The 134,590-nt window shown below is 46.1% G+C and overlaps 2 protein-coding genes and 1 pseudogene across 3 annotated transcripts; 1 reads left to right on the forward strand and 2 right to left on the reverse strand.

Moving 5' to 3' along the window:
• The first annotated feature begins 7,025 nt into the window (after nt 1-7,025).
• On the forward strand, nt 7,026-96,968 carry SETD2 (SET domain containing 2, histone lysine methyltransferase). Its single transcript, XM_066245828.1, has 20 exons — nt 7,026-7,062; nt 8,114-12,474; nt 14,018-14,149; nt 17,970-18,098; nt 25,691-25,814; nt 31,219-31,296; nt 35,971-36,068; nt 37,392-37,518; nt 41,354-41,488; nt 42,345-42,464; nt 44,529-45,191; nt 65,967-66,015; nt 69,435-69,615; nt 73,505-74,177; nt 79,664-79,798; nt 81,999-82,138; nt 86,830-86,941; nt 94,491-94,571; nt 95,686-95,787; nt 96,144-96,968. The coding sequence occupies exons 2-20, from the start codon at nt 8,159-8,161 to the stop codon at nt 96,303-96,305; spliced, it is 7,557 nt and encodes a 2,518-aa protein (XP_066101925.1). The 5' UTR covers nt 7,026-7,062; nt 8,114-8,158; the 3' UTR covers nt 96,306-96,968.
• Nucleotides 96,969-99,644: 2,676 nt separating this feature from the next.
• LOC136313963 (death domain-containing membrane protein NRADD-like) lies at nt 99,645-101,876 on the reverse strand (annotated as a pseudogene).
• Nucleotides 101,877-102,630: 754 nt separating this feature from the next.
• On the reverse strand, nt 102,631-131,755 carry NBEAL2 (neurobeachin like 2). Of its 2 annotated transcripts, XM_066246013.1 has the most exons (54): nt 131,475-131,755; nt 123,787-123,875; nt 123,587-123,715; nt 123,407-123,488; nt 123,186-123,310; nt 122,932-123,014; nt 120,674-120,759; nt 120,296-120,578; nt 120,037-120,143; nt 119,434-119,514; nt 117,923-118,006; nt 117,415-117,513; nt 116,324-116,925; nt 116,108-116,240; nt 115,903-116,022; nt 115,389-115,710; nt 115,134-115,216; nt 114,946-115,038; nt 114,573-114,717; nt 114,320-114,453; nt 113,820-113,979; nt 113,533-113,635; nt 113,212-113,365; nt 112,957-113,115; nt 112,598-112,757; nt 112,341-112,426; nt 111,653-112,165; nt 110,948-111,126; nt 110,694-110,853; nt 110,313-110,450; nt 109,860-110,219; nt 109,619-109,768; nt 109,341-109,498; nt 109,096-109,220; nt 108,875-109,010; nt 108,283-108,443; nt 107,868-108,184; nt 107,663-107,758; nt 107,171-107,295; nt 106,948-107,088; nt 106,670-106,800; nt 106,478-106,587; nt 106,261-106,378; nt 106,062-106,159; nt 105,875-105,991; nt 105,190-105,270; nt 105,007-105,104; nt 104,691-104,863; nt 104,503-104,597; nt 104,137-104,253; nt 103,882-104,040; nt 103,651-103,799; nt 103,192-103,327; nt 102,631-103,109 (listed from the first exon to the last, which is right to left on the reverse strand). In XM_066246013.1, exons 1-54 carry the CDS (start codon nt 131,523-131,525, stop codon nt 103,008-103,010), a joined length of 8,196 nt encoding a protein of 2,731 aa, XP_066102110.1. In that variant the 5' UTR covers nt 131,526-131,755; the 3' UTR covers nt 102,631-103,007. The 2 variants fall into 2 exon arrangements, with proteins under 2 accessions (XP_066102110.1, XP_066102111.1); XM_066246014.1 differs by lacking the exon at nt 119,434-119,514.
• Between the last annotated feature and the right edge of the window lie 2,835 nt (nt 131,756-134,590).

The following is a 134,590-nucleotide window of genomic DNA, read 5'->3' on the forward strand; positions in this document are numbered from 1 at the left end:
ACTCCTATGCTTTGCAAAGTGTTCCCCTTGATATTTTCAATACCCATCTGGAACCTTACAGAGTTATTACAATAGTATTGACTATTCTCTATTTTTTACTTTATATCCCCATAACATTATCTTATTTGAAAAAAATAATAAATTTTTAAATAATTTCAGGCTTACAGAATGTAGAGATTTTCTATATAGCCTTTACTCACATGCCTTGCAAGTGAACATTTTACCATTTATCATTCTCTTTATATATAAAAATATGCATATATAATATATATACACACATGCATACATGTGTGAAACATCTATATATAAATATATACATATTGTTAGTTTTTTCTGAAATGTTTGAAAGTTACCCCATATCCTCCAATGTATATTTCCTATAAACAAGGACATTCTCTATATAACTCTGTACAATTATCAATTTAAAGAAATTAATTTTGATATGTTTTCTAACCCACAGACCTTAAAAATAACTTTCACAGTTTGAAGTTTTAAAATTTGTTTCACTTGAAAACTTACTTTTCAGTGGTATTTCAAGTAAAATAATTTTTTTTTTTTTTTTGGTGACAGAGATAGAAACAGAGAGGGACAGATAGGGACAGATAGACAGGAAGGGAGAGAGATGAAAAGAAAAGCATCAATTCTTCATTGCAGCACCTTAGTTGTTCATTGATTGCTTTCTCATATGTGCCTTGACCGGGGGGCTACAAGCAGAGTGAGTGACCCCTTGCTCAAGCCAGCGATCATGGGATTTCGAACTTGGGTCCTCTGCATCCCAGTTCGATGCCCTATCCACTGCGCCACCACCTGGTCAGGCTCAAGTAAAATAAGTTTTAATAGACTAATTTTAATTTCTTAGGTCACTGTTCTTAAATTGGGATCTATTCTTAGGTGTTTATTTTCTCCCCTTTTAAAGAGGGGGGAGTTTAAGGACATCACTCAAATGTGAGAAACACTGGCTTTAAGTATTTGACTTTTAGTAAGAGATCTTTAAAGATTAGGTAGGGGTGAATCTTTAAAGTCTTTACTTAATAAAATCAAGTTAAAGTAAAATGCTGTTTCTGGTTCAGGAAGTGCAATGAACCGAAGGCCTGGAATGACACCTTCTTGGGTCTTACTTTTAGCTTTATATCTAGGAAAGGAATTCTATCTGATCTGGGGTAAGTTCTTATTCAGATTTTCAAACATTTCTGATGACAAGGAAGCCTAGGTATTAATACCTTCTGCAGTGACACATTCCAGTTGTAGATGCCTCAGTCTTGTTTTTATTAATCAGTACAAAAGACCTACAACTAAATAGATTCATCTGGCAAAGGATCTGAAAAGCACTTCCCAGAAAAAAGAAGATACCAATGACTTATATACATGAAAAGCTTTTATGCTGGTAACTACAGCTGAAGCTACATCTATATATGTTGATATTTAATGATATTCAGGCTTTTTTAAAAGTTAAAAAATTTTTTTTAAGGCGTTAAGTGGAGAAAAAACAAGGTGCAGAAAGATGTTTTCTTTCTTTTCTTTATTTTTTTTATTATTTTTCTTAAGTTCAAAGTGGGGGAGGCAGAGAGACACTGCTGCATGCGCCCAACTGGGATCCACCGGCAAGCCCACTAGGGGGCGATGCCCTGCCCATCTGGGGTGTTGCTCCGTTGCAACTGGAGTCATTTTAGTGCCTGAAGCAAGACCATGGTACCATCCTAAGCGCCTGGGAAGATGTTTCCATTTGTGTGCATGTTTTATCCTTAAAAAGAGATGTATATGCTCATATATGCACACAGTTTTTGAAAGGATGTACAAAGCTTAACAACAGTTGTCACTGGGGTGAGAGATCTAATTTTAGTTGTATGTATATATACATTTATTTGTACTATAAATATTCCCCTGGATGTATATATTTTTCAAATAAATTAATTAAAATATTCTAACTTAAAATGAGCTAAAATCTTTCATTCTGTTCTTCTATTAGTCAGAGGTCTAACTTTTGTAGTTGTACAAAATAAGAATATTTTCTGATATTTTGAATAAATCACTATGCTTCTGTATATAAGTCATCTTTTTTTCCAGAATAACTAAAAATATTTCCATAAAAATCACTCCTTGTGTTTCATGGTGTCCTGAATAGCTTCTCTTACTATCCAACTTGTTTATAACAATTTATGAACAGTCTTCATTTGGTCAACTCTCTCATTATACCAGGCCTTCCTTTGGAATCTTTATTTATTGTGTCCTATCCCAAGAGGCTGGTTGGTTGGTTGCTTGACTTTATTTTTATTTTTATTTTATTTTTGTATTTTTCTGAAGCTGGAAACGGGGAGAGACAGTCAGACAGACTCCCGCATGCGCCCGACCGGGATCCACCTGGCACGCCCACCAGGGGCAACGCTCAGGCCACCAGGGGGTGATGCTCTGCCCCTCCGGGGTGTTGCTCTGTTGCAACCAGAGCCACTCTAGCGCCTGGGGCAGAGGCCAAGGAGCCATCCCCAGTGCCCGGGCCATCTTTGCTCCAACGGAGCCTGGGCTGTGGGAGGGGAAGAGAGAGATAGAGAGGAAGGAGAGGGGGAGGGGTGGAGAAGCAGATGGGCGCTTCTCCTGTGTGCCCTGGCCAGGAATCGAACCCGGGACCTCTGCACGCCAGGCCGACGCTCTACCACTAAGCCAACCGGCCATGGCCGACTTTACTTTATTTTTAAAATAGAGAGAGAGAGAGAGAGAGACCATTAGTATGTTTCTGTATGTGCCCTGACCGGGATCAAACCCACAACATTTGCATATTGGGATGCTGCTCTAACCAACCGAACTGCCTGGCCAGAGCGGTTGGTTGATTTTATTTAACCTTCATGTCCTTCTTTGGTTCTTTCACCTTGCTATGACAAACTCTTAAGTCTTTTTCCACAGGTGCTCTCTGACCTAATAATGATTTCTCTTTGTGTTGACATGGATGAATCAACATTCTTTAACAGTTCTTCAGCAAGCTACAGATCTGCACACTGTATGTACATTTTGACATACAACTTGCTGCAGTATTTCTCTGATTTTTCTTCTGTAGTAACTTTTCAAAAGAAGGAATAAGGCCACTCAAGCGTGATGTTAGGCTAGAGAGTTAAATGCCTGTTTTCACATGCCTCCTTAGTTTTCATGGAGGGGGTACAGGGGGACTCCATACATCTATCTAGCTTTGGCTTCCATACCCTATTCTTTGTTCTTGACATTTTGTTATTTACTAAAGCAGGTCTTTTGTTAAAACACTGTGGCTGATTTTTGGTACTAATTGTGGTCTCATAATTTCATTAATTTCTTCAAAAAGGTCTCATCCTTGCCTGACCAGGTGGTGGCACAGTGGATAGAGCATCAGACTGGGACGCGGAGGACCCAGGTTCAAGACCCCAAGGTCGCCAGCTTGAGCGTGGGCTCATCTGGTTTGAGCAAGGCTCACCAGCTTGAGCCCAAGGTTGCTGGCTTGAGCAAGGGGTTACTCCATCTGCTGTAGCCCCTGGTCAAGGCACATATGAGAAAGCAATCAATGAACAACTAAGGAACCGCAACGAAGAATCGATGTTTCTCATCTCTCTCCCTTCCTGTCTGTCTGTCCCTATCTGTCCCTCTCTCTGCCACCAGAAAAAAAAGGTCTCATCCTCTTACTGCTGTGGCAGTCTACTCCCATGGTCATACCCAGGTATTGTCATGCCCTGGAAGTGTACACCAACTGTAAAATATTACTCTGACCATACTTTCCAATTCTTTCACCTTACTGTTCTACCTCTCTTTTGGTTTCCACCAGATCTACTCTTTGAAGCTGCTGATATCTTGTCCCTACCTGTTCCTACAGTTCATCAGCTTTCTTCAGATTCCACTCCCTTTTTTACTGTCTGTGGATCTTTAGGTCAGTCACTTCAACATTCTTGGGAATGCCCTCAGTTTTCTCAACTCCTTGCTCTCTACCCTTCTTGTTCCACCCGACTTGCTGGAGTAACTCACCATTTGTTTCCTCTAGTTGCTTTTGGACAGCTTAGTGCTGCCAGCAGGAGAATAAGTGTGCTGATGAGCTCTGTTGTAAATTAGTAATGTCCAACTTTGGGCAGCAACACTGAAGATTTATAGTTTGCTTTTATTTCTCTTTTCCACACGTTAATTTTCTTCAAGTCTTTTACTCTTCTCTTCCCCCAATTTTCTGTTAATGTCAGTGAGAAGTAGAGGCCAAAGGGATACAGTTACTTTACTTTGAAAATAAACTATGTCTTCACTCATCTATATCCCTTTCTCTCAAGATCATTCCCTCAGTCTGGTTTTTTTGTTTGTTTTGTTTTGTTTTTTAACTGAGCGGAAAGGAGATAGACAGACTCCTGCATGTGTTCTGACCAGGATCTACCCGGCAACACCTGTCAGGGGTGGCTGCTTGAATCAGCAGAGCTATCTTCAGTGCCTGAGGCCAATGCTTGGACCAACCGAGCTATCCTCAGGCCTGCCCTTCAAACCAGTCGAGCCACTGTCTGTGAGAGAGGAAGAGAGAAGGGAGAGTGGGAGGGAAGAGAACCAGATGGTTGCTTTTCATGTGTGCCTTGACTGGGGATTAAACCCAGGACGTCTGCACACCGGACCGACCCTTTATCCACCGAGACAACCAGCTAGGGCCAACCCCCTCAGTTTGTTGTGATTCAATACTTTTTCTGTTATCTAACCACCTGGCTTGCTTGCTGTCATTATTATACTTAAAAAGAAAAACAAAGATCTGTTTAACTTCTCCTCACACAAGTACACAGAAGTAGTGTTAGAAGGCTTTATAGACTGAGAATTTCAATAGCAGTTGTCCATGGATGGGTTGAATTATAGGCTTTTATTGTATTTTGATTTTTCTGTTAACATGAAATGCTCTAATGACAAAAATTTTGATATTTTCTCCAAATTATGTGCTTATATCATTTATATCATAAACATTTTATTTTATTATCAAGTTATGGGTTATGTCTTGCTGTCTCTGTCTAGCAGTTCTTTGAGTTCTGAAATGGACCTTTATTACCCCCTCACCCGCGCCAGTCGCACGCCTATAATTGTTTCTTCAGCCTTTTGGCCGTGTGATGACTTTCATAGTTTGTTAGGATTTTCTTTTCATTTGCTTGTTTAGAGTAGAATGGCTGAGGCTTGGGAAAGAGTCCGTCACCTCAGTATTTCTAGCACTTCATATGTAGGGACAGCATGGAGATAAGCACGAAAGCTCTGAGTGTCCTCTGAGAGAGGAGTCCAAATACGAATGACACGCCAAGTACTTGGACATCTCCAGGCACCTCTTCTAGAAAAAAAATTTTACATGGTACGAATTTATTTTTATTTTTTTAATTGATATTTTAGAGGGAGAGGAAGGGAGAGAGGCAGAGGTAGAGAGAGAGAAACATTGAATTGTTGGACTTGTTCTGCTTATTCGTGCCATCATTGGTTGTCTCTTGTGTGCCTTGACTGGGAATCTAACCTGCAGTCAGGATTCCGCTCTCACCAAGTGAGCTACCCGGCGAGGGCCGATATGTTACTAGTTTAAATAAAATCTAGTATGCCATATATTGTAAGACACAATTATATTTTTACGAATAACTAAGAAAAAAAAACACTGCCAATTAAACTATGATGTTATTGATAGTGTGATGCATCCTGCAGAGGTGTTGGATATAAGGAAAATGTGTATCACAGAATCGGTGAAATACAGTTGTTTTAAGATCACATCTGTGAAATTTTTAGTGGTTTTAGAGTAGAAAAAGTATTTAGGCTAGGTATTTCTTCAGGTGTTATCCATGTATTGCTAACTGTTTTTCTCCTTTTTTGCTTAGTTTTATATGGCTACCTGGTGAATGAACTGAATTATGGTGGTGTCGGGCCTACATTTGGGGAAAGGGTTTTTGTACCTTTATTGTAAGGGGCATTTAAAACAGATTATGTCCAGTCTTGGCAACATAGCCTACATAGTGACCTGCTTAAACTATAAATCTGGCTGTTACAGCCTAAAGTCCTTTTGTAGCTTCCCTTTCCCCATTGTGCCCTGGTACACTTGTGCACCAAAATTTTGGCTTTGGATTCCTCAGAATCATTGTTTTATCATTGTTTACCTTTGTTAGACCATACCTAGGAGCTCAGAGAGTGGTATGCTCTGATGTGGAGCAGAGTATATATGCCTTGCTATCAGCAAAGAAACTGTTGAATGTATGCCAAAAAAGATTCAGAACCACTAATCTAGGAGATATAATGATTCTCTTCAGGAAAAACCTGGCCTCTAGACCAGGCCACTGGCTCCTGCTTCACCTAACTGTTGGCTTCTTTCTGCATACACTTTACACTTGAGTAATATTGTATTGCTTATAGTCACCTTGCACATATAATTTTATGTTTTAATCTCTGTGCCCTTGCCAGGGTATCCCTACAAATATATTTTTCAAAAACTAATCTTTTAGGAATGATTCTTTGTATTCCTGCCCTTCCATTAAACTTGAGTTACTTACATTTCTATCTTTGTATTTGCTCCATTATGTTGGAGCTACTTAAAAAAAATTTTTTTTTTTAATTTAGTGATTTTTAGAGAGAGAGAAAGGGAGAGAGAGTAACATTGACCTGCTGGTCCACTTATTCATGCCATCATTGGTTGATTCTTGTAGGTTCCCCAACTGGGGTGAATCCGTAACCTTGGCATGTTGGGACAATGTTCCAACCAACTGAGCTACTGGGCCAGGGCTGGAGTTACTTTTGTAATGAAATGATATGTATTTATAAGAATTTTAAGGGCAGGGGATTCAACTTTATTCAACTCCATAGCACCTAGTGTAGTGCATGGCACTACCTTCAATAAATATTTGCCATACTAAAATGTACCTGATGCTTTGAAGGAACGGACAATTCATATAGAATATACCTGTAGGTTGTAGGTATTCTGAGTTTTAATTAAAAAACTTTTATTCAAACTCTTATAAAAATTCTCAAAAACAAAACAAATAACTTTTATTTCAATTGTTTTAAAGTATTTATGATTTCTTCTTATTCTTTTGCATGCTTTCTTGGCTGGATGGCAATAGAGAAGAAGAAAATGAGGTAAGTATAATTTAACTACTTATTTAGTAATTATGGGGTTGAAAACATTTAAAATTTTGCTATTATTTGAAAAGTAAAATGAAGTATTAGTTTTTGTCTAATTTTTGTTTTGGATGTACAGGAACTTATTCCAGGAAGGGGTGTTATTTATACACACCAAAAATATGGTTTTTAAAGTTTGACGCTTCCAGAGCTTAGTTAGGTAAGATAAAGGAAACTGGCAGCTCTGGAGACAGTTTTTTTTTTTTTTTTACCTGTTTTACATAGTGAATGAGCTTCCATGTAAGATTTAATTTGAAAAGTGGGTTCTGTTTCTTGTAAGTAGTTGAATATAACTGCTCTCTGATAATGCATGTGAAGATATTTACTTTCCCACTTGAATGGTTACTGTATAATTTTGAAAATTGATTTTAGATTTTCCATGTTGGGGGAAAAACTATTCTCTTAAAAAACTAGCCAGAGTTAATTAAAGAACATCAATTAAAAGAATGTTGCAGATAGGTAGTGTATCATCCTTAATTTAGGCTTGAGTTGTAGATTTTTTCTGAAGTTCTGGTCTATACCCTAGTTTATGCATTTAACTTCTGAAGCCCTCCATTTCCTGTGTTGGTTTGGCAAGTAATGGAGGGAAAAGTCTTCTTAGGGATTATACTTTGTATTTGTCACTCATACAATACGAGCAGACTAAATCAACATGACCTGCGTATGTGGGGCCTAGGCAGAGACGGTGGTGGTATGCCAGGGTAGAGTGATTTTCCAGAAGGCAGAAAGGTCTCATATGGTTAACCTCATTTGTAAAAGGAGTGAGATGGGGAGGCTAGGGTTGTGGAAACTTCAGGTGGGTACTTAGGGGTTTATTATTCTCCAAATTTTGGAGTATGTTTGAAAATTTTCATAGTAAAGAGTTTTAAAAAATGTTTATGTACTCATTGAAATTTATACTATTTGTTATTAAAAAAACCTTTCATTTTCCTGACATTTTAAACTGTGATGCTAGTCATTTAAAAGTAACTTGATTGTAGTAGTAACTGCTTGTTTCGTTCATTTATAGGCAAAAATTGAAAATGTGCAGAAAACAGGTTTCATCAAAGGACCAATGTTCAAAGGTGTTGCTTCTAGTCGGTTTTTGCCCAAAGGCACCAAGACAAAAGTTAATTTGGAGGAACAAGGACGACAGAAGGTGTCATTCAGCTTCAGCCTTACAAAGAAAACTTTGCCGAACAGGTTTCTGACTGCACTTGGCAATGACAAGCAAAATGATACACCAAATTCCCCAGCTATACCTCCTCAAGTAGACTTGACCCCTAAAGTTAAAATGGACATTGGAGAGACCTTATCTACTGCAGAAGACTCTTCCCCACCAAAATCAAGGGTAGAATTGGGCAAAATTCATTTTAAGAAACATCTGCTTCATGTAACATCCAGGCCACTGCTAGCTACAACCACGGCAGTGACAGTACCTTCCCCCATAGCACCGTTACCAGAAGTCATAGCAGAATCAACAACCATAGACTCGCCACCCACATCTCCACCGCCTCCACCACCTCCCCCTCCCCCTCCCCCTCCCCCAGCCACTACACCCTCTCCACCAGCACCAGTAACAGAGCCAATGGCCTTGCCACACACACCAATAACAGTTCTGATGACAGCACCAGTAGATGTAGCAGTTACAGCCTTGAAGGAACCACCAGTGACAATTGTACCAGAATCTTCAGAAGTGGACACTAAGCAGGACACTGTATCTAATAGTTCAGAAGAACACATAACTCAAAATTTGAAGGAGCAAGCAGATGTTCCCTCACAAAAAGAAGATTCCCATATTGGGAAGGAAGAAGAAATTCCAGATAGTTCTAAGAGTAGTGTGGGCTCTAAAAAACCAGTTTCTAAGAAGAAATCCTCACAATCTGAAGGCACCTTTCTTGGTTCAGAATCTGATGAAGATTCTGTACGGACTTCCTCAAGTCAGAGATCACATGATTTAAAATTTTCAGCAAGCATTGAAAAGGAAAGAGATTCAAAAAAGAGCTCAGCACCTTTAAAGAGTGAGGATTTAGGGAAATCTTCACGATCTAAAATAGAAAGAGATGATAAATATTTTAGCTACTCAAAACTTGAAAGAGATACTCGGTATATATCCTCTCGATGTAGATCAGAGAGAGAGCGAAGGCGAAGTAGATCTCGTTCTAGATCTGACAGAGGCTCTAGAACTAGCTTATCTTATTCTCGCTCAGAACGATCCCATTATTATGACTCTGATCGTCGCTACCATAGGAGTTCCCCTTATCGAGAGAGGGCACGCTATTCTCGGCCATATACAGATAACAGGGCACGAGAAAGTTCTGACTCAGAAGATGAATATAAGAAGACATACTCAAGGCGTACCTCATCTCATTCCTCCTCTTATAGAGACCTAAGGACATCATCATCCTATTCTAAATCTGATCGGGACTGCAAAGCTGAGTCCTCTTACGTAGAGATGGAGAAAAGAGGAAAGTATTCTTCAAAACTAGAAAGAGAATATAAAAGGACTTCCGAAAATGAAACAGTGAAAAGATGTTCTCCCTCTCATGAACTGGGATTCCGACGGGGATCATCATATTCCAAGCATGAAAACAGTGCTTCCCGTTATAAATCTACTTCTTCAAAATCTACACCCAAGTCTGATAAATTTAAAAATTCCTTCTGTTGTGCAGAATTAACTGAGGAAATCAAACAGTCTCATTCTTTTAGTTTACAGACTCCTTGTTCAAAAGGTAGTGAAGTAAGAATGATTAGTAAAATTCCCGAAAGAGAAAAGACCGGGTCTCCATCTCTATCAAATCGATTAAATGATTCACCTACTTCTAAAAAGCTAGAAGAATCACCTATTTTTAAGTCTGAATTTATAGGACATGGTAGCCATGATAGTATTAAGGAATTAGACTCTTTATCTAAAGTGAAGAATGATCAATTAAGAAGTTATTGTCCCCTAGAATTAAATATAAATGGATCTCCTGGTGCAGAATCTGACTTGGTAACATTTTGCACTTCTAAAACGGATACTGTCTTGATGAATTCTGATGATAGTGTGCTTGGCTTGGAGGTATCCCCTTTGGTCAAAGCATGTATGCTTTCATCAAATGGATTTCAGAATATTGACAAATGTAAAGAAAAAGACTTGGATGATACTTGTATTCAATGTAGTAAGTCAGAAAGCCCATTTAGAGAAACAGCACCTCCAATGTCACAACACCAAGATAAACTCATGTCTTTGCCAGTTATGACTATAGACTATTCAAAAACAGTAGCTAAAGAACCAGTTGATAGGAGCATTTCTAGCTGTAAAACCAAAGATTCAGATGGATACTATATGTCAAATGACAGCAACCCTTCTTTGTGTCATTCTGCAGCTGAAGATATTGAGCCTTCAGTTATGAAGATTTCTTCAAATAGCTTTATGAATGTGCATTTGAAGTCAAAATGTGATAATAGAAATCTGACAGATCAACACTCAAAATTTTCATGTGAAGAATATAAGCAGAGTATTGGTAGCACTAGTTCAGCTGCTGTTAATCATTTTGATTTATATCAACCTATAGGGAGTTCAGGCATTGCTTCATCTCTTCAGAGTCTTCCACCAGGAATAAAAGTAGACAATTTGGCTCTCTTGCAATGTGGAGAGAACACATCTCCAGTTTCGGATGCTGTACTGAAGAGTAAAAGCACACAGTTGTTGAAACTTACAGAGGAAGAAATGATAGTAGAAGTAGATAGTGGCCTTTCTGATTCTGGAAGAGGGTTTGCTTCCTGGGAAAACAGGCATAATAATGGGTTATCTGGGAAATACGTGCATGAGGCTCAAGAAGAAGGGAATTCCATATTGCCTGACAAAAGAGGAAGACCAGAAGTCTCTTTAGATGAAGGAGGAGGAAGAGGACATGAACATACTTCTGATGATTCAGAAGTTGTATATTCTTCTTGTGATATGAATTTAACCATCGAAGACAGTGACTGTGTGACATACAGTTTAAAATGTGACAGTAGTGGTCATGCCTCAGAGATTGTGTCTACTGTTCATGAAGAGTATTCTGGTTCCTCGGAAAGTTCAAGTGATGAAAGCGATTCAGAAGAGACAGATTCTGATGATAGCAGTATTCCAAGAAACCGTCTTCAGTCTGTTGTAGTTGTGCCAAAGAATTCTACTTTGCCCATGGAAGAAACAAGTCCATGTTCTTCTCGAAGCAGTCAAAGTTACAGACACTATTCTGACCACTGGGAAGATGAGAGATTGGAGTCAAGGAGACATTCATATGAGGAAAAATTTGAGAGTATATCAAGTAAAGCCTGTCTTCAAACTGAGAAGTTTTTTCTTCATAAAGGAATAGAGAAGAATCCAGAAATTTGTTTTACACAGACTAGCAGAAAACAAATAGATAACCACCTGACTGAAATTCCTCATCCTCAGAGTGATGGGGTTGATAGTACAAGTCATTCTGATATAAAATCTGACCTTCTAGGTCATCCAAATTTTGAGGAAATGGTGAAAGCCAAAATAACTTCTAGGCAAGAAGAGCTGCCAGTTTATTCTTCTGATGATTTTGAAGATATTCCAAATAAGTGCCGGCAACAGACCACTTTTCCTAATAGGCCAGATAGTAGACTGGGAAGAACAGAGTTGAATTTTTCTTCCTCTTGTGAGATCTCCCGAGTGGATGGCTTCCATTCATTGGAAGAAATCAGACACATAGGGTGGGACTTCTCTCAACAAGAAAAGCCTACTACCACATATCAGCAGCCTGATAGCAGCTATGGAGCCTGTGGTGGACACAAGTATCAGCAAAGTGCAGAACAGTATGGTGGAACACGTGGTTACTGGCAAGGCAATGGCTACTGGGATCCAAGATCAGCAGGTAGACCTCCTGGAACTGGAGTTGTGTATGATCGAATTCAAGGTCAGGTGCCAGATTCCTTAACAGATGATCGTGAAGAGGAAGAGAATTGGGATCAACGAGGAGGATCTCAGTTTTCAAGCCAGTCCAGTAAATTTTTTCTATCCCTTCAGAAGGACAAGGGGTCAGTGCAAGCACCTGAAATAAGCAGCAATTCCATTAAGGACTCATTAGCTACAAATGAAAAGAAAGATCTTTCAAAAAATTTAGAAAAAAACGATATGAAAGATAGAGGGCCTCCTAAAAAGAGGAGGCAGGAATTGGAGAGTGATTCTGAAAGTGATGGTGAGCTTCAGGACAGAAAGAAGGTTCGAGTGGAGGTACAGCAGTGTGAGACTGCAGTGCCCCCAGGCTCAGCGCTGGTTGGGCCTTCCTGTGTCATGGAGGATTTCAGGGACCCACAGCGATGGAAGGAGTGTGCCAAACAAGGGAAGATGCCTTGTTACTTTGATCTGATTGAAGAAAATGTTTATTTAACAGAAAGGTAAGGGTAATTAATAATTATCTGACAAATTTTCACTCTTTTTTAAAAAATTAGCTTTTACCCGTTCTGAGTATATGAACTTAATTATATGAAATGTAGTTGCATGATAAAATAGAAATAGAAAAATCTCAAAAGTGCACTTACCTATTTCGGTTTTCACCGCCCCCCCCAAGGGGTATCTAATTTCCTTCCCTTCCTCCCTCCTTTTATCCCTCTCTTCCTCCCTCCCTCCCTCCCTCCCTCCCTCCCTCCCTCCCTTCTTCCCTCCCTCACCCTCTCTCCCTTCCTCTCTCCCTCCCCCTCTCTCTTTTCCTCCCTCCCTCCCTTCCTTCTTTTTCTTTCTTCTTTCCTTTTTGACAGGGTACAAAAGTAGAATTCAACAAAATGGCCAGTAAATAGTCACATTTTCACTTTACTTTGCAAATTCTGGCATTGGTTTTTATGAACCCAGTCAATTCTGAGCAGTTTTCCCTCTCTCTTCAGTACAGTTTGCCTGCATTGAGAAAGTTTTTCTCTGAAGCCTTTCCCTGATTATTTTGTAGTTATACTTCATTATTTTTTTAAATTCGTTTTTTAAAACAGGATTTGCACAAAAGCGATGTTATTGAAAGAGTCTCTGAAAGATTTGATTTAGTTAAATTCTTAATTAAAAACTTTTTTCTTTTTTTTTTACAGAGACAGCGAGAGTCAGAGAGAGGGATAGACAGGGACAGACAGACGGGAATGGAAAGAGATGAGAAGCATCAATTATCAGTTTTTCGTTGAGACACCTTAGTTGTTCATTGATTGCTTTCTCATATGTGCCTTGACTGTGGGCCTTCAGCAGACCAAGTAACCCCTTGTTCAAGCCAGAGACCTTGGGTTCAAGGTGGTGAGCTTTGCTAAAACCAGATGAGCCCGTGCTCAAGTTGACGACCTCGGGGTCTCGAACCTGGGTCCTCTGCATCCCAGTCTGACGCTCTATTCACTGTGCCACTGCCTGGTCAGGCAGGACTGATTTTTGAGCTTAACTTTAATCAGCTATGTCACTGTTTTTTTTTAAATTTATTTTGTTGACATGGTTTCGAGTGTGCACTCAATATAAAACCATCTACACAACACATCATGTCCCCCTGTCCCTTGCAGTCTCTTTCCACCTCCAATTTCCCCCACCCCCAGCTGTGTCACTATTTTATACTCCAGGGTTTTTCTGTTTTTCTCCTGAGCGAAATATGAGTATTAACACTTGGAATTGCTCCAAGTTCCAGGCTTAGCTGACCTGGATTAGGAAATAAGGGTTGAGTACAAAATGATAAACTTGAACTTACCACATTCTCCCATTGGCCAGGGCTGATGTTGCCTCTCTCATCTTTTTTTGCAACACAATTTGTAGTGTTTTCAGTCTCACAAATTCTAATGATTAGGTGTTTTCTTTCTTTTGAATAATTGACTTAACCAGAGTCATTAAATATGAAACTGAGAGTTAGCACATTATTTGGGTGTGTATGTTGTATCATTGCCAAGAGATTTATTTAATCAGTCTTTATAAAATTCTACCCAATAGAAAGAAGAATAAATCTCATCGGGATATTAAGCGAATGCAGTGTGAGTGTGCACCTCTTTCTAAAGATGAGAGAGCCCAAGGTGAAATAGCATGTGGGGAAGATTGTCTTAACCGTCTCCTCATGATTGAATGGTAAGTAAATGAGAATGCTCTGCTTTTGTTCAATCAATAGTAAATGTCTTGAAATATTAAAAAGAATTAGTAGTGAAAAGTAAAATTGAACCTTTTTACTTCTATTTTACAATAGTAAATGCTCTGTAAAGTAGCCCTAAAATACTAACAATGTAATACTAATTTTATCTAGTCTTCTTTTATTTCTTGTAATGTTCATGTCCTGAGTGGTTAGTGTTGGTATTTTTTAACTTTTACTGTGAAATGAGATAAAACCCTAACATTTCAAAAATTCATGAAATGAAATCTCTTTCTCTCCCAAACTTCACTCTGTCCATTTGTAGTCTTCCCAGATAATTTTTATGCCTATACCAACATAGGTAAATATTTACTCTTTTATGTATAGAAATGAAATCTTACAAGATGTACTGGTTTGTTTGTTTTTTTCCAGGGACAGAGAGAGTCAGAGAGAGGGACAGATAGGGACAGACAGACAGAAACGGAGAGAGATGAGAAGCATCAATCATTAGTTTCTCGTTGCGACACCTTAGTTGTTCATTGATTGCTTTCTCATATGTGCCTTGACCGCAGGCCTTCAGCAGACCGAGTAACCCCTTGCTCGAGCCAATGACCTTGGGTCCAAGCTGGTGAACTTTTTGCTCAAACCAGATGAGCCCGCGCTCAAGCTGGCGACCTTGGGTCTTGAACCTGGGTCCTTCCACATCCCAGTCTGATGCTCTATCCACTGCGCCACCACCTGGTCAGGCCTTACAAGATGTACTTTAAAAATTATTTTCTCCCTTACCCCTCTTACCCCACACTTAATAAGTTTTTTATTGTTTATTTTTAAATTTTTTAGTGTGTGCGCTAGAGAGAGGCACACAGGGAGAGATGAGAAGCATCAACCATAGTTGTGGCACTTTTTAGTTGTTCATTGATTGTTTCTTATACGTGCCTTGACGGGCAGGAGGGTGGAGAACTCAGGCTCCAGCTGAGCCAGTGACCCCTTGCTCAAGCCAGTGACTATGGGATCATGTTGATGATCCCACACTCAAGCCAGTGATCCCATGTGCAAACTGGTGAGCCTGCATTTAAGCCAGTGACTTCAGAGTTTTGAACCTGGGTCCTCAGCATCCCAGGTTGACGCTCTATCCACTGTGCCACCATTAGTCAGGCAATACATGTTTTTAAGACCTATTCAGAACTACACATACAGACCTATTTAAATCTTTCCTTTAGCTGCATTATGTATTTTATTCATAGTTAACCTCTACGTATTAATCTCCTATTGATAGACATTTGCTTCTATATTTTTCTATGAACCATAAACATCTTTACATTAAAAAATATGTGGTCTTTGTTGGGTAGTTCAGTTGGTTGGAACATTTCTCAGTACCACCAGGGTTGTGGTTTCAATCCCTAGTCAGAGCACATGCAGGAGTCAACCAATGAATGCATAAATAGATGGAACAACAAATCGATGTTTCTCCCTTTCTCTCAAATCAATCAATAATTGTTTTTGTTTTTTGTTTTGTTTTGTTTTTTACAGAGACAGAGGGACAGATAGGGACAGACAGACAGGAACGGAGAGAGATGAGAAGCATCAATTATCAGTTTTTCGTTGAGACACCTTAGTTGTTCATTGATTGCTTTCTCATATGTGCCTTGACTGGGGGCCTTCAGCAGACCGATTGACTCCTTGCTTAAACCAGCGACCTTGGGTCAAGCTGGTGAGCTTTGCTCAAACCAGATGAGCCCGTGCTCAAGCTGGCAACCTTGGGGTCTTGAACCTGGGTCCTCCTCATCCCAGTCCGACACTCTATTCATTGTGCCACCGTCTGGTCAGGCAATAATTGTTTTAATGTAATAAATTTTTTTAATGTCAAGAGAACATTAAGTTGATTCATAGTGTAGGTACCTTTTAGTGTAAATGAAGTATTTTCTTTCAAAGTCCAGTTTTGGTTTTGCTCATGTTATAGTGTTATAAAAACAAAACATATCTCAAAAAAAGAAAAAGTATTTTTAGTATTCCTTTACCTAAACTAAAAGTAGAGATGGCAGTATACATGTAAGAGGAGGAGACATAAGAGTTAGCACTGTTCTTCTGATTTGACATGATTGCCCTAGTCTCTGCAGTCTTGCTTTTCTTGACAACTTGCTAAACAGATAATGAAGTACAGAATTTCCTTTGTTTTATACTCAAACTTTTGTAGTTCTCAGGATTAGGCTCAAATTGAGCCTGGTATTCAGAGCCCTTCATAGTAAAGCAACAACCAGCCTTTCCATCTTCTAGCAACCCACCTTTTTTTGTCAATTATCCTTAGGAGTTTTGGTTTTCTTCTCTCAAATAGGCCGTGTTTCCAATTTTTGCACATAGCCAGGCACTGCTGTTACATTTCTTGTTTTCCTTGCTATCCATATCCTACGTGTCATTAGAGAGTCTGCTTTAGTTCTACTCCCTCCTGAAAGCTTTCCTTTGCTACTTCACTCTAAAGTAGATCTTCCATCTTCTGAGCATATATAAAAGTGTTATTTATTACTAGTTTGGCAATAAATAATAATGTATTGGGAATGATTGGTAATTTCTATTTTAGCCCTACTCAGCATTTAAAACCTTCATTTCTGCCAGTTTGGGAATATTGAGATTTTAGTGAATGTTTGATTGTATTGTTTTTTTCTAGTATACATGGGGGAGGAGACTTATCACTTTACATAGTGTTTTCTCTGAACAAGGATATATTTAATGGTGACTTTGGTTTCTACTAAATGTATGACAATTAGCTGCATTCAGAAGATCAAATAAATGATGATTGGTGTGGAATAGAAGGGAAAGTGCGCTGGAGAAAATACGTTAGCCCTGCAGAGTTGTCACAAGTATTGCAAGCCCCCTCCGTGCAGCCTGGAAGTGTATCTTAGACACCCAGGGGGTGGGTGATGACTAGGTGACAAGACTGTATTGTGGGCATCCTCTGATTACTGTATTTCTCTGTATAAGACACTCACTCCCATGTATAAGATGCTCCTTAATTTTGGGACCTGAAATTAAAAAAAAAAAGTATTACATAAAGTTATTGAACTCAAGTTTTATCATAAAATTCATACAACTCCTCATCACCGTCAAAACTCCCATCCATTAGCTTGTTCTCATCTGTGTCTGATGACGAATCACTGTCTTCATATATTGCCTCGTCCTCAGTTCCATCTATAGCAGGAGTCCCCAAACTACGGCCTGTGGGCCGCATGTGGCCCCCTGAGGCCATTTATCCGGCCCCCTGCTGCACTTCCGGAAGGGGCACCTCTTTCATTGGTGGTCAGTGAGAGGAGCATAGTTCCCATTGAAATACTGGTCAGTTTGTTGATTTAAATTTACTTGTTCTTTATTTTAAATATTGTATTTGTTCCCGTTTTGTTTTTTTACTTTAAAATAAGATATGTGCAGTGTGCATAGGGATTTGTTCATAGTTTTTTTTTTATAGTCCGGCCCTCCAACGGTCTGAGGGACAGTGAGCTGGCCCCCTATGTAAAAACTTTGGGGACCCCTGATCTATGACATTTGAAATGCCACAACCACTATATAAGATGCACCCAGTTTTTAGACCCCAAAATTTTCAAAACAGGGTGTGTCTTATACATGGGGAAATACGGTAAGTTACAATATAGATACTCAGTTCCAAGGAATCCCTTCAGGGTGGAAAGATGTATTGAGAAAGGCTCACCTGGAGGTTTACCACACATATGCTGATTTTACCATAAAGCTATGGATATGCTGTGTATTCTAGCAAACATGTTTTTGGTTATTTTGCTGCTTTGAAGAATTAATTTTCTCCGTTTCTAATTTCAGTTCATCTCGGTGCCCAAATGGAGATTATTGTTCCAATAGACGATTTCAGAGAAAACAGCATGCAGATGTGGAAGTTATACTCACAGAAAAGAAAGGCTGGGGCTTGAGAGCTGCCAAAGACCTTCCTTCGTAGGTTATGTTTTAATCACCTTTTACTTCATTTTTTGTGTTGTTGAAGTTGATTAGATACTTTGTAGGAAAATAATTTGTCTCATTAAACTCTGAAGTTTAATGATTTTTGTACAGAAGACCACTTGGTAGCTGGTATGTAAAATTAAAAATTCCACTTTTAGGAAATAAAAAAACTTCTTTGTCTCTATGTATTAAAAGAGGAGCATTTTGTCCCTTGTAACATTTGAACGAGGCAGGTTTCTTTTTTGTCTAATAATTATGTTTCTTATAATTCCAAGAAATTACTGAGTGTTTGCTATAGAATCTCTGAAATTTTTCACTAAAAAGGAGTTGGGACAGAATGTATTAGTTTATATAAAGCTGAGTTGGGATCAGAGTAGATGAGAGTATATGAGGATATTGAGGTAGAGAATTAAAGCATACTTGCTAGACACTCAGTAAATATTTGTTGAATGAATAAATGATGTTGCCTTCCACTTAACTCTTAAACTTTTTATATGTAATACAAATAAAAGGGTCACTTTTTCTTAGATAGGAAGGGAGAGATGAGAAGCATCAACTTGTAGTTGCATTACTTTAGTTGTTCATTGATTGCTTTTTTGTATGTGCCTTGATCGGGGGCCTCTAGCTGAGCCATTGACCCCTTGCTCCAGCCAATGACCTTTGGACTCAAGCCTGTGACCCTGAGGGGTCATGTCTGTTATCCCATAGTCAAGCTGATGAGCCCGCGCTCAAACCAGATGAGCCCATGCTCAAGCTGGTGACCTCGGGGTTTCGAATTTGGGTCGATGCTCTATCCACTGCACCACTGCCTGGTCAGGCAAGGTTTACTTGTTTTCTACCATATTCAGTGTTTTCTTTAAACCCAATTTTCTCATATATAACATATTAAAGTATTCTTACGCCTTTTTCTTTTAAAGTTAAATATATATAAGTTACATGTGTTTATGATTTAAAATTTTTTAAGCACATAAAAGGAATAGAGGAAGAAAAAACATTTGCTGAATTCTAGGGAGTCAGGCACAAGTATTCTTTTAGGCATATGGCACACTTAGATGAGAATTGGAGTGGGATGAGGGTTTTTAGTCTGTTTATTGTGGGGGTTCAAAGATATCCTCATAGGTAACAAATACCCTGTAATGACCACTGCCACCACCACTAGGTAATTTAGTTTTCTGACAGGATTTTACATATCTTTTTATTTATTTATTATTTTTGGAGAGAGGAGAGACAGAAGGTGGGGAGTAGCAGGAAGCATCAGAAAGCATCAACTCATAGTACGGTAGTTGCTTCTTGTATGTGCCTTGACTGGGCCAGCTCAGGGTTTCAAACCAGAGACCTCAGCATTCCAGATTGGTGCTTTATCTACTGCGCCACCACCAATCAGGTTAGACTTTTATTATTGAGACCTAAATGTATATGTGATGGACTGCTGCACAAATGCATGTATATCCGTTATAGTCCTGTTTTAGGGGTTTGCTTTTTTACTAATTGCTCTTATTTTTGTTTTTTAAAATTTATTTTGTTTACATAGATTCTAGTATCCCCCCAAATACATCCTCCCCTCCCCCGTGTCCCCCCGTATTTCCCCCCCCATCTCCCTCCCCATAACACCTTCCCCACTTCCCTCCTGGCTTTGCTTTTCTGCTCCCATCCCATCCTATCAGCCTGTCATCCCCTTTCCCTCTGTCCGCTTTCCTTCTGGATCCTTTGATCCCACCTCTGTCTCTATTCCGCTCCTCAGTTCATATTGTTCGTCAGATTCCTCAGATGAGTGAGGTCATATGATACCTTTCTTTCTCTGCCTGGCTTATTTCACTTAACATAATAGTTTCCAGGTCCATCCATGTTGTCACAAAAAAAAAAAAAAAATCCTTTTTCATGGCCCCATAGTATTCTGTTTTGTATATGTACCACAGCTTTTTAATCTACTCGTCCACTGAAGGGTACTTGTGCTGTTTCCAGATCTTGGCTATTGTAAGCAATGCTGCCATAAACATAGAGTGCATTTCTCCTTTTAAAACAGTGCTATGGTGTTCTTGGGATATATTCCCAAAAGTGGGATGGCTGGGTCAAAAGACAGTTTGATTTTTAATTTTTTGAGGAATCCCCATACTGTTTTCCACAGTGGCTGCACCAGTCTGCATTCCCACCAGCAGTGCAGGAGGGTTCCCTTTTCTCCACATCCTTGCCAGCACTTATTCTGTGTTGTTTGTTAATGAGCGCCATTCTGGGCCCTGGCCGGTTGGCTCAGAGGTAGAGCGTTGGCCTGGCGTGCAGGAGTCTCGGGTTCAATTCCCAGCCAGGGCACACAGGAGAAGCACCCATCTGCTTCTTCACCCCTCCCCCTCTCCTTCCTCTCTGTTTCTCTCTTCCCTTCCCACAGCCAAGGCTCCATTGGAGCAAAGTTGGCCCGGGTGCTGAGGATGGCTCTGTGGCCTCTGCCTCAGGCTCTGGAATGGATCTGGTTGCAGCAGAGCAACACCCCAGATGGGCAGAGCATCGCCCCCGGGAGTCTGTCAGACTGCCTCCCCGTTTCCAGCTTCAGAAAAATACAAAAAATTAAAAAAAAAATGAGCGCCATTCTGACTGGTGTGAGGTGATATCTCATTGTGGTTTTAATTTGCATTTCTCTAATGATTAGTGATGTTGAGCATTTTTTCATATGCCTGTTGGCCATCTGTATGTCCTCTGGAGAAGTGTCTATTCATTTCTTTTGCCAATTTTTTTTTCTTTTTTTTTTGTATTTTTCTGAAGCTGGAAATGGGGAGAGACAGTCAGACAGACTCCCGCATGTGCCCGACCGGGATCCACCCGGCACGCCCACCAGGGGGCAACGCTCTGCCCACCAGGGGGCGATGCTCTGCCCCTCCGGGGCATCGCTCTGCCAAGACCAGAGCCACTCTAGCGCCTGGGGCAGAGGCCAAGGAGCCATCCCCAGCGCCCGGGCCATCTTTGCTCCAATGGAGCCCTGGCTGTGGGAGGGGAAGAGAGAGACAGAGAGGAAGGAGGGGGGGGGTGGAGAAGCAAATGGGCGCCTCTCCCATGTGCCCTGGCTGGGAATCCAACCCGGGTCCCCCGCACGGGACCCGCCAGGCCGACGCTCTACCACTGAGCCAACCAGCCAGGGCCTCTTTTGCCCATTTTTTTATTGTACTGTTTATCTTCCTGGTGTTTAGTTTTAACAAGTTCTTTATAAATTTTGGTTATTAACTCCTTACTAGACGTATTGTCAAATATGTTCTATTGTGTGGTTTGCCTTTTTATTTTGCTCATATTGTCTTTAGCTGTGCAAAGCTTTTTAGTTTGATGTAGTCTCATTTGTTTATCCTGTCCTTTGTTTCCCTTGCACATGGAGATACATCAGCAAATATATTGCTGTGAGTGATGTCAGAGAGCTTATTGCCTATGTTTTCCTCTAGGATGCTTGTGGTTCCATGACTTACATTTAAGTTTTTTATCCATTTTGAATTTATTTTTGTGAATGGTGTAAGTTGTTGGTCTAGTTTCATTTTTTTGCATGTAGCTGTCCAATTTTCCCAACACCATTTATTAAAGAGACTGTCTTTACTCCATCGTATGCTGTTACCTCCTTTGTCAAATATCAGTTGTCCATACTGGTGTGGGTTTATTTCTGGGTTCTCTGTTCTGTTCCATTGATCTAAATGCCTGTTCTTATGCCAGTACATTGATCTGTATGCCTGTTCATTTGAGTACAATGGCCTTGTAGTATAACTTGACGTCCGGAAGTGTGATACCACCCACTTTATTCTTCTTTTTCAAGATTGCTGATGCTATTTGTGTTCTTCTTTGGTTCCATATGAATTTTTGGAATATTTGTTCTATATCTTTGAAGTATGCCATTGGTATTTTAATAGGAATTGCATTGAATTTAAAAATTGCTTTGGGTAATATGGACATTTTAATGATGTTTATTCTTCCTGGCCATGAACATGGCGTATGCTTCCACTTGTTTGTATCTTCCTTTATTTCTTTGATCAGTGTTTTATAATTTTCCGAATACAAGTCTTTAACCTCCTTGGTTAAATTTACTCCTAGGTATTTTATTTTTTTTGTTGCAATATTGAAGGGGATTGTTTTCTTAATTTCTCTTTCAGACAGATCACTATTGGTGTATAAAAATGCTTCTGATTTCTGAGTATTAATTTTATATCCTGACACCTTGCTGAATTCCTTTATCAGGTCCAGTAGTTTTTTGACTGCGACTTTAGGGTTTTCTATGTACAGTATCATATCATCAGCAAATAATGATAGTTTTACTTCTTCTTTTCCAATTTGGATGCCTTTTATTTCTTCTTCTTGTCTGATTGTTGTGGTTAGGACTTCTAGGACTATGTTGAATAAGAGTGGTGAAAGGGGGCACCCGTGCCATGTTCCTGATCTTAAGGGGATTGCTTTTAACTTTTGCCCATTGAGTATGATGTTGGCTGTGGGTTTGTCATAGATGGCCTTTATCATGTTGAGGTATGTTCCCTGTATTCCCACTTTCCTGAGAGTTTTGATCTAAAATGGGTGCTGGATTTTATCCAATGCTTCTTCTGCATCTATTGATATTATTATGTGGTTTTTGTTCTTCCTTTTGTTTATGTGATAAATAACATTGATTGATTTGTGAATATTGTATCAGCCTTGCCTCCCCCAAATAAATCCCACTTGATCATGATGTGTGATTTTTTTCATATATTGCTGGATCTGGTTTGCTAATATTTTGTTGAGAATTTTAGCATCTAAATTCATCAGGGATATTGGCCTATAGTTTTCTTTCTTGTGTTGTCTTTGCCTGGCTTTGGAATCAGAATTATGCTCGCCTCATAAAAGGAGTTTGGAAGTTTTCCCTCCTCTTGAATTTTTTGAAATAGTTTGAGAAGTATAGGAGTTAGTTCTTCTTTGAATGTTTGGTAGAATTCGCCTGTGAAGCCATCTGGCCCAGGGCTTTTGTTTGTTGGGAGTTGTTTTTTTTTTTTTTTTTTTCATTTTTCTGAAGCTGGAAACAGGGAGAGACAGTCAGACAGACTCCCGCATGCGCCCGACCGGGATCCACCCAGCACGCCCACCAGGGGCAACGCTCTGCCCACCAGGGGGCGATGCTCTGCCCATCCTGGGCGTCGCCATGTTGCGACCAGAGCCACTCTAGCACCTGAGGCAGAGGCCACAGAGCCATCCCCAGCGCCCGGGCCATCTTTGCTCCAATGGAGCCTCGGCTGCGGGAGGGGAGGAGAGAGACAGAGAGGAAAGCGCGGCGGAGGGGTGGAGAAGCAAATGGGCGCTTCTCCTGTGTGCCCTGGCCGGAATCGAACCCGGGTCCTCCGCACGCTAGGCCGACGCTCTACCGCTGAGCCAACCGGCCAGGGCTGTTGGGAGTTTTTTGATAACTGTTTCAATCTCATTTGTTGTAATTGGTCTATTTAGGTTTTCTGATTCTTCCAGATTGATTTTTGAAAGATTATATTTTTCAAGGAATGTGTCCATTTCACCTAGGTTGTCTAATTTTTTGGCATACAGTTCTTCATAGTATTTTCTTAAAATCCTTTGTATTTGTATTTGTATTTGTATTTCTTTTTTTTTTTTTTTTTTTTGCAGAGACAGGGAGAGTCAGAGAGAGAGAGAGACAGACAGGAAGGGAGAGAGAAGAGAAACATCAATTCTTCGTTGTGGTTCCTTAGTTGTTCATTGATTGCTTTCTCGTATGTGCCTTGACCAGGGGGCTACAGCAGACCAAGTGACCCCTTGCTCGAGCCAGCGACCTTGGGCTCTAGCTGGTGATCCTTGCTCAAACCAGATGAGCCCGCACTCAAGCTGGCAACCTCAGGGTCTCAAACCTGGGTCCTCCACATCCTAGTCCAATGCTCTATCTACTGCGCCACCACCTGGTCAGGCACAATCCTTTGTATTTCTGCCGTATCCCTTATTACTTCACCCTCATTTCTAATTCTATTTATTTGAGTCTTTTCTCTTTTTTTCTTGGTGAGTTCATCGATTTTGTTTACTTTTTCAGAGAACCAGCTCTTGGTTTCATTGATCCTCTGTATTGTTTTTTTAGTCTTGATGTCATTTATTTCTGCTCTGATCTTTATTATTTCTTTCCTTCTACTTCCTCTAGGCTTTACTTGCTGTTCCTTTTCTAGGTCTTTTCGTTGCAGGATTAAGTTGTTTATTTGAGCTTTTTCTAGCTTCTTAAAGTATGCCTGTAATGCTATGAACTTCCCTCTCAGGACTGCTTTTGCTGTGTCCCACAAATTTTGAGTTGTTCTATGCTTATTTTCATTTGTTTCAAGGAAATTTTTTATTTCTTCCTTGATCTCATTGTTGACCCATTCGTTGTTTAATAACATGCTGTTTAGTTTCCAAGTGTTTGAGTGTTTTTCAGTTTTCCTATTGTAGTTGATTTCTAGTTTTTTGTCATTGTGGTTAGGGAAGATACTTGATATGGTTTCAATCTTCTTAAATTTTTTGAGACTCGTTTTATGCCCTAATATGTGGTCTATTCTAGAGAATGTACTATGCACACTTAAGAAGAAAGTATATTCTGCTGTGTCAGGGTGAAAGGTTCTGAAGATATCTATTAAATCCAGTTGATTCTCGTTTGTTTTTAACAGCTTTATTTTCTAAACTAAAAGGGTTTAAAAATTTTCAATTGGCTAATTTCTTCTTTAAGTGCATTGATTATATTAATATGTTGTAAACAAATTTCAACAATCTCTAATTAGAGTTAAGGCATTTTTATTTTGAAGGAATAAGATAAAACTTGAGGGACGTCATTTCAGGGTAGAAGTTGAGACCAAAGCATAGAGAAGCATTTGCCTACATGGAGGTAATAAAACTATACATGAAGTCATTGATGGGAATGATCGTTTATAGAATAAAGGGAAGGGAAAGAGAACTAGAAATTAGAATTAATATCTTCAGTGACAAAATAGGTACATAACCAAGGAAAGAACAATCAAGGCTGGAAAGTAACTTCAGGAAGCCATGGAGAAAGAGACGGACAGAGTCATAATAATTATTGATAAGTGCTAGAAAAAAAACCCAGAGAATGCAAATAAAATTTAAAATAAGAGGGAAAAAAGGAGAAGGCTGCCAGAGAAATGGCATATTTGACCTTTAACATTGTTTGAGACCTTTGAGAGTAAAGGTAGTAGGAGGGCTGTTCTATTTGTTTAAGTTGCCTTCTATTTTCCTAAAACATAAAACCTTTAATTTTTCAGTACCTCCTGATTTCTTTAGAGCTGTTTCTCAGCTATGAGTAACTTTTTTTCATGACAATGTAAACCATACTTGCAAGTTTTTAAAAATATTCAGTTAGAGAAAGATTATGCATCTTGGTACTATGTATAAATTATGAAAGCTTCTTAGAATCAAAATTTTTAAAAGCATTAGGAAGGAGAAAATTAAACTCAGTTAGATGCTAGGTACTTTACATCTATTTTACTTATGTCTTGTGTAACACCAGTTTCATCCACTTTGGAATATTTCTTTAAATTCATTATTTTTGCTTGAACGTATGTGTTTTTCATACAGGAAAGTGCTCCTAGGTGGGAAGTGCTATTATTTTCTTTTTGTTTCACCAGGAACACCTTTGTCCTGGAATATTGTGGAGAGGTACTTGATCATAAAGAGTTTAAAGCCCGGGTGAAGGAGTATGCACGAAACAAAAATATCCACTACTATTTCATGGCCCTGAAGAATGATGAGGTGAGCAGCATGAATATGTTTGTTTTGAAATAGATTTGCAAGTTGCTGAATTTGTAAGGGTCATTGATAGGGACTGATCTCTAGAATAAGTGACAAAAAAGGAGAGAACAGTATACATAGTTTGTGTTTATAAAAAGGATGGGAAAGGGAGGTACTTACGTATAGATATATATATGTATATATAATATGTTGTTTGTTTTTTTAAAAAAAAGACTTTATTCAATTTTCAGAGAGGAGAGAGAGAGAGAAAGAGTGAAAGAGGGGGGTGGGGAGAGAGAGAGAGAGAGAGAGAGAAGGGAGACGAGCAGGAAGCATCAACTCCCATATGTGCCTTGACCAGACAAGCTGCAGGAAGCATCAACTCCCATATGTGCCTTGACCAGACAAGCTCAGGGTTTTGAACCGGCAACCTCAGTGTTCCAGGTTGACACTTTATCCCACTGCATCACCACAGGTGAGGCATAATGTTTTTATTTATATATTTATATAAATATATACATGTAAATTTACATATATAAAAATGTAAGCATACATGCTTCATATTACAACTTTTTTTTAATTCAGTGAGAGGAGGAGAGGCAGAGACAGACTCCTGCATGTACCCTGACCAGGGTCCACCTGGCAAGCCCACTAGGGAGCGGTGCTCTGCCTCTCTGGGAGCATTGCTCTATTGCTCAGCAACCTAGTTCTTCTTAGTGCCTGAGGCAGAGGTCATGGAGCCATCTTTAGCACCCAGGGCCAACTCGTTCCAATCGAGCCATGGCTGCAGGAGGGAAAGAGAGAGAAAGAGAGAGTGAGAGAGAGATAGAGAGAAATAAGAGGGGGAGGGGTGGAGAAGCAGATGGGTGCTTCTCCTGTGTGCCCTGACTAAGAATTGAACCTAGGACATTCACACGCCAGACTGATGCTCTACCACTGAGCCAACTGGCCAGGGCATGTTACAATTCTTAAAAATTATTGATGACCTCCCCCAAAGAACTTTTTTTGTTTGTTTGTTTTTTGTATTTTTCTGAAGTTGGAAACAGAGAGGCAGTCAGACAGACTCCCACATGCGCCCGACCGGGATCCACCCGGCATGCCCACCAGGGGGCGATGCTCTGCCCATCTGGGGCGTCGCTCTGTTGCAACCAGAGCCACTCTAGCGCCTGAGGCAGAGGCTATAAAGCCATCCTCAGCACCTGGGCCAACCTTGCTCCAATGGAGCCTTGGCTGAGGGAGGCGAAGAGAGAGACAGAGAGGAAGGAGAGGGGGAGGGGTGGAGAGGCAGATGGGCGCTTCTCTTGTGTGCCCTGGCCAGGAATCAAACCCGGAACTCCTGCACGCCAGGCCAGCGCTCTACCACTGAGCCAACAGTTGGCCAGGGCCAAGAGCTTTTGTTTGTATAGATTATATTTGTCAATATTTATATTAAAAATTAAAGCTGAGAAATTGAAAAATATATATTAAACTGTTTAAGTAGTAAGCCCATTATATATTGACACAAATAGTTATGAAAATATAAAATTTTTTTTAGTGAGTGCCTTTGTTTCACATTTTTGCAAATCTTTTCAATGTCTGGCTTAATAAAATTTAGTTGGACTCTCATATTTATCTCTACATTTAGTCTGGAAATCCAAACCCTAGGGATAGACTCCAGGACCTGTTGAATCTAACTGTGGAGGTAGGCCTGACAGGAGTTGTAACAAGCAGTCCAGGGAATTCACATGCACAAGTTTGAGAGTTACTGCACTGTGGTATAGCATGCACTTTAAAATGAAGTCATACACACATGAAGTGAGATTGGAATATAGTAGGGTATAAGAAATAGCTAGAACTTCTGGTCAAGATAGCAGCGTAGGTGAAAGTGGTACTTGTCTTCTCTCACAACCACATCAAAATCACAACTAAACTACAGAACAACCATCATTCAGAACTGCCTGAAATCTGGCTGAATGGAAATCCTGCAACTAGAGAATTGAAGGAGAAGCCACCCTGAGACTGGTAGTAGGAGGGACAGAGATGTGAAACTGGTTGCTCCCATACCCACGTGTGGCAGATAAAAATCAGGAGGGATATCTTGGCTGTGAAGCTTCCTGCTGAGGAGAGGGGATAGAAGGGTGTCCTGGGGCTCCAGTGCCAGGAAGAGAAGTCCCCATGACTTCTGGCTGCAAAACCAGTAGAGATTGAGGCTGAGGGACATTGAAGGTCCCAGGCAGTTCCTCTTGAAGAGCCATGCATGGACTTACTTGGATTCACTCCTTCTGAGCTCCAGCACTGGGGCAGCAGCTTGAAAGGCACCAGGACATAGAATTGTCCCACACCAGAGCTAGAGCTGAGGGGGGAGGCAGCTTTCTCCCAGACAGAAGTGCTGGCAGAGGCTATTGTCCCTTTCCCCACAAGGTGCCACATCTTCGATCCAAGTATAACCAGGCCCGACCCTGCTTAGCTTTCGAGATCAGACGAGATCGGGCGCGTTCAGGGTGGTATGGCCATAGACACAAGGTGCCACATCTGAGACTCCCACCAACCTGGCTAACACTGTTCATCCTGCCCTGGTGATTCCCTGAGACCTTTCCTTACCCAACTTTTGGGCTCACTCAAGTTCTTTCTAGTGGCTTTTCCATATGAATGGCCTGTCTTGGCTCATGCTTCTAAAATCTCTCAAACAAGCAGCATCCGGCCGCAGTGTGCCCCTTAACTCTTGCTAAGTGGACCCAAGCCCAGCACTAGCAGTAGCCAGTCTTGGTTCACAGCTTGGTCTTGCGTGGGCACCTCTAAACCCAGCACAAGTAGTAGCCATCTGCAGATTGCTTTGTAGTTCATGCTGGGTGGCCCACATGAACACAGACAGTGGCTAACCTGACCTGCACCTCCTGAGAAGCCCCTGAGCCAGTGCACCGAGTAGACAGCTTTAGACTATGCTGAGGCACCACCACCCAACCACCTCTATAAGTGACCCACTCAAGGGTGGACCAAGTGGGCAGCAGAACACTGCTGAAGTGAGTTCTGCTCTGTGGGGTGGACCATAGTGGTTGGAGGTTAGTGTTGCAGCCAGTCCAGCTGAGTGGCTTTTGTGGGGTAATCTCACATTGACAAGACACAATTACAAGAGGAGGGTATACACAGCCTACATGGGGGGGCACACCTGGAGTGCCCAGCTTGGGTGATCAGGGAGGCTGTGCCACTGGACCCTGCAGAATGCCTACTATATTAGGCCACTGTACCAAGCCTGGGAGATGTAGCAGCTCTACTTAATACATAGAAACAAACACATGGAGGCTGCCATAGTGAGGAGACAAAGAAACATGTCCCAGATGAAAGAACAGAAAAAGACTCCAGAGAAAGAACAAAATGGAGACAAGCAATCTAGTAGATGCAGATTTCAAAACACTGGTTATAAGGATGCTCAATGAACGTATTAGTGAGAACTTCAACAGCATAAAAAAGGACATGGAAACCATAAAAAAAATAGCCAGTCAGAATTGAAGGATACACTAACTGAAATGAAGAATAATTTATGGAGAATCAACAGTAGAGTAGATGAAGCCAAGAATCAAGTAGCGATTTGGAATATAAGGAAGCAAAGAACACACAATAAGAACAGCAAAAAGAAAAAAAGGTGCCTAACCAGGTGGTGGCGCAGTGGATAGAGCGTCGGACTGGGATGCAAAGGACCCAGGTTCGAGACCCCGAGGTTGCCAGCTTGAGCGCGGGCTCATCTGGTTTGAACAAAAAAAGCTCACCAGCTTGGACCCGAGGTCGCTGACTCGAGCAAGGGGTTACTCGGTCTGCTGAAGGCCCGTGGTCAAGGCACATATGAGAAAGCAATCAATGAACTAAGGAGTCGCAAGGAAAAACTGATGATTGATGCTTCTCATCTCTCTCCGTTCCTGTCTGTCTGTCCCTATCTATCCCTCTCTCTGACTCTCTCTCTGTCTCTGTAAATAAATAAATAAATATCTTAGAAAAAAAGGAATCCAGAAATATGAGGCTAGTGTAAAGAGCCTCTGGTACAACTTTAAGTGTACCAACATTAGCATCATGAGAGTGCTGGAAGAAAAAGAGAGAGAGCAAGAAATTGAAAACCTATTTGAAAAAATGAATGACAGAAAACTTCTCTAATCTGGTGAAGGAAATAGACATACAAGCCCAGGAAGCAGAGAGAGTCACATAGAAGATGAATGCAAAGAAGCCCACATCAAGAGACATCCTAATTAAGATGCAAAAGGTTAAAAAGTCAAAGAGAGAATCTCAAAAGCAGCAAGATAAAAGCACAGGAGAAAGGAAAAAGCTAAAGGAGTTCAGCACCACCAAACCAGTATAATATGAATGTTAAAGGGTCGTCTTTAAGAAGAAGAAGAAGAAAAAAAGATAAAAAATATGAACAATAAAATGGCAGTAAATACACATCTATCAACAGTTGAATCTAAACAAAATAAATGAACAAGGAGAACAGAAGCTGACTCAGATGCAGAGAATATTTTGATGGTTGCCAAATGGGAGGGGGTTGAGGGATGGGTGAAAAAAGTGAAGGGATTAAGAAGTACAAATTAAATTGGTTATTACAAAATAGTAATGGAGATACCAAGTGCAGCATAGAGTATACACTGTGTAGTCAATTTCCTAATAACTGTATGGTGTCAGATGGGTACAGATCTATTGGGATAATCACTTACTAAGTTATGTATGTAATGTCTAATCATTGGGGTATACACCTGAAATTAATATAATAATGTATGTCAACTGTAAATGAAAAATAAAAGAAGTCATAAATGCTATTTAAAATAAAAAGAACACACACATATCACAGCTGCTACCACCTCCTACATATATTTTAAGAAGATGGTGGATGAGCCACATTCATTTGATATGAAGTTAGGTATTTAGCCCTTATAGTCTGAGAGCTGCAATTTAATAGCTTGATTTCATAGAAAACTATAGAATATAAATATTTTCACAAACTGTTAAAGGTCTTTCACTTAGAATTCATTTTAAAGGTATACTTTAAGGCTGTTCACTTTGATTAATTATACTTATAGATCATATCTCTATTTTCCATTGTGTTTCCAATTTCAAGTTTATACTGTAAAAAAGTTACTGAATGCTAAGTTAAATGTCTCGCTGATGTTTATGCTTTCATAAGGTTTTATGTAAATAAAAAATTTTTAAATAGAAAAAGAATAGCTGAAAGTAAAGAAGAAAATGATAGATAGGGAGATAATTTTGTCTATAGGTAAAATGTTTATAGTTAGCAGATCTTCCAGAGAAAGTGGACATCACTTTGATATGTAAAGTAGTACTCTTGTACTACTTCAGGAAAGGGGTTCTGGGATGGGCTTTTAAATTTGCATAGTGCCTTTTCTTTACAAAATGCAAGTATATTTTAAGGTCTCATTTTTAACTCTTAAATTATCCTTTTCCCTAGATAATAGATGCTACTCAGAAAGGAAATTGTTCTCGTTTCATGAATCACAGCTGTGAACCGAACTGTGAGACTCAAAAAGTAAGTTGAGGTAGATTTAGAGTTTAGGGTATTTGTTTATGATTGCTGTTCTGACCATTTTAGCATCTATGTCAAAGGTAGGTATCTGGTATTTAATTTTTATTATTTTAACTTACTGATTTGAGAGAGAGAGAAACAATTCGTTGTTCTACTTATTTATGCATTTATTGGTTGATTCTTTTATGTGCCCTGACCAGGGATGGCACATGCAAACTTGGTGTATTGGGTTGATGCTCTAGCCATCTGAGCTACCTGGCCCGGGCCTGTGGCTTTATTTTTAAGTCATTTTTTCCTATTCTATGTTGTTAAAATTTTTATTTTGAAATAAGTTTAGGTTATGCAATAATAAATAGTGCCTGAAATAGGCCCTGGCCGGTTGGCTCAGTGGTAGAGCGTCGGCCTGGCGTGCAGAGGTCCCGGGTTCGATTCCCGGCCAGGGCACACAGGAGAGGCGCTCATCTGCCTCTCCACCCCTCCCCCTCTCCTTCCTCTCTGTCTCTCTCTTCCCCTCCTGCAGCCAAGGCTCCATTGGAGCAAAGATGGCCTGGGCGCTGGGGATGGCTCCTTGGCCTCTGCCCCAGGCGCTAGAGTGGCTCTGGTCCCGGCAGAGCGACGCCCCGGAGGGGCAGAGCATCGCCCCTGGTGGGCGTGCCGGGTGGATCCTGGTCGGGCGCATGCAGGAGTCTGTCTGACTGTCTCTCCCTGTTTCCAGCTTCAGAAAAATACAAAAAAAAAAAAATAGTGCCTGAAATAATACAGAGTCCTTATAGTGTCCTTCAGTTAACTCCCCAAATGCACACACCATAGTCAATCCGGGATATACTATTAGCTATTAGCTCATCTAAAGATCTTATTCACATTTTGCCATCTGTCGTTTTTTTGGTCTAGGATCCAGTCCAGAAAACTCCCGTTGCATTTAATTGCCTCCTTTCTTTGCTCATAAATTTTAGATATTATTATTATTATTATTATTATTATTAGAGAGGAGAGAGAAAGGGGCGTTGAGGAGTGGGAAGCATCAACTGGTAGTAGTTGTTTCTTGAATGTGCCTTGACTGGGCAAGCCTGGGGTTTTGAACCGGCGACCTCCGCATTCTAGTCAACGCTTTATCCACTGCACCACCATGGGTCTGGAAGATTTTAAATATTATTTCAAAGGTGCCAAAATACAAAACTAAATTTTGATTTTGATTTTGATGAAGCCCAGTGTATGTGTACTATTCAGGGTTTTATCAGCTCCTATCCAGGTTCCAAATGTGACCATTTTAATAACATGATAAGGTGCCAGATGACCACAGATGAGAGGGATTATATGTGGTATGCATGTGGCTATACTGCCCCGCCTCAAAGAGGCCAGACTTTTGGTCTTGCTTTTCTTGATGTCCTGTGCCTGGCACATAGTTGACACTTAATAGATTCTCTTTTTGAGCCCCTCTCATTTGTATTTTGAGCTTAGATTTTTAAAAAGTCTATACATTAGGCCCTGGCCGGTTGGCTCAGTGGTAGAGCCTCAGCCTGGCATGCGGGGGACCCGGGTTCAATTCCCGGCCAGGGCACATAGGAGAAGCGCCCATTTGCTTCTCCACCCCCCCCTCCTTCCTCTCTGTCTCTCTCTTCCCCTCCTGCAGCCAAGGCTCCATTGGAGCAAAGATGGCCCAGGCGCTGGGGATGGCTCCTTGGCCTCTGCCCCAGGCGCTAGAGTGGCTCTAGTGGCGGCAGAGCGTTGCCCCTGGTGGGCGTGCCGGATGGATCCCGGTCGGGCGCATGCGGGAGTCTGTCTGACTGTCTCTCCCCGGTTTCCAGCTTCAGAAAAATACCAAAAAAAAAAAAAAAAAGTCTATACATTAGAACTTTGGTTCTTTCTTAGGTTAAGAAAACTATGGACCCATTCCCTAGTCTAGGGGTCCCCAAACTTTTTACACAAGGGGCCAGTTCACTGTCCCTCAGACAGTTGGAGGGCTGCCACATACAGTGCTCCTCTCACTGACCACCAATGAAAGAGGTGCCCCTTCTGGAAGTGCGGCGGGGGGCCGGATAAATGGCCTCAGGGGGCCACATGCGGCCCGCAGGCTGTAGTTTGGGGATGCCTGCAGAAAAATGTGTATTAATGATTACCTCTCATATTTAAATATTGCTTTTGAGTCCTGGATGGTTTTTGCCTTTGATCTGTGTTCTAATTGATCTTAGATCTGACTCTTTCTAAGAGCTGAACCATGTAACAAATAGGAGACACCAGTCTGAAAAAAAATTTTTTTAATTAAGTGAGAGCAGGGGAGGGAGAAATATAGACTCCCACATGTGCCATAACTGGGACCCACTGGGCGGGCCCCCTGTGGGATGATGCTCTGCCCATCTGGGGCGTTGCTCCCCTGCTCAGTAACAGCTATTTTTAGTGCCTGCGGTGAAGCCATGGAGCCAGCCTCAGCACCTGGGGCCAACTTGCTCAAATCAATCAAGCCATGGCTGCAGGAGGGGGAGAGAGAGAGAGAGAAAGAGAGAGAGAGAGAGAAGGAGGGCATGGGGGAGGTGTAGAGAAGCAGATGGTCGCTTCTTCTGTGTGCCCTGACCAGGAATCAGACCGGCACATCCACATGCTAGGCAGATGCTCCTACCACTGGGCCAGCCCGCCAGGGCCCAGTCTGAAATTATTTAACCTAAGTTACGGTTCTAGTTTTGCCTGCAGCTGATGATCACATATCTTGCTGTGAGACTCCAACTGTACTATGTTAAGTCTGGGTTTTTTTCATCAGTAACATGTTCAAATGGTCTGATAAGGAACTCAACAGTTGACTTACCTTTCAAGTGTTCTGGAACTAAAAGGTCTAACTCCTGGGTGTTTACCCCCATTTTCATTCTTGAGTTTGATATATCTCTTTTGATGTTTCTCTTCTCTCTTACTACATTCAGCCATATGATCACTGCTTCATGAAATTAAACTTTTGGCATCATTTTCCCCTGCTTCCCTATCACTTATTTTAGAATATATTTACTTTTTTTTTTTTTTTACAGAGACAGAGAGAGAGTCAGAGAGAGGGATAGACAGGAACGGAGAGAGATGAGAAGCATCAATCATCAGTTTTTCGTTGTGACACCTTAGTTGTTCATTGATTGCTTTCTCATATGTGCCTTGACCATGGGCCTTCAGCAGAACGATTAACCCCTTGCTCAAGCCAGCGACCTTGGGTCCAAGCTGGTTTAGCTTTGCTCAAACCAGATGAGCCTGCGCTCAAGCTGGCGATCTCGGGGTCTCAAACCTGGGTCCTCTGCATCCCAGTCCGATGCTCTATCTGCTGTGCCACCACCTGGTCAGGCTACAATGTATTTACTTTTAATGTAATATAAGGTAATATAAATTTGCCTGTGATATTCAGTGACACCAGCCATTCCCCATTTGCCTATTTTTAGTACAACTGAATCTTTACTGTGTGGAAATGTGTGTTAAAATTAGTTAATATAGCAGTTACTTTTTTTTTTTTTTCTGAAGCTGGAAATGGGGAGAGACAGACAGACTCCCGCATGCACCTGACTGGGATCCACCCGGCACGCCCACCAGGGGGCGATGCTCTGCCCCTCCGGGGCGTCGCTCTGTTGCGACCAGAGCCACTCTAGTGCCTGGGGCAGAGGCCAAAGAGCCATCCCCAGTGCCCAGGCCATCTTTGCTCCAATGGAGCCTCACTGCGGGAGGGGAAGAGAGAGACAGAGAGGAAGGAGAGGGGGAGGGGTGGAGAAGCAGATGGGCGCTTCTCCTGTGTGCCCTGGCCGGGAATCGATCCCGGGACTTCTGCACGCCAGGCCGACGCTCTATCACTGAGCCAACCGGCCAGGGCCTATAGCAGTTACTTTTATTAGAGATATTATATATAATCAGTCTGGTAGTTCTGGAAATAAGAGTAACACTTAAATATGTTAGTTTGTTTAAAGAAAAAAATTCCCCATTTACCTACTTGGAAAAACCTTTATTTTCTAAAGAGGCACACGCATAATTAAGGTTGATAATGATGATTTTTTTTTTTTTTTAACGATGATCTTTTTTTTTGTATTTTTCTGAAGCCGGAAACGGGGAGAGACAGTCAGACAGACTCCCACATGCGCCCGACCGGGATCCACCTGGCACGCCCACCAGGGGCAATGCTCTGCCCCTCTGGGGCGTCGCTCTGCCACGACCAGAGCCACTCTAGTGCCTGGGGCAGAGGCCAAGGAGCCATCCCCAGCGCCCGGGCCATCCTTGCTCCAATGGAGCCTTGACTGCGGGAGGGGAAGAGAGAGACAGAGAGGAAGGAGGGGGGGATGGAGAAGCAAATGGGCGCTTCTCCTGTGTGCCCTGGCCGGGAATCGAACCCGGGTTCCCTGCACGCCAGGCCGACGCTCTACCGCTGAGCCAACCGGCCAGGGCCTAACGATGATCTTTTTAAAAAACACATTTATTGCCTGACCTCTGGTGGCGCAGTGGATAAAGCGTCAACCTGGAACGCTGAATTCGCAGGTTCGAAGCCCTGGGCTTGCCTGGTCAAGGCACATATGGGAGTTGATGCTTCCTGCTCCTCCCCGCTTTCTCTGTCTATCTCTATCTCCTCTCTAAAATGAATAAGTAAATAAAAAAATAAAAATAATAAAAAACACATTTATTAATCAGTTACTAATTTCTCTCCCTCTTTTTTTTTAAACAACATCTCAGTGGACTGTGAATGGACAGCTGAGAGTTGGGTTTTTTACCACCAAACTGGTTCCTTCAGGCTCAGAGTTAACATTTGACTATCAGTTCCAAAGATATGGGTGAGTATTGTTTCTATTCTGTTTTGCTGTTTCTGATGGGGAAATAACTGTTCAGATATAAAAATTTGATTTGAATTACTAAGAAGTTATATATATATTACCAGCTCTTATTTATAATGTATTGTTTCAATTTTTTGTGTTTTTTCTACTGTATGACAATTTTGGCCATTAAGGGATATTGTACATAAACTGCATAATTGTCATCTGAACTTCATATGTTGTATTTATATAGTTATGTTTCTAATGTAGTTCAAAAATAGAAATGTCAACTGTAGTTGTAAAGGGAATAGTATAATCTCTGTATTCATCATTAATCTATCAGTTGTCAACTCACAATCTTGTCTCATCTATATCATGTTGTACTCTGAAAAATAATTTATTACCTAGGTTTTTTTGTTATCTGGTTTTGCTTACCAAAATCAAGAACTAATGCAGTAGCAATGAATACCCCTAGCATCTTTTTTGTGGTTTTACAAAAATCTCACTAAAAAATAATAGGATTCCTTGAAGCAATGTCTGATTTCAAGTTTGAGGCAGGAATTGAACAAGGTGATCCTGGATTATCTTGTCATACCAGAAAACCAGTTGTAGGATTAGGAGGGTCATGTCAAAGACTCAGGAGCAAGGTTGAATAGGCTGTTACTTAGCAAAAGTGGGAGAATTCCTATTAACATTTAAGCATCAATAAGGATACTAACTGCAGTGGTTTGAAACACATTATATAAAATCCTTGAGTTTTAATGGTGCTTTAAAGATAAATTGCATTTGTCATGAGTGATGATTCATGATTTTGAAAACTAATTTTAAAAATTAAAAAGGGGAAAAAATCAAGAATTTATCCTGTCTTTTCCAAGTGAATTCTACTATATTATTAGTGTCTCATCCTTATGTGATAACTTTTAATGTGTTCCCTTTTAAGTATCCTGTACTAATAATACATTTTATATCTGCATATTTGTTTGTAATAATACATTTGGTTGTTTAATGTGCCAGTTAACTATTTAAAATATTTATGCAATTTTATTCTTAGTCCAAATATATATATGAGCTTTTATTTTCATATATTAATAAGTACTTTTATAAAATGAAATTACTCCCTAACTTCTCAGCTAGCTTTGTCTAATAAAGGAGGATTGGAAAATGAATGACTATTTTTGAGAGGAATTTTCAGGTATTTGTATTAGATAGTATCAGGTTTTCTGGAATCTCAAAATTGTTTTCATCTTTAGGCTGGATTAACTTCTCTCTTGTAATGTTAAATTGTCAACATTTTTATATGGTTTACTTTCATGTACTGACATCTTTCCTATGCTCGTTGAACAGAAAAGAAGCTCAGAAATGTTTCTGTGGGTCAGCTAATTGCCGGGGTTACCTGGGAGGCGAGAATAGAGTCAGCATCAGAGCAGCAGGAGGGAAAATGAAGAAGGAACGATCTCGTAAGAAGGATTCAGTAAGTGTTCCATCTTCTTTCAGGTTTCACCATATATATTTAAGAAAGGGAGGTAGCTTTTCTTATTGAAGTTTGAAAAGTCAAAACTACAACCAGAGAAATTCAGGTTCAGGCAAGGTAATCATGAAAAAGAAGGATGGATGGTTGCTGTTTCAGGTTCATAGAGATTAGAATTGGGTACGTTTGAGAACTAATGAAGTAATCTTGAAAACACATGGTCTAGTAGTATTTCAAAGCCTGTAAAACTCCTACTAAATGCTAAGGAAAAGTAAAATGTTTATCTGTTAGCTCACTTAAGTCTGATCTGTATTTCTAATCTTTTAATATTGGTCCATCTTTGCCTGACCCGGTGGTGGCGCAGTGGATAGAGCGTCGGTCTGGGATGCCGAGGACCCAGGTTCGAGACTCTGAGGTCACCAGCTTGAGCGCGGGCTCATCTGGATTGAGCAAAAGCTCACCAGCTTGGACCTAAGGTCACTGGCTCGAGCAAGGGGTTACTCTGTCTGCTGAAGGCCCCCGGTCAAGGCACATATGAGAAAGCATCAATGAACAACTAAGGTCTCACAAGGAAAAACTAATGATTGATGCTTCTCATCTCTCCGTTCCTATCTGTCTGTCCCTGTCTATCCCTCTCTCTGACTCTCTCTCTGTCTCTGTTTTAAAAAAAAAAAAAAAAATATCTCTCTCTCTCTCTCTCTCTCTCTCTCTCTCTCCATCTTCTGTTTGGAACTCTAGAGTCTTTAAGTGTTCTTAAAATCTCTGAAAACCATCCTTGGAGTGTAAGTGAGTTTTGAGAGGTAACAGGCAACCCAAGAATGAGAAAGGAATTGTCTTTTAATACATTAAAACAGCAGTTGATAGGCCCTTTCTACCCCAGCTCACCTGGGTTACTACTGTAGGTGGGAGGAGTCTTGTTACAAAAGGGACTCTTAACTAGGACAAGTACTTTGTGAGTTTTTTGTTTGTGTTTTTTTGTCTTGTTGATAAATTCCCCCTCCCTTTTTCTAAGGATTCCTTTTTCAGAGCAATATGTCTTAGCCTCATAACCACCTGGAGGGTCCATAATGAAAATGCACATTTCTGAGCAGTCCCCAGACCAGTGAATCTTGGTGGAAGGCTAGGAGAAGGAGCTAGGGCTAGGGGTTAGGGGTTTTAGTCAGAATATCCTGCTGTGATCTTTTACAGTCAGCTCATTGTTGGGCTTTTTAGTAACCAAAACTGATAAGAGTTGTAAATGACATCAGTCTCACTGCTGAGGTGAAGAGATAGAAGACATCATGAGGGGAGGAGATAAAAGACGATGTATTGCATTGGCTGGGTAGCTTAGTTGGTTAGAGCATAATCCCCATGTCAAGGTTGTAGGTTTGATCTCTGGTCAGGGCCCATACAAGAATCAACCAATAAATGCATAAATAAGTGGAGCAACAACAACAATAAAAGATGTCATTAAGTCCAAATTAATTGGAGAGAATTAGTTATAGAGAAACTGAATTCAGTAAGAATACATAGATAGTAAAAAATATTGAAAAGGGCATGTAAAACATGCAAAAAGGGAGAGTCGAGAGTTAATAACAAATTCCCTGTTTCTACCATCTAGTGTGTAAAAAGCTCTTTAGAGTACTGTGTGTGCTTCAGCTCTCTTCTTGGAGCAATATACAGTTTAGCTATATGCCAAGCTCTCTTCTAAGCATTTGACACATTAAATCATTTAATTCTCAAAATAAGCCCTTACTTAAATAAGGTATAAGGATTTTCCCTTTTTCACAGATGAGAACACAAAGGTTCAAAGAGGGTACAAGGTCATCCAGGAGGTGATGGAAGTGAGGTTGTTGAGTTCTTGTCTTTGTGCTTAACCCCTGTGTTGTACTGCAGTTACACTGTCGAGAGCACTCTCATCCCCTCCTAACTCTGAGACACATGTGGCCATAACAGCCAATTTTTCTGCATTTTAGAATATAATGAGTTGTTTTGTGTAGAGCTTTAGAAATGGTATAATATGTATGTATATATCTCTAATTTTTTTCCTCTTATTTTAAAATTTGATCCATGTTTATATATATATATATCTATATATAAATTTTTAACTTCTGTAAAGGTTTTCACATGATAGTTTACATACATATATTCCTACTAATGGACACTGTGTTTCCAGCTTTTTGGTCTTAATATCAAAAAAGTTACATCTTTTTTTTTTTTTGTATTTTTCTGAAGCTGGAAACGGGGAGAGACAGTCAGACAGACTCCCGCATGCGCCCGACCGGGATCCACCCGGCATGCCCACCAGGGGCAACGCTCTGCCCACCAGGGGGCGATGCTCTGCCCCTCCGGGGCATCGCTCTACCGCGACCAGAGCCACTCTAGCGCCTGGGGCAGAGGCCAAGGAGCCATCCCCAGCACCCGGGCCATCTTCAAAAGTTATATCTTTGCACATGTCTCTTCACATGTTTCTTCGAGGTTCCATGGAAGTGATCAATGGGTCATATAGCCTATTAGCCTTTTTGACTTGACTATTACAGGAAATTATTTTTTAAACTCCATTAAGATTGTATTTTTTTTAACTTTTTTTTTTTTTAATTTTAGAGAGGGTAATAGATTTGTTTCACTTATTTATGCAAACATTGGTTGATTTTTGTATGTTCCCTGACTGGGGATAAACTGGCAAACTCTGTGCTCTGGGATGATGCTCTAACCAACTGAGCTGTTGAGCCAGGGCTAATTTTTTTTGTTCCCTGTTATTGAAATGTAATATTGAAACATCCAAAGAATATATGTAAGTTAGAAATTATAATTATAAAGTAAACCCCTGTGACACTTCTCTGCTTCTTTCTTCTTGCTTAGCCCCTAGAAGATACCACTGTCTTTGAATTTTATGTCTTAACATTCTTGCCTTTTTGAAATAGATTTTTCAGATATGTAGCTATAAAAAAAAATTGGTTTTGAACCTGACCAGGCGGTGGCGCAGTGGATAGAGCATCAGACTGGGATGTGGAGGACCCAGGTTTGAGACCCTGAGTCGCCAGCTTGAGCGCAGGCTCATCTGGTTTGAGCAAAGCTTACCAGCTTGGACCCAAGGTTGCTGGCTCGAGCAAGGGGTTACTCGGTCTGCTGAAGGCCCACAGTCAAGGCACATACAATCAATGAACAACTAAGGTGTCGCAATGAAAAACTGATGATTGATGCTTCTCATCTCTCTCCGTTCCTGTCTGTCTGTCCCTATGTATCCCTCTCTCTGACTCTCGCTCTTTCCCTGTAAAAAAAAAAATTGGTTTTGAGGTACATAAAAACAGATTCATACAGTGTGGAATCTTTTGAAACTTGCTTTTCTCACATAACTGTAAGATTGATGAGCACTGTTGCGTTTGGCTGCTCTTGGTTCCTTTTATGCAGTATAATATCCATCATGTGAGCATGCCACATTATCCAGCCTGGTCACAGACATCTGGATTGTTGGCAGTTTTTTGCTATTATGAATGATTGTTCAGTGAGCATTCTTATGATTCTCTGAATACACATGTGCAGAAGTTTTTCTAGAGCTTATTCTTAGGAGTGCAATCGCTAGGCATTAGGATATAAACATTTTGTTTTTCAAGTTAATGCTTGATTTTTTTTTTTTTTTTGACAAGGGCAGAGTTTTATGGTTTGGTTCATTGCAATGTCTTCCAACACTAGAGTTCTATTTAGCATATAACAGGTGCTTTCTCATTATGGTCTTAATTGCATTTTTCTTATTATTGATGAGGTTGAGCAACTTTCCAGGTTGTCTGATTCTTACTTAGACTAGTGGGGCTCTTTTTATTGTTGTTTTATAACCAGATATTTTTCTTTGCTGTGGTAGGTGGATGGAGAGCTAGAAGCTCTGATGGAGAATGGTGAGGGTCTCTCTGATAAAAATCAGGTGCTCAGCTTATCCCGGCTAATGGTTAGAATTGAAACTTTGGAACAGAAACTTACCTGTCTCAAGCTCATACAGGTGAACACTTTGATATTCATTTATTTTTTATTTCTGAATTTGAGGTGAGACATTTAAACTGCAATTCAGAATAAATGAGTGGTGAAGAAATAATTCTGATGAGAAGAATTACTCTTATTTTTAAAATGGCTATGTGAGTTCTACATGACTTTGAAAGCTTGTACTCTTAAAAATGGCTTACTAGTTCAGCATTATGTCTATTAGTAGATCTTATTTACTGTTTCTCTTTAATTAGAGAATATGGTGGGATATTTTTTTGTGTGTAGCAATTTATGACACTTGATTATTTTTCCCCTTTATTAGCAAAACAAAGCCATTTTTACCACATGCTCTCAAAGCAAGAAATTTTAACAGTAATCTCATTTACTCCAATTTATTAGGTATGCCACAAGAAGTTGAATAATAAAATATGGATGACTTTTAAAAAATTGAATAGCAAAAGGGTCTTTTGAACAAGCCTCTGAAAGGAAGAGAGAAAAGAAAGTTATTTAAAGATGAATTTTTATACTTTTAGCTTTTTTAGTAAAAATGGTGAATTAGTTTTTTCTTAGTTCTTTAGAATTGAATTTCATTGTAAATGACATATTACTGTTTATATAATTTTCTTGCTTTAAAGTCCAGGTTGACTGGATACATTTTAGGTGTCAAAGAAGATTGTAATTTCTTACTTTAAAGCATTTATTAGTTACATATATAGTTCTAATTGAGTTAATCAAAATAGTTTCTAGATTTTTTGGGAATACAAATGAACTCTTTAGTCCTTTCTGTGAGCCTTCTTTAACGCTCTGTCTGGTATTTTTCTCCCCCACCCCCACCCCAAAATACCCTGCATCCTGCTTCCCTTCCACCATGGAAGAATACACACTCACAGTCTTGCCTGAAGTCCTTTCTAGAACGTCATGGGCTGTCTTTGTTGTGGATCTGGATGGCAGAGCTAGGTGAAGGCCGGGAAAGTAACCAGAAGCTTCAGGAAGAGGTCAGTTCACATTCAACTTGCTTGTTTCTTAAAACCATTATACTGATTGCTTAGGTTGGTGGTATGTGATAATATCAGAGCTAATGAATTTAGCATTCTGTTTACCACTTGTGTTAAGTATTTTTATCATCCCAATGTCATTCCAACTATAACCTTTATATACACCTTACTAGTATAGTGAATTTGCCCTGTGATTTTATAATATATTTCTTAAGGTTGGTACTACATAGTTAGGAACTGAGAGTTAAGTGAAAGATCCAGTTTATTGCTAAAACCATCATTCTTAAAAAATAGAAGATTATATAAAACATAAATTCTGGGGTTCTAAAAAATTAGTGAAGAAATGAATTCTGGATGACAAGAGTACAAACATTTTGAGGAGTAAGTAAAGTGCCTTAAGAGATTTAAGTAAATGTTCATTGGCAGCATTGGTAGTAGAGTTGTGATTTATACCGTTCCATGAAATAAACAGTATTTTCTAACTTAGTTTAAATGTGGTTCTTTTTCATTAAAATTTCTAATATCCTGCCCTGGCTGGTTGGCTCAGCGGTAGAGCATCGGCCTGGCTTGCTGGGGGACCCGGGTTCGATTCCCGGCCAGGGCACACAGGAGAAGCGCCCATTTGCTTCTCCACCCCTGCCCCCTCCTTCCTCTCTGTCTTTCTCTTCCCCTCCCGCAGCCAAGGCTCCATTGGAGCAAAGATGGCCCGGGCGCTGGGGATGGCTCCTTGGCCTCTGCCCCAGGCGCTAGAGTGGCTCTGGTCACGGCAGAGCGACGCCCCCTGGTGGGCAGAGCTTCGCCCCTGGTGGACGTGCCGGGTGGATCTCGGTCGGGCTCATGCGGGAGTCTGACTGTCTCTCCCCGTTTCCAGCTTCAGAAAAATACAAAAAAAAAAAAAAAAAGAAAAGAAAAAAAAAATTCTAATATCCCAAAGTAATTTAATGATACTCTTAAAAAAAAACAAGACATGGAAGTGGGCAAATAAATGATTGGTCTTGCCTTCATTCTTCTCCCAGGAGATTTGGCAATAGTAGAAGTTGGGGAACCCTTGGGGTTTCGGTAGAACTACATTGAAGGGTGTACTTTGGAAGAAATTCTTGGATTTCAGGGTGGGAAGGGTGGTTCTGTCTGAATGAAGGGAGAATCTCTGTGCTAGACAGCTATTTATCAAGGGCTAAAAAGTAAGTAGATACCTATAGTTTTATCTGTGCATGTGATGTATGATTTAAACATATGTTGTTTCATAGTTCCCATGACTATATCACAGTCAGTTGGAAAACATTTTAGCAAAAGATACCCAAGGTGATGTCTAGTAGTATATATATATTTTTTTATTTTATTTTTTTATTTTTTATTTTATTTTTTTATTTATTTATTTTTTTTTGTGTGTGTAATTTTTCTGAAGCTGGAAATGGGGATAGACAGCCAGACAGACTCCCGCATGCGCCCGGCATGCCCACCAGGGGCGACACTCTGCCCACCAGGGGGCGATGCTCTGCCGCGACCAGAGCCACTCTAGCATCTGGGGCAGAGGCCAAGGAGCCATCCCCCAGCACCCTGGCCATCTTTGCTCCAATGGAGCTTTTGGCTGCGGGAGGGGAAGAGAGAGACAGAGAGGAAGGAGGGGGCAGGGGTGGAGAAGCAAATGGGCGCTTCTCCTATGTGCCCTGGCTGGGAATCGAACCCGGGTCCCCCGCACACCAGGCCGACGCTCTACCGCTGAGCCAACCGGCCAGGGCAAGTAGTATATATATTTTTTAAAATCTACCCATGTTTGAGAACTACTGGTGAGTAACATTAATATTAATCAGTCCTATTTGATGTTGTAAGCAGTTATCTGCTGTACATTTTATTCTTGCTAGTGAATTCTACTAAAAGTTTTTTTTCCCTTCTGTAGGAAAATAATGCATTTACATTTTTTGTGGTTATAGAGATTTAGGTCTTAATTTAATAAGACAATAAAAATTAACCCCACTGCTCCTGCAGAAATGATCTGACCCCCATCCAGAGGTTTGAAAAATCAACTGTACAAAGTGATATGATTTTTTTATTGTGTTTAATCAGATTATAAAGACCTTGGAACACTTACCTATTCCTACTAAAAATATGTTGGAGGAAAGCAAAGTACTTCCAATTATTCAACGCTGGTCTCAGACCAAGACTGCTGTTCCTCAATTGAGTGAAGGAGATGGGTATTCTAGTGAGAATACGTCACGGGCTCACACACCACTCAACACACCTGATCCTTCCACGAAGCTGAGTACTGAAGCAGACACAGACACCCCCAAGAAGCTCATGTTTCGCAGACTTAAAATTATAAGCGAAAATAGCATGGACAGTGCAATCTCTGATGCTACCAGTGAGCTAGAAGGCAAAGATGGCAAAGAGGACCTTGACCAGTTAGAACACATACCTGTAGAAGAAGAGGAAGAGTTACAGTCACAACAGCTACTCACACAACAGCTGCCTGAATCTAAGGTTGATTGTGAAATGGCTGTGGAGGGCAGTAAGCTACCCACATCTGAACCAGAGGCTGACATTGACATAGAGCCTAAAGAGAGCAATGGCACAAAACTGGAAGAACACATTGCTGAGGAAACGCCGTCCCAAGATGAAGAGGAGGGTGTGTCTGATGTGGAGAGTGAGAGGAGCCAGGAGCAGCTAGACAAAACAGTAGATATAAGTGATTTGGCCACCAAGCTCCTGGACAGTTGGAAAGACTTAAAGGTAAGAAAACATTTTTGTTCATTTTAATCTGAAGTACTCAGGTTTAGAGTTGCACAAACTTTAAGTTGAATTACCTACTTTTCTAGCTATACATGTATTTTTGAAAAATTGAATAATAGCTAATTACAAATGTCTTTTAAACTTGGGCAAAAGATATACCAGCCAAACTAATACATAAATGTTCCCATTTTCTCATTAGAAAAGTTTATCACAACGGGGACTTTAGTCATTCAAGTTCACTTTATAGTGAAAACAAAAGCAAAAAATCCTTTGAGTAACAAATGTATGATTCTTCATTTGAAAATTCTAAGATTCTATTTAAGAAAAAAATGAATTTTAAAACTAAATGGAAATTAGTTTTTGGATTAACTCAAAATTAATTTAGAGTAAAAATATTAATTTGAAAACCAAGGTAATTTAGCAACTTTTCATTAAAAATGACTTAACAAATTTCTATTCTAGTAAAACAATTTTATATAGAGCTAGTTGGTATTCAATTCCAGTACTGTATCTGAAATAGACCTGCCTTTAAATGCCTGTTTCTTTGGATAAAAGATGCTATCTAGAGGAAAAATAGAGAGATGTGGAACCCTTACACCTAACACGTACATAATCTCCTGTTAAAGAATGTAGCAAGATGTGCAGGGTTTACTTTTGCAGAAAATCCAGTTTTGCTCTTGGATAAACACAGAAGTAACAGGATGAATCTAGGAGAAATATGGTACATTTCTATTGTAAGTGGTCTAGATCTGGGATCCAGGTCTTGGGGATCCTGTGAGAACAGGTTAAATTTCTAGCTTCTATTTTTCTGTTCCTCCTTTCTTCTGCCAGAGGTGAAGCAACCAGATAAACCAGCAGTACAGATTTATTTGCAGCAAGATGGATACCTGAATCCTCCCTGTTCCCAATTAAGACTGTGATTTGACCCATATGGAACTGGCCTTACACTGAGCAAAATGAGTAGTTGATTGTGTACTGGACTTATTTTTGGCATTCGCAGTTTGCTTTGTTGAGACCCTTCTTTAAGTACGGTGTGGTTTCAGCTCATTTACCCATTTGAGCTCTTACTCATGCTACTCTTTTATCACGTACAGTTCAGCCAGACTCTGCCTTGCTAAACCTTAGGAAATCTGACGTTTTATAAATCTAAAAGGAAGAATTTGTAGTGAATCTGGTTATGACATAACATGTGAACTACAGGAACTGGAATTGTAATTAATTGAAAGAGATGCTGGAATAGTCACTTGGGTGGACCTTTATTTAAGGTCTACTTTATTCTTCCCTGAAAGAAGTCTCTCTCGGGTTTGGAGACCTGTAGAGCTTGCATTATGGCTGGCTCCTAAGAAAGGTGGAAATGTAGATAAGGACACAGGCATACATAGGAAAGGCCTTATAGACACAGTTTTATAGAGATGGAGGGAGTTCTAGACCTTTGTCTAGTTCACCTTTGTCTGAGAAGTCTTTGGTTGGTATAATTGAAAAAAGAAAAAGACTTAATTGTCATAATTCCTTAAAACCCTGTCTCTTCTTAAAATCTGGAGAAAGTAAATATTTTTGTTTTTCTGTATGGTAGTTTCTTATTGTAATTGTAATGGTATGAACTATTCTCTGGGATTTCCTTAACCCAATTAGATATTACTGGTAATTCAAACTCACGTTCTAGACATACATTTTTGAGTCCTACAAAATTATTTCTTCCCCTGCTTGTTATCTTACCCACTCCTATCTGAAAGATCAAAGCAGTTGTACAGTACTGTGTAGCATGATGGTCCTCTTGATTTAAGGTTTAAAATTTTATCATACTTAAAATACATCCTTCTTACTCTTTATACTTTGGGTTTATCCCGGTTCTTAGCATTAAGGAAACCATTAAAGAAAATCCTCTTTCTTCAAACTTTTAGTTTGCTCTGGAGTCAATACCCATCTAGAATTGCATTACTGAAAAATGTTTTTGCTTGACTAAACTGCGATGTTTTGTTACACATTGGTTCTGGGGTTCTTAATTCATCTATTGTTCTAGTGACATTTACAATGGTTCTAATTTCAAAACTGTGATTATTCTTGTCCTTAAAAACACTTTAGCTAGCATCCAATAAGAACTCTGAAATCAGGAACCCGTAATTTGAACACTTTAGAGAAACACATTGACTTGATGTGATTACTGTACAGTATATTTATGCTTATCCCGGCATTGAAAGAGTTAACTACTTCTGTCTGACTTCCACCTATGTGTTCAAGTAGACACTGGCAGAAAAGAAAATTTCTTATTCAACCAATTTTTATTAAGCAACTGTTGCCAAGTACTGTGTTAGTTGCTGGTGTAATTCCAAGATGTACTAAAAATCATTGATCTAAGAAGTTTCCCTGACCTTCTGGGGCCACTTTTAACATTGCTGGACATGTGTTCCACTTGGCCTTTCTGCACACTGGAGGGAGCAAAGAACTGAAAGAGATTGCTTCAGATTCCTTAATCTTGATTTTGTTGTGAAGGCAGACTATAGGGATCATCAATAAATGAAAGAGGGCGGGAGGGAAGGGAATGAAGATTCATGAATTACTCTTTGTCCTCCCAGATCTGATGATGATCCCTCTTGTAACTTGAACCATTTCCATCTAGCTTCTCAGGGCAGCAAGGAGCTTGTTAACATCACCAGCTGACCATGTGTCTCCTTTTCTCAACTCCATTTTCAACTTCGTGCTGAAGAAAAACAAGAACCTAGAGTGCATTCTGTGAAGAAACAGGAAGATGGTTGGGAAGTTGGATGATGCATGAAAAATAAAATAGGTGAAAAGAGGACAGAGGTGGTTAACTCACTGGCGCCGGCGTTATTTTGGTGCGTCCATTGCCGACAATGGATGTCGTTCCGGGAAAATCCCGACTCCTGGCGAGAAAGGATTAAGTGAGCTACTTTTTCTATCCCTCTATACACAGGATCACTGCCTTGCCTTGGTTCCCCAAGGCTTACATACTTTGATTCTAAAGTAGACTTCAACAAGAAACATCACCTAGCACATTGCTACACATGAACATGTCTTCACTTTCACGAACAAATTTACTGGGGTACATTTTCAGCAGGGACATGTGCATATATTTCCTTTGCAAAAAGAATTGTTGTACATCACTCCTCATGCTGAAAATATACCCTAGACTTCACAGGGCAAGACAGCAGTTTATAAATGTTGCTTAATTATAACCTTGACTGGAAAATCTTCATTCATTTGGATCATGAGATAAAGAGGTAAGGTTCCCATGAATTTGACAGTTTCAGTTGCAATTAAACAACCTAGATGGCTAATGATTCCAGAGCCTGTCTTGTAAACACTTAGGTTACAGGATGTGCATCTTCTTATAATGAATGCTGGGTAGTTACAGTTAGGCCCAAATAGATAAATAGATGATTTAGGAACAACATTCTGTGCATGTGATAAGTTGGACTCTTCTTAATGACCATTCTTATTTTTATCTTTTGTCTTTATTTCCAGACATTATTTTTAATTCAACAAACACATTATTTTTCTAGAAAGTTAAGCATTAAGCTCTCTACAGAAATAAAATAGAGTTATTCAACTGAAATGTTTTGAGTCACTGCTTAAAATTTCTATCTATAACCAGTACTGTATCTGAAATCTGCAATGCAGCATTTCAAAATGAAATTATGTGCCCTGGATTTCTGTAATAAATTTCAAAATCCTTAAGTAGAGATTTTTCTGTATCCATAAAAAGATCAATACTATTTATCCATTTCTTTAAAATTTAGAATTGCTCCCCAGGAACACTATATTAGGTACTGGTACATTGAAATTATTTTTGTCATTGATAAAAGACAAATGTGGCCTTAAACTTATTAGTAGTCTCTTTTTGATTATTGGATAAATACTTTTGTCTAAATCATGGATTGGCCAAATGTGCTCCACTGCCTGTTTTTGTAAATAAACATCTTTTTTTTTTTTTTAACACAGCCAGATTTGTCTATTTACATATTATCTATGGCTGCTTTTATACTGCAGTGGTAGTGTCGAGGAGTTGCTTCAGAGACTGTATGACAAACAAAGCCTAAAATATTTACTGTGTTGTCCTTTACAGAATAAATTTGCCAACACCTGACCTAAACAAGGAATTACAGAATTTGGCTGCTCTAAACATTCGATATTGAATGAAGTCATTTTGACAATTTATTCTTTGGGTGAGGTCATCATTTTATTTCCCTAAAGACATAATGATCATGTTTTTATAGCCCATCAAATAACTTAAAAAAAATGTCTTAACTCTATTTAGGGAAAGTTACTTTATTTGGATATAAGACTATCTGAGAAGTGGGAGAATATATACATTATGGAATTACTGGGCTAGAAGAGACCTTTAAGGAATATTTTTCTCTCCTCAGGACCATGATCAACTTAGTTGGAAATGACAATTTTTGAATATAGATAAATTGGTATAATCTAGTTTTATATGGAACCATAATGAAAAAGATACAAATTTTTCTTCTTAAATGTTTATTCTGATGTAATTTTAGACCTATATCATTAGGAAAGCTGTAAGCATACTATTATGTATTCTGCATGTAATACACATTTTAGTGACAAATGTAGAAAAAGCAGCTTAAAAAAGTTTAAGCCTTTCACTCAGATTGCCCAATTTAATATTTTACCAAATTTGCCATATCATTCTTCTCTTAAAATTTTTTAACTTTTAAAGAGTAAGTTATAAATAAGATGCTTACTGCCCCTAGATATTTCAGTGTGTATTTCATTAAAATGACAGCATTCTTGTACATGACTTCAGGAGACAAATCAAAATCAACAGATTACAGTAAGTACAGTGATATAATACTATTATTTAATCAACAGACCTCATTCAGATTTTGCCAGTTTTGCATATAATCTTTATAGCAAAAAAAAATAAAAATCATTTTTTCTGTTCCAGAATCTAACCTGGTATCAAAACTTACATTGAATTATATTACTTTAATATCTTTTAATCTGGAATAATTCCTCAGTCTTTGTCTTTTATAAACCTCACATTTTTAATACCTTTGAACTTCTTAGAATATTTCTCAATTTTGGCTTGTCAGGTTTTCTTTTGTTTGGGTTCAGGTTATACAGTTTTAGTCCAGATTATTACAGTAGTGTTCTTCATGTGATGTTGATTTGTTCCACTATTGGCATCATCGACATTGATCACTTGGTTATGGTGGTGTCCGCCTGGTTTCTCCAATGTAAAGTTACTGTTTTTCCCTATCTAAGTAAAATGTATCGCGCCTGACCAGGTGGTGGGGCAGTGGATAGAGCGACGGACTGGGATGCGGAAGGACCCAGGTTCGAGACCCCGAGGTCGCCAGCTTGAGCGCGGGCTCATCTGGCTTGAGCAAAGAGCTCACCAGCTTGGACCCAAGGTCGCTGGCTCCAGCAGGGGGTTACTTGGTCTGCTGTAGGCCCACGGTCAAGGCACATGTGAGAAAGCAATCAATGACAACTAAGAAGTCGCAACGCGCAACGAGAAACTGATGATTGATGCTTCTCATCTCTCTCCATTCCTGTCTGTCTGTCCCTGTCTATCTCTGCCTCTGTAAAAAACAAACAAACAAAAAGATTTAAGTAAAATGTATCGCATAGGAGCATGATTGTAAATAAGTAAATACTCTTTTTTAAAAGATCAGATTTGGCCCTGGCCAGTTTGCTCAGCGGTAGAGCATTGACCCGGCATGTGGAAGTCCTGGGTTCGATTCAGGGTCAGGGCACACAGGAAAAGCAACCGTCTGCTTCTCCCCTCCCCTTCTCCATCCCTGTCTCTCTCTCCCCCTCCGACAGCATGGCTCAAATGGTTCAAGCAAAATGTTGGCCTCGGGCGTTGAGGATGGCTCCATAGCCTCAGCCTCAGGTGCTAAAAGAAAATAGCTCAGTTGCTGAGCAATGTAGCTGTGGCCCCAGATGGGCATACCATTGCCAGTAGTGGCGTGCCGGGTGGACCCAGTGGGGGCGCAAGCAGGAGTCTGTCTCTGCCTCCCCGGCTCTCACTTTATATATATATAAAAAGAGAAAAATAATCAGATTTATCCATTAGTTTCAGCATCCAGTGAATTTGCCTAACTGTGTATGGCATAGAATCACATAACTATGTATGATGGTTGCCAGGTGGTGATTTTCTAATCCATCATTCCTTTTACTGCTGTGTTTTTTGGTTGGCATTCTATTATAAGCAAGAGCTTTCCCTGCTCTCTCATTTAGTTCTTTTTTTTTTAAAGTGAAACGAGGGGAGATAGTGAGACAGACTCCTGCATGCGACCTGACCAGGATCCATCCAGCAACCCCGTCTTGGGTCAATCCTCAATTGAACTATTTTTAGCACATGAGGCTGATGCTCTAGGACCAACCGAATTATCCTTGGCACCCAGGGCTGATCCTCTATCCACTGAGCAAACCGGCCAGGTCCCCATTTAGTTCTTTATTCATTAATTTATATCAGTTTAGACTCATAGGTTCTGTTTTTATTCATTGAATTACGATTCATTAGTTTTATTATTTATTCAGTGCTTAAATTGTCCCTTATTTGGGCATTGAGAGATCCTGTAAGATCTCTTCTATGTGATTTTGACATGTCTCTTCTTTTTGTGTGTGTGTGTGTTTTTTTTAACCTAGCATAACATGCTGTTTCAGGCTCATCTTGTATTTTCCCTTACCTAGCCCAGGAATCAGCCAATCTCTAAGAAGCTCTGGTTCCTTGTGATGAGAAATAATGTTAAAAATATCAAGGTAGAGCCTGACCTGTGGTGGTGCAGTGGATAAAGCATCCACCTGGAAATGCTGAGGTTGCCGGTTCGAAACCCTGGGCTTGCCTGGTCAAGGCACATATGGGAGTTGATGCTTCCTGCTCCTCCCCCCTTCTCTCTCTCTGTCTCTCCTCTCTCCCTCTCTCTCTCCTTTCTAAAATGAATAACTAAAAATAAAATAAAAAAAAATTTTAAAAAAATATCAAGGTAGATAATGTCACTGCTACTGGGGCATTACTTGTAGAAGCTATCAGCAAACTGTAAAATATATATATATGTATATTTCTGTATGTGTGTGAATGAATGTGTGTACACATGAAGTACTTAATTTCTGTCATTTCTCTTTTAATTTGAACTATTTGAGTTTTGTATTTTAGGTTTTTTGGGTTTTTTTAAGAGAAAGAGAAGGAGAGAGATGAAAAGCATCAACTCATAGTTGTTTGCTTTAATTGTTCATTGATTGCTTCTCATATGTGCCTTGAAGAAGGGATGATGGGGGGAGTCTCAAGCCAGTGATTTTTGGGCTCAAGCCTACAACCTTGGGATCATGTCGCTAATTCTGTGCTCAAGCCAGCAACCTCACGCTCAAGCTGGCAACCTCAGGGTTTTGAACGAGAGACCTCAGTGTCCCAGGTCGATGCTCTATCCACTGCACCACCACTAGTCAGGCTTGAGTTTCCTTCTATGGCTCTCACTGATTTTTCCTATTCTGCTTAAAAAGTGGTATTTCTTGGGGCACCTAAGATTTCTTTTGTCCTACATGTGAAATAAGTCATATCCTCTCTTTTTGCCATTTTTAATTCAAGCTCTTGCCATTTTTTGCTTAGACTATTTTAACAGCCTCCTAGTTGTACTTCTTGCTCCCACTCTTTCTCCCTTTATAATATCCTCTATTATGCTAGTCATCTTTTTTTTAAGATTTTTTTTTTTAAAAGACATTGATTTTACAGAAGGAGGAGGGTTGGAGAACAAGGAGTAGTTGCTTCACTCTAGCTATTCACTGGTTGCTTGTTGTGTGTGCCTTGACAGGGCAAGCCCAGGGTTTCGAACTGGTGATCTCAGCATTCCAGGTCAGAGCTCTAGTCACTGCACCACCACAGGCTAGTACAGCGTGGTCTGACCAGTGGTGCACAGTGGATAGAGTGTTGACCTGGGATGCTGAGGTCCCCAGTTTGAAACCCCAAGGTCGCCAGCTTGAGTGCAGGATCATCACCATGATTCCAAGGTCACTGGCTTGATAAGGGGTCACAAGGGGTTATATATGTATTTACCTTTCCATTTCCTTTATATGTTTTTCTCTTTGCTTAGAATATCCTTTCTTTTCTTTGTTTATCTTCCTTTATTCAGAGTTACAGTTGCAGTTCATCCTTTGTAGTGCTCTATCCTTTTCTGTATTTTTATACAGTGGTAGTAATCTTACCAGATTACTAAAATTACTTGCTTAGGTTCTTGTTTCTCCTCACTAGACCATGAGCTCTTCAAAGGCAAGGACCATTTCTTAATCTTTGTAATAATAGTTACTTTTATTGTGGTGTCTTCATAGTTATATGGTTATGATAATGTTAACTCTTAATAATAGTGAATGACTGGGTCTCTAACACTCTGCTACATGTAGTAGCCAGAGTGATCTTTTGGAAAATAAAATGTATTCCTGTTGGTGTACTATTTAAAACTTTTAAATGGTTTCTCATTATACTATTAAGGTTAAGTTCATTTTTTATATTTAGAAAATTAAATTTAATGGAGTGACATTGATCAATAAGAGTATATAGGTTTCAGGTAAACATCTCTGTAGCGTTTGAACTGTTGATTGTGTTGCTTGCCCATCACCCAAAGTCAAATCATTTTCCATCACTGTATATTTTTCCCTCTTACTCCCTTCCCATTGGTAACCACTTCACTTTTATCTGTGTCCATGAGTCTCATTTTTAGATCCCGCCTATGTGTGAAATCATACAGTTCTTAGCTTTTTCTGATTTACTTATTTCACTTAGTATAATGTTCTCAAGGTCCATTCATGTTGTTGTAAATGCACTGTCATCATTTCTTATGGTCGAGTAGTATTCCATTATGTATATGTACCATATCTTCTTTAGCTAATCCTCTGTTGAGGGACACTGGTTGTTTTCATGGCTTGGCCACTGTGAATAATGGTATGATGAACATGGGGGTGCATGTATCTTTGAGTACCAATGTTAAGTTTATTTTTCTTAACACGGTTTATGTGTTGTGGTATAGTCTGTTTCTCATGTGTTTCACATAGTCTCACTTCAAGTCGTTCTGGCCCACCAGTGGGCCTGTGCTACTAATGTTCATACACACTTGTAAGCACACGCATTTACTCATTTCTGAAAACACTTTTCTTTTGTTTAGATGGTTTTTCTACTTTCCTACGAAAACCATTCCTATTTACCAACACATAGTATTCTGCCCTTTCTATATGCTCTTATAACATATTTACTAGTCATAGCAGATAATATTTCATAATTGTACATTGTGTGAAGTCAGACATTGCTTCTGTCTTGGTCACTTGAGCACGGTGGTCATGTTTTATCAGCTGTAAATGGAAACAAACATGCTCTGAGTTTGCAACTTAGCTTTTTATGTATGTATGTATGTATTTTAGAGAGGGGGAAGAGAGAGAGAGAAAGAGAAACATCGATTTGTTGTTTCAGTTATGTATGCATTCATTGGTTGATTCTTGTATGTGCCCAACAGGAATTGAACCCACAACCTTGGTGTAGTAGGATGACACTCTAACCAACTGAGTTACCCGGCCAGGGCAAGTCTTGTGACTTAAATCCTATATTCTTTCCAATCCTTTTTCTGATCCAGCAAATAGTGATTCTATATCCTTGCTAGATAATTCATGAAGTTATGGTAAATACTTTTCAGATTTATCTTAATCTGCTTTTGATTTAAAAACTACAATCCAGATTCATTTTGAAATCACAAAACTGTCATTTTAATGTTTTGTTCAAGTACCTCTTTTTCCTTAGTGTGATCCATGATTGAACTTTGGGAGATTTTCAGAATCCCATGAAAGCATGCAAAACTTTTTTGAGACAAGAAGAGGTCCATAAATACGAACAGCTTCTCAAACAGAGATGTGCATAAATATGAGTTGGGAAAGAAATGAACTGTGGCTCAAAAAGATGATTTGGACAGCAAGAGGGCTCCTAATCTTAACTGTGCATGTGCTGTTGGGTTGTCAATGAATATGTGACTTCAGTGAAGTTACTGGGAGGGCTTGGTGATTAAGTTATGATTAGAAAGATTATAGAGGAGGTAGTTAAATTTGAAGTTAAATTCTTAGGTTTGAAATTAGTTTGCCTAGAAAATAAATCTGAAATTGGAGCAACATTTAATCATTGTGACCTTGATGAGATCATGACCTTGATATTCTTCAGTGATTACTTATCAGCATAAAAGCACTTTTATTACTCTGCACACATATTTACTACTGGGCTTGAGAGACCTTGATAGCGGGGATTTGTGTCAGCTGTTCGTTCACCTTGTGCTTCAGTTAGTGTAAGCCTACCACATTTTAGATGTATATTGAATAAAACAGCATTGCTAAGGTAGAGTCTTTGAATTAGAGTCAAGGTGAGTTAAGCCTAGAGAAGGAAGTTGGGGAGGACAAGTTTAAACTGTATGGCACTGAACTAGGAGGACGTTTAAGGTATAACACTTGCTGGAAAAAAAGAAAAGACAACAACAAAAAGATTTAAAAAAGAAAGGTATGATAGTTGCTGAAAAACAGCATTAGAAGTTGCCTTGGGAGTGCCCCAATTCCTTAGGCCTTTGACTGCAACCTCACAGCCTCCAGGGGGTGGTCTTTACCGTGAAATTGGTCACAACGCACAGAAGTCTTTTGATACTGTGTCTAGAGCTTCTTTAGAGGCATGTTTTCTTTTTTCCTTTTTATTTTAATGAGAAAATTGAAAAGGCATACAGTGAAATATTTTGTTTCTACCCCTGCCCCATGTCCTGTTTCCTAGAGCCAGCCAGTATAACCAGTTTCTTGTGTTGGATCATGTCAGTCATTTTTGGAAAAACTACAAAAAACATCAACAGTTGGCTCATCTTTTTGGGGAAGAGTTAATGAAGTTTGTCTCACATATTGATTTTGGGATTGTAAATAAATTTTAGTTGAGTTGGTGAATTTGCTGATATACAATCTGAATAATGAGGATAAATGGAATCATACAATATGTGGCTTTTTGTGTCTGGCTTTATTTTTCTCAGCATAGTGTTTTCAGGGTGTATCCATGTGGTAGCATGTATTAATACTTAATTCCATTCTATAACTACCCAATACTCTGTTGTATGAGTATACCGTTTTGTTATCCACTTATCAGTTGATGGACATTTGTGTTTCTACTTTTTTGGCTTTTAGCAATAATGTTACTATGAATACTCATGTACTAGTTTTGTTTGAAAACCTGTTTTCATTTCTCTTGGCTATAGGTGTGGAATTTTGGGGTCATGGTAATAACTCTGTTTTAACTTTTTGAGGAACTACCAGACTCTTTTCCATGGTAGCTGTACCAGTTTACATTCCCACCACCAATGTTTGAAGTTTCCAGTTTCTCTACCTCCTTACCAACACTTATTATTTATTTATTTTTTTAAATAATAGCCATCCTGGTAAGTGTGAAGGTGGTATCTTCTATCTTGTTTTTGTCTTGCACCTCTTTTTGTTGTGGTAAAATATACATAAGATTTACCATCTTAACCATTTTAAAATATACAGTTCAGTGGTGTTAAACACATTCACTTTGTTGTGTTGTCATTATCCTTATCTACCCCATAACTCTTTTCATCTTTTCCATTTCTGCAAAAATGTCAGAATCTTGATAGAGATTACACTGAATCTGTGGGTCATGTTGGAATAGTATTACTATTCTAACCTTAAGTTTTCCAATCCATAACTGTAAATTTTTGCATTTATTTAAGTCTTCTTCAATTTCTTGCAACCAACATTTTGTAATTTTCATTGTACTAGCCTTGCCCTTCCTTGGTTAAAATGTTTATTCCTGCCTGACCGTTGGTGGCAAAGTAGATAAAGCATCAACCTGTGGAACACTGGATTCGCTTGAACATGGACTCTTCAAGCTTAAGAGCTGGGTCCCTGGTTTGAGCAGGTTATCGTCCACACAATCCCAAAGGTCACCAGCTTGAGTGCAAAGATTGTTGGCTTAAGCAAGGTAACACTGGCTCGACTTGAGGCACATTCAAGAAGCAATCAATGCACAACTAAGTGATGCAACTACGAGTTGATACTTTCATTCTCTCTCCCTTCCCGTCTCTCTCTCGGGAAAAAAAAAAAAATTTATTCCCAAATATTTAATTTTTGATGCTAATGTAATATAATTATTTTCTTGATTTCATTTTTGGCTTGTTCAGTCTGGTTTATAGAAATTATTTTAGTATGTTGATCTTAAATCCTGCAATTTTGGTGAGGTCATTTATTTAATAGGTATTTTTTGTTGGTTCTTTAGGATCTTTTGCACACATGATCATTTCATTAGTGAAGAGAGTTTTACTTTTTCTTTCCAATTTGGATGCCCTTCATATCTCTTTCTTGCCTTATTGCCCTGGCTAGAACTTCCAATACGTGTTGAATAGAGAGAGTGAGAGCAGACAGCTGTCTTGTTCTGAGTCTAGGGAGAAATCTTTCAGTCTTTCATCATTAATTATGTTAATTGTGGGTTTTTCATAGATGCCCTTACTAGGTTGACGAGTGTTTTTATCATTAAGATATGTTGTGTTTTTTCAAATAACTTATGTACCAATTGAAATGATCATTATACAGATCAGTGGTGGGATTCAGCTGCTTTGCACAGGTTCGGCAGAACTGATACCTAATTTTTTGCTGAGTTTGGTGAACCAGTTATTAAAATGGCACTTGTAATCAGGGTTCTAAGGTGGGTGCCCAGGCAGCTGCCCAATGTGGAAATTACAAATTTACATTCCTTACTCATTTTTTTTTTTTTTTAGTGAGAGTAGAGGAGGAAGAGACACAGACTCTCACATGCGCCATCTAGGGCCGTTGCACCCTTGCAGCCAGAGGCATTTTTTAGCACCTGAGGTGGAGACCATGGAGCCATCCTCAGCACCTGAGGCCAACTTATTCTAGCCAATCAAGCCATGGCTGTGGGAGGGGAGGGGAGGGGAAGGGAGGGGAGGGGAGAGAGAGAGAGAGAGAGAGAGAGAGAGAGAGAGAGAGAGAGAGAGAGAGGGAGAAGGAGAAGGGGGAAGGGTAGAGAAGCAGATGGTCGCTTCTCCTGTGTGCCCTGAACAGGAATTGAACCCGGGATATCCACACACTGGGCTGACAATCTACCACTGAGCCAACTGACCAGAGCCTCATTCCTTACTTTTTTTTTTCTTTTTTCTTTTTTTTTTTGTGAGAAGGACAGATAGGAACAGACTGACAGGAAGGGAGAGAGATGAGAAGCATCAGTTCTTCATTGTGGCACCTTAGTTGTTCATTGATTGCTTCTCATATGTGCCTTGACCGCGGGCCCTCAGCAGACCTAGTAACCCCTTGCTCGAGCCAACGACCTTGGGTCCAAGCTGGTGAGCTTTTTGCTCAAACCAGATGAGCTCGTGCTCAAGCTGGCGACCTCAGGGTTTCAAACCTTGGTCCACCGCATCCCAGTCTAATGCTCTATCCACTGCGCCATCATAATATTGTTTTGATTCTGTTTTTACAAACTATTTCCAGCAATTCCTTTGGGACATATTAAAAGCTAGCTGCAATGCTATGCCAACAAACTTCTAATGACTACTCTTTGAGACTGTTGGAAGAGAGCATTCCATTATAGGCCTCCTTAAAGACCTAGAGGTAACTTGTCCAAGTGTTTTCTGTTTTTTAACCAGAGATGGGTATTATAAGAAAACTAATTAAAAGTAAACATTTTTGTTTTCATAGAAGATTCTATTTACTGAGAATCTATTTACTGTAATTTTAAACATAATCTAACTGCTTTAAGGAATGATGATCCATATACAATAAAGAAAAAAACATCCAAATCATAGCTGTATAACATTTCTTGAACTAAAACTTGTTTTTGTTTGTATTAGTATCTACATTTTTTCCTAGCTTTATTTTGATGTAATTGACATATAACATTGCATAAGTTTAAGGTGTTCAGTGTGCTGATTTGATACATTTATATATATTACAAACTGATTTCCACCATATTGTTAACACCTGTGTCATGTCATATAATAACCATTTCTTTTTTGTGGCGAGAACATTTAAGATCTACACTCTTGGCTGCTTTTAATTATATAATACAGTATTGACTGTATTCACTCTACTGTATTAGATTCCAAAAGCTTACTCATCTTATAACTTGAAGTTTGTTTTGTTTTGTTTTTTGCATTTTTGCATTTTTCTGAAGCTGGAAACAGGGAAAGACAGTCAGACAGACTCCCGCATGCGCCCGACTGGGATCCACCCGGCACGCCCACCAGGGGGCGACGCTCTGCCCACCAGGGGGCGATGCTCTGCCCATCCTGGGCGTCGCCATATTGCGACCAGAGCCACTCTAGCGCCTGAGGCAGAGGCCACAGAGCCATCCCCAGCGCCCGGGCCATCTTTGCTCCAATGGAGCCTCGGCTGTGGGAGGGGAAGAGAGAGACAGAGAGGAAGGCGTGGTGGAGGGGTGGAGAAGCAAATGGGCGCTTCTCCTATGTGCCCTGGCCGGGAATCGAACCTGGGTCCTCCGCACGCTAGGCCGACGCTCTACCGCTGAGCCAACCGGCCAGGGCATAACTTGAAGTTTGTATTCTTTGACTATCACCTTGCCTATTACTCTATTTCTGTAAGTTTGGCTTATATAGCTTGCATATAATATGTAGATATCATACAGTATTTGTCTTTGTCTAATTTATTTCACTTAGCATATATTCTCAAGGTTCATCCATGTTGTCAAAAATAGCAAGATGTCCTTTCTTATGATTAAATAATATTTCATTATATATATATATCACATCTTCTTTGTCCATTCATCTATTGATGAACACTTAGGTTGGTCCCATGTGTTGGCTATTGTGAATAAATGTTGGAAAGAAGTTGAGAATACAAGTATCTCTTTGATATCCTGTTTTCATTTCCTTTGGCTATCTTCCCAGAAGTGGGAATGCTGACAAGTGTTTATTAAGAAATAGAAAATAGCCTGACCTGTGGTGGCGCAGTGGATAAAGCGTCGACCTGGAATGCTGAGGTTGCCGGTTCGAAACCCTGGGCTTGCCTGGTCAAGGCACATATGGGAGTTGATGGTTCCAGCCCCTCCCCCCTTCTCTCTCTCTTCTCTCTCTCTCTCTCTCCTTTCTAAAATGAATAAATAAAATAAAATTAAAAAAAAAAGAAAGAAATAGAAAATATACTGTATGAATCAAGTGTAAAGACTTTTCACCTTTTAATTTTTTTTTTCAAATTAGCCTGTTTTTCTCTATGTACTTTCTCTCTTGGTAATCTCCTACAGTACACAATGTAAATTATTGCTTTTAGAGATTTTCCTAATGTGGATCTCTTGTCTTTGCCTGTTTCCTGAATTTTATGTCTATATTTTCAGCTTTCTGTTGTCTCTCTCTTCCACTTGCCCTTCAGAATCAAGCTCATAATCTTTTCTCTTACAGGCTAGTTCTTCATCTTCAGATGCACGTTTCTATTAACAGCTTTATTATTTTTTTCATATTCAGAACATCTGTTCCTTTCCTAATATAAAAAATAATAATTTGCTAATTATAGCTCAAAAATGTTTTTCCAGATAACTAGACTTTTCAGTTAGGGCCAATATTGTTGGAAGACAACTTTTTTCACAATTGTAATAGTTTTGAATGACATCTTAAGATTTTTTTGCAAGTATTACTTTATTATATTTTAATTTTTTAATATTTATTTAATTGATTTTTAATAGATGAAGGGAGACAGCAAGAGAGAGACAGGAACATCAATCTGTTCCTGTATGTTCCCTGACCAGGGATTTAACTGGCAACCTCTGCACTGTGGGATGATGCTCTAACCAACAGAGCTATCTGACCAGAGCTGCAGGTGTTACTTTAAATAACCACTACTTCCTGGTTATTTGCATAAAGGTTAGAGATTCAATACGTTAGCTATGTCACTGTTTTTCAACTGCCAGTCCATGAGAAATTTTCTGATAGTCCATGAAATAGTTAACCACTCTGATGTTGTATGAAGATTATAGACCTATTGATCTTGGTAGAATTCACTTATGCTCAGGGTGATTTCTGTCTTAGCGATCCCCAAAATAATTTTCCTATTTTCACCTGTCTCCAAATGTAAAAAGCTATATTGAATGTGTAGTTGTTGAGTTTATATACCTTTATGTATTAATACATGCTTGCATTTTACTCTAAATGCTGGATAATTTATTTACATTAACTTTCCAAAGCTTTTCCATCACTCTCTCAGGAATTGTAAGGTCTTTTTTAAGTATCTAATATGTTACAATGCACACTGACAATTTATGAGATGTTTGAGACAGAATTTAGAATTTAGAATCTTTGAATCTTAGAACCCCCATAGTATTCTCTTTAGAATTCTCTTCAGCATTCTCTTCTGGTAGATAAAATTACGAGACCTTGTGAATCTGAAAATGTCTTTATTCTATTCCTGCTTGTTTGGATCCTATGATACCATTCGGTAATAAATTTTCTTCTTCTTTTAAAGATTTTATTTACTGATTTTAGGGAAGAGGGGAGCAGGAAGCATCAACTTGTAGTAGTTGCTTCTTGTATGTGCTTTGACAGGGCAAGCCTGGGGTCTCAAACTGACGACCTCAGCATTCTAGGTTGACACTTTTTCCACTTTGCCACCACAGGTCAGGCTAAATTTTCTTTTAAAATGTTCAAGATATCATTTCATAATTATCTAGCTTACAGTATTGCTGTTGAAGTCTGATGCCATTTCAGTTTCTTTATTGTGGTAGGTACTTGAGACCTCTCCATCTGGTGGCTCATGTCTTTCAGTTCTAACAAATGTTCTTGTATTATTTTTTTGACAATTTCACTCTCCTTGCTTTGCATACCTGTCACTACATATATACTTCTAGCACATATTCTCTAATTAATTAATTTATTTATTTATTGTATTTTTCTGAAGCTAAAAACGGGGAGAGACAGTCAGACAGACTCCCGCATGCGCCTGACTGGGATCCACCCAGCATACCCACCAGGGGGCGATGCTCTGCCCATCCGGGGCGTCGCTCTGTCATGATCAGAGCCACTCTAGCGCCTGGGGCAGAGGCCAAGGAGCCATCCCCAGCACCCGGGCCATCTTTTGCTCCAGTGGAGCCTTGGCTGCGGGAGGGGAAGAGAGAGACAGAGAGGAAGGAGAGGGGGAGGGGTGGAGAAGCAGATGGGCACATCTCCTCTGTGCCCTGGCCGGGAATCGAACCCGGGACTTCTGCACGCCAGGCCGATGCTCTACCGCTGAGCCAACCGGCCAGGGCCTAACCCCTTCTTTCTATTATAGTTTTACTTACCAAGAGTTTATTACTATTCTTGATGTCTTTTTTTTTTAAGAGCATCGTATTTCATGGATATATTATTTTTGTGTGAATGCGTGAATCATCAAAAAATAACATGAAAAACAATGAGTGGAATATAATAAAATATTTAAATATGCAACAGATTTTAGTACTGCATAACTAATATGCTTAGAAAGAAAAGTTATTATAGATGAGTTTATACTGTTTTTATTCTCTCACTCTCATTTTTTAGGATTTCAAGTATAGACTTGGAATAAACACGTGTTCAATTTTCCATGTTTGTATTTTCAACCTCTATGTACAACTCTTAGTCATCCTTCAAGACAAGTCAAATGTCTGTTTCCTTCAGGATGCTTTTCCCAGTCCTCTCCCCTAAGACCCAAACCAGTTTTAGTATCCCTCTGTTATATTTCACTTACCATTTCATATATACCTATTATAAGATAGTGTATGTATACTTTCTCTTTTTCCTGAGTGCTTATGAAGTAATAATAGTAATAGTGGTTAAGAGTTTGTGCCTTTGGCCCTGGCCAGTTGGCTTAGTGGTAGAGCATCAGCCCAGCATATGGACGTCCTGGGTTCAATTCCCGGTCAGGGAACACAGGAGAGTGACCATCTCCTTCTCCACCCCTCCCCTTCCCCTTCTCTCTATTCTTTTAATGCAGCCATGGCTCGGTTGGAGCAAGTTAGCCTCAGTTGCTGAGGATAGCTCCATGGCCTCGCCTCAGGTGCTAAAATAGTAGCTTGGTTGCCAAGTAATGGAGCAATGGACCCAAATGGGCAGAGCATCTCCCAGAAGGGGGTTTGCTGGGTGGATCCCAGTTAGGGTGCATGTGGGAGTCTCTCTCTCTGCCTTCCCGCTTCTCACTTTAAAAAAAAAAGATATTGTGCTTTGGACAAATGCAGATCTAGGCTTGGATTCTAGGCCTAATATGTAACTCACTTTATCACTATAACCTTGTGATAGTTAATTTCTCTGAGCCTGTTTTGTATATACTATAGATATAGCAAAAATACCCTCTTAGCGGTAAAGTATATGAGAATGAAGTGAAGGAATATGACACACAATAAGAAGTGTCAGCCATGATTATTATTATAAGGCTCTGGACACTTGACAGGTACTATGCATCTCCAGTGTCCAAAACATAAGAAACCCTTAATATCTGCTGTTACCACATAGTTGTTGCTCAAATAGTTGTTATAAAAATGAGCAAACTGTATTTCCACAAATAGCATTTCCATCTACACTTAAATACTTTTATAAAAGGAATGTTGGGTGCGTTGGTCTCACATGAGCCTATCGATGACTCAGTGTTTCTCAAACCATACCTGAAGACTGATTTTCAAGCTTTTGACTAAAGAGGAGTGATTGGCCAGGAGTAGATTGTACTAAGAATTGAAGAGTTTAAAATGTTAGGCCTGACCTGTGGTGGCGCAGTGGATAAAGCGTTGACCTGGGAATGCTGAGGTTGCTGGTTCAAAACCCTGGGTTTGCCTGGTCGAGGCACATATGGGAGTTGAAGCTTCCTGCTCCTCCCCCCTTCTCTCTCTCTGTCTCTCTCTCTCTCCTCTAAAAAAAATGAATAAATAAATAAAAATAATTTAAAAAAACAGCATAGAAACAAAAAAAAAATTAAAAATGTTGCAGAGGCACACTTATTCATCCAACCCTGGAAATATGTATTGTTTGTGATTATATGTGAGGCCTGTAAATAGTGTTCTTACCAGGGGTGAAAGAGAATGATAGTATAAATTTAGTAATAAAAAGTATGAGATATGTAATAGTTTGAGTTTATTTAGCAAAGTGTGGTTGATTTCTACAAATTAGAAGTAGAATTTCACTTGTTGGTCCATTCAACAAGTACAGAATTGAGCAAGTGTTTTGTGCCCAGCACTGGTCTTGGTGCTATCTAGAGATATAGCAAAGCGTAAGATAATCTTGGCCCCTGAAGAATTATTGCTTGAGTATATATGAGTGTGTTTGTTAGTTGGGAATAGCCCTTAGACATCAAAGAAATAAAATAGGGTAATGTATAAAGAATTTTAATTGGACTGGGGAACCAGATTCTTATAGGCCTGAGGGCGGGGTTAGTCCCAGAACTCAGGTCCCCTGACTCAGTGTTCTCTCATAATATGCCGTCTCTTGAGTAGAATTTTTAACAAATTAAAGTGATTTTACATAAAGGGTTAATGTAAATGAAGCCAACTCAGGTAAATATTTTCTGCAGGGTATTTAGTAGCCTACAGGTATTCCAAACAGACTTCCATATCCTGTAGGCTAACACTGTTGCTACCGGTTCACAAGACAGAATGATCTTAAGAAATATTACAATAATCTTGGCATGACTGCTTCCTTCTTAGTTTTCAGTATGTGGGATTTGGAAAAATTTAGTTGTATTTTTAGGGATTCAAAGTAGATAATCTGATTTTCCAGTTTAAATTTTATATGCAATTTTGACTATATGTAGAGGAGGGTCAAGTTAGTAACACTGTGTTTAGGTGTATATTGATAGAACTTGTTCTTCCTGATGCTAGGTGTTCACTGATAGTCAATTGCTCTTGGCCACTACTCATCCATTTTGTGAATATCAGAATACATTTTCTACTTAGCAGTTGCTCTAGACTTTTGGAATTAAGAATGTATCTTTGGGAAGCATTTTCCCTGGTACTTAATAGCCACCACAGAATGGGACCTAACTTGAGGTCTGTGTAATAAATTACTATAAATGTTTGTAATGAATACTTATAATGCCAAGACCTTATGAAAAAGAAACTAAGTAGTTAGGTTAAAATTGTGTAATTCTTAGTTGACAGAGACATTCCTTGATATGTCTGTTCTAATCACCCTTCATGAATAAACATGTTATCTTTCAGAGTGCCTAGGTTTGCCAGGATACTTATTTTTTTCCTATAGTGTGGGTAGGTGCTGATGAATGGCTGTATTACTTTTCCTTAAGTTTGGGGTCGGGGAGAGGAGCAGGAAGCATCAACTCATTGTAGTAGTTGCTTCTCATACGTGTCTTGACCGAGCAAGCCCGGGGTTTTGAACCGATGACCTCAGCGTTCTAGGTTGACACTTTATCCACTGCATCACTGCAGGTCAGGCAGAACTGGGAAATATTCTTATTTAAAGTCAAATATAGCCTGACCAGGCAGTGGCACAGTGGATAGAGCGTTGGACTGCGATGCAGAGAACCCAGGTTCGAGACCCCGAGCTTGCCAGCTTGAGTGCAGGCTCATCTGGTTTGAGCAAAGCTCACCAGCTTGGACCCAGGTCCCTATCTATCCCTCTCTCTGACTCACTCTCTGTCTCTGTTAAAAAAAAAGCCAAATATAAGTCAAATTTTGGAAAATAAGTAAATATCGACCCGTTCCTTCCCATTTCTTTGTTGCCATGTGAAATCACTCAGCTTCAAAGCAATCACCACTTCCACTCCACACTAATAAGGCTTCTTTTGGTTTATTTTTTGCAGGAGGTGTATCGAATTCCAAAGAAAAGTCAAACTGAAAAGGAGAATACAGGTAGGTATTCAGAGATACTGTGTATGTAGCTTTACAAATATTCTTTTGGAAACATGCAGAGGTAGCTGATAAGACTTGAGCTATCTTCTGTTTGAAACCAGACAATATGTAATTAGGTAAATGAAATATTTGGTGTAAAGGTTTGGAAACTTGTATTTTTATGCTTTTTTAAGGTGAAATTTAGCCAAAGGATATGTCTCTTTATGCTACCCTTGATTTCCTTGAAGTCATGGCCTTTAGTAGCTCTTCTATTCATTTGTTCCTGTAGAGCAGACATTCTTTTTTTTTTTAAAGTTCTCTTTATAGATTCTGGTTGTAGGAACAGGATGCGTGTGGGCCTGCTGGGGCCACCATGCGAACAGAGCTGGGCTCTTCATAGGCCCACTGTGAGGCATGTACTGTGGCTCCTCCTGACCAGTGCTCATCCCAAAGCAGACATTCTTCAACCTGCACTTAGAGATCTGTGTCTTGTCTTGCAGATGTTTCTATACAAAATTCGTTGTGTATATTCATTCTTTATTGGGAAAATTGAGAATTTTTATTAGATTCTCAGTCTGTGACTCCTCAAAAAGTTAAGAATCAGCCTGACTAGTGGGTGGTGCCATGGATAGAGCATTAGATTGGGATGCAGAGGACCCAGGCTTGAGCGCGGGCTCATTTGGCTGGAGTGTGGGCTCAGGTTTTTCAGTTACGGAAGTGCTGCTCTGGCCGGATAGCTCGGTTGATAGAGCATCATCCTGAAGTGCAGAGGTTGCCAGTTCGATCCCTGTTCAGGGCACATACAGGAACAGGTGTTCCTGTCTCTCCTCTGCTCTTTCCCTTTCTCTCTCTAAAAATCAGTTAAAAAAAAAAAAAAAAAGGAAATTCTTATAACCCAAGCCTGGCTTTGTTACCTCTCAATGTCAAGCAGTTAAAAAGCTTTTTAGAACTTTAAAAATTCATAAGAATTGTAATATACTTGGGGAAATATGTAATCTAGCTTTACTCTCATTTTATAATATAAGAAAATCAACTTGAATAAATGGAATGACTTTTCTGACTCACATACTATAAGACACAGTCAGAATATGAACTCTTGGTGTGATTCCTTTTTCATTTAGGAGTGCAGTAAAGAAATAGCTACATTTTAAGGAAATGAACACCAAGCCAAGGATCCTGGGTTCAAAGGTGGGAATACGGTAGTTAGGAATAGATACAGATGAAACTAAATAATAGTACTTCAGAGAAGGGATGTCATGCTGATAGCTGTGAACTGGAACAGTTGTTCTATTTGTACATTTTCTACCAGTATATGATATCGATGAGATCTGTTACCTTTTCACCAAAAAATGCATACACATGGCTGCAGATTAGTAACTGTTTTGCCAATAAGTGGAGTTTCTGGCCAACTAAAAGGAAAACTGCAAGAATGCCATGTGCAAACCTACTGCTAGGGAAAGAACAACTGATAGCACGTTTTTCGGAGGTGAGAAAAAGAACAACCAGTTCTTTTATTGTTTTATTATTTAAGGTTTATTGAGAATCTGCTTTGTACTGTGAGAGAGATTTTATTAGAAATTCTGTCCTGGCCTCACCAGTGGATAGAGAGCATTGGCCTGGGACGTAGAGGACCCAATTTGGAAACCCCAAAGTTACTGGTTTGAGTGCGGGCTCATCTAGCTTGAGCGTGGGGTTGCCAGCTTGAGCATGGGATCATAGACATGACCCCATGGTTGCTGGCTTGAGCCCAAGGGGTCACTGGCTCAGCTGAAACCCCCTAGTCAAGGCACATATGAGAAAGTAATCAACAACTAAGGTGCTGCAACAAAGAAGTGATGCTTCTCATCTCTCTCCCTGTCTGTCCCTCTCTCTCGCAAGCACGCTAAAAAAAGAAAAGAAATTTTGCCTTCAAGAAGAGAGCAGTCTGATTCATTAGTAGTACTAATGAATGTTAGTAGTACTAACATACACAAAGCAACAGCATATAATACCAGTCAGTTTATATTGAAGTGTTCAGTGGTAGGATTTAGACTTCTCAGGGAGATGAGAAATTAGGAGTCATTATCAGTGAACAGTAATACTTAGGGCCTCTTTTGGAAGTAGTGAGAATGGAATTGGTTGAAGAACCATTTAGGTAAAGAGACTGTGTGTGATAGTAACATCTTTCTATAGGAAGCTGACATTCTTGTTTTTTGGGGGTTTTTTTTGTTGTTGTTTTTACAGAGACAGAGAGTCAGAGAGAGGGATACATAGGGACAGACAGACAGGAACAGAGGGAGATGAGAAGCATCAATCATCAGTTTTTCGTTGGGGCACCTTAGTTGTTCATTGATTGCTTTCTCATATGTGCCTTGACCGCGGGCCTTCAGCAGATGGAGTAACCCCTTGCTCGAGCCAGCAACCTTGGGTCCAAGCTGGTGAGCTTTTGCTTAAACCAGATGAGCCCACGCTCAAGCTGGCGACCTCAGGGTCTCGAACCTGGGTCCTTCGCATCCCAGTCTGACGCTCTATCCACTGCACCACCGCCTGGTCAGGCAACATTCTTGTTTTTGAAGATGTAACTCTGGCTTTGATAACTTCCTGAGTTACCACCTATTATCACCTGTGTTTGAAATATTTTCCTTTTGCAGTTATAGTTCATAAAAAGTTGTCTGGCCTGACCAGGTGGTGGTACAGTGGATAGAGCATCAACCTGGAACACTGAGGACCCAGGTTTGAAACTCCGAGGTCTTCAGCTTGATTGAGCACAGGTTTACCAACTTGAGCATGAAATTGCTGGCGTGAGTGTGTGATCATAGACATGACCCCATGGTCACTGGCTTGAGCCCAAGGTCACTGGCTTGAGTAAGGGGTCACTAGCTCGGCTGGGAGACCCCTGGTCAAGGCACATATGAGAAGCAATCAATGATCAACTAAAGTGCCACAACTAAGAGTTGATGTTTCTCATCTGTCTTCCTGTCTGTCTCTCTCTCTCTGTCTTGCTTAAAAAATAAAGTTATCTAATCCTTTTTTTAATTAAAGAGACATTTCCTATTGTGGTTTTTATGCTTAGCATGCCAGGCTTCTCTTCTACAAATTATAAATATGCAGAGTTACAGGACAGTAGAAGCCTTTTACATTTTGAACTGACAAGCAGACTGCCTTGGTAACGGTAATGGGCATATCTTGCATGCTGTGTTCCACAAAACTTATTAAAGATGTTGAAGGCCTTGACTGACACTTTGGTGGGGAAAGGTAGAAAAGGGCATTCACGGAAGAGGCTTTTAAGAAGTAGAGTGCACTCACACAAAAGACCCGTGTCTCATTCAGATTCAGGATTGGGATATGAGGGGAGGAGTCTATAAATACATTTTTTGGATAGACATTTTATTGTAGTTGATGCACTATCATGATGGAGAAAAGTCTACCAAGTAAATTTAAAAGAAAATCCTTTCCTTTAGTAACTGAACGAGGAAGGGATGCTGTTGGCTTCAGAGATCAAACAGCTGCCCCAAAGACTCCTAACAGGTCCAGAGAGAGAGACCCAGACAAGCAAACTCAAAGTAAAGAGAAAAGGAAACGACGGGGATCCCTCTCACCACCTTCTGCATATGAGCGAGGAACAAAAAGGCCAGATGACAGGTAAGTGGCTTGTGTGAATTCTCTTTTCTGAGCAAGTCAGAAGGTACTTGAGTCACACACTTCTGATTTTGGACACCAAGTGCTTTCTCAGTAAGTATATTCTCTTGATGAGTGAGTATAAAATTTGAGCAATAACTCTGGCCTGTTGGCTTGGTGATAGAGTGTCGGCCTGGTGTGGGGAAGTCCTGGGTTCAATATCCAGTCAGGGAACACAAGAGAAGCGACCCTCTGCTTCTCCACCCCTCCCTCCTTTTCTCTCCCTTTCTTTCTCTCTTCCTCTCCTGCAGCTGTGGCTGGTTGGAGCAAATTGGCCCCAGGTGCTGAGGATGGCTCCATGGCCCTGCCTCAGGCACTGAAATAGCTTGGTTGCCAAGCAATGGAGCAGTGGCCCCAGATGGGCAGAGCATCGCCCCTTGGTGGTCATGCTGGGTGTATCCTGGATTGGGTGCATGCAGGAGTCTGTCTCTCAGCCTCCCTGCCTCTCACTTATTAAAAAAGAAAATTTTACCAATAAATATTGAGACAGTCTCTTTTGATATTAGCTGTGAAGACTAATAATAGAGTTTTGGTACTCGAACTTTTAAATGCTATTTGAGGAGCCAAAGATTTGTTCTGTAAAGGGGCATGGGTGGGTGGGAAGGCTGGTGGGAGATCACTTGTCAAAGATAATGGTGATTCTTCCAAAGTCAAAACTTCGTTTTCTAGTGACTACTATGCCATACCAGTCAAAATGTTGATTGATCTCTGTGTCAGAAGCTGTCTTTGTTACACAAGTAGGGGAAGAAACCACATAATCATCCACTAAGAACTAGAAAACATTTATTCCAGAAATGTTCTTTTTAAATGTTAAATTCAGGCCCTGGCTAATTGGTTCAGTGAATAGAGCGTTGGCCTGGTGTGTGGACGTCCCAGGTTCAATCCCTGGTCAGGGCACACATGAGAAGTGACTGTCCACTTTTCTTCCTCTCCCTCTCCTTCTTCCCCCTCTCTTCTCCTCTCGCAGCCAGTGGCTCAGTTAGTTTGAGTGCTGACCCCAGACAGGGGTTGCTGGGTGGATCCCAGTCAGGCTGCATGTGAGAGTCTGTCTCTCTATCTCCCCTCCTCTCCCTTAAAAAATAAAAATTAAATTTACATTTATATATCCGTTGTAGAATTTTAAACTTTGGGCTGTCTGGGTATGTAATAGCAACTAAATGTATTTTTAATTTGCTTTTCCCTAATTACTAAATACTAGATTGAACATCTTGTCATATATTTATTGGCCATTTCTATTTCCTCTTCTGTGAAGTACTTTTATGTGTTGTTCATTTATTAAATTATTTTTCTCTGAGTTTTAGTAGTTTTTAATATACATTCTAAATATGATTATGCTTTGGTGATAATCTTTGCAAATATTTTCCCAATTTATGGCATGTATTTTGAGTCATTTTGTATTTTTTGATAATACAGAATTTGTTATTTATGATTTAATTGAATATATCATGTATTATATAGTTCTGTTATGGTTAGTGCTTACTGTGTTTTAAGTTCTTTCCTACCCTTGAGATAATGATATATTTTTTTTATTCTTTAAGAGATTTGAGTTTTAATTCATTGGGAATTTTTGTATATATTGGAAGGTATGGATCTGGTTTCATATTTTTCCTAAGCAAATACCCAATAGGTTTTTTTTCTAAGCTAGTGAGCCTGCGCTCAAGCTGGAAACCTTGGGGTTTCGAACCTGGGACCTCAGTGTCCCAGGGTTGAAACTGTATTCATTGCACCACCACTGATCAGGCAAAGTATATGTAATTTTTTATGAAGGCCTTGGCCGATTGGCTCAGCGGTAGAGCGTTTATCCTGCGTGCGGCTGGTCCCTTTTCTATTCCCGGTCAGGGCACACAAGGACAAGTGCCTATCTGCTTCATGCCTCCCCCTTTTGTCTCTCTTTCTCTCTCTCTCTCTCTCCCTCCCTCTTTCTTTGTCTCTCTCTCTCTCCCTCTCCCTCTTCCTTTATCTCTCTTCCTCTTCCTCTCCTGCTGCCATGGCTTGATTGGAGTGAGTTGGCCCCAGGCGCTGAGGATGGCTTCATGGTGTCTACTTCAGGAGCTATAAGAGCTCTTTCAGGAGCTAAGAGCTCGGTTGCTGAGCAACAGAGCAACACCCCAGATGGGCAGAGCATTGCCCCCTAGTGACTTGCTGGGTGAATTTCAGTCAAGGCCATGCAGGAGTCTGTCTCTGCCTCCCTTCCTTGCACTGAATTGAAGGGAAAAAAATTAATGAAATTATGATTTTTAGAACTTCATCTGTGGGATTCACTGAGGCCTGGATTTAATGTGCTCTCTTTTATATATAGGCCAGTGGTCGGCAAACTCATTAGTCAACAGAGCCAAATATCAACAGGACAACAATTGAAATTTCTTTTGAGAGCCAAAATTTTTAACTTAAACTATATAGGTAGGTACATTATTATTAAATTAACTAGGGTACTTCTAAGCTGGCCTTTGCTAAAAAATCAAGGGGCCAAAGAGCGCATGTGGCTTGCAAGCTGCGGTTTGCCGACCACTGTTATAGACCGTTTGCATTTGTTTCTGCCAGGCAGTTAAGGATACCACCCCACTAACACTTAAAGGAAATGCTCTGCTTAGAGGTTTTTATATTTTTGTTGTTTGGATAAACATATGCCCTTATCCATGAAGCTCTTATGGATGTTTCTTTGCAACAAAACCTCTTGAAAGAAGTTGATATTGTAAAGATTTTTAAAATTTTATTTATCGAGGAAGGGAGAGAGAGAGAGAAACAATCTATTGTTCCACCTATCTGTGCATTCATTGGTTGACTCTTATGTGTGCCCCTTCTGGGGATTGAACCCACAACCTTGGTGTATCAGGATGATATTTTAAGTAACTGAACTACCCAGCCAGGGCTCACTTTTTAATTTTTATCAGGTGCACTTTCTTAGAAATTTGATTCAGACTACAGAACTTCCTAAAGGAATCTTTTAAGCTGTCAAGTCTCTTCTTGTTATTAGAGCTGATGACTTCTTGTCAAAACTATCACAGGGTATGAGGCTTATCAGTAAGATATTATACTTGGTATTGCACAGAGAAGAGTATATGAATATAACTCTCCATACTTTCATGTGTGCATATCCATCCTTTGTTTATATTTGTTATAACTATGTGTGACCAGATATATGTCAAATTCTGTAGCTTTTATTATTGTATTTTGGTTTGTTTAAATTTTAGAATTTGTTTTTGTTTTTTTTGTTTTTTTCTGAAGCTGGAAATGGGGAGGCAGTCAGACAGACTCCCGCATGCACCCGACCGGGATCCACCTGGCACGCCCACCAGGGGGCGATGCTCTGCCCATCTGGGGCATCGCTCTGTTGCGACCAGAGCCACTCTAGCGCCTGAGGAAGAGGCCGCGGAGCATCCCCAGCGCCCGGGCCATCTTTGCTCCAATGGAGCCTTGGCTGTGGGAGGGGAAGAGAGAGACAGAGAGGAAGGAGAGGGGGAGGGGTGGAGAAGCAGATGGGCGCTTCTCCTGTGTGCCCTGGCCGGGAATCGAACCCGGGACTTCTGCACGCCAGGTCGACGCTCTACCACTATTTGTAGTTATAGATCTGTCCCCAGCTATAAAGAAGAATCTATTTAGTATGCTACATGTATCTTTAATTTGAAATGCTAGAATCTGAGAATAGGTAAAATTATTTTCATTTAGATGTCTGTTTCCTTGGGCTTCTCTCCTATCTGCAAGATTCCTTAAGTAACTTTGAGTATGATTTTTAACCAGTGCCAAATTGAAGTTAATGATTTTGTATTGAGTGACATAACATTTATTTTTGCTTTGATTGTGCCTATAATTTAGGAAACAACTTTTTGTGGTGTTCTTATTGTTTTCTTTCTAGATACGATACACCAACTTCTAAAAAGAAAGTACGAATTAAAGACCGCAATAAACTTTCTACAGAGGAGCGTCGGAAGTTGTTTGAGCAAGAGGTGGCTCAACGGGAGGCTCAGAAACAACAGCAGCAGATGCAGAACCTGGGAATGACATCTCCACTGCCCTATGACTCTCTTGGCTACAATGCCTCTCATCACCCCTTTGCTGGCTACCCACCAGGTTATCCCATGCAGGCCTATGTGGATCCCAGCAACCCTAATGCTGGAAAGGTGCTCCTCCCCACACCCAGCATGGACCCTGTGTGTTCTCCTGCTCCTTATGATCATTCTCAGCCCTTGGTAGGACATTCTACAGAACCCCTTGCTGCCCCTCCACCTGTGCCAGTGGTGCCACATGTGACAGCCCCTGTGGAAGTTTCCAGTTCACAGTATGTGGCCCCAAGTGATGGTGTGGTACATCAAGATTCTAATGTCACGGTCTTGCCAGTGCCAGCCCCAGGCCCAGTCCAGGGACAGAACTATGGTGTTTGGGATTCAAACCAACAGTCTGTCAATGTACAGCAGCAGTACTCTACTCCTGCACAGTCTCAAACAACCATATACTATCAAGGGCAGACTTGTCCGGCTGTCTATGGTGTGACATCACCCTATTCACAGACAACTCCACCAATTGTACAGGTAACTAATTTTGGACCTGTCTTGTGTCTTACAATTTGTTTATTGGGTGTTAAATTTGATGCCTGGGGAAGTCCTGCTATTTATCACTTTTTTTTTTATCACTTTTTTACATTGATCAATACTAGTTGTGTATTATATAACAAATTACTCTAAAACTTAGCACCTTAAGGCAATAAGTATTATTTTATAGTTTCTGTGGGTCAGGGATTTTGAAGCAGCTTGGCTGGGTAGTTCAGGCTCAGAATCTTTAGTGCAGTTATATTAACCAGGGCTGTAGCCATCTCAAGATAGGAGACAGAAGATTCATGTTCAAGCTTACTGGCCTGGATTCTTGCCCATCACATGGGCTTCTCAGTAGGGCTGTTATTGCATGCTAGGTGGCTTCTCCCAAAGCCAGTGAGCAAGAGAGAATGACTTTTGTATTAGTCCTTTCCTGTTTTCATATAGGTAGTGAATTATTTATCATTTATTCTTCTGTATACCTCTGTCATGGTAATTGAGTTAGGCCGTGGTTTGCCCTTTCTTCTTCCAGACCCAGCTTGTGTATTATTTCTTATAACCCTATATTTTTATTATGAGTTTGTCAGAGTGACTCTTGATGTATTGAGCCTAAGGATATTACTATGGTAGGAAATAGTAATGTTAAATTTAAAGCTAAGAATGTACTGATTTTGTATTTCAAAATGTATTTTTATTTTTTATTTTTTTTATTTTTGTATTTTTCTGAAGCTGGAAACGGGGAGAGACAGTCAGACAGACTCCCGCATGCGCCCGACCGGGATCCACCCGGCACGCCCACCAGGGGCGACGCTCTGTCCACCAGGGGGCGATGCTCTGCCCCTCCGGGGCGTTGCTCTGCCACGACCAGAGCCACTCTAGCGCCTGGGGCAGAGGCCAAGGAGCCATCCCCAGCGCCCAGGCCATCTTTGCTCCAATGGAGCCTTGGCTGCGGGAGGGGAAGAGAGAGACAGAGAGGAAGGAGGGGGGGGTGGAGAAGCAAATGGGCGCTTCTCCTATGTGCCCTGGCCGGGAATCGAACCCGGGTCCCCCGCACGCCAGGCCAACGCTCTACCGCTGAGCCAACCGGCCAGGGCCATAATTTTATTTTTTTAATACAATTTCTTTTTTCTATAAAACAAATGATAACATTTTAAGCTTTAAAAAAAAGTGTATAAAGCATCATCCTCACCACATTTCTATGTCTCTCTCACCCATCACTCCTCTTCATCCTTAAAGGTAAAATGGGGATGGCAGAGATTCCCAGGATGTCTCTTGCACACATTACTTAGTATTGATCAGTAATGTTTACTTCTGTTAGAATTTTTGTGCTAGGTTAAAGTTTTGTTCAAAAAGTCATGACAGAGTATCCTGCTTTAATTCCTAAAACCTTAACTATATTAACTACTTTCATTTTTTATGATCTCTTTAACCACAATTATATATTTTATATATTTGTAATCTTAAAGACTTTAAGTTTTTATCCTTTTTCTTTTTATTGATGATTTATTGATTGATTAATTTTTAGGGAGAGAGGAAGGAGAAGGGTTAGGGAGAGAGAGAGAGACATAGAAACAATCAATTTGTTGTTCCACTTATTTATGCATTCATTGGTTGACTCTTGCATGTGCCCTGACCGAGGATCAAATATGCAACTTTGGTGTACCGGGAAAACACTCTAAGCTCTCACCAACCAGGGCTATCCTGTCTTTTTCTACTTAACATGATTCTTAACCATTTTTCCAAATTATTCTATATTTTTGTGTATGTATGCACACATGTACATTTTAATGGCTATGTAATATCCCTTTTGCTTATATGGTCATTTTAATGTTTTTCTGGCGTAGTTATTTAAGTTGAAAGGTCTTTTTCATAATTATAAATAACGTACTGAACATTCTTATACTTAGTTTTGTGTGGGGTTTTTTCCTTCCATTTTTGGCTTAAAATGAATGTTATAGTGCTAAATAAGAGTAGTAAAAAATGTTCATTTTTGTTTATTAGGTATCAATTTTACAGAATGTTTAGGGATGTTAAACAAATTTCTTAGATCCTAACTCCTCCTGCTGTCTTGCCATATTCTTTCTTGGAGCAAGACATTATTTTTGAGTTTTTCCCTGAAAATGTATATCATAGATTTACTTAATGCCCAACCATGTGGTGGCACAGTGAACAGAGCATCAATCTGGGATGCTGAGGACCCAGGTTCAAAACCCCAAGGTCTCCAGCTTGAGTGTGGGTACAGGCTCTTCGGCTTGAGCGTGGGCTCACTGGCTTGAAGTCAGGGTCACTGGCTTGAGTGTGGGATAATAGACATGACCCCATGGTTGCTGATTTGAGCTCAAAGGTTGCTGGCTTGAATAAGAGGTCACTGGCTCAGCTGGAGCCCCCTGGTCAAGGCACATATGAAGAAGCAATCAATGAACAACTACGGCACCACAAGTATGAGTTGATGCTTCTCATTTCTCTCCCTTTCCATCTGTCTGTCTCTCGCTAAAAATAATAATAATAATAATAATAATAATCTAATATCCCATTCCTATTACTGAAGAGTGATCTTAACCTAGGAGTTAGAGCCTAAGCAACAAATGGGAGGTGTCCTTTAGAGCAGTGGTCCCTAACCCCCGGGCCGCGGACTGGTACTGGTCTGTGGGCCATTTGGTACCAGTCCGCAGAGAAAGAATAAATAACTTACATTATTTCTGTTTTATTTATTTATATTTAAGTCTGAACAATGTTTTATTTTTATTTATTGATTGATGTTTTATTTTTAAAAATGACCAGATTTCCTCTGTTACATCCGTCTAAGACTCACTCTTGCCGCTTGTCTTGGTCACGTGATACATTTATCCGTCCCACCCTAAAGCCCGGTCTGTGAAAATATTTTCTGACATTAAACTGGTCATGGTCCAAAAAAGGTTGGGAACCACTGCTTTAGAGACTCCTCAGTAGAGAGCTCACTGGTCATATGATTGTTTTGAAATAGAATGCTTTGCCTGACCTGAGGTGGCACAGTGGGTCAAGTGTCGACCTGGAACGCTGAGGTTGCCTGTTTGAAACCCTGGGCTTCCCTGGTCAAGGCACATGTGGGAGTTAATGCTTTCTGTTCCTCCCCGTCTTCTCTCTCTCCCCGCCCCTCTCTGTCCCCTCTCTCTAAAATGAATAAATAAAATCTAAAATAAATAAGTAAATTAAAATACACACAAGTCTCACTGAAAAAAATATAAAGTAAAATAGAATGCTTTTTTTCATCCAGTGATCAAAAGACTTCTTTAGGGTTTAATCACATGTAGCCTCTTTTTTTATTTTTAAGTGAGAGAGGAGGGGAGATAGACCTCCTGCATGAGTTCTGACCAGGATCTACCCAGCAACCCCCTTTTGTGGCAGATGCTCAAACCATATGAGGACAATGCTTGCAACCAAGCAATTTTTGGTGCCTGAGGCGGAGGCTGTACAAGCTATCCTCAGTCATTTTATTTGTTTTTTATTATTGAATTGTCATTTGATTTTTGAGCCAGTGGCCATTGCACTGAACCAATGGAGCCATGGCTGTGGGAGAGAAAGGGGGGAGGTGGTGGGGGGAGAAGCAGATGGTTGCTCCTCGTGTGCCCATTCCATCCACATGCTGGTTCAACGCTCTACCAATGAGCCATCCAGCCAGGGCCCATATGTAGCCTTAAGACTCAAACATCACAGTTTTACTTATTTCCAGTTTTCCAGTCTTCCTACCAAGAAGTCATTTATTGGCTCCCAACCCACTTTGTATGTGCTAGAGTAATAAATAAATGGACTAGGATGGTTCAGACTATCCTTCCCCAACTATGAAATTAGCTGAGCAGAGATGATGTTGGGCTTTGAATAATGAGAAGCATAGAGCATGTTTTTAGTGTGTTTTGAGTTCTGACCTATTATTTACTGTGTGTCCTGAAGACAGGCACTTAGATTCTTCCATTTTAATTTTCTTATCTATAACATGAGCTGAATGCCTCAGAGTGGTTGAGGTTTACATTAGATAATGGATATTAATAATGATAGATTTAAAGCATCTTTACCTTGAAAGTTTAAAATAATTATTACTCAGTTACCATGGTAACTGAGAAAAGTACTGACATTAGTGAGCTGTGATGCATAGCTAGTAAGCCATCTATCTCTGTCTGGCTTAATGATCTTACCTCCAGGAGGAATCCTTGAGGTCTGTGCCGTTCAAACCTAGTATCAGCCATGATGAGATGGGCTACTTATAGACATGATAACCTTGACAGTGAAGTATTTTATGATATGATATAAATTTGTGTGTGTGTACATATCCAATATCTTTAACATTTGAAGTGGATATGTTATCAGAAGGTGACCATGTCATTTTTTGTCACAATTGCTTATTAAACATAAAAGCACAAATTTTAACTGAGGCCACATGATTTACAGTGGTCTTATGACATTAGTAAATAACAGAGTTATAGTGAATCATATCTTAAAAAATTGAGTACTTAGACTAATTTTTCATGTTATAAAGTCAAGTGACTCAGAGATAAAGTAATGGTGATTTTTTTTCCCCTCTAGAAGTAGGGATGGAAAAATTATGTTTTCCCTTATATAACATACGGACCTTTGTTTTCTCTTGTAATTCCCATTGCAAGTCACATTTTGAAGACATTTCTAGACTGTATTTATGTTTGCAAAGTTAGCTTTTGTGTAATTTCAAGATGCTTGAAAGGGAGAGCCAGCCCTGGCCGGTTGGCTCAGCGGTAGAGCGTTGGCCTGGCATGCGGGGGACCCGGGTTCGATTCCCGGCCAGGGCACATAGGAGAAGCGCCCATTTGCTTCTCCACCCCCCCTCCTTCCTCTCTGTCTCTCTCTTCCCCTCCCACAGCCAAGGCTCCATTGGAGCAAAGATGGCCCGGGCACTGGAGATGGCTCCTTGGCCTCTGCCCCAGGCGCTAGAGTGGCTCTGGTCGTGGCAGAGCGAAGCCCCGGAGGGGCAGAGCATCGCCCCCTGGTGGGCAGAGCGTCGCCCCTGGTGGGCGTGCCGGGTGGATCCCGGTCGGGTGCATGCAGGAGTCTGTCTGACTGTCTCTCCCCGTTTCCAGCTTCAGAAAAATACAAAAAAAAAAAAAAAAAAAGAAGAAGAAGAAAGGGAGAGCCAGTTGCCTATAGATTTCCCCCAGCACATAGAGATTTGACAGGCAGGTGCTATTTGGATCTATCTCACCAGTCTGTATATTTTTCATATTATTTTAGACTGTAAACCAGTTTTCCCTTTCTATTGCTGCTGTTGGTTTTGGCATTGGCATTGGCATATGATTGTCATCTGGATTGAATAGATACTGTAGAACCCTGAGAAATGTTCATTTTCCCTTTACTTTTTGACAGTTCAGTTTCAAACACTATACCTCCAAATGAAAGATTATGCCAACTTGGATGTTAATTACTGCCTTATTAGAGCTAGAAAAGCATACATTATGAATTCATTCCTTCATTTTACTTTTTAGAGTTATGCCCAGCCAAGTCTTCAGTACATCCAGGGACAGCAGCTTTTCACAGCTCACCCACAAGGAGTGGTGGTCCAGCCAGCCACAGCCGTGACGACAATAGTGGCACCCGGGCAGCCTCAGCCCTTACAGCCGGTAAGAAATCTTTTGGTTGATAAACTCTCATTGGCTATTTACCTTATCTTTAGAAAGTTTACTTTTTTTAAAATTTGGTCCTTTTTTTTTTTTTTACTCTGGGTTTTTTTGTTTGTTTTTAATTTTTACTTTTTTTTTTTTTCTGAAGCTGGAAACAGGGAGAGACAGTCAGACAGACTCCCGCATGCGCCCGACCGGGATCCACCCGGCACGCCCACCAGGGGGCGATGCTCTGCCCATCCTGGGCGTCGCCATGTTGCGACCAGAGCCACTCTAGCGCCTGGGGCAGAGCCAAGGAGCCATCCCCAGTGCCCGGGCCATCTTTTGCTCCAAAGGAGCTTCGGCTGCGGGAGGGGAAGAGAGGGAGACAGAGAGGAAGGAGAGGGGGAGGGGTGGAGAAGCAAATGGGCGCCTCTCCTGTGTGCCCTGGCCGGGAATCGAACCCGGGACTCCTGCACACCAGGCCGACGCTCTACCACTGAGCCAACCGGCCAGGGCCTGTTTTTAATTTTTGTAGTCACCAATTTCACTCAAATGCCTATGCATTCTGAGGGAATGCTATTACTTAGTCTTCTATAGAATTTAAAGCTGTGTTAATGGACATATATTTTGCTCCTGAAATTCCTCCTTTTATTTGTAATTTAAACTGACTGACCTTGTATTTTTATACTTTGCTCTGCATTTCTGAAGTAATAATTTTTAAGATCAGCTACTAGTGTGATACTGTATGAAATTATACTAGACACCATAGACTAGTATAGTATAGAATTCAGTGCTACTTCACTATGCATGTTGTGCAGTGTGTATGGAGGGCAGCTTTTGGTATTCACCGTATGTAGAAGGATATGGTGAAATCTGATGAATGAAATGGGAAATAGGATGCCGGTCTTAGAAGCATTGAGAAATTCAGCAAGAGAATGACATGATCAGAATAGCAATTTAGAATGAATACTTACATTGTGAAGAAGGCTCTTTAAGCAATCTGGCGAGTGATGGTGGTTCTAGGTAGGTGGAGATGGAGTAAAAAGACTACATGTGAAACAATTGGGAGAAACACAGTGGGTACTTAGAGCAGGAATTTGAGGGCTTGCTATGAGTTGGGTCCTCCTAGACCTTTTCATACAAACATTACATTGCATTCCTTTTTTTTTTTTTTTTTTGTATTTTTCTGAAGTTTGAAACGCGGAGGCAGGCAGACAGACTCCCGCATGCGCCCGACTGGGATCCACCCGGCATGCCCTCCAGGGGGCAATGCTCTGCCCATCTGGGGCGTCTCTCTGTTGCGACCAGAGCCATTCTAGTGCCTGAGGCAGAGGCCATGGAGCCATCCTCAGCGCCTGGGCCAACTTGCTCCAATGAAGCCTTGGCTGCGGAAGGGCTGGTCAAGGCACATATGGGAGTTGATGCTTCCTGCTCCTCCCCCCCTTCTCTCTCTGTCTCTCTCTCTCTTCTCTCTCTCCCTCTCTCTCTCCTTTCTAAAATGAATAAAAGAAAAAAAAAAAGAGTCTTGCATATTAAAAATCCACCCAAACAAATCTAAAAAGGACCAAAGTCTAAGGTATGACCTAAGATTTAAGATGTGATTCTGGAAACCAAGCAGCCTCAAGCACAGCCTCAAGAGAGGAAGGAGAGGGGGAGGGTGGAGAAGCAGATGGGCACTTCTCCTGTGTGCCCTGGCCGGGAATCGAACCCGGGACTCCTGCACACCAGGCCGACGCTCTACCACTGAGCCAATCAGCCAGGGCCTACATTGCATTTCTATTATTAGATGTTGATACTCTACTGAGAGTTGAGGATCACAATGAATAATACTTAAAGTAGTCTGAGTTTAGTGAAAGGTGCATATAAGGAGTTTGAGGAAGGAAAGAATTATTCCTAGGTGGAGGGAGGATTAGTAATTTAATTTAATAAGTGCTGAATGATGTGGAATATTAAGTGACACCATAGTTTAGGGAAAAGAGGCCAGATAGAGACTATAGGAGTGGAAGAACTGGAACTCAAGCAAAGCCAAAAAAGAACAACTACATGAAGTGGAGATAAGGTAGGTTATGCACAAAGCAGCAATCTCAAAGACCCATTGTGCTTAAAAGTGGATGCATTTTATGTTAGCCTGGGATCTCAGGTTCCTCTTTAACTGTTCAAGCAAAGGTAAAGCTGGCAAAATTATTCTTGTGTGTGTCTGTTTTTGTTTGTTTTTTAGCCTGAAATGGTTGTGACAAATAATCTCTTGGATCTGCCACCCCCCTCTCCTCCAAAACCAAAAACCATCGTCTTACCTCCCAACTGGAAGACAGCCCGAGATCCAGAAGGGAAGATTTATTACTACCATGTCATCACAAGGTAAGCAAGAAGGGCTGAGTGGGCACCCCTAGGTCAGCTTTCAGTTGGTCAGAAGCTGCCTTTTTGTTTGTTTTAGTTTGTTTTAGTTTTTGTTTTTACAGGGACAGAGAGAGGGATAGATAGGGATAGACCGACAGGAACAGAGAGATGAGAAGCATCAATCATTAGTTTTTCGTTGCGACACCTTAGTTGTTCATTGATTGCTTTCTCATATGTGCCTTGACTGCGAGCCTTCAGCAGACCTAGTAACCCCTTGCTCAACCCAGCGACCTTGAGTCCAAGCTGGTGAGCTTTTGCTCAAACCAGATGAGCCCGCGCTCAAGCTGGCGAGCTCGAGGTCTCGAACGTGGGTCCTTCCGCATCTCAGGTTCTATCCACTGCACCACCGCCTGGTCAGGCCATAAGGGGAGCTATATGCAGTGACTTTTTGTCATTGGCTGTTCACTGTGCTTGAGGCTGCTTGGTTTCCAGAATCACATCTTAAATCTTAGGTCATACCTTAGACTTTGGTCCTTTTTAGATTTGTTTGGGTGGATTTTTAATATGCAAGACTCTTTTTTTTTTTTTTTATTCATTTTAGAAAGGAGAGAGAGAGGGAGAGAGAGAAGAGAGAGAGAGACAGAGAGAGAAGGGGGGGAGGAGCAGGAAGCATCAACTCCCATATGTGCCTTGACCAGGCAAGCCCAGGGTTTTGAACTGGCGACCTCAGCATTTCCAGGCAAGACTCTTTTGAACAGAGAGAAGGGGGGTGCTAGGATGGGATAAAGCTGAAGGGAAGGGAGGAGGGCACTATGGGGAGGGTGACAAGGGAGATGTTGAGGGGAATATGGGGGAGGGGGATGCATTCTGGGCAACACTAGAATCTATATAAACAATAAATTAAAATCAATAAATAAAAGACTTGGCCTGACCTGTGGTGGCGCAGTGGATAAAGCGTCGACCTGGAACGCTGAGGTCGCCGGTTCAAAACCCTGGGCTTGCCTGGTCAAGGCACATATGGGAGTTGATGCTTCCTGCTCCTCTCTCCCCCTTCTCTCTCTCTCTCTCTCTCTCCTCTCTAAAAATTAATAAAAGAAAAATTAAAAAAAAAAAGACTTGGAGAAAACTAAGGAGTTTTTTAAAAATGATAATGACTTCACCTAACATCATAGATATCAGGGGTCATGGGCAGACCATTTCTATAAAAGGCCATATAATATTTTAGTCTTTGATGGCCAATCTCTGCCATGACTACACTATTCTGCCACTGTTGTGTAAGCAACAAAGACAATACATAAATGAATGGGCATGTCTATGTTCCAATAAAACTTTATTTACGAAAATAGGCAGTGGACCAGATCTGGTCTGTGAGCCATAGTTTGATGATTTCTGCTATATATAAAAAACCCAATTTATCTTTTTCTTAGAAATTAAAAATACATATTTTTTAGACAGACAACTTTATGTGAATATGTGTTTTCTGTGTGTATGTGTGTCTGTAGTCATCAGTATATAATCTTATGTGAATTGTTTGGTAATTTATTTATCAATCTTTAGAACTTTATATACAACTACATTATTTATTTATTTTTGGTGAGAGAGAGAGAAAGATATAGAGAGGGACAGATAGAAGGGAGAGAGATGAGAAGCATCAACTCATAGTTGTGGAACCTTAGTTGTTCACTGATTGCTTTCTAATATATGCCTTGACTGGGGGCTCCAGCCAAGCCAGTGACCCCTTGCTCAAGCCAGCAGCCTTGGGCTTCAAGCTGGCAACCTCGGGGTTTTGAACCTAGGGCCTCAGCATCCCAACCCGATGCTCTATCCACTGTGCTACTGCCTGGTCTGGCACCAATTGCATTATTTTTAATTCTTGCTTATACTTTGTTGCAGGGTCAGCAAACTATGCCTGTGGACCACTTGTTTTTACAAATAAACTTTCTGGGAACACAGCCACACTCATTTATTTAGGAATTGTCTGTGGCTGCCTTTATACTACAGTGACAGAGTAGTGACAGAGACCATATGGCCCATAAGGACAAAGATATTTACTCTCTGAATCTTTATAGAAAAAATTTGTCAACTTCTTCTCTTTTGTATGGCTATATCAAATTTTATTTAACCTACTCTGATTGATGGATTTTCACTATTTTATATGTAACTAACCCTGGACACCCTTAAGACACTAATCTTTCTACCTTCTTTTGTTGATGATGAAAAGAGACATGCATTTTAAATTGATAAATATTGTCTGTCTGCCATTAAAAAAGTCATTTGTATCAATTTAGACTTCCACAAAAAGTAAACAAAAGTGGCCCTGGCCGGTTGACTCAGCGGTAGAGCATCGGCCTGGCGTGCGGGGGACCCGGGTTTGATTCCCGGCCAGGGCACATAGGAGAGGCGCCCATTTGCTTCTCCACCCCACCCCCTCCTTCCTCTCTGTCTCTCTCTTCCCCTCCCGCAGCCGGGGCTCTGTTGGAGCAGGGGATGGCCCGGGCGCTGGGGGTGGCTCCTTGACCTCTGCCCCGGGCGCTGGAGTGGCTCTGGTTGCGGCAGAGCGACGCCCTGGAGGGGCAGAGCATCGCCCCCTGGTGGGCAGAGCGTCGCCCCTGGTGGGTGTGCTGGGTGGATCCCAGTCGGGCGCGTGCGGGAGTCTGTCTGACTGTCTCTCCCCGTTTCCAGCTTTTAAAAAAAAAAAAGAAAAAAAAAAGTAAACAAAAGTGCCTTTTCATCATGTATGTTCTTTTAATCTTAGATGGAACATTAGTAGATTATTGGCAGTTTATATCTTTGTCAGCATTGTTAGATATTTTTATCAAAGGCATTGCAAATGTTTTTGTTTGTAATGCCTTATGACATAAAGTTTAAAATTTTTATATAGTCAAATATTTTCTCTTTATGTTTTCTGCTTAGTGGCTCTTACTCCAGGGAGCACACCTGTGCCTTTCCGTTACCTTTACCTTTCTCTTTCGCTCTCATAAGCTCCAAGGGCCCTTTTGCCTCTGTAACTTGTTTCCTGAGTTCATTTCTTCTGCCACTTATTTCTTCTACCCCTGTGACTTTCTAAATAAACTTTCTCTTGCCCTGGCCGGTTGGCTCAGTGGTAGAGCGTCGGCCTGGTGTGCAGAAGTCCCGGGTTCGATTCCCAGCCAGGGCACACAGGAGAAGCGCCCATCTGCTTCTCCACCCCTCCCCCTCTCCTTCCTCTCTGTCTCTCTCTTCCCCTCCCGCAGCCGAGGCTCCATTGGAGCAAAGATGGCCCAGGCGCTGGGGATGGCTCCTTAGCCTCTGCCCCAGGCACTAGAATGGCTCTGGTCGCAACAGAGCGATGCCCCAGAGGGGCAGAGCATTGCCCCCTGGTGGGCAGAGTGTCGGCCCCTGGTGGGTGTGCTGGGTGGATCCTGGTTGGGCGCATGCAGGAGTCTGTCTGACTGTCTCTCCCCGGTTTCTAGCTTCAGAAAAATACAAATAAATAAATAAATAAATAAACTTAAAGAACGGAATAAAAGGCCTTCTATAAAATACCTTTATAAAACAAGCCCTCATTATATTACTAACTGAAAGCATAGTGGTTTTAAAAACCATTGTTTGCAAATTTGACCAGAACTTTGTTCTTTCAATACCAAAGCAAACTTTTTAAGTTACTATCACTTTTCCAAAAACAATAAAGATTGTATTCCTTATTTATATTTGTACCTTTTTCCGTCTTTTTTCTAGGTTTTCCTTAGCTAGCACCATACTTCCCTCTCTGTTCACTTTCCACAGTAAACCCACAGCTGCTGTGGTTCTTGGATTACAGTAGCACTCTTCAGCCCCCCTCCCATTAGTTGCATTGGTTAGAGATAAGCCTCTTTTCACAATCACTTGCAAATCTGATATACATCAAGTACCTTTAATGTTGCTGACTAAAGTTTGGTATGGTATGAAAACAGAAGACCATAATGTCGGGACTTATCTGCCGGATACATTGCTAGTTTCTTTGAGGATTTTGGCATTTTGAGTGATTCCCTTACAACATTCCCTGTGGGACTTGACTTTGGACTCCTGAACATGAATTTACTCACTTCCAGTTGGGGGGAATCTTGCCTACTTATTTTCAAAACATCTATAAATATACAATGAGTTAACATGGTTGAACCCCCTTTTTTTTTTGTATTCAGTTGAGAATATTCTTAATAGAGGGCACAAGTTTTTAGCCTGTACATCTTTTCCATGCTGTTAGTTATTAGACCAAAGGGCACAACTACAACAAGAAGGCTCCTAAAGCATCAAGGATTGTAAGGAGTGTGTTATGATTTATTGTTTTTGGCTCCAAGAACATGCTAGGTATAGTCACCATTGATCTCTTTACCTGCATAGGGATGGCCTGGACAAGCACCTATGCCATGCACTTTCTTAGGCTTTGCTGCATCTTATTTTCAGGACATAGCCAGGTTAGAGACAGAGGGATGTTTGATTTTACTGCTCTCTTTGACACCCAGCAAACGTTGCCACATCGTTGGCTACAGAAAAACACTGGGATAAACAGTCTGTGTCTGGGGTTGAATCATTGCAGCTAGGAAGATGTCAGAAGAATGTCTCTGTCTTACGGAGGAGCTGTCCTGTTTTGTGACTCATTGCTTGTTGTATCTTAAGACTATGAGCAGAGATGCCTGTGCCGGAGTTCTCTATTTTCTGGCCATGACAGCATGGCTGTTTTTACCTTCTTCTAGGCAGACTCAGTGGGATCCTCCTACTTGGGAAAGTCCAGGAGATGATGCCAGCCTTGAGCACGAAGCTGAGATGGACCTGGGAACCCCAACATATGATGAAAACCCCATGAAGGTGAGTGTGGCTAACACACATGTTTCTTGATCATATGGGAATCTGTGCCCAAATTTTGTAGGGCCAGTAGCCACATGATCTTGGGATTCTATTTTCCTTATTGTTCTGGAGAATTACACGTGTAATAATTGTAGGGGTAGGGTCAGGGGTGGCTGTAACATCCAAACACAGAAGTATGGTATGTAGAACAAAAAATAAAAGCCCTTAATTTCTATCTAGCAGCTCTCTTTTCATTATATATCCCTCCCTAGAGATAGTAGCCTTTTAGGGCAAGGGTTCTCATCCAGGAGCAGTTTTGCTCCTCGGAGATTCCATTTGATAACGTTTAGAGATATTTTTGGTTGTTACAATTGAGGTGATGCTACTGACTTTTAATGGGGATAGGCCAGAGAAGCCATTAAAACATCTTACAATGCACAGTACAGCCCCCCCACAACAAAGAACTGGTCCAAGATGTCAATAGTACTATGTTTTAAAATTTTTAGTTTGTCATATATTCTTCTTAGACCTTTCTGGAAAACACACAAACAGATATTTTTCTCTTTGCATTTTAAACACACAAATAGGATCATAGTATTCATACTTCATTTTAGTTTCTTTTATTATATCTTAGATCTTTCCCTGCAGATCTATTGAATTCTTCTTTATGCTGTGCTTCTTTTCAAATGTATTTTGGCTCTTTAACTGAAGTCTTACTTAGATGGTGTGGTTTAATGTCCTGCAATTTTTGGATTGGTGGGAAAGAATTTAACTTTACATTAAAATCTCACCAAAGGCCAGTTGGCTCAGTGGATAGAGTGTTGGCCTGGTTTGTAGACATCCTGGGTTCAATCCTAGGTCAGGGCATACAGAGAAACCATCTACTTTTCTCCCTGTCCCTCTGCCCCTTCTCTCTCTGTCCCCCCCCACCCCAACAGCCAGTGGCTTGATTGGTTCAAGTGTTGGCCCTGGGCACTGAGGATACTCGGTTGGTTCAAGTGCACCAGCGTCAAGTGCTAAAAATAGTTCAGTTGATTTGAGCATTGACCCCAGATGGGCTGCCAGGTAGATCCAGGTCGGGGTGCATGCAGGAGTCTCTCTCATTATTTCCCCTCCAATTACTAAAAAAAAAAACAAAACTCACCAAAGAACTGTAATCTCCCCCTCCCCTAACACTTTTTAGAGTTGAGACAGAGATACTTTACTTTGGAAACACTATTTTATAACAAAGACGGCCAAAAAGTGCTTATTCCTCATTTCTCTCTTTGACAAGACAGTAATTAGAATTAGAGATAAAATAAAAGGTGCTTAGCTAGTTAAATTGATGGAGAGAGGTGGAAGAGGCTAAGAGGGGAAGAAAGGAAGAAGCGAAAGAGGATTAATGTGGAAATAAGTCCTTACCTTCTTTATTTTATTCACTTTAGGGGAAATGTTTTTTCTTCACCATATATTTGTCATTTGCTGAAAAGATACATGCGTAAGCCTGGCCGATGGTGATGCTGAGGTCCCAGGTTTGAAACCCTGAGGCTCCCAGCTTGAGCATGGGGTTACTGGTTTGAGCGTGGAATCATCAACATGACCCCATTGTCGCTGGCTTGAGACCAGTGTTGCTGGCTTGAGCAAGGGGTCACTGGAGCCCCCCAGTCAAGGCACGTGTGAGAAGCAATCAAAGAACAACTAAAGTACCACAACTAAGAGTTAATGTTTCTCATTTCTCTCACTTCCTATCTCTCTCTCTCAAAAAAAAAAAAAAAAAAAAATAGATATATACTTAACTTAAATCCACATGGAGCTTGCTAAATTTCAAATGAATTATTTGAGTCAATTAACTACATTACTCTAGCTAGTGTGCTGTCACATTTTCTTTCTTTCTTTCTTTCTTTCTTTCTTTTCTTTTCTTTTCTTTTCTTTTCTTTTCTTTTCTTTTCTTTCTTTCTTTTCTTTCTTTCATCTGTCATTTAGGAATATGCCCAGCTTTGTTAGGCAGCTGTCATTTAAATTATCGGGAAGTTTACAAGCGAACAAAAATCCCACAGTACCCTCTTTCCAGACTTCTGTACCTATGTTTGTTATATCTTTTGAGAAATAAACACAAGGGAGAAAAGTTCTTTGGTGCAATAATACAGCGAGTTCTGAGACTAAGTTTTTAAAGCACGTCAGAGACCTTACCTTTTGCCCTTTACCTGTAAATTATGATCCAGTCTTTTGGTCTGGTATGTGTATGTTAAGTTAGTTCTTCAAAGCAAAAGGAGACTAGGCATAAAGTTTACTATTATTGATTCAGTGTTCAGAGAGTTGGCTTTTTTTTTTCTAGAGACAGAGTCAGAGAGAGGGATAGATAGGGACAGAGAGACAGGAACGGAGAGATGAGAAGCATCAGTCATCAGTTTTTTGTTGCGGTTCCTTAGTTGTTCATTGATTGCTTTCTCATATGTGCCTTGACCGTGGGCCTTCAGCAGACCAGAGTAACCCCTTGCCAGTGACCTTGGGCTCAAGCTGGTGAGCTTTGCTCAAGCCAGATGAGCCTGCGTTCAAGCTGGCGACTTTGGGGTCTTTTTTTTTTTTTTTTTTTTTTATTAAGAAAGAGACCATGCTATGGCAACCTTATTTTTATTTTTATTTTTTTTTACAGAAACAGAGTCAGAGAGAGGGATAGATAGGGACAGACAGACAGAAACGGAGAGAGATGAGAAGCATCAATCATTAGTTTTTTCGTTGGGACACCTTAGTTGTTCGTTGATTGCTTTCTCATATGTGCCTTGACCGTGGGCCTTCAGCAGACTGAGTAACCCCTTGCTCGAGCCAGCGACCTTGGGTCCAAGCTGGTGAACTTTGCTCAAACCAGATGAGCCTGCGCCCAAGCTGGAGACCTCGGGTCTCGAACCTGGGTCCTCTGCATCTCAGTCCGATGCTCTATCCACTGTGCCACCGCCTGGTCAGGCTACCTTGGGGTCTTGAGCCTGGGTCCTCCACATCCCAGTCCAACACTCTATCCACTGCACCACCGCCTGGTCAGGCGACTTGGCCTTTCTTAAATGAAGACCCTGTTTTGGGCAATTTAGATCATTAGAACAGTCAAGCACAAAGTAGGAGCTGAGAAGTAGGGGCAAGCCTAATGAGCCATGCTTAGGGTGTGAACTTCCATTCTGTCTGAGTTGTGGGGAACGGGTGGTTTGAACAGTGACATGCTCAGATTTGCCTTTAAGGAAGCTCTTTGTTGCAGATGGACTTGCAAAAGGATTCTGTATGAGATCACTTTCCAGCAGTGGAGAAGAAACCCGGAAATCATGTTTGAGAGGGGAGTGTCAGAAACCAGAGCCCAGCTCTCTGCAGAGCAGTTAGTTAATCTACCTGATAAGCATAGCCTGGTCCTCAGTTCGGGTACCAGAGAGAAGCCCCAGGGCCGCAGTACATTGGAGGCCAGATACATAACGTAAGAGCCCTGCTGGTTCCTCGTGATGTCTTTAGGACTTTAGTTCCAGGTCATAAACAAAATCCACTTCTCTCTGAGTGGAGTAGCTGGAGCCTGTGTGTAATCCAGTCAGACTTTTGAAATACTATTGCTAGAAAGTTCCTCAAAGATTTTTTTTTGTTTTGTTCCTGTCCTCTTTACCCTCTACACATCCCAAACCCTTGCCTTGTTTTTTTTGTTTTGTTTTGTTTTGGTGTATGTGTGACAAACTAAGGTGTGCTGAAGTGCCTTATCTAGAATCAGACACTGAGATTATTTGCTGTTTGTGCTACTAAAGGAGGTAGCGACTCCAAAACAGAATATTCTGAGTTTTTATTATTTTAGAGGATCCTTTCTGTTCCTCCCTCCCTCCCTCCCTTTTTCCCTCCCCTCCCTCCCTTCCTTTTGATTGATTTTAGAGACAGAAAAAGAGAAAGAAAAACATTAATTTGTTTTTCCAGTCATTTACGCATTCATTGGTTGATTTTTATATGTGCCCTGACCGGGGAGCAAACCCACAACCTTGGCATATTAGGACGATGCTCTAACCAACTGAGCAACTGAGCTACCCAGCCAGGGTGGGAATCAATCTTCCTTTCTTAACCTTTTATTTATTTATTTAATTTTTATTTATTTTAGCCAAGAGAGGAGGGGTAGAGAGAGAGGAACATCAGTCTGTTCCTGTATGTGCCCTGAGTGGGGATCGAACTGGCAACATCTGCACTTTGGGATGATGCTCTAACCAGCCTCGCTATCTGGGCAGGGCTCTTTCTTAAACTTTTAAGTGATGTGTACAGCCTGACCTGTGGTGGTGCAGTGGATAAAGCGTCGACCTGGAACACTGAGGTTGCCGGTTCGAAACCCTGAGCTTGCCTGGTCAAGGCACATATGGGAGTTGATGCTTCCGGCTCCTCCCCCCTTCTCTCTCTCTGTCTCTCCTCTCTCTCTATCTCTCTGTCTCTCCCTCTCCTCTCTAAAATGAATAAATAAAAAAATAAAATAAATGATGTGTACAGGTTCATGTGCTACTAAATGTAGACTAAACCGTGGTTGTAGTGTTTCTGGTAGCTCAGCTTCTCTTGCTTTTGGATTCAAGCTGCCCCAAAAGAAAAGGTTCCTCCTCAAATAATGTTTTACATGACATGTTCCAAAGAAAGGGTTTTTAATTAAATTCAGGAAGAGAGAAGCATTAACTAGATACATCCTTCTCTCTCTTTGTCAAGACCCATTTTAGTCAGGCTACGTTCCTAGGTTCCAAGGCACGTGGGTTTTGTGACATGATCATTTCTGTATGTACCTTATATAATAAAGGATGGAGTTTGCATTTGTTGTGTTACACAGTCAGTGTGTGCTTACCAGACCCATTCAATAAGCTTAAAGCCATTTCCTCCTAAGCCAAAAGGATTTGAAACCTTACCTTGAGGAATGTGAAAGTATTTCGGCCTTCCTTATCATAATCATCTGGTTATATTCCAACCCAATTCCCTAGGAATCCAGATATGTCTCAGAGGAAGGCTGACAGCAGGGTGACCTTCTAAAGGCAATAAGCTCCGGCTTTTGCCAGGCCCTATGCTTGCTTATTTCATTTGTACTCTCATCTGGCCACTGTTCACATAGGTGCCCACAAAAATGCTCCGAAACTGATGGCCCGTGGGAGCCAATATATAAAAAAGGCAGACTGATTAATCCTGAGGACCTGGAAACTCATTGCTTTCTTTTGTAGTGTGAGAGCACCCTCCACCCTCCTTACCCTCACCCTGTGGGTTTCTAGAATCTCAGTGAGACCGCTTGCACCATGGGTAGGTGTTCCCTATCCCATGAAGTAGCCTGTTATGTTTCAGGGACCATGGTCCAGTTTAATGTCTTTTCTGGAGCTAAAGGATATTTAATTAGCACTAGGCATTTGGGAAGGTTAATAGCACTTGATTTTAAAAGTTTATGAATTGTAGAAATGGTAACACTTAAATGGAACTTTTTTGGAGTTAGAGGGTATTCCCTAGGTTTTCATGTCAGTGTCTATCAATATCCTGGGTTCTGACTCTGGTTCCTGGTATTACTTGGCATTGGGCTTGCGTGAGCGTGACCCAGTTTCTGAAATTATTTCTCATGCCATTTGTAGACCACAGACCAAGAGGGGTACGTGAATTTCAGTACTTCTGAGAGTAATTTATTTTGGTGCACCATTCCCATGATGTAAGTCTAGGCACCCTTCATTTGAACATTTCTGTTCTCAATCCCAGTTGTGCATGCTCAGTGGATTGTGCTCTGCGACTGTGTTTTTAAAGCCCTACCAACTTCACCAAGTCAGAGATTAAATTAGAAAACTATTAAATATGCACTGAATTTATTTAGCTTTCTGAACACATACCTCATTCATAGGGAACCAGAACGTTCCTGTTTATACAATACTCTTGCTGAGAGCCTGGCCTCTTCCAAAACCTTGAGGTGCCTGTTACACCTCAAGGGGCTTTCTGTATTCATTGCTGTTGCTGCTCAGTTCTGAGCAGACTATCTGAGGATGTGTTGAAGGTTCCTTGGCTTGTTCAGGCAATTCTTGATCCCTTGCTACCTGAGGTTTTATTATGAAGCACACCCACACTCTCTAGTACTGGGGAAAATAACCACAAAATCCCAAAGCAAAACATTTGAAAATAGATTACTTGTTGGTTTTTGTTGTTTTATTTCCTGAAAACAGGGAATAACAGGGTGTTCTTTCTACCCTCCCCTCCCCATCCTGATCCCACAGCCACAGAACGAAAGTAGAAAAATGGAAAATACGGCCCTGGTCGGATAGCTTGGTTGGTTAGAGCATTATCCTGAAGTGCATGCAGAGGTTATCAGTTGGATCCCTGGTCAGGGCACATACAGGAACAGGTCTATGTTCCTATCTCTCTCTCTCTCCCCCTTCCTCTGTCTCTAAAATCAATAAAATAAACAGGGGAGGGGGGAGTGGAAAATATGTAAATCTTTTATAACAAATCGGAGAAAGCTGCTTTGTAGCAGCCCAGGGCAAGGGAGTGCCCCTTTCTTCTGGAGCCAGTCCAGAGCAGAGGGAGTTAGACAGTAGCTCCACCATCAGCACATTCATACTGTTGGTGGAAATGGGGAAATCAGAACTGGAGGGGTGAGGTGGGAGTAGAAAAAGTCTTTGCTCTAAGTGACCAACAAAACCTGAAGTACCTATGATACCAGTTACAGCTTCTACGTCCATCAGAAGTGACTGTACCTCAAGACTGCATAATCATTTCCATGGAAAAGTACATTTACTAGAATTTGATGGCTGGTGGTGGGCAAAGGCATGGGGTGGTAACCTTGCATGGCAGGTGCTCTGAATGCCACGGCTGCCAGCCCCTCACCTCGCAGCAGTGCCTGATTGAGGGAATGGCAGCCTCCTTTCTGGCCCTGCTAGAAGTTCATCATCTCGCCAGGTTTTAGACAGAGTAGCCTGTTTCTTCCCATCTACCCATCTGTTCCTTGACTTGGACAACCCTTCCCTCCTTCCCTCCAAACCCTTGGTACCTCCTTACTCTTTGCGTTTCTGACCTGGAGAAACCAAAGTCCAATGAGCCTTTCCTGCGTGCTGAGACTGTCTCCTGCGGTCTGGCCAGCCCTGCCTTTGAGGGAAAAGTGATGAGTATCCAAGGGGAGTAGAGGCACTGGGATGAAGACCCTGGCCTGGTTGGACCCTCCAGGTGGAAGGTCTTCAGAACAGCGTGTTTTGCCTTTGTCCTGGACTCCTGGGCTGTCAGAATCAGGAAAGATGGAGCTCGCTGAGCCTAGGTCTTAACAGTGTGGGGTTCTGTGGCTCAGACAGGGACCTGAGGGGCCCAAAGCCTGCAGAGAAGCTGACTCTGAAACAACTGGAGATGTTTAGCTACATCAAAGATGCAGCTTTGAGTTAGAGAATTAGAACTTGGTTTATAGGAATGAGGTCCGAGCCAGGATACAGAACTGAAACATGAGGTGAGGCTGGGAGCAGGAGCCAAGCTCCCTCCAGGCCATGTGCCTTAATACCAAGTCAGGTATCCCAGCTTGAGGAGAGGGGGGTTCTGGAGCAGCAGGGCATCACTCACTTGACCTCTCATGCCAGCATTGTTGTGTTTTCTCTTCCATTTCTAGACCTCAAAAAAGCCTAAGACAGCAGAAGCAGATACCTCCAGTGAGCTGGCTAAGAAAAGCAAAGAAGTATTCAGAAAAGAGGTAAGGTTTCTTGGATGTTACTCAGCTTCACAGACTTAAACCCAAGCTCTGTCCTTCCTTGTCCTCTGTGTGCACAGCCATGTGTAGGGTTATGCTGGTGGCTGCCTTTGGGTGTTTCCTCACTTCTGTAATTTGACTGTATAGTTGTTCTGTGATGACATACCCGCATGGTCCTTTACAGTGGGTAATAAGCACTTTTATATCCATTTTCTAATTTTGTCTCCATACTAGCCCTTGAGGTAGGCAAGAAAGGAATTGTCGGTCCTCTTTTGCAGGTGAAAGGACTCCTGGTTCTGAGAAGGCAAGTTCTAAACATTTAAACTCAAGCCTTCTGGTTCAAAGTCTAGTTCTCTTTCTGTAATAGCTCATTTAGTGTGGTTACCTAATTCTTAAGGGATTGGAAAAAGCAGTTCCTTTTTATGCTGCCCCTGTTAGGGTGTTCCTAGTGAAGTGGGTGCCACTGACCTCACTCCCTTTGTCCCCTGGGATCTAAATCCATAAATACTTCCAGAGGTCCTGTGTCTGGGTCTCTTAAGAGCCACTGGGTAGGACAGACATTACAGAGACAGCTCAGGAGAACATTGGAAGTTGTATGTTGAAAAGGGCCCTTTGAGGCCTGGATATTTTCCCACTGCTCTCATACAATGTTTCCAGCTGCTTCACATGCCTGTAGTATGAACCAAAAGAAATGTAACACTTAGGGAATCTAAGTAACCTTCAATAACAAAGTACTTGAATATTCTAAAGTTGCTGAGCCTTTTCAGAGGCACTGGAACATTCTCTTAGCACTGCCTCCCTGAGCCAGAGAACTTAGCTCTAGTCTCTGTGCCAAGGACATGATGTGTGTTAGCCGAAACCTGGGCCTGCCAGGGGATTCAGCAGTGGAGTCCTGCAGCGGGGTCCCTCCATCTCAGTCAGGCTTGCTCAGTCCCCCCAGGGAGACACCCTCTCAGGGCTGACCCAGGACCCTTTGTCCATGTCCCACAGGCACACTAGCATTCCTCTGTCCAAACCCAGCAACCTGAGTTGGGAAGGTGTGACTGGCTCTACTTGCTGTCTTTTCCAGTTATTTCCTCTGGAGTATTGAGCAGTGTGTTCTTTCCCTTGCCTGCAGATGTCCCAGTTCATCGTCCAGTGCCTGAACCCTTACCGGAAACCAGACTGCAAAGTGGGAAGAATTACCACGACAGAAGACTTCAAACACCTAGCTCGCAAGGTATTCTCCCCAGCTGTGGTCTGACAATGTTCTGGGCAAACGGTGTACCTTCTAAGAAGGCCTTTCTCATCATAGAAAGTAGGTTTTCCTTGCCAAGTGCCCAGGCTGGGTCCCAGGAACAAGGAGGGATGGTTTAAGAAGAGTGGGCGCCCTACTTGAGTGTAGTGCTTCTCTAAGAAATTTCAAGAGCTGAGCTTCCCTTTCTGGTGATCCCAGCACCAGCCTGCCCCCAGTCTGTCTCCTTATTCAATGTCCAACCTTGGTTAGAGGGCCCTGAGGCAGCAGACTGGCCTTCCTCCTCAAATCATTTCCACTCTGATCGGTGGCTGTGGTCTCTCTTCCTGTGTCCTGGACAGCTGACTCATGGAGTTATGAATAAGGAGCTGAAGTACTGTAAGAACCCTGAGGACCTGGAGTGCAATGAGAATGTGAAACACAAAACCAAGGAGTACATTAAGAAGTACATGCAAAAGTTTGGGGCTGTTTATAAACCCAAAGAGGACACTGAATTAGAGTGACTTGTGGGGCCAGGGTGGGAAGACAGGTGAACAGGTAGGACAAACTCGGGAGAAACCCTGTGGGCCCCCCCTGTCCCACCCTTCTGTCAAAGCTGTGCTACTGATGACACATCACCCTGGGGAATTCGAACCTGCAGATTTCAACTGAAAGCCCAAAAACGAGCTCAACCTACAACAAGCGATCCCCGGTCGTGAGCTGTTGGGGTGTGGTTAGGGGCCATCAGAGGCAAGGGCTTAGGGAAGACCCTTTGCTCCAAGAGCCTGGCTAGGCCTGACCCGACTCTCAGACCTGGGTCTCCTTGGCGGTGCTGTCGGCGCACAGACCCATGCGCGTCCCCACTCACGACCCCGTACCCTGACGATCTGTATTATATTTTAATGTATATGTGAATATATTGAAAATAATTTGTTTTTTCCTGGTTTTTGTTTTTTTGTTTTGCTTTTAGCCTTTACGTGCTAGGATCACAGGAAGACTTTGTAAGGATGGTTTAAGTTCTCCTGCAAGGCTTAATTTGTTATCATGTAAATATTCCAAAGCAGGCTGCCCTGTGGTTTTGGCCAGCCTTGTGCTATGTTGATAAGATTGATTTACTGCTTAAAATCACTTTACTTTATCCAATTTTTACTGAACTTTTTATGTAAAAAATAAAATTAATTAAAGAACGTGGCATGTGTGTTCCCTAGTAGCTAGTCAAACATGTTTGTGTATAATGACATTACTGAGAAAGAAAGGAGAGATGGTGGCTATAGGTGTGTGAAGTTTATTATAGACCTTGTTCCCCACAGGTCCCACTGGGACTGAGGCAGACATTTGCCAGGTGACTGACACTTGTGAGCTTGGGATCTGGTGGCTGAGCTCAGGCGTGGAGTTAACTTAACGGGCATTCCAGAGCAAAGGAAGTGGACCTGCGGCCTCCCTGGCACTGGGCTCCTTTGGTCAATAGGTCAGTGAAGAGAAAGGCATGGGTCTTCCCTCTGTCTTCCTGGCTGGCGAGAGGCACTGACACTCTTCCCTGCAGAACCTTGAGTTTCCTGAGCCCCCTGGAATTGATGTTTTGTTTCCCTGACCTCCCACCATGGCACCTGACACTGGGCTTGGACACAGACATAGGACAGGGGAGGACTCTTATAAAAGGAGTACAGTGCACAGGTTGTAATGAGAGTAGACATCTCCTAGAGGTTTCAGGGCCCAGTGGAGACCCCTGCCACACACACACCACCACCACCACCACCACCACCACCACCACCACCGCTTGTCTGGACAATGAAGAAAGCCAAAGGCTTCAGGCCAGCCTGTGGGCCCATCTTTGCAGAAACTGGTTCTACCTCTTCCTTGTTGGGGCTATTTTGCTCACCACAGCAATGCCCTTGGGGAAGAGGCTGTGGCCCACCAAATCTTGGGTGGAGTGGGTAGCAGTTAGAGCACTGAGTGCTACTAGGTGCGACCCTGGGCACTGGGAGCTCGGGGTGTGCTCGCTTGACCCTCACAGCCCTGAGGCGCAGGAACTGGCACTGTTCAGATGAGGAAACAGGTTCCGAGTGGCTGTTACTCATCTCGTGTCCTCATAGTAGAGGAATTGTGAACCAGGAGATAAAACCCTATTTTAAAGTCGTAATCATTAGACATGCTTGCTCGAGTACGCTAGGGGGTGTTTCTCTGGGGCGAGTGTGCGTGCAAGGGTGCAGCCAGATGCCCTGCTGCTCACAACCAGGCCAAACTCGTGGTTTCCGCCCAAGGCACCAGGTTTCAGCTTTCCGTGGAAATTTAGGCAGCCATCTGTTAAAGGGTAGTGACTGGGGAGGACACCTTTGAAGAGGAATTGTTACTTTACCTCCATGTAGAGTTTTTCCAAATTCTTATCCCCTTCCACACACCCCTTGACACCTCAGACTCCAGTCCCCTCAGTGGTAACCAGGGTTACCAGCTAATTGAGAACCCATTCCTGCCACTTCATACAAGATTTCACATTCACCACCAACCTAATCCTTGATCACACCTTGGCCAACTCCCTGCTGAAGTAGGTGCATGATGTCTCTAGTGCTGGTCTGCTTCTACCTGAAGGAATGCTGAGTCTTTCCTACTTTCTCTCCTGGGCTGTTACTCCCCAAGGATCATCGCAGGATGAGGGTGGCTCTAAGCCTGCCCTTCCTCATTTTAAGGGAAGATTGACAGGGTTAAATAGGCCCAGTAAACTGTTTCTGAGGAGTAGCAGCAGCAGTCTAATGAGTCTGGTGCTCACTGAGCAGCCAGTCCATCACATCTCAGCCACCAGGGGACAGGACCTACCCCAAGCCCCCTGGACCGTGACCGGATCCCACTTCTATTGAGTGAGTTTGGGTAGCGGTGCTTTGGATGGTGGATGCCAGGATGGTATCCAGCCTGCCTGCCTTTCTCTCCAGGGCGGGCATATGCGTGGGGTGTAGGTGGTTTGGCTGCAGCTGCCCTGACTTCAGGTGTCCCTCAGGAGGGTGGCGTGATCTGCTTGCTCTTGGCATGTGTAGAAATCAGATAAACAGCAGTAGAGGCATGTTGGCCCTCCGTCTCTGAAGTCTGGAGCGTGGGCCTGGGAAGGAGAGCCTTTTTTCCCTTTTTCTCACTTAGAGGTGACCAGAGGCCCTTGGTAACCAGACTCCCAGGACCAGTCTTCCCCTTGCCTCCTGCCTAGAGGGGCAGGCCTCCAGCCTACCCTTGTTACTGGTCACAGCAAAAGTCAAGAAAACTGTCTCAACCTGGGAGTCTTAGAAGGTGAGGGGCACCTATGGACCTGCCCTTCTATTTACCATTCTTCAGCTAAGGAAGTTCCAGTTCAGAAAGCTAGAATAGCTTCCCTCTGCGGTCCAGCCGGTGGATGGCAGGTGCAGGACATGACCTCCGCTGGGTGCCCCCAGAGCTCAGGCATCTGCGGAAACACTGCCTTCCGGCCCAGGTGCCCCTCCCATGACTTAGGGACCCCGTCCTTCTTCTGTGCCTCTGCCTCATAGCCACCCACTGTCTCACAGGCCACGGGGCCAGACAGAGCCAGCACAGTAATCCAAAGTTGACATTTATATGGAATACGAAAGTAGGAAAACCAGTTCAGACGAAGGAAGGGGAAGTGGAGGAAGGATCAGGAGGGCAGGCCTACTCCTGACTGCCAGCTCCCCCATATCCTGGTCCCTGTCTTGGAGGAAGGTAGGGCGAGGGAAGGTGAATAGTGGCTGGACCTTCTGTGTCCTGCCAGAAGAGAGCAGGCTGAAGCCTCCAGTGCCAAGAAGCCCATGGAAGGGGGGCGTGGGAGCTGGGTGTGGTAGGGAGCACTGGAGCAGGTACCCTGAGAGGCCAGGCTGTGAAGGCATCTCTCACAGCACAGAGCAGCCCTTTGGTGGGAGGCCCAGGACCCAGCCAGACCGTATCTTCACAGCCCATGGTCACCAGGGTGTCCTCTAGCACCCTTAGGGGAGCACCACTGCCTTCCTGGATGGCCCAGTCCCTCAGCAAGGTGCAGGCAGGCACCTGGAACTGGGCCGTGGTCCCCACAGCCTCAGCCTGGCGACCAGGTCCTGCCAGCCCTGGTCAGTTTTGTCTGACACTCCCAATTCCTCTTGCTGCTGCCGAGAGAAATGAAGGTAAAGCCAGGAGCGAAGTTCAGGACGTGACCCTGGGATGGGATACAGAAAGCGCAAATGAGGGTTAGACAGGCTGGATGGTGTCAGAGCTAGGTCTGAGGGACTGTAGGCTGCGGAAGGGGACTCACCCTGGCTGGGGGTAATGGCCTCCAGACTGCTAGGAGAGTCCCAGGAGACACTGTGGTCCCCATGCATCTGGTCCCTGTCGAGGGCTCCCAGCTCTGCAGTCCAAGCTTTGGCCAGCTGCTGTCTTTATGTGAGCGCCAGCTGTGGGAGGGGGGAGGGGGACCTGCCTACTTGATCCAACCCTCACTGAGACAGAGGGAGCTGGCTCTGAGTCCAGAGGGGAAGGGGGGTTTCCTATTCCTGTCTTGCCCTTGGAAATCTTATTTGTGGGAGAAAGGAAAGACAGGGTCAGGGGCAAGGAATCAAGGGTCCCTGGGCAGCCTCACCTACTTTCCTGACCAAAGATTTGAAACAATAGTCCCTACTCTGTAATCAAAGGCTCATATACCACAGCACCAAGAGCTGACGGGCCCCTTTTCCCACGCTTGTCTCGCATAGCCTACCCTTTGCTCACCGCTCTTGGACACCTAGCCCTTCCCAGAGGTCCCGTCTCCCAGGCTTCCAGACATCTGTGTTTGCTGTTCTACCTTCTTGGTCTGTCAAACTGGGAGGAATTTCCTGTTCCAGGAAACTTCCTTGATCTTTCCTGGTCTTTCTCTTTCTTGCCTCCTGTTATACCTTCTCTGTCTGTCTACTATGGTACTGAACTGTATCCTGTCTTCCCAACCAAGTCTGGACTGTGAGAACACATTGATTCATGTTGGTCCCCATGGGGGCCTCTGTGCACAGAAGACCTTGTAAATTTTTGCAAAATAAAGCTGAACTGCAAAGCAAGTAGCTGCTGCTGTTTCTTTCTGCCTGGAGGCCAGTTGTCCCCACAATCCAGTGCAGGCAGGGCACAGTGGACGGGAACTCCAGAGTCTGACTGCACTTTTGTGACCTACCCAGTGCTCAAAATTTGGATCAAATGGGGCTTGCCCCACAGGGACCATGCCTTCCCTGTGGCTGGAGTTGTGAAGTATTGCTCTGCTGGCTGGGAGTGTTCCCAGGGTGCATCTCTTAGGGAAGGGGTTGGAGTGTCACAGGCAGTGCCTAGGCAAGGAAGCTGAGAGACCTCTCGATGTCCAGAAGGGGTTATGTGTAGGGACGTGGGGGGAATACCTCAGGCCTAATGCCGAGAGTACGTTGGGGTAGTCTGTCCTCCTCTCATGGCTCACTCCATTTGATTCACTCCAGGGCTGGATGCCCCTCCCCCCCAATCAATCTGAACCAGTTTCCTCTTGTGTCAGATGGATGGGGGTAATAGAGCTGGCCGCGATGGAGGAACCAGAATGCAGTGCAGGAGGAAGGAGGGCAGGCTGGCAGACCTGTCTGAGTCCAGGGATGGCATGGAAGGACCAAGGAGATGCCTACCCCCATCTCAGCCAGAAGCAGGCCAGAGATTTACTGGCTGGTGGGAAATTCCCCCAGATTTCTCATTGAGTCCAGGAACCCAATACCCTATTCCTTCCTGGAGTGACTATGTTCCCACTCGTGCCTCCAGGGTTAGTGTCCGGCCCTCACTTCTCACAGCTCTGAGGCTGGGTGGGAGGGTACTTTGGGTTCAGCAAGGACAAAGGGCATACGGACTCAGAGGCCTGAAATCTGAAGAACAGGACCACTTCAGAGGCCTGGAGTCTGAAGGACAGGACCACTTCATCCCAGGTGCCACCTGGACCCACAGGGCTGATCCTGCTGGGACTCACTTCCTGAGGTTTGGGGAGGGGAGGCTCAGGTCTGGGCTGAGGGATCTTGCCTGGAAAAGGAATGAAGAGACCTGGGAGGAGGCCCTCCAACTCGACCATTCCACATCTGGCTTGGTCTACTCCAAACTCACCTTGCGCAAGGCCTAGTGCCCATGTTTATGGCAAAGTGCGTGGTTGGCAAGTGGGTCTGAGATGGAGGCTGCCTGCAGTGGGCCTTGCTACGATGGGGTGTGGATGTTTGTATCACCTCATGAGAAGCCCTTCAGGGATCCTGGTTGGCAGATGGGCCTGTGACCAGAATTCCCAGACAGCCAGGCCTTGAATCGACCTGACTAACCCAGAGCTGCTGGATTGTAGCCTCTACCGCCCCACACTACACACCCGTCTCCAGGCCCACAAAACACGCCCACAGTGTAATACCCCACACGCCCACACGAGCCTGGCTTCCCACAAACACCCCAACACAGACGCCGCACTACCACGGACAACACCTGCAGGATCCTGCAGAAGGGCACTAAGAAGGTGGGGGAAGGTGGCCCTGGGAACTCAGCGGCAGGGGCTGCCGCCTGAGGGGCCCAAGGGGGCGGGCTAAGAGGCGCAAGCCACCAAGGTCTCGCCCCACTATGCAAAGGGACATGCAGATGCTCCCACCCGATGCCAGGCCTGGACCGTGGGAGCGCGCGAGTGGCATACGGTGGTGATCCCGTGGAGGACTCAAGAGTGGGAACACGAGCCGGGAAGAACGACCGGCAGGGGTCCGAAAGACAGGGGCAGTGCAGCTGGGAAAGCTGAGGCCACGCGGAGGGGACAAGTTGCCCTGGAGGTTTCAGGACCAGGGGGACGCGCGTCCCGACCGTGAGTGGGGCAGGCTGAAACGCTGCGCGCGCGCATACTCAGAGGGGAACAGCTACAAAACTAGGCCAAATTTATTGCCGAGAATGGGAGAGCGGGGTCTGCCTTAGGGATTAAGGCCACAACCCAGTTCCTGTGCTCTGCCGGAACAAGGGTCTTGGGAGGCTGAGCTCCCCTCTCCAGACTGTGCAAAACGTGCTGTGCGGCCGCTAGGGCCAGTTCTGGGTCTCCGGGCCGCCCCTCTGCCGGCGAGGGGCGGGGCTTCCTGGAGTGACACCGCCCACCAATCCCTGAGCTGGGCGGGTGGGGCACCGCCCACCCCGAGTGCCGCGGACGGCTTCGCTGACTCCTGGGCGGGGCCTCCAGGGTGGAGCCTGCGCTGGGGGCACGGCCTGCGCTGGGGGCACGGCCTGCGCTGGAGCCGGGCGGCTTGTCAGCACGCCTCTTCAGGTTTGTACTCGGTCTCCCCAGAGGACACCTGCGAGATGCGCCGTGAGGACCGCCACAGCTTCCGCGCGAACTGGCTGCTGCGCACCTGGTGGAGGAGGAGCGGGGTGGGGTCAGCCAGGACCATCACTCCCCGCCCCATTCGAGGCCCAAGCTGCCCTTTTCCTCACCTCAGAGGGTTGCCCAGCGCCCACCACGATAAGCTTGCCGTCCTCCAGACCCACAAGCACGTGGCTACGCTCCTTGGTCACAGCCACGCTTCGGATGGGCACCTTCATGGGCACGGGAGGCGCGGCCGGGAGCAGGCTGGAGAGGGAGGGAGGGGATACATGAACTCGCAACTGCAAGGCAGCTTGGCATCCAGCCAACTGTCTACCCTCATTTGAAGGATGGCTCAGATGAAACCCTGATACATCAAGAGATCTCCCACAAGTGTGTGGCTAAGAGAGGGCAAAGGCAAGATCTCCCCAATGGGAGATGAGGTCTCAGGTGACAGGCCATGCAGGATGTGCCCACAGGCATGCAAAGAGGGTGGGGGTCCACGGAAGGATGGGGGGCCTCCTAGAATTCTCTGTCACTGACCACCAACCACCCTGAGGGACCACGAACCCATAAACAGTGGGGCTCACTTGTTCAGGTGGAGGATGTGCAGGGCACACTGGGCTGTGCCCAGGAGAACAAAGTCCTCCGTCACTGCCAGGGCTGTGGGCTGCTCTACCAGGGGTAGTGAAGCCCGCAACCTCCCATTCACGGAGTACAGGTGCAAGGAGTAGGTGACCTGGAAGAAGCAGGAGGTGTCAGCAAGGACAGAATCCCAACCACCCCGGCCTTGGTCTTGACTGGGTGCACCTTTCCCATACCTGAGCCCCCAGACGTTCCTGCGCTGAGCTCTGTACCACAATCTGGCCCTCAGGCCCCAGTGCTAGATGGGACACAGGTCCAGGCAACATGGCCCCGGGGGGCCGTAGTACTGCCACAAACTGGCCACGGCGTACAGTGTGGATGATCACAGTTCCATCCTGTAGGAAGGAAACTTAGGGTGCTGGGCAGGGGTCTCAGGGTTCCAGGGGCAATGCCCAGCAAACTTGGCCTCCCCTAAGCACAGGCATATATACCTCGGATCCAGACACAGCCATGTCGAGTTCAGTGCTGATGGCCACACAGCTCACTGCAGCCTCGTGCCCGTATAGGACCTGCATAGGCTTTGATGCCAGCCCTATCGAGAGACCATCCTGTGGGAAGCCAGGGCTGGCTCAGGACTGAGGGCATCCCAATATCCTGGGCCCTGAATGAGAAGGCTAAAGCTCAGAAGAGTGAGGGCATTGTGCAAAGCCAGAGTTGGAGGGTCGTGGAGCCCCAGGCTTGCTCACAGTAGTGGGTGGAAGGGGAAGAGAGGAGGGCAGGATTGGAAGCCTATGGAGAGGTATGTGGGCTGCGGGTCTGGACTATGGGGGCCCCACAAAGCTGCTCCCCCAGCATACCTCTTGCAGCAGCCGCCACACCATGCACGTGGTGTCCCGGGAGCCTGAGATGAGGTAGATGCCACAGGTGTCCAGTGCAAGGCAGGTCACTATGTCTGCACAAGTGGAACAGAGTAGTCACCCCTTTCCTGGCAAGCCTCAGGACACTACCCCGGCCTGCACCACCCCAGCTTCCAGGCCACTCATACCAAGATGGCGGTTGAGCTGGTTCAACAGCTTGCCCCGGGGTAGCGCAGTCACTCGAAGGCTGCTGTCCCAGTGGCCGCCACTGAAGAGCAGCTTTCCATCAGGGGCCACTGCCAGGGCTTGCCCACTCACGCCACTATCCGGCACCCATGGGCCATTCAGCAGTCGCTGCATCCTGACCCAGGGAGGGGGATGAAAGGTGAGGCCAGGCCATGTGGGATACACAGGCCCTCAGAGACCTTAGCCAGACCCTACAGCTGGCCAACAGTCTGATGGGGTGGGGATATGCCCACCCCTGCCCACAGCCCTGTGTCTTACTTGGTGGAGTCTTTGATGAAACTGAAGTAGTTGCTTATGTTACGGTCATAGGGCAACCAGCTGTGGGTACCCAGCAGCCCATTGGCACTCACGGTCACCTGTGAGTAGGAGGGGGCAGAGGAGGGTTTGGGATAGAGTCTGAGATGGGGTGGAGCTGGGTGGGGTCCTGCCCAGTGCACTTACCAGCAGGTCTGGGGTCATGAAGGAATGGGGCTGCCGATAGGGAACCAGGGCCAGCACCAGGGGCACGCCATCACTGATGACCTGTGAAGTGAGACAGAGTCCAGGGCTGGCCAAGAGGCCAGCCGGGACCCCCACCACACTGTCTATTCCCTAGGGCACCACTCTTTCCTTTGCCCTCAGCCCCCAGGGGTCCCGGGCGAGGTGTCACAGAGGCAGAGGTCCCTCTGAGAAACACACAGGAAACCAGTGGGGCTTTGGGAGGACTTCCCAGAAAGCAAGTGAGGAGCTGGGATGGACAAGGAAGATCCTTCCAGAGTCTCAAGTTTGGTCTACCCACCCCATTACTCTATGTCCTCCCAGCCTGCTGGCAGGAGAGGAGAGGCTAAAAAAGTCAGGCCTGAGGGCATGCCGGGTGTAGACAGGAAGGTGAGGGAGTGTCCAAGGCCGGAGATGCCTTCTGGCCTCCCTACGGCTATCAGAGAAGGCTAAGTGAGCAACACCTTGTCTTGGCCCTCATGAAGAAGGTACCCCAGCCGCACTCCCACAGTCTTCTCATGTTCACTTCTCTTCCCAAGATGTCTTAATATCTTTATTTAGGTTTTCCATCTGCCCCAAAAGGTTGGCAAGGACAGTGGGGTTCAACTCATCTCACAGAGTAAGAAGTGAGGGCCCTGCCTCCTCTCACCTCCGCGAAGAAGGCCTTGAGCTGGTCCAGGTGCTGGAAGATGCTAGGTGAGTTAGTGTCCAGACGTGCAAGGCGTTGGGCTGCTTCCTCAGCTGAGAGCCGAGCTGGATGTGGCTCCTGTGGGCAAGTGGCCAGTGAGCACCATGGCACAGCTACCCCTGACCACTCTCCTCCAAGCTGGTCTTACTTTTAGCAGCTGACAGGGAGTCTGCCCAAAGTTGCTGATGATGCCCTCCAGAGCCTTCCGTTCCCGCTCATCTGCCACGTGGTCCAGGTCCACAGCCCCTGGGTGGGCAGGCAGAGCAGTCAGGACTCCCCCCATGCCCTCTGCACTCACCCTTCCTCATCTCTGCCCAGCACCCACTTAAGCCCAGGGCACTGCCCACCTTCATAAGTGCAGTAATAGAAGACATTGAGGGCTTCCTCTGCAGCCGGCCCCCGCTGCTTATAGCCAAAGATGAGGTCAATCCACTCGTGCAAGTGGGCAGACACATACTCCGACTCCTAGGGATAGGAGGGGCAGTCAGTCGGGAACAGATCGCTGACCCCAACCCCAAACCCTTGCCCCAGCTGCCTGCCTGTCCGATGTACTCATGTCCTCACCAGAGCCTGGCGGTGCTGCTGGATGAAGTCCTCAGGGGAGCTGGCCCATGGGGGCAGCACCACATCACCCACCTTCTCATTGCTCAGCTGGAGGCAGCCCAGGTCAAAGCCTGGAACAGAGGAACGCGTCAGCTGTCTTCCCCGGCCCCCCGGGCACCCCGGCTCGCGTCGCCACCCCACGCCAGCTCCCACCGTTCTGGTTCTCCAGGAAGTCAGGGAAGTAGAAGAACTCTGGGATGAGCTCCTTCACGTCAGCCAGACTCTCCAGGCGGGCCTGCCAGGCTGCTGCCACCGAGTGGAACTGCCGGTCAGAGCAGTCAAAGCTGGGGGGGCAGAGGCAGAGTGAGCAGGGGGTGGCAACAGGGGGGGAAGACAGTCTGCGGGGGGGAAAGGAGAGACAGAGGGCCCAGGGTGTCTGGAGGACCTCCCCCCAACCAGCTACCATCTGCCTGCCACGCCCTGGGCCGCACCGGCCACTCTGCAGCTGGACGTGCAAGGACGTGAAGGGTTCCATGCGGATGAGGTAGTGCATCACGCCTGCTGCGTTAGAGTAGTGGGTGCCATAGTGGAACTTGTCAATGGTGCCCGCGGGGTCCTCGAAGCTCTCATACCTGGAGTCACAGTTAGGGTGTCAGCAGAAGTCCCCCCCGTGCCCATCCCGACCTCCGAGCCCCACCTTGTCCACATGCTCACTTCTCCCTCACGAGCTGGGCATGCTTAGGGTTCACCACACCGATGGGCTTGGACAGGTCCCGGAAGACAGCTGGGTTGCTGAGGTCCAGGGTTGGGGACACGTAGTCCTGTAGGACCCAGGGGAACTGGCCGCCCACCCGGGCAAGAATTGCATGAGGGTCCTGATGGCCTACCTGCCCACTCTGCCCTGCCTCACCCTCAGGAGGCTGGGCAAGGCCCACAGGTGGGGACCCATCTCTTGGAAAGACCACAGGGGAGCAGGACAGACCGTCTGGGACAGGCTTCCCATCAGAGAAAACAGAGGCCAGGAGGGGATGAGAGTGGACCAGGGTATGTGTGGGGGGGGTGGGGGTGGCAGGGAACAGAAGCCCAGTCTTAGGCAGCACCACCCTAAGACAGAGCCCGGGGCTCCCCTCCCATCAGTGCCTACACTTGGGCGAACCAGAGCTGGCAGATCAGAGGGGTGAGTGGGGGTACGGAGTGGGCCCTCACCACAGGGTACTGAGACAAGTCGTTGTAGGTCCGCCCCGCAATGGTGTTGAGTTGCATCAGGTACTCGAAGTTGGATATCTCACGCTGCACCCATTTCTGGGGGGGCAGGGGCAGGCAAGAGAGGAGCCAGCTGGGCTATCTGGCACTCCTCCCTACTACAGGGCCCTGACTCACCCACCCGCCCCTCACACTCCAGGGCTCTCACCTGGGTAAGGCCTGAGGCACGCAGCATCTCCTGCGGGGAGTGGCTGCTGAGGTAGCCTTGGGTCGGGGGTCGCAGGCGCAGGAGCCACGAGTATACCTGGTTCCGTATCTGAGTGTGGGGTGGGATGGGATAGGGCTGAGGCCTAGGGGCTTGGCAAGGCGAGGAGGCTGCAGCCCCACCCACCTTGCATGGGAAGTTGAGGAAGTAGTTGGCCTGATCAATAAAGAAGAGCTCAAGTGCTGAACGGCGCAGGTTGAAACGCCGTAGGTGGACCTCGCGCAGCTGGGCCAGTGGGCGCCGGAAGTCATGGCCAATGCCTGCAGGGATGAGTAGCAGGTGCGGTAGTCACTCATCTGGCCCCACCAGACCACAGCCGCCTCCGGCCATCCCTCCAGCCAGCTTCATCAGAACGCACCATCCTCGGTTTCCACTCGTTCAGCGCTGCCATCATAGAAGTATATATGCTGTGTGGTGACCTCCAGCAGCCCTGGGACCACGGCCACCACTGTGACCAGCTGGCATTCAGCTGATAGCACCAGCTTCTCATGCTGCTCGTCCAGTTCCGCTGCCTTCATCCTGGGGGTCAGCACCAACTTCAGGCTCCAGGCCCTGGGACCCTCTTCCCCACAAGCACACTCTCTGAATGCCATCAAGTCAGATGGGCGGGAAGAGTTGCTCAAGGTACAGACTGGCCACAGTTCCTGCCCTTGGCTCTCTGAATGTCTTGCCAGGACACCAACTCATGTCCCCAGCTGCCACTCACTCAGCCCCTGCCCACTCCCATGGGCCCCCATCCTCGTCTTGTTTGTTTCTCAGTCCTGCTCGAGGACTTCGCCACAAAAGAGCAACTATCTATTCTGCTAGACAGCTCTTCCCAGCCCTCCACTTGATGTGGGACAGTCCTGTTAGGGTGTTTAGCCCTGCAGCAGGAATCCCCCAGCAAGCATGCACACACCGCACAGAGTCCCGGCCACCACCCCAATCAGCTCTGTCCCAGCCCCACTCACGCAGTCTCCAGTGAAGCCAGTTCATCCTCGCCCAGCTGGTCTTCCTGCAGCTCCTCGGGTAGAGTGCTGACTTTGGCCTCTTTGGTCACTGCTAGAGGGAGCGAGGCCTCCTCCGTGGGAGTCAGGGGGACCTCACCTGCAATGGGCCCAAGGATACTCAGCCAGAACTAGATAGGACAGCATATGAGGTTGGGTGGACCCAACTCAGCACGCCCTCTCACCTAGGTTGTCACGCAGGGCACTGGCTTCCAGATGCGAGTTGAAGTGATGGTTAGGTACCAGCTTCAGACGCATGCGTGAGTAGGTCTCGGCGCTGGACATCTTCCACCGGGGCGTGGGCGGGTCCCTGCAGGTAAGTCCAAGGTGATTCCTCCTAGGCTCCCCCCCAAACCAGAAGCTGTCTGGCTTTCCAGGCTCCTCCCTCCCTCCCAAGCCCTGCCCCTACCCCAACCCCAGCCCCACCCACCTCAGGGCCCAGGCCCCGCAGGGGCTGGAGAGCTGCCGCCACAGCGCCCCCCAGTGCAGCAGGACCGTGGAGTGCTGCGTTGCCTGCTGCTTCAGCGCAGCCGCATAGCGCAGCCCCTCCAGGCGCGCCCGCCTCTGCGCAGGTTCCAGCACCAGTTCCTGGGGGGTGGAGAGTAGAGCAATGGGTGAGTCCCGCTGGCCCCTTTCTGTCCCAGCCCATCAGGAGTCCTCTGGGGGCATGGGTGGAGCAGCTCCTCACCCTCCACCCTGGGCGCATACCTGGAAGGTCTGACGACAATGCGCCCGCTCCTGCTGCCGCCTCTGCCCACTGCTCATGAGTGTGTCGTAGCAGGAGTTCCAGAAGCCCGACATGAGGTCGTGGCTCTTAGCATAGGTGTCCATTTCGAACTGGGACATGGTGGGCTGCACCTGGAGGATTGGGCAGGGGAACGAAACCAGCGCTCGATGCGGGCTTCCAGCCTTCACTTCCCTTCCCGTGCACCCCCCTACAGGCAGGCACCTGCTTGTCGATGAAGTGACGCCATTCGGGTGTGGCGCAAAAGGCCTGGAAGTCCTCGAAGAAGGTGGGGCTGCCGTTGGTGGGTGGCAGAGAAGGTAGCCCCCACTGCAGCCCCAGTGGCCCGTAGGCACGGTCCAGCAGCGTGCGCACCAGCGGCACCAGCCACGAGCAGCGCTCAGCAGACGTAGCAGCTGTGGTTGGGGGTTCCCCGGCCTGAGTGGCCATCCCACAGGGGGAGGTGTTAAGCGCCCGCGCCAGCGCAGCCTCCAGCTTGGAGAGCACATAGCAGGCCTCCTCCCGGCGCATGGGCACGGCGGTCTGCAGCAGCGCGTGCAGCTTCACATAGGCCTGGGCGTGCAGCTGGGGATGAAAGGGGAGTGTGGGTGGCACCCAGCTGCTCCCAGAGCTCCCTACACCTGCCATACCCCTCCCCTACACCCACCCTGTGCTCACCTGTGGGTCCTCCAATAGGATGTAGCCGAGCACAAGGTGCAGGCCTATCTGTGCCATCTCTCGGAGATCCGCTGTGCCATTGGCCAGGTGTGGCCAGGCTCCCAGGCGGTCAAGCAGGCTACACACACCTTCAAAGAGCTGTCACAAGAAGTATTCCCAGCAGCCATCACGAGATGAGGCCAGAAGCGCATGGGGAGGGAGCAAGGTAAGGTGTGGGCTGAGGGCCAGGTCAGGTTTACACATAGAAACAAGTCCATGCTCAGAGACACCGGGTCAACCCACGCAGGACAGCACACGTGTACTCATCCCCCCAAACCAGACACCTGAGGGCTCACGGGAACACGCATGCTCATGTGGCTCACACCTTCTGAGCTGACACACCTTCTCACTCCACAGCTCCTGGTTGCCGTGGCCCTCGGCACACAGGAAGTCCTGCAGCAGCCGCAGCAGCCAGAGCACCTGCTGGGTGAGGCCGGCCAGGACCCCAGCAGGGGCTTCTTTGATGTCGGTCAGGGCTGACTCCAGCATCATCTCCAGGAGGCTGGGGATGGGAGAGGGACTCGGGTATCTCCCTGACTGTCTGCTTTACCTGCAGGCTTCCTGGAGGCCCCCACCCTCCCAAGATGCCTGCTCACCTGCGCTTGATGCAGTCTGGGGGACACACAAGTGTGGCTGAGGCCCCCAGCTGGGTGAGCACTGAGAAGACTTGGCCACGCTCCCGCCAAGCGGCCTCGTCGCTGCCTTCCACGCCCCGCCACGTCACTGAGAACAGCACGTAGGTGAGCAGGTTGCACAGCTCCTCCTCGGGGGTTTGCTTTGGGAGCAGATGGGTGGTGTGAGGGGTGGGTAGGGGACGACGGGAGTCACACTGACCCACTATCCCTGTTTAGCACCCCTTGCCCACCACTAGTAAGGACACCAGGAAGCAGATCATTCAGTCAACAGAAGACCTGGCTCAGAGGCCTGGAAGGATGGTGTACAGGCCTGAGGTATTGCCTGGATTCCAGGGAGAATTAGGGGTTTCAGTGACTCCTAAGACTGGATCGGGCGGTTCACAAATCTATACCTCAATCCCTACAGGCCCAAGAACTGTCCTGGAGTTCTCTGGAAGAATACCATAGAACAAGCAGAGGCCCGCCCCAACCCCAGAAGCACCAGATAGGACCCTTAGAGCCATCCAGAGGCCCTGTAAAGTCTCTGCTCTATTCTAGGACCCCATTGGCAACTGCAGCCCCGATGTCAGCCAGGGCTACACTGGAAGAAAGGCCACACTGCCTGCCCCATGTCCCAGAGTGTCCTCCGTCAGTGCCATGCAGTGGCAGAGGGCAGGCCTGCCTCACCTGAGGGTTGCTGGTATTAGAGGTGTCGTCCCCACTGATGGTGGGCTCTGGGAGGCTGCTGTCCTCCAGCACGTTGGAAAGACTAGAGCTGTGGTGGCCGTGGGCAGCAGGGAAGGGCCGGGGCCCGTCCAGTGGGGAGGGCGTGCCAGGCTGGCTGGCTGGAGTTAGGGTCCCGCTGCTGCCACCGCCACCAGCAGTGTTGCCTGAGCCCACACTGGACCGTTCCAGGCCCAGGTCAAAGGGTGCACAGAATGGGGACAGGGCTTGGTAAAAGGCATCAGGATCAGGGCAGGGGACCTCTGAGGGCAGGAAGACATCCGAAGGTTCAGGTGACTCAGCAGGTGGCTTGGGTAAGGCTGGCTCTGGGGAGGCAGGCGGCTCTGGGGGAAAAGGCAGGGGACTGCCAGCCGTGGCCGCCTCCAGCACGTACAGTCGGGTCAGGACATCCTGCCAGCCTGCCTGTTGGGCCAGCATCTGCACTACATCAGGCTGTTTGCAGATGAGGTGGAAGAGCTGCAGGCCAGGGCACAGCAAGTGAGGTACTCGTCCAAGAGATCTGCCACTAGACCCCTGTCCTGGGGTCTTTGCAGAGGAGGCTTCCAGAGACCCCTCACCCCTGGCAAATAGTGTGTCAGGGTAGGGTTCCCCTTCCCCCCACTCTACCCAAGCTTTCACCTCCCACACTCACCTTGCGACAGATGTCTAGGCGGACACTGAGGTCAGCCTGGAAGGACAGCTGCACCACAGCCATGAGATCTGAGAGGCTCAGGCAATCTGGGAGGACAGCCAGAGGAGCCTGAGGGACCGATCCCAGCAGGGGCTGCAGCCCCTTGCTGGCTCAGGCTCGCCCCTCTGTACCAACACCTTCCCGATTCCCACCTGCTGTTCCCAGACCCATGTTGCATCCCCCATCTGCACCGACTCTTGGCCCCAACCAGGTTGTACCTGTCCCCAGGAACAGCTTGTAGAGGCCCTGGAAGAGCTGGAGGGAAACCGTGCCCTCCGGCAGGCAGGCGACGAGACCCTGGAGGCCACACTCATGCAGCCGGAGCCGCTGGCGGCTCCGCTCCGGTAAGCGCTCGTTCTGCTGCAGTCTGCGCAGGACCTGTGTGTGCATGTATAGTGCGGGTGTCATCATGGGGAAGAAGTTACCGCAGGAACGGGAAGTCACCACGCGGGAGTGTGCCTCCAAGAAAGGTCTGCAAAGGCAGCTTCCTCTGCCAGCCCAAGGCCGCTGCGCCTCCCTGGACCTCAGGCACGTGCCACAGCGCATAGGATGCCAGGGTTGGATGGGCTGGGTATACCTTGCAGACTCGGTCGGACAGCAGAGGCAGGGACCGTGGCCGCACCAGCAGCGCCAGCAGCACCTCCAGGTTCCCTGGCTCCAGCAGGAAGACAGCCAGGAAGTCCTGTGCTGAGGAGCCCTGAAGCAGTGCCAGCAGCAGGTCCAGGGTGCCCACAACCTGGGGGACACAAAGGCTCACACTGGGCTGGGCTTCCCCACGTGGTCCACACTCCACCCCTCAGGCGAGCTTCCGTGTCACCAGCCTCCAGCCTACCTGGCCATCATCGCCCGAAGCTGCCAGAAAGCTCAGCACCACCTGCATGTCTTCAGCCGGGGCGCTCCGCACCAGAAACTCCCGCACCAGGCCCAGCAGGGATGTCTGCATCGTGCGCAGGTCGTCAGCCGCCAGGGGGCGCTCCCGCTGTGGGCTGAGCCGTTCCCAGCAGACACACCCACCAGGGCCAGGAAAACGCAGGGGCACAGACGGTAGAGAACAGGGAGAGTGGGCAAGTAAGCTGGGGGACTGAACCGCCCATCCCCACGGCCAGAGGCAGCTAGGTCAGCCCCCCAGCCACCTGCCCCCCACCAGCCTCACCTGTAGTGGGTGCGAAGGGCATCTAGGATGAACTGGACCCCGTATTTCTTCCGTAGCTTCTGTCTGTGCTCGCGGACTATGCTGGACATGTTCTGGATGTGGCCTGAGTGAGCGTCAGCAGAGGCCTCAGGCCACCAGGCTGAGCTGGGCCCTTTCTGACCCTCTTCCCAGACAGCCCCAGGGAGGGTCATGTTCCACTCAGATGCCCCAGGGTGGGGTTAGAGCCTCTTAGAACCTCTACCACCACCCTGCCGGGAGATACCCTTCACCCAAGTCTCCACACCTACCCACGCGTACAGCGAAGTCGCTGAGTGTCCAGAGGTGAAAGTTGAAAAGCAAATGCTGGCAAAGCAGGTACAGGAGGGGCCCACTGCCCTCAGCTGCCACCTGGTCCATTAGCAGCTGGGCAGACATGAGCACATTCATGTCCATAGCCCAGCTTGGAACCTGGAGCAGAAGGAGCTGGGGTGAGAGGTCAGGCCCCGCCCACCGCTGTTGAGCCTCCCAGCTTCCACTTAGCTCAACACAGGCAGACAGACACGAGCTCCCTGCCTGTCTGCACCCCTCAGTGGCTCCCTCCTGTCCCTGAAGTGCAAGACTCCAGTCTGTTGTGAAGTCCCCTGACCCAGCCTGTGCTGGTACCTCCCCCAGGCCCTCAGCAAAACCCTGCCCACCTTTTCAAGGCCCCACTCAAATGCCACGTCTCCCAGGAGGCTCTCCCTGGTGCTCCTACCCGGTCCCCTTGGTCGGAAAGGGCAGCCCCTTCCCACCTGCCCTGGCGGCCTACCTTGCGCAGGAGGGCCCCGATGACGGCAGGCCCCTGGCACTGCACCAGGCTGTCCTGGTTCACGGGGTGGCCCCGCAGCAAGTTCCGCAGCATCAGCAGAAAGGCAGCGACTGCGTTTCTCTCCATCCGCTCCTCTGCCAGCCACCAGGGAGGGGACGGATATGGGTCAAGGGTCTGCCAGTGGCCAGAGACATCGGGCACTCCAGCCCCCCATCATGCCAAGATTTCTGATCCAGGCATCAGGGTCACTTACCTGAGGACTTGTGGCCAGAGGTCAGCTCGGGACCCAGAAGGTCTTGTGTTTCAGCTGGACCCGCCTCAGCCTCTTGGGGCTGTGCAGCCACTCGCTCCAGCAGGGGCAGCAGGGCACCCATGCCTCCCACACAATTCACCACATCCTAGGGTGAGGGGGCTCGGCTGTGAGAAGGCAGCTCCCAGCCCTTTCCTGACCCACTCAACCCCAGCACGCCCTTTAGTCTGGGAACCGGGGTCCAGGGAAGATTTGCTCTCTTGAACCCCGGCCTCATCAAGACCTCCCAGGGCTTAGTGTCCCTACCCAGCCCGCCCTCTATACACGCGCCCATGCTCGTGCTTTCTGCACACGCCACCCACATGGATACACACACCTTCACATCCCAGGTCTCCACCCTATGGCCTGTCAGGCGGCCATCCAGCCCGTGGCCAGGGGACAGGTCCAGGCAGATGTTGTTCCTACAGGCCTGGGGGCAGGGGAGCAGGCAAGGTTCAGTTGGAGGAGCAGCAGTGAGGGAACCAGGGGTAGGTAACAGGGTTGAGCCAACTGCCCCCCCAATACCTGAGGTGAGTAGTGGAGCAGCAGCTTGGTGCCAAGTTCATGCAGTTCACCCTCAGGCTTGAAGGGTGCTGTCTCATTGGGTCCTGGGGGTTGGCAGGGGCATTCAGACCTGGCTGAACCTCTGGCCAAACCCCATCTAACCCCAATCAGAAGACTCCCAGGGATGCCTTCTCCCCTCAGACCCGTAATTTCTCGCCTTTGTATGTCCCAACCACCCAGCTCTGAGACACTGGGGCAGGGGCGTGGGCTGCATACCCAGGGTACACAGGACCTTCAAGGCCGCTGCCTGCAGGGCTTCATGGAAGATGGCCACGGCCCCCAGCTTGCCCTCCAGGGATGTGGGGCTGCCCCACCGAGTGTCCTGTGTGCCTGCAAGGGTGGAGCTGATGCTGCCCTCCTGCAGGGGGGCCGCCAGCCCGGAGCCCCAGCCGAGGCCCGTGCTGGCCGGGACTGACTGGGAGCGGATGAGGGAGGGGTGAGTGTGGGCCAGGGCAGTAGGGACAGGTGGCGCAGGCAGCCCCGTGGTGGTGGTCGTTGTGCGGTGCCCAGCCGAGCCGATACAGCAGGAAGAGAAAGGCTGCAGGGCCAGGGTTGGGGGACTGATCAGGTTGCAGCAAAGCCTGGGGTCCCACCTACGTCCAGTTCCTCACTGTGACCCCCACAGCCGCACAGACCCCAAAGGCCGGGGGGGGCACCCTAGGGCTCCGGACCCTACCCTGTCCAAGTCCCCTTAGCTACCCAAGGCCTCCCCAAGCCCTGCCTGGCACACCTCACTGAGGGAGGGGCAGCGGAGGGCTGCTGTCTTGACCAGATGGCCGTCTTTGTAGACATGCACCAGGTTCTGGCTGAAGAGCCGGCGCCCTGGCACGTGGACGATGGCCACACAGTGCTAGAACAGAAGCCACCGTGTCAGGCTGTAGGCCGGGCTTAGTGTCCCTTCCACCACTCTGGGCCACACAAGGACAGGGGCTCACCCAGGCAGAGTCCGCAAAGGACACTTCAGGCAAAGTCATGGTCAAGTACTCCTTCCGGGTGCACACGGCCACCACCAGGGTCCCCGCCGCAGTGAAGAAGGCCTCAAATCCAGAGCCACCGCTGGTGAAGAAGCTGAGGGCAGGTGGAGCTAGTTATGCCTGCTGGTTCTCCCACTTCCCCTGGCATTCTGCCCCGGCTCCTGGCAGCCCACCCACCTGTACAGCTGCTTTCGCTGGAGCGGCTGGGTGTGGGCTGTGGCAGGCGCTGTCGCCGTGGGGTGCAGACAGAGCCAGGCATGGAAGGTGAAGCCAGTTCCTGGCCATCGCTGCACAGGGGGCACCATAATACCCGCCATGCTGGGCGTGAGGTCAAAGTAGTGTAGGGCACGGGCAGGGCCCTGGTGCTGGGCCATCCCCGATAACGCGCGAATGATGGCCCCCGCGTGCCGGGCATTCTCCGCCTCGGCTCCTTCCGTCCCCGAAGCCAACCCTGGCGGGGGGCGAAGCAGGCGACGCAGCTCCAAGGGCCTTAGTGACACGCGGCCCAATGCTTGCAGCAGCGCCAGCAGCTGCTCCTGGCAGCGGGTCCCCAGGGCTTCCCCCATGCTGAGTGTCTCCAGCAGGCAGCCCACCAGGCCGGCCTGTACGCACGTGGCACGGCTGGCAGGGCAGCTGTCGCAGAGCCACCAGAGGCGTTGTGCTAGGAAGAGCCGCAGCTCAGCCGTGGGCAGGGCCGGCAGCCACTGCATTAGCACCAGTACCGGCTGCTCGTTGCGGATGGGCGGTGGTGGGTGTGCGCTGTGGTCTCCCTCCACAGCCTGTGGGTAGAGAGAGTAGGACAGTTCCTGGGCAACTGGCATGGAGCAGACCCCCCCCGCCAGCCACGGGACTTCCTCTGTCCGTTTACTTGCCTAAAACGAAGGAAAGCAACACGTGCTCCCCCATCCTTCTCACAGGTCGTGTCAAGGCTCAGGGAAGTCAGAGAGACATGGACGACCACCAGTAACTAACAACAGCCCTGCAGCCCTGTTAACCCTCAAAACGTGGCTTTGGGTCTGGGTTGGCCTAAACCCCAACTGCATGTCCCCAGGATAATCCTGGAACTTGCTCACAGGCAGCAGCTTCTGGGCCCCAAGCAGCCCAGCATCCTCATCTCAGTGACCCCAACAAGTGGTCAGCCACTGGGGACAGTATGTATGTACTGCCATAGTCAACACAGTTCCCCAAGGGAGAGAGCTGGCTTTCGATGGTGGCCCTGGCTCAGCCCTGGCTGCCCTGGGGACCCTGACGTGAGCCCCTGCCCTCACCATGTTGAGCAGCTCCTGCAACAGCCGATGGGTGGGGGGCCCGTGGCTCTGCAGCACCTCGTACAGATGCGGGTAGCCAATACGCTCCTTAAACACCTCCTGTGCAGGGTGGTACGGGGAGGAAGTGAACAGGGCTGTGCACCCAGGGCGAACTCACACCCACACAAACCCTGGAAGAGGCAACGGCTTCCAGGGCTCCCTCTCCCGGTTCTGCCTCTGGGTCACCACGCGGCAGGGGCGGGGGGCTGCAGAGGGGTGCAGGGGTACGGGTCCACCTCAGAAGGCTGCATGCAGGTGGTGCTCAGCCCACGGGCGCCCTCCCCCCACCCAGCCCTGACCCAGGAGACCCAGCTCCAGGGCTGACTGGTGACCATGCCCACCCAGTAACTGAGCTGCACCTTCCCAGCGCACCTGCTCTAACAGCCACCAGCCAGGCCAGCGCTGGCCCACGTGGTCAATTTAAGTCCCAGCCCACACCCTTACTGCAGGTGGACAGCAGCCCCCTCACCTTGGCTGAGGGGGAGCCACTCATGATGCATGTCAGCACTCTGACAACATGGACTGCAATGACATCTGTGTCCTGGTCCAGTACCTTGGGGTGGGGAGGGGCAGTCAGGAGTGGCAGGCGCCAGGGTGGCACAGCCGGCAGCACCCTGCAGGAAGGGGGGGTGTAGAGCCAGAAGCAGGTGCCCCAAGGCAGGTGGCTGAACTGGCTGGGGGCCCTGGGGGCATGGCAACCCTGGCTGGGCACCAGGTCCCATACTCCTCGCCTAACTGCTATGCCCGTCATCCTGACCCTAGGGCCCTCTCTGAGCAACTTGGCGAGACCCACTCTGACAAAGAGGCCAGGGAAGGAACCGAGGCTGGGAAGGGCCTCATGGGGACAGATCAACAGTGGACACTCTCACCATCTCCTTCATCATACCTCTCTGTCTGGTGGGCTTATGGGCCCCAGTGTCCACCCATCCCCACACAAGCTAGATATACGTGTGCAGGCAGGCCAGCAAGTGCCCCAGCACCCATTATGATTGACCAGGGGTGAGGAAATAGGGGTAACCAATCACAGGATGTTAACACTGGAAGAACCTTCGAGACCTTTGAGTCCGACCCTACCCCTCGCCCACAGATCCAGGTGGAGACACCGAGGCTCACCCTGGCTGAAGCCGACAGCTGGGGGCATGCTGCCCACTCACTCTACCCTGCCCTGAGGAGATAGGGGGGCCGGGGGCTTGGAGAACTTGTCAGCCGGTGCTTTGGCTCCATGAGCCCTTGGCTCCTGCTCTGCCTGAGCCCCTAAGTGACCTCAGGCAACCTTCTTACCCTCCCCAGGCCTCAGTTTCCTCATCTGTAAAAACCAGAGGTCTCGCCTGCCTTGCCAATAAATGGATGTGCAGGCTCTCAGAAACCAGCCAAGTGCAACAGACACACGGGGCTGCCTCATGAGGTCGAAGCCAGGGTGGGGTTCTGGAGGTTGGGGCCTGAGCACTGAGCCCTCAGAGAGAGGGTGCCCCACACAAAGCCCCTGCTACCCTGCAGCTTCCTAGCCGCCATGCCAGGTGAGGCAGGGAGCACCGCAGGAGGGCATGGGAGGAAAAGGACTCCCAGTGACCTGAGCAGGGCAGGTGCAAGGATCTAAGGAAAGATGTGGCCCCATTGGGGGACCTCTTCTCCTAGAAACGACGATAGCCAAATCCCTGCATATTTGTCTGAGCTGTTTCCCTTCTGTGAAAAGGGTGTAGGTGGTTGAGTTTCGAAGGTTCCCTCCAGCTTGGCTCAGCCAGACCCCAGCTCCCATAGCAATACTAGGCAGGACAAGATCACTCCTGCCCCGTTCCCTTAGACGAGGACGTGGAGGTAGGTGAGATAGCATGGGACATCCAGCCCCACTGCTAGGCGACACCAAGCCTTACACATATCTGCTCACCCCCCTGCATAGGGCAGGAAGGGCAAGAAAAGGGAGCCCAGCAGCTGGGTGCCCAGGGAAGTGAGTGCCAGAGCTGGTCAACCCCAGGGTGGTACCTTCTGGACATCGGGCTCGGTCAGTAACCGGGTAGCCAGGTCACTGTCCCCCTCAGGGGGCGCCCGGGCCTGCAGGTACAGCTGTGGGGGAGGGGAAGGGCACAGGACGGAGGAGGCAGAGGAGAGACAAGGAGGAAGATGAGGGAGGGGCAGGGTTAGAGCAGGGCCTGGGGCAGCTGCCAGGGGCTTGCCCTTGAGGGAAGGGTGCACCCTGAGCCCAGGCTGAGTGCCCCACCAGGCCCCAGAGAAGAGGAGGAAGGCTGAATGGCCCATGCCCTGCTCAGAGGGACAGTCGGGGAAGTCAAGGGGGCAGAGGTAGGCCCTGGGTCCAGACCACCGAGCCATCCTCCTGCCCCTGGACCTGGGGCTGGGGAAAGGGGACACAAACAAGGGCCAGGGCAGCGCCTGTCCCTCCACAGTGCCCGACTCCCGTGGGGTACAGAGCCATCCTCAACCCATGCCCCCCACAGTCTGCAGGCCCCCCTCCAACCACGCTCGCCCAGCCTGGTACAGCCCACGTTCGCTCAGAAGCTTCTCAGCACCCACACGTGGTTCCCCCGGCCTCGGGTCTCCAGCCCCCACCCCAGTCTGGGCCCCACCCACCTTGCTGTTCTGGATGAGGCGAATAAGGTGTTCAAAGCAATTGTTGCTGAGGAAGGTGGTCTGGAGCACGGGCCGGTCCTCACATGCCAGCATCATGGGGATGGCATCTATGGAGGGGTCAAGGGTCAGCCCCTCCCCCCAGTAGTACCCACAGTCAGCCTCAAACCTTCCCTCTACTGCCTGGTCCAGCCTTCCAATCGTCACTTCGGCCTTCGCCTCCCAGTGCCACCTCCCTAGGAGTCTGGGAGTCCATACCCACCGAGCATGCTGACCCGCAGGGTGACAAGGGCCTCTTCAGGGCCCGAGCTCGGCCCAGCTGGCCAGTCAGCGTTAAGGACGCGGAAGTAGCCCTCAAGCAGGGTGCGGAGCTCTGGATTTCGGTGGGGTGTGCGGCTCGTGTGCAGGACATGCACTGCGCCCACCAGGGCCTCTAGAGCCAGCGGCACCAGGCGGCAGTCCTGGGTGGGCCCGCGACCCCGGCCCTGCACCACACCCAGCAGGCCCTGCACAGAGCCGGCGCTCACGGCCACCTGCCCATTCTCCTGCAGGTGTGGACAGAGATGGCAATGGGCGCGGGGCTCACCCAGCAGAGCCCCAAGATGGCCACCCTCTGGCCCACAGGCTCCTCCCAGCCTACCTTCCCTCCTGCAAGGACGGCGCCAAAGAGGTGGACGAGACGCAGCAGCAGCGTGGGAGGCAAGCAATTTGCAATCTGCAGGCTCTCTGGACAGGGTGGGGTGGGCAGGGCAAGGCAGGGTTACCAAGCTTGCAGGTGGTGGTCTACCAGGGGTCTACACTAGAGGCGGAAGCCCTGCGGTGGGGGTGGAGGCTGGGAGGCCCAATCTGAGGGAGGAGACCAGGCTCTGAGGTGAGGGGTCCTAAAACATCATTGCTCTGTACTAGGGGGTCTGAGGAAGACAAAAGCCCTTCTTTGGGGAGCTTAAAAAGGAACGTGGCCTTGCCCTGAGGCCTAGCCAGCTCCCTAGATTCTTAAACCCCAAAGTAGACACCCTGGGGTGAGCACGCACCCCCATCCCATTTCCCCGGGGCAACCAGGGTTTAATCTCTCAGATGCAAATCTCCTGGTCCCTCTGCCTGTGATGGTTGGAGCTTCCCCCAGAGCTCTGGGGACCGACCGACCAACCGGTCCTGTGTCTAACATACAGATGTCTCCCACCCCCACCCGTGTCCCTGCTGGGGACTTCTAGGGGCTTTCACAGCGTCATATCGGGGATGGACAGGATGCCAGGCCACTGACTGAAACCCAGAGGGCGGAAAGGACCAGCCCTGGATCACGTGGGGGGTACAGGGATAGAGGAGCAAGAGCAGAGCTGGCTTGATTCGGGTGGGAAGGGGTAGGAGGCCAAGGAGCAGGGACGTTAAGAGGTGAGGCGTGGGGGCAGAGCTGGCCTGCGCGGGGAGAGAAAACCACCATGGGCAAAGACCCCGGGGTGGGTCACCCGGCCGCATTCTGGGCACGAGAGGGCAAACCGTGGCTGCAGTGCAGGGAGCAAACGGGCCAGGGAGAAAGGCTGTGGGGAGGAGCAGGATCTGATTCTGAGGGTGTCAGGCTACAGCGTTTATAGCAGCGGGAACAAAATCCAGTTTGTTTGAGAAGAGTCCTCAGGCCGTGGGAGAATGGAGGCAGGGAGTTCCCCAAGCACGCCTCCCTTCCTGGAGCTGGTGGCCCTGCTCTAGCCCAGGCCTGCAGCCCCATGAGACATCCAGAGACAAGGAGATACCACCGCCTTCCCAAGTCCAGCTGTCCCATTCAGGCAGCATCCCGCCCCAAGCCCACCTGAAGTCCTGGCCAGTTTGCCAGCAATGACAGAAGAGAGGGGACTCAGGAGAAGAGGGCCCCCAGGGAGAACTGGAGGCCAGAGCAGAATGGGGGTGGCGCAGTGGGTAAAGCATCGACCTGGAAATGCTGAGGTTGCCGGTTCGAAACCCTGGGCTTGCCTGGTCAAGGCACATATGGGAGTTGATGCTTCCAGCTCCTCCCCCGTCTCTCCTCTCTCTCCTCTCTCTCTCTCTCTGTCTCTCCCTCTCCTCTCTAAAATGAATAAATAAATATTTAAAAAAAAAATGTGTTCCTGTTTATAAAAAAAAAAAAAAAGAATGAGGGAGTAGTTGCCTGACCAGGCAGTGCGCAGTGGATAGAGCGTCAGACTGGGACACGGAGGACCCAGGTTCGAAACCCAGATGTTGCCAGCTTGAGCGCGGGCTCATCTGGTTTGAGCAAAACTCACCAGCTTGAGCCCAAGGTCACTGGCTTGAGCAAGGGGTCACTCACTCTGCTGTAGCTCCCCCCCCCCCCCCCCGTCAAGGCACATATGAGAAAGCAATCAATGAACAACTAAGGTGCTGCAAGGAGGAATTGATGCTTCTCATTTCTCTCCCTTCCTGTCTCTCTGTCCCTATCTGTCCCTCTCTCTGTCTCTCTCTGTCACACACACACACACACACACACACACACACACACACACACAAAGAGGGAGTAGGAAGTGGAGATGATAAGCTAGTATAGTAACCTCCTCGAGGAGGAGTGGAAACTAGATGGAGGCTACAGGGACAAAGGCACTGGAGTAGGGACTTTTAAGATGGTCCAGATCAGAGTGGGGTACAAGGGGTTGAGGGGACCCAGGAGATGGGAGGGAAGAGGGGAGGGAAACTGATGCCCTCACCCAATGCCAGGCCTTGACTGTAGCCCAGAAAAGAAACTACTCATTTTGCCCAGGCGTGCTCTTTTCCTCTTCTGCCCCTTAACCCCTCAGATTGGCAGGGTTCTGCCCGGCTCAGAGAGCAGCCACCAAGCCTGCTGTGTAAGGGTTGGGAAACCGCAGGAAGGGGTTCAGGTTTGGGGGCGGGGCCAAGTGGGAGAGGGCGTGGCTTCACCTTGGAAAAAGTCTCTGAATTCACCGGGCAAAGCAGCAGAAGGGAACTTGTATTTGCTCTTCTCCTTGGCACTGATGACTTCCCTGGGGAGGGTGATAGGATGGGCAGGGGCAGGGTGAGGTCAAGCACTATCCCTCCTCCCCTCAGCAGCCGGTACACAGCCATCTCCCACCTCTACACCTTTAGCCCCGGGAACCACCCCCATCCTCTCCCAGAGCCTCTGGTCCTCTGCCGCTGGGTGGGCCAACTCTTACCCACTGTGCTGGCGCCGCCAGGTCTGGTAGGGGTCAAAGAGGCCCTCACACAGGAGAAGGGCATGCAGGGCTACCTCCTCCAGCTGGGGACCCTGGCCCTCCTGCGGCGCTGGGGTTTCTTTCAGCTGTAGGCGTGGGGAGTGGGTGAAAGGAGGTTAGCCCAGCAGTGGCCACCGCCTGCGGCACCACCTTCCCCAGGTAAAGCCCACCTCCCACCTCACCTTGGCCACCAACCGGGTCAGCAGTGCCAGCACCCGGGGCACCAGCACCTGGCCCCGGCCTGCTCCCACGTTCTCCAGGTTCCTGGAAAGTGAATGATGGGAGAGGTCACAGAAGTATGCCAGTGCCCCCTCTGGCCCACAGTTCCACGCTCCCCCGCGTTGGGGACAACAGGGACCCACCTGCAGAGGATAATGAAGACCTTGAGCAGCAGCAGGGTTTGCTCCAGGTCCCCGGCGTCCAGCTGCTCCGCCAGCACATGCAGCACGTCCAGCGGTAGCAGCGGCACGTCTGCACCTGCTTCCTCCGGCCTGCAGGGAGAGGGGTCACTGGGGGCTGCGGATCCACAGTCTCCCCTCCCTCCGTGTGGTGCCTGCCTCACCTGCGTGGCTCCAGAGACCAGAGGGAGATGCTCTTCTCGAAGGCGCCAACAAAGGCCTTCAGCCACTGCTGCAGGTAACCCAGGTCCTTCTGCAGGTTTGGGGGTGGGACGGAGGGGGCAGAGGGATGCAGTGGCCGCGGGGGGTAAGGGAACATAGACAGGAATCAATGAAGGTGGACACGGGGGAGACAGTGGAAGCAGAGCAGTGAGGTTGGAGAGAGGACAGGAAGTGGGAAGGTCAGCGTTAGAAGATTGCTGTACATATTGACCCCTCTCCCGGGCCCCCCATCTGCTGTCCAGCCTCTTGTTCCCACCTCTCTAACCTTTGGGAACCTAGGCAGGTTTGACACAAGCAGGGGAGGGGCTTAAGTGTGTACATGCCTGGGGTATGGCTGTGGCCCTCCAGCCAACCCTGACCCAAGGCCTGGGGCTGGGGTCTCGCCTGCCACCTTCTCCCAGCTCAGTGGCTACCACCTGCAGGAAACTTTCTTGACTCTAGATGCCAAGATGAATGTGCACCGTCAGCCAGGCAGACCCCAGCGTACATACATCCCCGCACGTTCCGGCAGAATGTCCTACCTTGCCCTGGGAACCTCCACCCACCCTGGCTGGTTACCTGGACCCCAGGCCCCAGAGTTGGTTCCATGGTAAAAGGGGCAGTGGCTGAGCCCCAGTCTGGGTGCCGACAGGGAAACTTGGGTGTGAACGGGAAACGTCCCCTCCCACCCCAGCCGGGGCAGGAAGCGCAGAGTCACGGTGGGGGAGGAGGGCCGCTTCCTCCCGGCAGACCGCAGGGATGTAGGGGGGCCCAGGGCACCCAGGGCCCAGCAAGAGAAGCTGTGAGGGACCTGGCCCAGCACCAGGGGGGGAGCCTGGAGCACAAAGGGGCAGGGTGGGAGCTTAATGACTTGAGACTCATTTTATGAGCCTGAGGTGGGGGCCTGGAGTCAGGGCAGGCAGATCGAAGCCCAGGTTCTGACCCTAACCGCTCTAGTCCCTTCCATTCAAGGCACCCAAAGCTCCCTGACCTGGGTCCAAGGCCTCAGGCCCAGGGGACTATCTGGAGGACTCATCCATGTGTTTGCTCTGTCCCCCTCCCATGTCCTGGCCTCCTCACCTGGCCCTGCTGGTCTCTCTGCTCCAGGGACACACCTGAATAAGCCCTAGTCCAGCTCTAACCTGCCCGAAACTAAAGCCTCTCAGGGCAGGCAGCCTGTCCTGGCCGGGCCTGAGCTACTCCTCTCGTCCTGCCTTCTCGCCCTCGGTGCTGGCCTCATCTGAAGCTCCCACCCCAACCAGCAGAGCCCAGAAGACGCCTTTCTTTCCCAGGGGCAGAGGGGTGGGCCAGGAACTCGACTGGAGAAGGATGAAGGCGCAAGGGACACATCACTGGCAGCACCCAGCAGCCTAAGGCCTCTCCCCAGGCGCCAGGACCTCAGTGGACGGCTCATTCTGAGCTCCTGTGCATCCCAGACCTCAGGTCAGGACTGAGGGAGCTCCAGGGAAGGGGGCCTGACCCCAGCAGACCAAGCCGGAGTCCTGAAGCCCAAATTTGACATTATCTCCCCATCCTGACCAGAAGATAAAGGCTCAGTGGATGAGCCTAGCGTTCCAGACCCTTAGTCCAAGCAGGGCCTGCTTCCCCAGCCTCCCTGCCCATCCCGTGGCCCAGTGCTGTCTGTTAACTTGGGCTTTTGGTACTTAAGCAGGAGCCTTGCATCCTCCCCGTGGCTGTCACCCTCCCGGACTTGCGTGGCTTGAACTGCTTTCTACCCCTAGACCCACACGCATGGTGGCCTGCCCAGTCATACAAACTTCCAGCAGGTCCAGGCTGGGCTGGGTTCAGGGCCGAGGCAATCACAGCACCGTCCGTGGGCTGTGGAGGGCGCATGAGGGGGTCTCTAAGGCTCAGTACCAGGCAGGGGAATGGGTAAGCTGCCTGTCCCACCTCTGTGGGCCTCCCTTCCTCTCCCAAGAAGCGTCAGCCTGGCTCCAACTTGGGCCCTGTGGTTTGAGGCTCACCTGCACTGCTCAGGGTATGGGAGCCCCTGCAGAGGCCGGCCCGGAGGCGGAGCAGAGCTGGGGCGGCGCCTCAAGCATGGTGGCAGTACTGCATTTGGAGGAGTCCAGGGCAGGGAAGAGGCAGCTGTGCTCCTTGGGCTCCTCACTCCTCTCAGGGGTTCTGCCTAAATGGTTTCCTCCCTCCCTTTCCAGCTCTGAACAGGAACATCGGGCAGCCCCGTCCCCACCCCAGTCTGCCTGGGACAGGGTCCCAACCATGCCCCTCCCTTAAAAAGGTCAGGAGCAGACGCACTCCTCCCCAGGGCCCTGGGCAGGGGCGAAAGCTGCGGGTAGGGGGAAGGTCAGTCTCTCTGGGAGGAGGGGGTCTCAGAGGCAGCCCTGTGGGGACTCTGTTCTGTGTTCCACCAGCCTGGGGAGACTCCGTCCGTGCTGGGGGCTGGAGGCTCCCAAGGGCTAGTTAGGTCCAAACGGTTCCTGGGTGGGCATGGTACCGCCACTTCCCCAGAACTCTGTGAGGTCACCTGGGAGCGCTGAGGGCAGGTGGCTGCGGTGTGTGTGGATGGGGGCGTGGGGCTGTCTGCCAGGGGGGCAGGGATCACTGAGCTGCCTGCTACCACGCTGCCCCTAGACCTGCTTGCTCTACCCCAAGCCTGACACCAGCCCTGCCTTGCCCCGGGTTTGAACCTAGGGGTCCAGACCTCCTCATCTCAAGTCCTTCATCCCTGCCCTGAAGCCACCTCACTCGGGTCCAGACCTCCTCATCTCAAGTCCTTCATCCCTGCCCTGAAGCCACCTCACTCGGGTCCAGACCTCCTCATCTCAAGTCCTTCATCCCTGCCCTGAAACCACCTCACTCGGGTCCACAGTGAAATTCCTTAAATAACACCTGGCAGCGAGTGCACCGGCACAACTCACCGGTTGCCGACACCACCCGTCGCCCAGTCACCCACCTCTCCACAAGGCTGAGGGCTAGTCCACAGCCTCTGCCCATAGCGGGAGCCCTGCCTGGGTGCTGCCCTCCTCATTTCCAGCTTTGGCACCCATGCTCACTGGATGCCCCAGCCCAAGGCCATCACTCCCCGCCCCACGCCCTCGGGTCTGCGTGTGCTTTGCTCTCCGGGTTTCCTCCACCTAAATGCTCCTCCTCAGAGCCAAGACCGTCCCCAAGACCCACACCTCTCTGGTGCTTCAGAGGATGTGTTTGCCAGACTCAATGTGGTTGAGGGCACGGGTTCTGGAGTCCAGACCTGGTGCTCACACTTGGTAGCTTGTGACTTAACACGAATTAGTCTCTGCACTTCAGCTGCCTCTTTAAAACCACACCTTTGCTTAAATGGTAAAGGCTCTTCTACCACCCACCAGCACATGGTCAGGTCAGTGGGAACTCACCCCCAAATCCAGGGGCTCTGCCTTCCAAGCCCCTGGCATTCTAGGGCAACACTCATCTTTTCCTGCCCACTTCAATGAGTGACAGATGAGCAGCAGACCTTGGCTGAGCCAAGACCTCATGGTGGCGGCCACGCCCCAGCTGGCTGTCCCAGGCAGGTGGGACGGGAGTATCTCGGTGGGCCCGGGAGAGCTGGGAGCAGGGTAGGGAGAGATCAGAGCTCCACAGTGGGGACTGTCCCAGTCAGAGCGGCCTGGGTGCTGGTGCACACCTCCATACTCAAGAGGCAGGCAGAGGACGGGACAGGGTGGGGTCGGGTTAGGGCACCCTCCTTCAGGCCTGGGGAGTGGGCGTCTCCCCACTCAGCATCAGCAGGGGGATGGCAATGCCAACCTGGAGGTGGCTTCTGACTACACCAGGACTGGAGGTCAGACTTGGAGGACCTGAGACCAAGCAGGAAGATGGGGACTTTGTCAGGGGCAAGGACAACCGAGGGGAGTGGTCCAAGTGCCCAAGTGGCTGGGCCAATATCGTGCCCTTACTTGGGGAGGGGATTTGGAAAGGGGTGGATCTTCTGGTCTCCCTAACACCTCACCCAGGGCTTAATCTTACCCTTGTCCTATCACTATGGAAACCAGGAATTTCCTCCCAGGGTCTCCAGAGTAACAGACCCTGTTTCCATGGGGACCCCACAATTCCACATCAGCTTCCCAGTTGCCATAACAACTGCAGGCATTACCAGCCCCTCCCCCAACCCTGAGCTCTGCTACTCTCCCCAACACCTCAGTCCCACTACCTTCAGATTCCTTGGTAATGAAGTCAGGGAGGAGGAAACCCTGATTGGCCCTCTGAGATCTGGAAGGAACCCGAGCTACTCCACCTTCCTTTTTCCCATTTCAAGAGGGTAAACTGAGGCACCGGAAGGCATATGGCCCCGCTAAGGTCCCAGTGAGAGCAGAGGGCCTGACCAGGTTTCCATGAGGTCATCAGCCACGGGCGAGGAACCAGGGAGGTGTGGGCAGAGCAAAGGCAACTCCAGCTCTGACCTGATCTCCCTGGAACCCTGAGTTCTCGATGGCAAAATTGGAGACTTCAACTTGGGCTCCCCTCCTGTAACCTAAATGTTTGTCCTACCCTGACCTTTGTGACCTTGAGTGCGCCTCAGCGCTCTCTTTCACTGGGGGGCTTTTGAGGAAAGGGGGCCACTCGTTTGCATAATGTTTACATGCTGCCCTACTGCCAGCCTGTTGGGTACTGTCCCGGGTCCCCTTACCCTCTCACCCCTTCCCAACCCTTCACTGGCGAAGCCCTGGTGGGTCGAATCCTCCAGACAGCCCCCCACCCATCCCCAGGCCTCCCCCTCACGCTGCTGTCATTTTCTTGCTTGTTTCTGTCCCCGCAGCCCTGAAGGCCCAGGCTCAGCCTCCTCTGGCACGGCTCTCCTGATTGGTCACTGCTGCGGCTCTCTCCCCTGCCCAGCCATTCGGCCGGACCCAGGGAGCACCTGCTAAGTGAGGGGCTGGGGAGCCGTCAAGTAGCAAGCACAATGAGGGTTTAAATGGGGTCACCCGGGCATGAGGTCCAGCTTGATTTGGGGAAGAGGGAGGAAGCTTCCATGTGGAGAAGCAGCTTGTGCAGACCCACCTGAGGCTTCCTACCCACAGGACCAGGTCATTCCTGTGTGAAGGAACACAGGATGGAGGCTCTGGCTGGAGCTCTGCTGGACTCTGCCCCAAACTTGTCTGCTGACCTTGGTATGTACCCTGCTTTGGGTCATACCAACGGCCCTGAGGGACTCAGACGGAATGATGTGGCCCTTCTTCTTCCTTCAGGGGCCACCCCCAGCCCCTTCCCCTACTGGCAGCCCCCAGCTGAGCAGGGTCCATAGAGGTAGGAATGGGTGGGTCTGAATCTGGGATCTGTGAGGGGACAGGAAGGGCAGAAAGGGGGTTGCTCCCCAGGGCGGGCCAAGACCCACAACTGGGGAAACAGGTTTGCCAGCTGATGTCAGCTCACACAGATGAAGGGAGGGGCACAGGTGTTGGGGAAACCGTCCGGCTGCATAGCTGGACAGCCCAGGGGTCTCTTAATACCCTGGATCCGCTCAGCTCTTTACTTTATCTTACCCCCCCCCCCAAGCACACACACTTGGTCCCTCGCAAGGCCCCAAGCAGCAGAGCCACCACTCCCTGGGAGCCAGCACAGAGGGGTGGGGACAGTGTTCCGGGAGCAGGAGCAGCACCAAGTGGGCAGGAAGGCAGTGCAGAGCTTCCTTTCCCCAGACAGCCTAGCCCTGCCTGGCTCCCCGTTCAAACTCACATCCTGGATTTGTTTGCCAGACCCCAGGCTGCCTGCCCCTTGCCTGTCCAGGCACCCGAGGATATAACCAACCAGCCTGTGCCCCATACTGTCCTGTGAGGGGAGGACCTGGGGGTGGGGGAACAGCACAGATAAGTGCTAAACACCTCCTGAGGGAACAGGGGGGCTGACCATTTGCAGAGGTCACCTAGAAGGGGTGGCAGGAGGCAGCCTCCCCTAGCAGCATGGCCCTCAGCCTGCAGACCCACCATTAACATCCCTTGGATTCACCACCTGGTCACAGGTGAAGAAACTGAGGACAAAGAACCTTCCCATGGCCCTGGCCAGTTAGCTCAGTCCATTAGAGTGTAGTCCTAAAACACCAAGGTTGCAGGTTCGATCCCTGGTTAGGGAACGTATGGGAAGTGATGATGAATGCGTAAGTAGAACAAATGAATGCTCCCCCCTCTCTCTCCCTTCCTCTCTCTAAAATCAGTCAATTAAAAAAGAAAAGAAAAAGAACCTGCCCATGACCACAGGGTCATGAGGGTCAGGGGCAGGTTCCCTTCTGGACTCTTTGCTCCGTCACAAAGACCAACCCTTGGAGATGGTGACAGAGGCTGGGATGAGGAAACCCAATGAGACGAGTGAGGGGCTGGGGAGCAGTCAAGTAGCAAGCACAATGAGGGTTAAAATGGGGTCACCCCATGCCTTCTCTGGCCTAGACCAGCCCTACTGGTTACCCCTCTGCAGAGCAGAGTCCACTCCTGAGGCTAGGGCTCTGCCAAATTTACAGACAGGGAAGCTCAGAGGTGTAAAGAGCTTGCCTTGGGTCACACCAAAGAAGGACCCTATTCCATGCACTGGCTCCTGCCAGGGGCCTGGACCTCTCACCACCTGCGTGGACTCAAGAAGCTGTGGCCCTTATGGCCTGGATTCCAGGTCCCTGGGGCTCCAGACCTGGCCTGCAGTTCTGGGAGACAATTGGACAGCCTCTTCACAGCGGGCCAGATGATCTGAGCATGAACTTCCCCCCAGTGACGAGATCAGGGGCACACAATAGTCCATTGTGCCCAGGGCACACCTGAGCCAGGAGCATGATGCCAGGCAGGTGCAGGGAAAAAGGCTGGTGCTGTGTGAAGGGGAGGGGGGCATTATCCTGAGATTCCTTCCTGCGGTGGATGCAGAAGGAAAGTGGGGGCCTACTACATGAGACACAGAGTTTGGGGGACACCACTTTCTCAACTCTGATAGACATCTGGGTCAATCACCTTCCGGGACCGCTTTACTTGAGGTAGCCTCTGAGACAAGGTGGAGAGCTCAGGAGGAAAGGGCATCCTCCCATCCCTTTCAAACATCCCTCCTAGTTCACCCCCCTACTGCCAGCTCTGCACGTAAGGCAGATCTTTTCTTCTGCCTGGACTTGGGATCCAGCCCCCAGGCGTCGGGTGGGGCTGCCTGGGGTCAGGTAGGAGCTCGTCGCTGCTGGTTCTCTGGCTAAGGGTGGTGTCCGATTGCGTCAAGTCCAGCCGGCAGTACCCCCAATGTATACTCTCAGACCTTAGGGCCATGACCACCCAGCGGGGCCACACCCACAGGAGGGACAAGACCTAATGCAAACTAAGCCTCTCTGTTCCTCCCGACCCTGCCAATCTTTCATTTTGTTTCCGGGCCTCAGTTTCCCCATTTGTAAAAGGGGTAGTAAGTGCGGGGCCGTATCAGTCCAAGTCCCTCTCCTCCGGCACCACTGAGGCTGCGCGGTCCCCACCCGAGGAGCTTTTAGGAGGTGCGCGCCCGCGAGGGTAGTCCCCCAAGAATAAGTGCCAGAGGTACCGGCGGGCCAGGGACGCCCGCGTGTGTGCGGAGCCTGAGCGTGCCCGGCACGCGCATCTCCGCGGCCCCTGTGGTGCGGGGCGCAGGTGCGGCAGGCGCGGGGCGCGCGGAGCCGGGACACGGCGGGCGCGGGGCGGGGCGGCCTCACCTGCGCGTAGTACAGAAGCCACAGCTCGTAGAGCCGCTCGGAGGCGGCCATGGCCCGGCCCGGCTTCGGCCCAGCTGCGCGCCACCTGCCGCCGCCGCCTCCTCCTCCGCGCCGCCCGCCGGTTGCCCTCGGCCAAGCCCATGGGCGGAGGGCGTCACTCCGGGGCGGAGCGGCGCGGTACTACTGGGGTAAGTAGTACTGGCCCCCGCCGCGCTGAACCACCCAAATCTGCACGCTCCTCCTCCCGACCGGCCGTCGCCCGCTTCCTGCACTTAGCTGCGGCCACCGCCGCCCCGCCTCTCCTGGGACCGTGGAAAGGGCGGGGCACCGGGCTGGAGGCGGAGCTTGAGGTCAGGGCGGCCCAGGAGGGCGCCCCACAGCCCCGCCCTCCGCAGGCCGCGTTCCTATCAATCAATGCCTTGGGAAGGGCCAACCTGATTCCGGATGAGTGTTGGGGTCAGGGATTCGAGAGTTTCCCTGGGTGCTACCCAGATTGCTGCCTGCCTGGCTGGAATTGCCACCATTCGTGCAAGGGAAAGACTCGCGGGGTCACGGGACGGGGCTGCGGGCCATGGGCAGTGTCCGTGGTCCTTCAACAAGTCATGATAACAATAACCATGAAGACCACTTGTACAGCTTGGTCTTAACACGTGCCAGGTACTGTTTTAAGCGCTTTATAGGATGACCTAAGTGCCTCTCTTTTGCATCTACTGTTTGTGGACCAGGATGGGGCTCAGAGAGGAGCGGAACAAGCCTGAAATAACCGGGAGAAGCAGTGCCCTATATCAATTGGGCAGATCCCTGGCAGGTTTAGCCAATCCTTGCAGGTCCTCTCTTCCAGGAAGCTTTCCTAGGTGCTCTAGTGAAAGCACCCTCCATTCCAGGGTTCAGCGCTTGCTTCACATCTTTCGTTTTCTTCCCTTTGTTTTATTTTTTAAAGACTATTTATTTTTTAAACTTACTGATTTTTTAAACAAGATTTTTATTTATTGATTTTAAATTATTTATTTATTTATTCATTTTTAGAGAGGACAGAGAGAGGGAGAGAGAGAGACAGAGAGAGAGAAGGGGGAGGAGCTGGAAGCATCAACTCCCATATGTGCCTTGACCAGGCAAGCCCAGGGTTTAGAACCGGCGACCTCAGCATTTCCAGGTCGATGTTTTATCCACTGCGCCACCACAGGTCAGGCCTATTTATTGATTTTAGAGGAGAAAGAAAAGGGTGTAGGAGCAGAAAGCATCAACTCATAGTAGTTGCTTCCTGTATGTACCTTGACTGTGCAAGCATTGGATCTTGAACCTGCAACCTCAGCATTTCAGATCCACACTTTATCCACTATGTCAGCACAGGTCAGGCTGTCTCATCCCTTTGTTTTACAGAAGAAACTGAGGCCCAGATGGGCCAAATTAGGACTACCTGGGAAGCCAGGGACAGCGTGGACAGGACAGAGACCTCCTGACTCAGCTGGGCCACTGCCACCATCACCCCTAGGCTGCTGCTTCTTCCTTTTTTTCCCAGGCTTCTTTCTATCCATCCTCCAGCAAGCCTGTGAAATGAGAGGACCCCCTGGTGTTGGGCAGGAGTCAGGCCCTTTGTTGGGGCTGGATGGGGTATGAGTTTGTGGGGCCCACAGAGTTGTAGGAGTTTACCAGTAGTAGGACTTGATCAGTCTGGAGCCCCCTTGACTTTGGGAAGACAGAATATCCCTATCCCCATCCTGTTCTGTCCTGGCTTAGGCAGCTCCTCCACTCTGGCCTTTTCTCCTGCTCTGTCCATACTACTACTGGGCCAACATACCAGTTGCTGGACATGCAACCAGGCCCTAGCAGGGCACCTCCCCTGATGTTAGGGATAGGGTACCAAAAGGCCCGGTTAGTGAGATCAGGAAGGTTGTTTGTGGGGAGCAAGATGGGAGTCTGGCAAAGGGGCCTTCTCTCCCCAGGTGGTAAGAGATGGGACTTTGGGGACCCCAACGTGCTGTCAGATCTTGATTTCAGCCAAAGGTCTTTCAGTTGTCAGGGCGTGCTGATTAATGCAGGAAAGAAGACCCTGGCAGTTCCTGCTGGGGAGCAGTGCACCTGGTAGCTACCTAGTGCAGTCAAAGCTAAACCAACTCTCAGCTTAATTCTCAGGAACTAAGCTTAAAGGGTTGCTTGGGGCCCACTGGGCCCAGGCTGGGGACTGCTCTTCTCCAGGTTATGTAGTCTGTCTGACCCTGGGTACTTTGCCACTCCAGGGGTGTTGCAGGTGGGAGGTGTATGACCAGTAGCCACGCCACCATCATAGCTGGCTGGCCCGTGCAGGTTCGCATTAGATTTGGACAGACAGGAATGAAACAATGGAGCCAAGAACTGGTGGGCCATTAGTTTTAATCCTAGCTTGCACCTGGTGGGCAAGAAATACACACATTGGGAAAACACTTCCCTTTCCATTCAGGGCTCCCAAAGCCACTGACTTATCCGAGTTTCCTAGAATCAAAGTTATCTAACCTCACCAGTCTCATTCACCTCTGTTCCCCATCTCCTTCTCTCTGCGCAAACTCTGCACAAACTGGCTTCTCCTCCAACACTCCGCCATCTTGGCTGCTTCTCCTGCCCTCCTCTCTAGTACTAATCTCAGGAACAAAGAGAGAACAAGCTCCGGTCTGCCCCATTTTATAGTGTAGAAACCAAAACCTTTAATCCAATATACAAACAAGGAAGTCTCTGATACAAAGTCACTTATCTGAGGCATAATGGGATTCCTCATGGGAGTGCACCATCCCACATCATGCAATCAGGCGAGGGTGTGGGGAAAAGCTTAGTCTTAGAACTAAGCCTTAGGCTATAACCACCCTGCCTGTTTACAGCCTGTCCCCGACACCCAATGCAAACTATAAGCAAGCAAACATATATATCATTATTTACAAACTTATTTGACCAACAGGAGGGCATCATCTATGAGCCGGAAGGGAAATGGCCATTCAGGCAAGATCTGCATTGCGCAGTCTTTGAGCTGAGAGCGGACACAGAAGAGCCTGGGCCCTAGAGGTTCATGGATATCCAAGAAGCCACTGGTAGCTGGACGCGAAGACAGAGGTACATTAGGCTGGTGTTGGAGTGGAGAGTCAGATAAG

The sequence above is a fragment of the Saccopteryx bilineata genome, chromosome 10 (genome assembly GCF_036850765.1).
Source record: "Saccopteryx bilineata isolate mSacBil1 chromosome 10, mSacBil1_pri_phased_curated, whole genome shotgun sequence".
Taxonomy (NCBI): domain Eukaryota; kingdom Metazoa; phylum Chordata; class Mammalia; order Chiroptera; family Emballonuridae; genus Saccopteryx; species Saccopteryx bilineata.

Excerpts from the sequence above, each read along its gene's own strand:
- SETD2 (XM_066245828.1), top strand. The coding sequence starts at position 8,159 with ATGTTCAAAGGTGTTGCTTCTAGTCGGTTTTTGCCCAAAGGCACCAAG. Across the intron at positions 74,178-79,663 it reads CAACTCCACCAATTGTACAG|AGTTATGCCCAGCCAAGTCT; the intron begins GTAACTAATTTT and ends TTTACTTTTTAG. Across the intron at positions 94,572-95,685 it reads AAGAAGTATTCAGAAAAGAG|ATGTCCCAGTTCATCGTCCA; the intron begins GTAAGGTTTCTT and ends CCTTGCCTGCAG.
- NBEAL2 (XM_066246013.1), bottom strand. The coding sequence starts at position 131,525 with ATGGCCGCCTCCGAGCGGCTCTACGAGCTGTGGCTTCTGTACTACGCG. Across the intron at positions 110,451-110,693 it reads AGGAGCTGTGGAGTGAGAAG|CTCTTTGAAGGTGTGTGTAG; the intron begins GTGTGTCAGCTC and ends TTCTTGTGACAG. Across the intron at positions 105,992-106,061 it reads CTCCCTGTCAGCTGCTAAAA|GAGCCACATCCAGCTCGGCT; the intron begins GTAAGACCAGCT and ends ACTTGCCCACAG.